This window comes from Colossoma macropomum, unplaced genomic scaffold (genome assembly GCF_904425465.1).
Source record: "Colossoma macropomum unplaced genomic scaffold, Colossoma_macropomum, whole genome shotgun sequence".
In the NCBI taxonomy this organism is placed as follows: Eukaryota; Metazoa; Chordata; class Actinopteri; order Characiformes; family Serrasalmidae; genus Colossoma; species Colossoma macropomum.
Window position 1 is genome coordinate 22,377,728 of NW_023494802.1, and position 144,179 is coordinate 22,521,906.

Sequence of the window (144,179 nt, forward strand, 5' to 3'; positions counted from 1 at the left end):
TAGCTGGTAACAGAAACCTAGCTTCTGGCTGTCGATCTTAACTTATTAGCTCGACTAAACTTTAGTAAAACACACATTTCTGTACAACCCAAATAAATTATAATTACTGAATACTTACCCAGTGTGTGTATCAGTATGTCAGTGTGTCTGTCTCCATCGCTCTCGGTTCCAATCTTCAGTCTTGTCCGCGGTTTTTCAAACGGCGCCCCGCCCTCTCCTCCTCCTCACCCAATCACCTGCAACTATTGTGACTTGAATTTTGAGTGACCAATCAGTCAAAACATGACATTCTGTCGCTCTGTAGTGCTGTCACCGAAATTCGTGTCCTGTGGTTGTGTGCGTGTCATGCAGCAGGAAAATACATTAGATACATTTATTGAAAGAGCAGTAACATCACAGTTTATTGGTATGACATTTTAGCCATATTTATGTTTGTATAAATAAATTTAAAGTTTTTGAACAGCAGTATGTGTATGAAGTTGGTATGAGACATTTTGACAGACTAATTTTATTTACCCAACACCACAACTGACATCCCACAAAATACCAAAGTCTAAAGTTGTCTGTATCCCACATTAGAAGGACTTTAGCACTGTGACGTTTAGCAGATGTTACGTTTTGATTAGTTAACACTGTGACTTCCCAGTTAGCAAAATTTATCTCATCTTTAGTTTTGGCCCAGTTCTGGCTGGGTCCTCAGCCCAGATCTGGTCCATATACTGTAAAACAAGAAGAACTAATTGATGTGGCCCAGATGAGGCCAACACACTATAAAATTAGTACAACTAACATATGTAGCCCAACTCTGGCCCATATGCTGTAAAGTGAGTAGAACTAATAAATGTGGCCCAGATCTTGCCAACATACTATAAAGTGGGTAGAACTAAGGGCTCTGGTCCAGCTCTGGCCCATATACTGTAGTATATATAAAGGTGTGGGCCAGATTTGGCTACCCACTTTAGTCCCCAGCCAGGTGTGGCCCTGCAGGATGCCACATTCATTTATTGCAGATCATGCAAAATATTAGTAACACTGGCTGAAACTTTACCTCAAGCAGAGTGTTTACCCAAAAGTTAAGGGCCTTTTGGCTCCAGCAAGTCTGGGAGTGAGATGTAAATCTGTCAGGCTTGATACCCCCAACCCAGACTTAGCAAAATTTACAACCGGATCAAGAACCAGCACCCCTCTCCCTTCACCCAGCAGAAAAACAGGACACCTCCTCTGGAATGTGGCAGATGGCTCTCCAAAGTACTGTAGACAACTTTTTATCTTAAGTAACAGAAAGTACATTTCTAAGGTATATGTCCACTCCAAACTGCAACCATCCGTTAGAACTCTTTTTAACTAAACTAGACATACCAAAACGGAATTTGTACGACTTTGGACGGCAAAATTCCAACTTTATAAATTCCCTAGGGATCTCAAGCATGGACCCACAACACCCCCAAGGGGTGAAACCGCAAACTCCGCATCACCACCATAAGGACTTGTGCTTATAAGAAAGCAAGAAACTTTGTCTGCTTTGTGCTTTGTCTGCTTGATTATCAATGTTTCTATGATCTGTAAGCAATACTACTTGTGGTATTAATCTTGTTGTTGGGTAGTACCTAAATATTACCTGTATCTTTTTCTATTGTTAAGTGCTAGAAATACGTAGAGTATAACTTTCATAACAGTCAGACCCAACAATGTAATTGCTATGAGTTTAGATCATTGACCAAGATTTATCCTGAATGTGGTTTTCTTTTCTTCCTTTGTTCCTTTCCTTTTATTGTTGATTTTATTTTTTTCATGCATTGGGTCATGTTCAGAGATGATAGGCAAATAGTACCTGTGTTCTTTGACATGTATTGTGTATCAGGTAACAAGGGTTAAACTCTCTCTTAGAAACATGCCTGAATATCCTAATTGTTCATTCCTTGATTTTGAAAGTTAAACCAATTGGATGATATAGAAATGTTCTTTTTCTTTGTTTAAACTAGCTGAAACAAAGGAGGCAGTGATTATGGGGAAGGCATTCCTCAAACTATGCACAACCAATCAGAGAACCTTAGGTGAGGAGAACCTATCAGCACTCTGGCACCACCTCCAAAGGGTAGGGCCTCCAGCCGAGCAAAACCAGAGTGCACCACAAATTTGGGGAGTTCCTGCGTTCACAGCAAAAGTTTCTAAGTTTGTGCCGGCCTAGGTCAGAAAGACAGGTCAGAAGTATTAGGACGCTAAATTTTCAGATCTGAGACCTTTGTTTGTTTTGTAACTTGCCTGTTCGTCTACACACCTTAAGTTTGAACCACCCTCAGAGAAGGAAGGTGGATATTTCTTGTCTGGCCAGGGAGAATATATCCATAACTTTCGATTCTGCTAAAGAGAGGTAGTTAGTTAAATTAGTATCACCAGCTTTAGAACCCTGATTGCAACCTGAACCTCGCCAGCGGAGTGGGAGCGGTTCTGATGCCACAGAGACCCAGCATCGCACCCAGAGCCACGCACTGATCTGTGAACAGATCGACCATCGAAAGGCTGCCCAAACTTCACCGTCAGACGCCCGCACGGAGATGCAGCATCCACGGCCAGCGAGGAGAGGAACCACCGCGTGAGCTCCAGCCTTCGATCGAGTCTGTCCTGAGACGACCCCGCCTGAAATCAGCCCCTGACTCCAACGTAAGCTGGTCCATCAATTTGCAGTCAGGGCCTTGACACCAATTTATTTAATAAGAGAACTTTTATAGGTACATCCAGCCATATAGTTATTCCCGTCCAGGCTTAGGTTAATTCTCTAGAGGCTCTCCCAAGTGACTCCCCTAACCACACTGCCTCATACCATTTAGCCATAAATCACTCTAACTTACTCGAGCTATTTTGTCTTTCATTACTATCACTTTGTTTTGTTTTGTTTTCTTGTTTTATTTTCTATTGTTTATCATTGAATGTAGTCCAAAAGTAGTTTGATATTTAGCCAATAAATTCCCTTTTCTGAAGCATCCTTGGTGCGAGCGTTTCTCTCTCTTGCCCTGGTCTGTAGACTTCAAATAAATCCGGGTTACCTCACACCCTCACATAAGGTTCTAGCAATAATAATATTAAAAATTGCAAAACCCGTTACACCTATAAGGTTGGTGTTGCTAATAAAATGGCCACAGAGTGTAGCTGGCAACTATTTGAACAGCTTTTTTTTTTTGTTTTGTTTTTTTTTATAGGAAAAGTAAGACACCATGCAGAACAGCAAAGAGTGTCAGAACTGGGAGCCTTTTTTCAACATCACATTCTACCCTGTTCATATGGATGAAATACATACACAGGTATGATCAGGCCATGTCACTATTCCACATGAATATCTGCAATATGATTAACTAAAACTGTCAGCTACAAAAACTATCATATACATTGGCTTTGTCATGTGGGGGTTGGAGATTAGTGGGGTGCTTCAAACGTCAAGCTGAGGCTACAGCTTGTTCACATACTAAATTTATGGGACTCATCTGAAGAAGCGGAATCATATTGGTTTATTTGTATTCAGGTTTGCACAAGGTCTGAGAATGAGACAGGTGGACATGATCCAGGATGGGATCGCAGGTAGCAGTGCCACCCTCTCAGAATGTCCAAGAGACTGCAACTGCAAGGAGATGCAATAAAAGCATGAAAAAGTATAGCAGGAGAGGACAAAGGGTTGGTGGCATCAATGTTGTCCATATAGACGAGAGCAAGTTCTGCCACAGAAGGAAGGTAAGTGTACAGACTGTTTTCAACAGGATGTTTAAGAAAAGTGACTGCCTTTTCTGGATTCACACAAAAGGTGTGGCAGGTCATAAGTCACCCTTGTCTAAACTTTTAATTAGGGTTCAAGCATGCAGTGCGTAGAACCCTATTGTTTTTGCTCGGATTTTTCTTCTTCTTTTTATTATTATTCTTTTTCTCCTGAAAAACGTGTTGTGGAGAACAGACAGTAAGGCCTAGAGACACCAAACTTGGTGGGTAGATGTAGTTTGTGTGCATCTCGCCAGGCAACAAAAATGACCCCGATTGACCAAAGGGGGGGCGCTATAGAGCATCAAAACACGTTTTGCTTCATAACTTCTACACCATGATGTGTAGAGACAAAATTTTTTGCCTGATTCCTTGGGTCAAGCCAAACAACTTTGCAATTTGGACCATTTAGCTCCGCCCACTTAGATTTTTTGCTAATTTGCATAATATGCAAAACCTACTTTTGCGAACTAGTTCTAGGGTTTTCACTCAATCCTCATGTGTCTGGTATCAAAAAATTCAGAAGAGTCTGAACCTCAATAATTATCAAAAAAATGTTGAGTTTTTTAAACAATATGGCTGTCATATGCTAATGAACCCTTCTGAAATAGCTCATAATTCATTTAAAACTCTATAAGTGGAGAATGCTTCTGCCAACAACATTGAAACTCGACATGCACATTTATGACAAGATTCTGTGGTAGCATGTCAATTTTGGTGGGTACGTCATTAGGGGGCGGGGCCATTGCCAATTAACTGTTTCTCAGCATCCGTGCATCCGATTGAGCTGAAACTTGGCATGTAGCATCTACTAAAAAGACTATGAGTGAATCTTGAAGGATAATTTGATTCATTGAAATTTATGGCCGCCATCAGCCAATCAGCATTCAGCAGGCTTTTGACAGGCTTAACATTGACCAATCATGATGAAACTTGAACGGTTTCTACATGTAGCCCCTTTCTAACAACCAGTGAAGTTTCAACAGATTTGGCCACTGGGGGGTGCTATTCATAAAAAATCATATATTATTACATGATATAAACATATTATTACTATTTTTGACACAAACTCTTTATGAATCTCATGTAGTACAGTATGCCAAACAATTTTACCATTGCATGTTTATTATAAAAATGCATAGTTTTTCTGTAATCGTTAACTCTTTGAAAACCATGCTTTTCGAACTAGTCTCTGAGTTTCTATCCAAACTTCCCGAATTTGGTCTAGAAATACTCTGTGGCCTCTCTAGGTAAATAATTATCAAAAAAAATTGACTTTTTCACTCAACCTGTTGTTGCTCCATCAATACATCACTGCGGCCATGGCATTGCCAACTTGATTTGCTATAACTCATCAGTCTTTGGTTGTATCATGTCAAAACTTTGAGCACTTATATATATTGATACTGAAACAGGGTTTGCAAAATTTGGTCCAGATATGACCTTTAGAGGGCGCCTTAGCTGTCAAAAACCTCAAAAATCATTAAAGATGCTCTTACAGTGTTATTACAAAGTCTACAGATAAACACATGGTGCCATTTGATTCAGTTCACTGACCCGAATAACTTTGTAATTACATGTTATGTCAAATATTTCACTCCTTGTGTAGTATTTTGAATTATTCCTTCAACAATTACAGCTTATTATACTAAGGTCAAAAGGTCAGTCTGAACATAACTCAGTGAACAGTTTTGATCAAGTTCCCTGATTAATTATCATAACATGTGGAGACCTTTTAACCAATGCTAAACTACTTTCAGTGAGCTCCTCTGTGCCAAAAGGGCCCCTTATGAGTGCACTGGGTCTCATTATGGCCTGATTATCAAAGCCTTAAACATGGAGAAACAAAACCCCTTGCAAACAGAACTATGACAGATATTTTACCATTGCTCATGTATTTTTGACATCTATGTTGATAATCCTTTGCATGTTCTACAAACCTTTGTAGATCAGTCCATAGAAATGTAAACATATGTTGAAAGTAAAATGGTTCATGACAAATGAAGGCCTGTTGATAAACTCAGACTTCTTTTCAGCCTCTCTGCCTCGAAGGCCCAAACTGTGTTAGGCCTTATTAGGCCTATTTGGCTCAAAGTGCATGAGAGCTTCTTGTGCTTATGCGTGCTTGAACCCGCTCATTGCCGCTTGCGGCTATATTACTTTGCTTATTTTTGCTGTTCTAGCCTAAAGCTAATGTTTTTAGGTTCAAATTCATGGTCTAGACCACTGCACAACTTGCACTAAAGAGTGAGAATTTTAATGGGTATTTTTAAGTAACCCTCTAATAACAGCTTAAAAATACAAATCCATGAGTTTTAACTCGAGTTTTAAAACATGTTGAGAGAATGTAATATCTAAATTTATGTCAACAAACTTAAGCACATAAAAAAACCTTACAATTACTTGAATATCCAGAATATCCAGTTTTTTGAAGTTTAAACAACATAAGCTTTTTTTTTACAGTGTCTTAGTGTGTGTACATGTTCAGGGTAACTACATATATATAATTAATATATAATTATATAATAAATATATAATTATTTAACTGAGAAGGACATACACTTTAAATAAATTCAGTGTAAAATTACAGTACTTTACTGGCAGCAATTTCTGTAGCAAACAATACTGTTTGTTTACAGTATTCATACTGTATAATACCATAACATTACTGTGTTTCTAAATACAGCTGATTACTGTATTTCTACACTCTTTTTTTGTAGCCCTGTTTTTCTATATAATGTAAAAATAAGAGCAAACAGCACAAATCTTTCTTATTAATTTAATTAGTTTTTGTAGCAAATACTTAAATTTTTGTGTATGGTGTATATGAGGTAGGAATAACATGTTAAAAAAATAAGCACATGAAATTAACTGTAGAAGAAAATATAAATGGAGCATAACCAAAAGCTGGGAAGCCCCACTACCATCACTACAATATTCAGAGACACACTGCTCAACACTGTACAAAGTACTAGCCATTTTCCCCATTTGATCTGCAAATAACAGTTAATTATAGTAAAATTCTATATTTTAACTTCTTTGACAAGAAACTGTACTGGCGTGACATAATGTGTCATTTAATGTTAATAATGCATCATAAATTGTTTTTCTTCTTCAGTGAAGTATGCCAGAGGCTGTATTGGCAACACCTGGAGGAGGAGAACATGGGTTTTTGGAATCTTGAAGATCCGTGGTGATTCCAGAAGACCTGTTCTGCGACTAGTTAAAAGAAGAAACAAGCAGACTCTTCTCCCCATCATCAAACTGCATGTGAGGCCACGAAGTGTAGTCATCAGTGATGAATGGCATGCATACTCCACTCTTAGTCAGGTGGGATATGTCCATCATACAGCGAACCACAGTGTCAACTTTGTTCACCCGGTCACAGGGAACCATACCGAACACATTGAGAGGGCGTGGAACACCTACAGACGGATGGACGGATGGATGGATGGATACTTTATTGATCCCGATCCCGAAGGAAATTCTGCAGCCAGTAGCAGTCACACAACACAGGACAGAACAATAAATTTGAAAAAATCCTATCTACAGGTATATATATACAAATAGAAAAATACAACAATCTGGAACAATATCTATAACCTCAGATGAAAAGACGCAGTGCAATAATGACTGTACAAGGAGGCGCAGGTAACTGCAATACTGAATAAATATGTGCAGATATTGGTACCAAAATAAAGTGTCTAGTGTGGAGTGTCCAGATGTGCAAAATGCGCAATAAGGTGTGCAGAAAGTGCAATATATGCAGTAAGGTGTCCATATGTGCAGATGGATAAAAAGAAACATAAGATTTAGCATGAGAATTAAGACCTATGATTTGTGATTTAACATGAGATTCAGATTCAGTCCTCATCTCTTCCCTCTTCACTCTTCTCTTCTGGCCCCCCTGGGAAGAGTTGAAGAGCCTGATGGCTCTGGGGACAAAGGATCTCCTTAATCTGTCGGTTGAGCAGCTCTGTGACAGCAACCTGCCACTAAACATGCTCCTCCTGTCCATGATGATGGTGTGCAGTGGGTGGCCATCATCCTCCATAATGGAGAGCAGTTTGTGTAAAGTCGTTCTTTTAGCCACCTTGACCACACCTTGAGTCCAGTTCCACACCGACCACTGACCCCGCTGACCAGCTTGTCCAGTCGCATCTCGTCTCTCTTTTTCATGCTTCCGCCCCAGTACACCACAGCATAAAAAAGACAGCTGGCAACCATGGTCTGATAGAAAATCTGCAGGAGCTTCTTACAGATGTTAAAGGACCTCAGCTTCCTCAGGAAGTAGAGCCGGCTTTGCCCCTTCCTGTACAGAATGTCTGTGTTGGCTGACCAGTCCAACCTATCATCCAGTTCCAGATACCTGTAGGTCATTACCCTCTCCACTTCAACCCCCTCAATACAGATTGGCTGTGTGGGTGGCCTATCCCTGCGAAAGTCCACCACCATCTCCTTGGTCTTGGCAGTGTTCAGAAGCAGGTTCCCACAGCACCACTCCACAAAGTCCTTCGCCAGGGTCTTGTACTCCTTGTACAATAGCAATGTCATCCGAAAACTTCTGCATGTGGCACATCTCAGAGTTGTGCTGAAAGTCTGAGGTGTACAATGAAGAGAAAGGGGGAAAGTACAGTCCCTTGTGGTGCTCCTGTGCTGCTGACTTACAGTCTCTGATGTACAGTCCTTCAGCCTGACATACTGAGGTCTGCCAGTGAGGTAGTCAGTAATCCAGGAGACCAGGTGCAGATCCACTTGCATCCTTACCAGCTTATCTCTCAGTTGGAGGGGCTGAATGGTATTAAAGGCACTAGAAAAATCAAAGAACATGACTCTTACAGCACAACCACCCTTGTCCAGATAAGAGTGAGCCCCATGGCGAAAGTATAGCATGGCATCCTCCACTCCCACTTTCTCCCTGTAGGCAAACTGCAGGGGGTCTGTTGCGTGTCAAACCTGGGGTCTGAGAAGGTGTAGAAGAAGGCACTCCAGCGTCTTCATGACGTGATGTGTGATGTAAACATGAGGTGTGGCATCTTCAAGGAAATCAAAATGAAAAGGCCTTGAAAGATCAGCTACTGTTTATTAAATGGGCCTATTGGCTGGGAAAGAAGCGCAGAAAAGGAGTTCTTGGATGGCTTCTGAAGGATATTTGTGTAGTGTAATGGTTGTCTCAGGTAGGCCTATGTGTTAATGTCATGTGCAGCTTTGAGTTGGAGTTTTAGTTTTCCTGTCTGAAGCCCTGTTGTTACAATAAGTGAAATGGATATTCATGTTGCACACACACACTTCCTCTATTGCACACACTCTCACATACACACAAATTTAATGTTTTGTAACTTTTATCTTTTTTTTTTTGTAACTTTTATCTTCCTTTTTAGGATTTTATATGTCTATGCTGGAGTTACATATCACATGTACGTGTTTGTTTTGAACTGTTGAATTGACAAAGCATTGAAGGTTTGTTACTTTTTTGAACTGTGTGTGTAAATATTTTGTTTAACTCTCGTTTAAATAAAGTCTGTTGATAATTTACTGAATGCACTTATTTTTCCCTTTATTTGGAGTGTCCACATTCATAACTGTATATGTTTATGTGAAGTTACTGAACATGTAACAGGTATAGTACATGTCATCTCTAGGTACTCAACAAGCTGTTATGTAAGTAACACCAAGACTATATCTACTTAATGAAACACATCAGCAATATATCTACTTAACGTAAGTAATGTATCAACAAAACATCTACGTAATATAAGTAACATCAACAAAAAATCTACTTAATGTAAGTAATTTATCAACAAAACATCTTAATGTAAGAAATGTCAACAAAACATCTACTTAATGTAAGTAACATAACATATCTACGTAATGTCAATACATTAATTAGAAATAACTGCTGTCCATCTACAAACTGTAATAAAATAATCACTTGAATGTTCATGTTCTTCATTACCGCAAATTTACATATGTTGTTGATATGTTATTGATAGCCTTTTGAGAGTTTATTGATCATCTACAAAGGACCACTCCAAATAAAGTGTTACCCCTTATGGGTAGCTTTAACATGAAGGGAAAGGGGAAAAGAAGGCCCTTGAAGACACACACCTGTATTCTGTGATTAAAATTAAGCGTTTTCATATGTTCTGAAAATAATCTTTATTAATTGATGGGCAGGGGTGTAAAGAGAACTGAAAATCCCTACTCAAGTACAAGTACTGTTACTGTAGTGATAATTTACTCAAGTACAAGTAAAAGTATTAGTAAATAAAATTACCCAAGAGTAAATAAGTACTTTGTTGAAAAACTACTTAAGTACTGACTTACTTAGTTACTTTTTTGTATTTCCACTGTCACAACCTTAGAATATTTCTGAGCTGACTCAGCTACGTCACTGGAAATAATCTGTAGAGAAAAACACTCTGAGAGCTGAGACTGATCACAGTCTACTCTGCTAGTGCATATTTACACACCTTTCTGTGAACTGTGTAAGGAACAAGTTTTACATTAAACTGCATGTATTTCATGGTTAGATGATAATATAAGACTTCCTAGTTAGTTTTCACTAAAGTATTTCAAAATCCCTGAAAGGCTATGCAGAGGCTGTTACTGTTTAATTAACTTTATTTAAGAGAAAAAAAAAAAAACTGAGACAAAATTATGATTAGATTGCTTAATTAATAATGTAATGTTAGTAAGAGTCCTGCTGCCCATCAGCTCCCTGGACTCTAGCTTACGTTAATAGGAGTGAACCTCTACAGACAGTAAACACATTCACAGCCTTCAAACTGTATTTTTTCACTGATATCTGTTCAGAACTCTACCGTTAAAATCAGCAGCAACGTCAGCAATTTACCCAGGTTTGATTTTTACTGTAATATATTTCACTAGTAATCATGCTGATCACTTCATTGAATCAGAGATTATTACTGTATTTCACAGTTAAACAGCTGCACAGCCTCTCACACTTAGACAAACACCAAGGCAGAGAGAGAGAGAGAGAGAGAGAGAGAGAGAGAGAGAGAGAGAGAGAGAGAGAGAGAGACGGAGAGAGGAGGGAAGAAAAAGGAGACAGAGAGAGAGAGAAGAAGAAGAAGGAGAGAGAAACACAAACACATACTAACACCCCACTAACACTCACTAACACTTCACAGGCTCAGAACCAGAACACACTAGGACACCTGATTAGAGTGAACCAAATTACAAAACAGCTTAAACAGAATTATCTCATGTATTGGGAAACTAAGTCAAACTCACAGAGTAAAATGCAGTGTTATTTGGCCCTAAAACGTCAACACAGGGTACCTGATGACCTGAGCACACTGACTGACCCTAAACTGAGGTCCACCTTGACAAAATACAGACTCAGTCAGCACCACCTGGCCTTAGAGATGGGCAGACACAGGAAGTCTTGGCTACCCAAGGATCAAAGGCTGTGCCAGCAGAATAAGCCTGAGACTCACTTTCTGACTGAATGCACCAAATTTACTCAGATTAGAACAGAATTCTTTAGTAAAATCACCAAAACATGTCCTGTATTTGAGAATCTTCCCCTTACAGAGAAGTTGCTGTACGTTCTACACTGTAAACCCGAACAGTACTACTAACTTATAAACTTTATTGGTGTAGAAATCAAAACATGTTATTTAGTTAACCCAACATTAAAGTTTTGTATTATCTTAACTTATCATTACGTTTTAATTTGATATGAGTATATATTTATGAGTAAACATTGTCACCTACATTATAATTTATGAGTAAACAAAGACACGCAACGTCTGACGTCATCAACGTGCCTTGTGCCCCGGATTTACCATTCCCAAATGGCCAAGATGGCTGGACGTTAGCTGGGAGAAGAGTTTTGGAGCAAAACGGGTAAGTAGTTGTTAATGTTGTGAAGAAAACGGTTTGGGGGTCTTTATTTTTCAAACTAGGATTCGCGCCTGTATCAGTATCTGACGCCAGCTTGGAAAAATTACGTTAACGTTAAGCTAACGCATCATTATTCAAATAACAACAGGCTAATAGCAACAGGCTTTACCGGTCAGTCGTCAAAAAGATTCAGCAAAGTTTTAGCTACTTTCTAAAGTCTTGTATTCCTTCTTATATGCATTTTGGTGTCGAAGGTAAAATGCTTTTGATTTTTTTTTTACCGTTAACATTTACTAGTCTGTTGACAGCCAAGGTAACATTACTGCAGGGCTGATAAATTTAGCTGGTTAAGCTGGGAAGGTAGTTAGTGTTAGTTTTTAGTTAGCGTTAGCATCGTTTATAATTAACTGCTAATTCTTGAGCGTGTCTGAATGTTTGGTAAAATACAAAAAAGGCGCGATTTTTAAGTCTAGCTTGCTACACGACAAGGGTCGAGAATTTCACATCTGTTCGAACACCGAGTCAGTTGCTCATTACGTAGTTATTATATCCTGTCCTTGTTTGTGCACTTAAACGTGAACATTATCCCTCTGTTTCTTTCTTTCTTTCTTTTTTTTTTTATAGTTTTTGTTACTGTGTGTGCGCCTCTTGGACTACACAAAGCGCTGCTGAATGTTAATACAGCATGTGAAATTAGTTTGGTTAGTTCAGTTTTGCATTTAAAAATTACAAGCATCAAATTTTGGAAATTAATTAACTGAGATCATTGGAATTGTTATTAATTGTTTAAAATTTCTTTTTTTGCAGGGACATATTGACATCTACCAACAATTTCCTTCAACAGCAATCTAAGGTAAGTTTTGCGAAAAGCTTAGCCAATCTTTCCTTGCACAAATTTGATGGGACAGTGCAACACTTCTGAAAGTTAAGCCTGCTTATATGAACACTATTGTAATTAACAGTTTTTTTGTGCAGTGCTAATGCTGAACTCACTGCCCATTTTTTAAAAGAGTGTTAGATTTTCAGGGTGCAGGTCATTCAGTGGGGTGGAAGTGCAAGTTGTGTTCCGTGTCCTTAGATGGTAGGGCAAAATTATTTATGCACTATCGTTTGCAGCACAGTCATTATTCAAGAATTAGCCCTCTGCCGTGTCTCTATGACGAGTGTATTTGTACTTTTCAGTCATTTAATGCATTGAAAGCTCATTTGTCACGGTCTCGTAAGGATGCAGCCAAATCAGATAGAGAAGTAGATGCACATGCAATGTTTTCATGCTGCATGTGTACCTGTAAGCAGCCCTTTTCTGAAACAACACTGTTTAATCATTTCGAGAAGTCATTTACGAAAACATGAGATGGTAACATGCCCATTCAAAAACTGTAATTACCGCACAAATGTGTATTCCTCATTTAATGCACATAAAAGTAGAAAACATGTGGGTAGTTCAGACTATGATGATAATGTCGTCTCAGTAGAGAATCATGGTGCTCCAGTAACATCTTCTGCTGACTGTGATGATGAAGGACCTGCTCAGTGTTAGAGCTCATCTTTCTTTGACCTTTCTGAGGTTGAGAGTCAATGTGATACTGATAATTTGAAAGCCCAGTTGCGCCATAATTTAGCATCATTATTTTTAAAGATGCAAACTGTCCTTCACGTATCCAACATGGCAACTCAGGAAATAGTAGAACATTTGACTCAAATATTTGCCTTGTCCCAACCCCTCGTCAAGAAGACTATTAGAGATGTCTTACAGAGTCATGACATTGCTGCTACTGAAGCATCTCTTGATCAGATAGTCAGTGCTGTTATGGACAGTAATATTTTTGCCAGTGCAACAGTTAAAGGTGAAGACTTCTCTTCAACCAAGAGACGAAAAACTTATATTGAGAAAAATTTCCCTGTAGTAAAGCCTGTACAGTATGTGCTAGAGCCAGGGCACACAGTAGTACACGTTTCCATTCTTGAGATGATCCAGGAAGTGTTCAGACAAACAGACATTCTTGACAAAATTAAAGAAACAAAGACAGCACTTGAAGGCCATTATGTAAGCCACCAAGATGGGTCATATTTTAAAGATAATAAACTGTTGTCGTCAGAAGAGCTAAAGCTACCTCTCCTTTTGTACACTGATGATCTTGAAATAGCAAACCCACTTGGCACATCAAGAAAAATCCACAAGCTAAGTGCAGTGTACTGGGTATTTGCTGATCTTCCTAGTAAATACAGATCAGCCTTGCATGTGATTCAGCTAGCAGCATTGTGTAAAGTTTCTGACATTCAGAAATTTGGTTATGAAAGAGCACTTGGTCCTCTGTTAAAAGACATCAGTACTCTTGAACAAGATGGTGTGTTCATTGAGTCCATTGGTAAGGCAGTTCGGGGCACTGTCATGTGTGTGGTGTCTGACAATCTTGCAGCTCATGCTTTGGCAGGCTTTACAAAGTCTTTCAGAGCCAAATATTTTTGCAGATTCTGCACAGCTACTCAAGACCAAATTCAGTCTTACGAAGTAGGAGGTGGGGAATTTAGTCTGAGGACAAAAGCCAGCCATGACTGTGACGTGCAAGCTGTGATGCATGGGGAGAATCAGGATCAGTGTGGTGTTCAAGGAGATTGTGTTCTTAACCAGAGTTTAGAATATTTTCATACAATCACTGGTTTCCCACCTGATGTCCTGCATGATCTTTTTGAGGGCATTGTGCCCGTAGAGCTTGCCCTGTGTATTGGAGAGATGATCCGTTGCAAATACTTTACTCTTGAGTATTTAAACAAAAGAATTGTGTCATTTCCATACCAGCACACAGACAAGGTTGACAAACCAAAGCCTATCCCGAAAACATTTGCTGCAAAGAACACAATCGGCGGCAATGGTCATGAAAATGCTACATTGCTTAGACTGCTCCCTTTGATTATTGGTGATAAAATTCCAGAGGGAGATGGAGCATGGACAGTACTCATGGATTTGAAAGTGGTAGTTGAGTTGGGGCTGTCCTCGACATTTACAGAAGAAACTATCCAGTATTTGCAGACGAAAATACAGGACCATAGACAAGTGCTGCATTTCACACTCCGCCCTAAGCATCACTACATTGAACATTATCCAGATCTCATACGCAGTTTTGGGCCACTTGTCCACCTGTGGACAATGAGATTTGAGGGCAAACATCGCTTTTTCAAGCGTGTTGTTCAGGACACACAAAACTTTAAGAATGTGCTAAACACATTAGCAAACAGACATCAGTACATGGTGGCATACCATCTCAGTGCCCCATCATTCTTTAAACCACACCAGCAGACATCTAATGTCTCCTCTGTAATGGTGTCAGTGTTTCCTGATGTCGCTAGGGCATACATTGCTCACAAAACAGACAGCAACATGATTTACAACACATCAAGTGTCAACATTGATGGAACAGATTATGATGTAGGAATGTTTGTGTCCGTGGGACAGGTGGGAGAACTGCCTCAGTTCTGCAAAATTGAACAGATTCTTCTTGTTAATAACGAGGTTGTTCTTCTTAGCCGTGAACACAAATCACAATACATTGAACATCTGCAATCCTCTGAACTTTCTCCAGGGAATTTGATGGTTCATACCATATCGGAGCTCAATGACACATTACCTCTCTCTGCTTACAACACACAAGGAAGGCTTCTCATAACACCAAAACGATACATATTACTCCACTGAAGAGTGTTACATTTTACAACATGTATTCTTGTTGGTATTTTACATGACTGATGGAGGATAATGCCCCTTTGAAGAGACACTACTATACTACTACTGTAGACCATTTTCTTATAGCCCAGAAACATATATGCACTTCTTTTTGACAATGCACTTCACCCAGAAAGCTGTTGTAGTTACAAATGCTTTGGTATTCACATTTTTTATTTATATTGCAAACAAGAGAAACAAGCATTTGTAATTGCAAGATCTTCTTGGGAGAAGTGGAGCATTTTCAGAAAGAAATGCAGAGGTGCCAAGATTTTTGCCCATGATTGTAAAAATGTTTTGAAACAAACTGCATATCTTTTTTTGTGTGTTAAAACAGAACACTGGTATTGAAATGGCTGCTCCCCAGAAAATTGTGCTACGTGTATATATTGCAACAGATATGGCCTTGAAGCTCACTCTAAATGAGCGCCCAAAGTCAGTGAAAGAGCTGAAGAGCATAATGCAAGAGAAGTTCAAGCCAAGACTGGATAGTGACTTCAGCCTTCAGTATGAGGACCCCGACTTTGATGGACAACTTAGCTTACTTGTGGACATTGAGGAATTGCCGGAGAAGGGCACGTTGAAAGTAGTGAGATCAGAAAGTGATGACCCTTCAACAGCAAGTTCTGATACAGACATACTTCCGCATGTACCTTTAACACAGCGTCAGAAGAATTGGCCTGATTCTTTTCCTGTGCCAACATTTTCTTTTGAAGTGGAACATGTACTTGAAGAAGGAGACAGTGTTTTTGACAGGCCTGGAAAGACACTGAAATTGACACGATCCCAAAAGCACAACATCCTGGAAAAAATGGCTGAAACAATGCACAGTTTCAAACCTTACCCAAATGACAGCGAAGTGGGTAAGGCAGCTGAAGCTCTTATTGCTGCACATCCGTGCCTTAGAGAGCTTGGAAGTGACACTGGATGGTATGGATGGAAAGTCAGTTTGAAGTTCAAGATGGGGAATTATCGTTCAAAGCTGGCCAGATCTGGGTGTGCAGAGGTGTCCGTCAATGTCGGCAGGAGGAGCAAAAACAACCCTGAGAGTGATCACCCCCATTCCAATATTAAAAGAGCCAGACGTTCTGAGGTTAACTTCCTTCCCAACTTTCCCAGAGGAGAAAGCCAGGCTACTCTCGAAGAGATGAGACTACAAATCATACAAGAAGTTGAAAAGGCTGAGAGAAACCAGTTATTGATTGGAAAACTCATGCAGACCACCTTTGCTCTTTGTCGACAAGATATTGTTAAGGGAGATTTACTAGTGAGGGACTTTTTGATGAGCTGGCCCGCCCTGCGAATGGAGTCACAGGTAATGACTATTCTCTTAGTCTGCCCATCCTGAAACATTTGTTACAAAATCCCACCCAAACTCCATATTCTTACATGTCCTAATGTGTGTGTTTTAACATGTGATAATGTTTATAGCGGTGTAGAACACAGGAACTTTCACTTTCACTATAGCTCATTTAATTTGTCAATTAGCAAGCCAACAAGATGCTTGAAACCAGTATTTTGCAGACACATGTATTTTTGTGTCTGCAGGTGTTTGCAGAGTTCCACCGCATAACAAATGTGAACTTGCGCAAACAGTTCTACACAGAGCTCGACTGACACACATCACGACTGATTGCCTTGTTCAGGCAGAAGGCGTTGCGGACAGGCAAGACAGCAGAGGCGCTTCGAGAGATCCTTGGGACTTATGATTGCCAGGTATGTTTAAGATTAACTTTGCCAACAGCACAACATTGATCATATTTTGTGTAGACATTTCAGAGTATTGCAGCACAAAACTAAAGGAGTAAACTGACTAGAGTACATCAAACAAAGGTGCAGAGTTAAATTAAGGTTGAGGTTAATTAAGGCTAAGGACAACTTCAGTTGATGCAGTAGATTCAAATGTTCCAAGACTTGGCCAGGCACTGAAAACTCTCCACTATAAATATCAAATTTGCTTATCATCCTGTTATTACATAGAGCCATCTCAAAATAGCCATACTTTTTTATTTGTATGGTTCTTTGTTTTCTTTATCAGTGCAAGTTGCAGACCATTATCAAATGAATGCATCTTTGTTGAAAGGAACCACATGGGACATACCAGAAGCTTGACTCAGACTGTTATATTTTATACAAACATATCACAGATGTTAATTGAATGTTTTATGCACATCTTTGAATCCTTGTTGGGTAGACCTAGCCTGCAATTAAGTGCTGGGATAGTGACTGGAATTATAGTCACTGTTGTGTTGTTACACTGTCTCTCACTGTTTGTCTCTAGGGGTCAACCCCACCAAACACAAGAGGTCAGAAACAAAAGTATTCAACCTTGTTTCTGGTTAAAGGATACATACAGTACGATACTTGTGTGTCTAAGACTTGTTAGTTAGTCAATTAAAAATGTTGGCAATTCCAGAAAGATGGATCTATGAATGGCTATGAATGCTTAACAAATACAACCGTCTTAAAATGTGTTAAGTTTAAAAAAAGAAATTCATGTATTAGTATGGAGCTGAACCACTATACTACCAAATTGAATTGGAGGAATAAAAGATTGATTTGTTGTATAGAAATTATATAGGTAAATCAGACTTATGCTTAAGAAAGTTTTTACTATAACTACTTAATTTGATTTGTCAATCAAGGTAGAAAATGATGTCAATGTAAGATGCAGTGTGTCCCTTCGTGCACTTCCTGTCTACCTGCGCGAGGATGACTCGGAGTTCTTCAAGACCTACAATGTAAGCAATGGGATGGGTAAATATAAATTAATACAGTGTATACATATCAGATACAATTTTTGTTTACTTTATAATTCTGTTAAGATTTGTGACTGGAGCAGTGACTTGTAACCTTCCTTCTGCAACTCTCCTTATAATTGGATTGCTTTTATTTTGCAGCAGGAAGAGGAGCCAGATGTCACTGACACTCCGGTTGCTCTCCTCACTACTGGTGTGGACTCCTTCAGCCCCGAGAGCATCTCTGTTGTACTTGAGGGGGAAATTGTTGTGAGTGACCTTCCCAGGTTGTCTGATGCATTCATGGTGTTGTTTGGCCTGATCTATGCATTCAATTTAGAATATCCAAAGAAACTCATCCACACATTCACCTTTATTCAGAAAATAGTGATGTGTCTGGATGAGGGTAAACCACTGAAACCAGGCCTGCTGAGTTTGAAAAATGACTTGATGAAAGACTGAACCAAGCAAGAAGCTTGAATGCCCAAGTGCATAAGTGGTCCATACATGTACACTGACAAACCTCTTTAATAGACACCTTCTTGTATCTACACTCTGTCAATTTCATCAGTTCCACTGATCATTTAATTGCACTTCAGTTCTACAGTAATGCACTTTAGTTTGTCTGTTTTTCTGCATTTTTGTTAGCCTACTTCTACCCTATAACATGGTGGTGGTGTTAGTGGGTTTTCTGTTGGTACATTTGGATCAGACACAGCAGTGAAGCTAAGATGTTCACTCAGTGTCCACTCTTGGACACATAAGATCCAAAGAGGTGTCAGTGAACACCAATCAGGCATAACATTATGACCACCTCCTTGTTTCTACGCTCATTGTCCATTTTATCCACTTACTATATAGGTGCACTTTGTAGTTCTACAGTTACAGACTGTAGTCCATCTGTTTCTCTGCATACTTTGTTAGCCCCCTTTTACCCTGTTCTTCAGTGGTCAGGACCCCCATGGACCCTTTACAGAGCTGGTACTATTTGGGTGGTGGATCATTCTCAGCACTGCAGTAACACTGACGTGGTGGTGGTGTGTTAGTGTGTGTTACGCTGGTACGAGTGGATCAGATACAGCAGTGCTGCTGGAGTTTTTAAACCCTGTGTCCACTCACTGTCCACACTGTTAGACACGCCTACCTTGTCAGTCCACCTTGTAGTTGTAAAGTCAGAGACAATAGCTCATCTGCTGCTGCACAGTTTGTGTTGGTCATCCTCTAGTCCTTCATCAGTGGTCACAGGACGCTGTTGGCTGGATGTTTCTGGTTGGTGGACTATTCTCAGTCCAGCAGTGACACTGAGGTGTTTAAAAACTCCAGCAGCACTGCTGTGTCTGATCCACTCAGACCAGCGCAACACACACTAACACACCACCACCACGTCAGTGTTACTGCAGTGCTGAGAATGATCCACCACCCAAATAGTACCTACTCTGTGAGGGTCCATGGGGGTCCTGACCACTGAAGAACAGGGTGAAAGGGGGCTAACAAAGTATGCAGAGAAACAGATGGACTACAGTCTGTAACTGTAGAACTACAAAGTGCACCTATACAGTAAGTGGAGCTGATAAAATGGACAAAGAGCGTAGAAACAAGGAGGTGGTCATAATGTTGTGCTGTATGTATTTCATGCTACGTAACAGTACATTTTAACAGTGCCCTAAAACAGTTTGCAACTGTTTAAAAATGCAACTGACTGAACAGTTATTGATTTAACTTTTTTGTTGTTAGATGTTATTTGATTGTTGTTATTTGATTGTTTGGTTTGTTGTCTAGATATTATTGTAGTGTTCTCACTTGATTGCAAATCTTACAGTTCAAAAACTGAATGTTCTTCTTACTAATTAATATTCTGCCAGCCATCATGTTCAGCCTGATGTCAGAAAAGACCGTTCACTGTGATGTTCAATAGTTGTTTATGCAGTTGGTGTTTCACACATTTGAATGCCATAAAGAACATCAATATATATTGTTTATATAATATAAATGTTAATATATTTATTTTCTTTAAGGTAGCTGTGTAAGTATAAATGATGCTCAGGGAGAGAAGTGCACTTTTGTGTTTTCAGTCTGTTGTTTAGTGTTTACTGTGAAATATTTAATTACAGAAGAAAAAACTTCAAGGTCTGATAACAGTTGGTAGTGCCTTTGGAATGGCAGACTGTTTTATATGTTTTATAACTTTAATAAATAACTTGTTACTTGGTATTAATTCATGTTTTTGTGAATTACTTGCTTAAAATTTGGTATCTTGAATGTAATTGGTTGAAATGATCTTGACTAGGATTCAAGCAGTGTTTGAGTATGACACACTTTAATCTTTTGAGTAGATTTTCCTATATAAAAATAAGCGGTGTACTATTATATGTTTTGGGTATTTGTTAAGTTGGGAGAACTTAATTTAATTATATAATGTTAAATAAAACTAATGTAGTGTGTAGAACTTAAAAATATTATAAATTGTAATTATTATATATGAGTTCAGAAAAAATAAAATGTATATAAAACAAATAGTTCAGTAAAAATATAATTTTCAATTACAGTAAAAATATAATTTTTAATTACACTTAAGTTAAAAGATTTATTACATGAACTTAAATTTTATTAGGTAATCGGTTACAACAAAAGTTTTGAGTACTCTGAACTTATTTGGTTTTACAGTGTAGGAGAACATAAAGAGTGCTGCACACTGGCAGCGCAATACGTTCACACCTGCCACACTCTGAGGGACAGTGAGTGACCACACCATGTCAGAGATGCATACATAAAAACACACACATTCTGCTTATTATTATTATTATTATTATTATTATTATTATTGTTTTGTTGGTGGTGGTGTTATTATTATTATTATTATACCTGTTATATCTGTTCTTGCTTTATATCTGTTATTGCTTTTTGTATATGTTGTACTTGGTTCTCAATCTCCCTACAAAAGCTTTGGCAATTCAAGTGTTAACATTTGTCAAGACAGTAAAGCAACACTGAACTGAATTGAATTGAATTGAGAGAGAGAGAGAAAGAGAGAGAGAGAGAGAGGGTGGGGAGGGATCAGATCAGGTCAGTCAACGACAGCGCGACAGAATCATAGTTTAAGAAGAACCTGTATTACACCAGATTTCTTGTCTCACAGCCGTTCACGACCGTTTATCTCCACAACAGCAGCTAAACTAGGCTGTATTTTAAATGGGTAAGCTGTGGGCGACTCTTGTTAACTAAAGCAGCTGACAGATACTTGTAATAAAACATACGCAGCAGATTTCAAGTTTAATATACAGAATCACTATAAAAGGAAGAAGAAAACCGTAAACACAGTACCTGTTTAGATCCAATCAGGCAGCTCAGCTAATGTTCCCTTAGGCTGGAGTCGAGATGTGAGGGCAGATCTCAGCAGGTTTCGAGTTTGGTCACTGATAAGAACGCTGTTTTCTTTACTTCATGTGAAAACGAATATAGATATAGATTTGGATGTGGTTTGTTCCTCATGTGTGCTGGTTAAGTTCTCTGTCCTTCTCCACTAAACTGGACATTTCTGTAGTGTTTTTCCTGTTGGAGCTGCTGTTTTTTGATTGGTGAATCTTTTAAATTTAACCGCGCTTTGTTATCATTGGTTTACGAGCTGATATGCTCATAATTTATTTCTACACTGTAAAATAACAAAATTAAAGTATTTCTTTAAAAATTAACTCGAAAGTACTATAATTTAATTCTACTCCAAAACGTACTGTTACAGTAAAACTGTACTCAATTACAGTAATGAGAGTAAATGTAATTCGTTACTTACACCTCTGTTGATGGGATTGGATGGTGGGAGTTTGGACGTTGAATGTTTTATTATGATTAATTTGTATGAAATTCATGTTGTAGCTGCCGTTATAAAATGTGACAGAAGTGCCACTGAAGTGGAGATACGGAATGCAGTGTCTTTAAACATGCACCTGGAAGAATGGGGGGTGTGTGATACAGTCAATAACCCCTTTAGGCACATGCTTATTATTTAGTCTTTAATTTAAAAGTAGTTCAGTAACTACAATGAATTATGACGTAACTGCAATGATTTGTTTGTAACTGAATTGTTTTATACATAAGGAGTCTGTGAGGTTAAAATGTTTGCCATTATTCTCTCTATTCTCTTTCTCTCTCTCTCTCTCTCTCTCTCTCTCTCTCTCTCTCTCTCTCTCTCTCTCTCTTCAAGTTGAAAATTGTTTTCTAAGTATCTACATGTCATTCATTCAGTTAAGTATATGCATTATTAAATTAAAGTAAATTAAAGAGCAAGTTACACATATTTTTTGCATATAACTGATTAAATATTTATTGAACAATGATTGCGCAAACTGTAGAATGTCAACACACAAGACTAAATTTCAATGTTTACAGGACGTCTAGAAGGTGACTTCTAAAAGACGTCCAAAAAAGAAGTCTTAAAAACTTTCATTCTGCACCCTCTGAGGACGTCATTTAGACAACCAGGTAAGACGTAATAAAGACATCTATTTAACATGTTTTGCTCACTGGGAGAGTAACATTGACTTCTTGAGATATTCAAGTATGCAGCACACATGCTATATGCTAACATATAACATCGCTGTGGTGAAAATGTAAGGGTTTCTGAGCATAATTTACATATTAATGTAATTTTTTCCATATTAATGTGAAATCCAAACTGCAGTATCCATTTCTTATTTAGAGCATTCACAACGTTGCTAGCTAAATCAGCATGCTTTAGTCTAGTTCCAGTAGCTACTTAGTTTAGGCTACAGGCTCCATAATAGGCTATACTAGTGATTAGATGAGAAATTAAAGCTCGTTTTGTTACCTACACATAACAGACTACAACTGGTATGAGAACATTCACTGTTAACTAGCATATTGATGGTATAGTATCATGTATCTAACATGATGTCCACTGTCCCAGTAAACACTCATACCATGGGGCACATGCTCTCAACCATGCATGCCGCTAATCCTCACTCGGGGCCACGTCTTGTCTCCCCAAAGTGCTACCCCGGCGTTCTCGCTGGACCTTGTCTAGTACCCCTCACTGCGGCTTCTTTCGCTGTCCTCCGCCACACTCTGCTGCTGGTCTTTGTTGTGCTGTCATCGTTTTTGTGCCCTGTCCTCACCATGCTGCACCTTTTTCTGCAATCTTCAGCTGGGCTCGCTCTTCTTCGTTGATCATAGTATCGCTTTTTTCCTCCAAACCACTAGGGGGCGATTCCACTTCTGACACCAAAGAAGGAGACACAGGAAACATAGCACTTTCAGGAAAGGCTCTTTTATTGAACAGGCAGCAGAGGGACATTACTGACTAGCACCTCAAAAAGGCTGAGATAGCAGGCAGGTCATCAACAGCCATGCATTTCATTCTGACGGTAGGCACCAACACTGTCCCAACTACCCCATAGCCAAGTACAGTAGCACACACACATATATGCAATATTATTGTCCATACCACCAACTCTTTACAAATTAAAATCTCCTACAGCACTCGCAGGACTTTCCTAGGAGGCTCTGTGTGTCCACTGCCACACAAACCAATAGTGGAACGCTACAGTGTTAATTATTTTAGGGTAAACAACAAAAACATCTGTTGGATAATATCAGATAAAAGGTACTGTATAAGTAAATAAATATAACTTAAAAGGTACAGTAATAGTCTATCAGGGTCAATGATTAGTTGTAAAAGGTTAAGGTTAACACAAACTTCTTTCAAACACCACAAATTTCTACTCAACAGCATTTTTTTACTAAAATTTACTGTTTAACTTTTTAAAATCATTTTATTTTTGTTTGATACATAAACATGTTAAATTTTTTTTGACAGGAATACAATTCGTTGTACCTAGAAGGTAATGTAAACTGACATTGGATTTGGAAATTTACAAGAATTAGGGTTAAAAGCAATTGTTTTTTTTGTTTTTTTTCATTATCCCAGTTTTCTCCAGTCTATCAGCTGTACATGTTGATTTAAGGGACTTGCTACACAGTTAGCAGTTTGCATCTTTCCACCAAGTTGGGCTGGGTTTAAAATCCAGTTGGGGTCGGGGTTTTGGGTTTTTACTCTCAAAATTTACAGCAGCTGCCAAAAATGTTTGATTGCAGTTAAAATTAATCATTTTATGAATGTTTACTGATGTTGAATATCTGGCAAACTAAATATCACTTGATACAAAAAAACAAAAAACATACAAGGTAAAACCAAATTATAGTACTGTATTTAGGTAAGTGACATCACCATCTGTGTAAAGAGATGTCATATTTGGTTTGCTATGTTAGTCTAGCAGACTTACTGGGCCACAACCACCCCATGTTTAAACAATTACCTTTGCCAAAAATCAGAATAATCTCTGGCCCAATCAGCTTGATGTCTTGGTTTCTACTGCCCATACAAACAAATGCCTTTCAAGTTCCTTTTCTCTTAAATTTCTCTCCTCACTTTCATACACACTTATTTTGAACCAACAAATGCAGTTAAACTACTCTACCTGCAGAACACTAGCATATCGTCGCTGTTCAAAGAGAAACATGTATCTCCATTTTTTGTGATTTATACTTTTCTGCATCGTTTGAACATGGCAGCTGTCCCTTATGTTGTGTGAAAAATTAATAATGATTTGAGCATTAGAAATGCTCCAACATTGCTTAGAAGAAAATATTTTTCCATTATCTTACACTGAAAGTAAGGAATGTTTTTGCCCTCTCCTGTAAAGTTACTATTTTGGAGATAATTTTTTTTGAACACCGTTGATATGCAAGATAAAGCTTTAAAGATTCTTTTTTTAAAAACCTTTAAAAACATTTAATCTGATTTAAAAAATGAAAACAGCTAGGGCAGTGCATTTAGTGTAATTGTAAGTGCTGTAATTATAGCATGCATTATGTCACCAAAAGATTGATTCAATGAGAAACTGACCAACTGACCAGGTTATTAATAACCTAAGTGATGTGTTGTGTGGACATTTCTTATCAAGTTATTTCTTATCACACTGGAACAGCATATGTCTTTTTAAGGAGTGGAGAAAAGACAATGTACATATTATCTGGGAGGTTAAAAATAAATGTGGTGAGGTTGAAGGACTCTCTGACGGCTCCCCTTCTCTCTTTCTGTCCCTCCCTTTTGCTCTCTCTCATCTGTGGCTAAAACTGGATAAATACTCAGAGAGAACATTTTAGCATTAATCTCAGAAAGCACCAGGACTGCTACTTTCTTTGCAAGTAAGTTGTGAGCTCATCATTTAGACTATATGCTATCACTGGTTATATGTCTTTATGTTAGAATGCATAGTGTACATTACAGTAATAAATGCAGTTAAAAAAATCTTTAGGACAAACGAAAGATGTCAGACAATGAAGAAGTGGAAAAGTATGAGTAAGTGTGTTGGTACCTTTTTGTATTTGTATTCTTCACAAATAAGCGCTATTTGTCAACAAGAATATTCCATACACATGTTGCAGCAATAAATATGTTTAGAAATTGCATAGTATAAACATCATATATATTGTCAGTACATTTCAAAAATTAGTTCACTGCTGTAACTTTATTCTGTATAGCATATTCAATGTTAGGGCATGCTGAGACCACATGCTGTATTTTGTCAGTAATTTCAAGAATGACACTAACTGATCAACTGTCTTTTACTCCCCAGGGTGCAAATGGGTATGTCTTAAATTTGTTTCTATTTCTGTAGAAATTAAGAACTTAAATAATATTACTCTTTAGTACACTTTACTTTTGTGTTGGTAAAGTGAAGTTAAAGCATGCACAAGGTTCATATGAATCTGATGCCATGTTTTGTTGCAAGTTATAGGTATTTCTGTTCTAAAATATTTACATGACAATTAGCAGGCTAAATATTCGTTTGAATTTCTAAATGCCACAGCTTAAAAATAGCTTAAAAATGTGATGTTTGTGGATTGGGAACTGTCTTAGGTGCTTGGTTTTTCAGCTTTTGAACAAAGAACAAATCTGACTTCTTTATTTATGCTCAAAATATACATGGCATGAACAGAAGAGGAGGTCCACAAAGGTATGAACTTCCTAAATCACTACAATTCTGTGTCCTTCTCTTGAATTCTATGCCCCTATGTTGGAATTTCTCCTCCAAATGTCATTGTAGTTGATTGTGTATTCATGGTACACCTTGAGTATTTGACTTATATGTATGTATGTATGTATGTATGTCCACTAACCCCAAACTGAGCATGGCTTTTGGTCATTTGCTTTCCTGATTTTTAACACAAGAACACAAATTCAGATAAACTGATGTACGCCCCTACACACCATTGGGTATGGGCAAAGGGATCAACCTACAATTTATATGTCTCAAAAATGCGTGTCTGTTTTCTTGAATATTGGAATATACTGAGGGAAACAATGTTGTTTAAATAAAAGTGTCAACAGCTAGGCTAGTAAAAGTCACAAGGAATTATCTTGTTTGCCCTCATTCCAACAGTTAATGGTTATGCTGAAATGTTTTCTACATAAAATTTATCTAATCATTTACAAGTGGTAGGGCAGATGGAAACTAATAGGCATTATCCATTGCGATAAAACACAGAAATGTTGACTAATAAATGCTCTAATTTTGTGTTCATGCTGTCTCTCCAGTTTAGAACTGCCGTAAATGTTACAACTCAAGTGCATATCTGAGTGCTAACAAACTCATTTGACTTTAAGTCAGCAGGTGTCAGAGAAAATAACATGTTATCCATATATCAATATGTGTTTGCTAGTTAAATGTTTTTCTTTTAGGCTGATCAAGAATATGCGCTAACCATGTAACATTTTGGCTTGCTCTTGGGTTCCCATCCCAATCCTGCCACCCCATGCTCTGAATATTTTTGTGTGTATTCCCTATTCTACACACAGGACACCAGGCGATGAAGAGTTGAATCTGGTGTGCTAGATGAGACAAGGCACAAAAATGTGCATAATGTGGGGCTGCCAGGACTGGGGTTAGAAACCCCTGGACTTGATCATATTGCAACATGAGGGATTCTCACAAGAGACTCGGGGGAGTCAAGGTTCTTAGTGTTACTTTAATTTCTGCAGAAGGAGTGTACAAAAACTAAAGGGAAAACACAATGCTCTCAGCTCACACTGTTAGCTGACTTCGCTCCATCACCCAGCTACATCCACATACAGCATAACCTAGTCCTGCCCTTCAAAATTAGAGTCCCTGAAAAACACAGCATGACAAATGGTAACATTCCTTATAAACTAAATAGCTTAAAATAAACATGAAGACCATTTTTTTTCTAAATAGAATATGAGTGCTCTGACGCGAGATTGCATCTCTCTTTGTCCAAGAGCAGCGACCCTGCAGCTTACCAGTCCCACAAGACAAAGTCTTTTAAACATTCAAGAGCCCATCACCTCCTCCCTGAGAGCTTCCAGCCGAAGGGGATATCTAGCGTACCCCTGGGTTCGGTCTCTTTTCTGTCCATTATGTTACGGTCCTCCTGGGTCACTAAGGGGTGAGGATTTCAAAGCTGCTGTGCTCCAACTATCCAGATAACCTCAACCTGAAGGCGTCTCTGAATGGCTGGAGAGTGTTGGTCAGGTCCTAGTGGGCTACGTTCTAGAGGGCCCTGAGGACTAGGGCGCCCTACCTAATCCTCCAGATACAGGGCCAGACCTCTCTCCTGGCTTGAAATCCTGGCCCTTACCTGCAGGTCATAGTTCTGGATCTGCAAAAACCCCACCTGGGCCAGGTGCTCCCTCATCAACTGATGGATCGCCTCCATCCTCTGCTGCAGAGCCACGATATAATCTGGAGAAAGTTCCTCAGGTAGTTGGTCATCTGGGGCTCTGCCATATAAGAGAAGATGGACTCTCAACTCCTGCTCCATCATAAGAGCACTTGGAGTGCATCCAGTAGATTCTTGTATCGCTGTATGACAGGTAAAGAGCGACAGGGGCAGGTGCTCATCCTTGTCACACTCTTTATCAACTTGCAGAACCACTCTACATCAGCCCAGCTTCACACCGAGAAGAACTGGGCAGCCAGCCGTTTCCATATTTTTTATGGCAAAGTGGCCTGTTCGCACCACCCCATTGACAAGATACAAAACCTGCTGAGGGCAGGAAACGGGGACCACCAGTTGCACCCCTCTGCCGCTTTACTCAGATTTCTGCATAAACAACGTACAAAAACAAAAGGGAAAACACAATATTGCACTAGTTCTGAGCTCACACACAACCAAACAATTGTTAATTTTAATAAAGAGTCATTTGTAAATAATTCGGTACATAGGCACTAAAGGATAGATTAATAAGTGTGCAGAGAGATCCTAGAGACATGAGATTAACCGAATAAACAAACTGTGCTGAGCTGAAACTCAGAAATAGCTATTTTATGGGATTTGAGCAGTATACAGAATGGAATATAAAAGCTAATGTTATGACTGATCTAGGTTTGAACTAAAAAGGGAGGCAGAGTAACACAGCGCCGAGACTGAATCATATAGCTATAGAGGTGAGGATGCCTTGCTACTGTAAAGCCTGGGGAGGAGAGCCACGGACCTGTGTGCTGGTTAGAGGAGGGTGCTTGGGTCACAGCAGAGTCACTGGGGCCATTACCCAAGACCAGCTGACTTGTGTCGGTCTCTTGTGAGGATGGCGGACTCTTCCAGTTCTTCAGCAGTGGCACTGGCCTGCTAAAGCAAACTTGCTGGTCAGTGCTGTTTTATTTCTGTTTGTAATTCTTAAACTATGCTCGCACATTTTGCGATGACTTATCATTGGCCAAATAAAACTTGAATCTTGAATGAATCGATGCAAAACAAACACAGCTCGGTTAGACTCTTCAATGTGCAAATGCTGTGAGTCTAATAATTAACAACACGTCTGTCAGATTTCTGTGTGAGTTAAGATAAAAAACAAACTGAACATAGATACCACGACCTGAGACATGATACAAAAATAAAAGTCTGCAGATTTAAAGTACAAAGTATGAGCTCTTCTTATGTTACATTTTTTTTTTGTTTCCTCTGTCTGTGGCCTGATATATGAACAGTCCTTTTTGTGAGCAGAGTTAAGGTGGGGAAAAGATGTTTCACACTCAATTTCCTTATGAATATGCAATCTCTTTGTCTGAGTATCTGCTCAAAGTAACCACAAGACAACTTTACATACATGGATTTCTGAGCGCGATTGCATAGCATTAAGTAAACTTTATATCAATCAACCTTTATTTAAACTCATGGTACATTGTGGGAGACCCTCATTTACAATGTAGCAGAGCCAATACAGAAATCAGGTTGAGAAATTAAAACATCTCAAATGATAAAAGAGTAATAATAATCATAGTAGTAAATTAAAAAAAGATCAATAAGCCATTAAAATTACAACAATATAGTAAGTTAAATAAGATAAATTAGGGACAAATAAAAAATATAATAAATAAAATGAATAAAGAAATGAAAGATGCAAAAACAATAGCTTGTTAAAATAGATCAAAATAGAATAATAAAAATGAAACAAAAACTAAAACATCCCAAAAAGACACTTAAAAAAAAAAAAAGTTAAAAGTTAACTAAAATCACATAAAACAGTTGCAGGCTGATTTTATCAGACTCTTTGTCATTTCGCTAGCTACTAACTAGGCGAGACTGTTATCTGTGTTGCTGTGTGACCCACAGTCTGCGTGCCAAGCTTCAGCTTTAAAGGTTGGTGAATTAGCAGTTATACATTAACTCCAGCGTTTAAGACCATTTATTGTTACAACTGTGTTATAACGATCAGCAGAGCTTTATTTTACAGCAAAGGAGGATTATGTTATTTTAAGCTTGACAGTTTTGTGCTAAGCATTGTCAACTGTTAAAATAAAACTGCTCCAATTTAAACATTTCAGCAGGATATGCACATACATGACATTCAGAGTCCTTTGTTAAACTTCAGAAACACTTTAGCCTCAAAATTCTTATCAGTGACCCGGGCTCTGCGCAGTACTATTAGTAATAGCCTGTTAAAAAAATGTTTTATTAACTCTTTATTAAGATGTCAGCAACACGCGGCTCTTTTACTGCCCTGTTGCAGCTCCACAGTAGAACTGCATTTTTAGGTAAAATAACATAATCCTCCTTTGCTGTAAAATAAAGCTCTGCTGATCGTTATAACACAGTTGTAACAATAAATGGTCTTAAAAACTAAATCAGAGTATATGTGAGTAACGTGGGATGAAAAAAATGACATAGAGAAATGTGGGTCAGTATGGGTGTGTAAAATAGCTTAGGGACCTGCCCTGAGTGAGTACATGCAGTTTGGTAGCTGTCAGGTGAAAAAACAATAGAGCTTTTGTGGGAGCAAAAATGAATGGGAGTCTACGTGAGAAACCAGGAAAGAAAAAATGACACAGTGTGGGTTAGAACAATATTGAATTTGTGCTTGGGGGCTTGCACTGATAGTACATGCAAAAGGGTGGTTTTTGGTCACGCAGAAGTACAGTAGATGGGTGTGCCACTTTTGTACTCATTTATTACTATGGAGAAAAAAATAATTATTTAACGACAGTTGTACATAAAACATACATCAGGTCAAAAAGCTGTATTTCTATCAAGTTTAATAACATTTTCAAATAAAGTAATAATTATCTGAGATTTTAATGTCCACTTTGATAAACCACAAGATGCACTAAGTAAGGCATTTATATCTATCTTAGACTCTGTAGGTTTCCCTCAAAATGTAAAGGGGCCCACTCATTATTGCAGCCACACTCTAGACTTAATTTTGACCTTTGGTGTAAACATAGATCATTAACTAAGCTCATATGAAATTCACTTTAGTCATAACGTACGTTCATCACCATGCTATCGTGTTAAGCAGACTGTAACTTCCTCCACAGCTGGTGGCTTTATCAGAAACCTCCCACAATTATCAGCTTCAGTCAGCTGTCCACCTAATCCTACTGAATTAGATATTATGACCAAGTTCTTAGAGGATACTTTTCATTCTACTTTACATAATGTGGCTCCATTAACAAGTACAAAAAAAACCTTGCCCCATGGTATAATGATCATACTCGAGCTTTAAAATAGACTGTCAGACAACTAGAGCGAAAATGGTGCCTGACTAAACTAGAAGTATTCCTGTCCGCCTGGAGGGATAGCCTTATAGACTATAGAAGAGCACTTACTGCAGCACGCTCAACCTATCTCTCTTCTCTCTTTGAAAATAATAATAATAATCCTATATTTTTTATTTAGCACTGTTTCTAAATTGACAAAGAACCAAACAGTTACTTGAACTCCAGATGCCATTAGCAGTAGCAATGATTTTATGAATTTCTTCAGTAAAAAAATTGAAAAAATCAAAAAACTCAGAACACACAGTTAAACTCTATAAAGCTGCTGTCTTACAAAGCCAGCAGATCCAGATCTTAAGAATACTGTAACTACTGCAGAAAGGCTGGAATCATTGACCTTACTTCAACAAACTGAACTAGTTAAAATTATTTCCTTCTCAAAATCTTCTACTTGCATATTAGATCCAATTCCTACAGGTTTACTCAAAGAAATTTTGCCAGAAATAACCAAGCCTATTCTGTCAGTAATAAACTCCTCTCTTACCCCTGGCTATATCCCAAAAACTCTTAAACTAGCAGTAATTAGACCTCTGATTACGAAAGCAAATCTTGATCCCTGCAAACAAATTATAGATCTGGAATCTTCCCTTCATGTCAAAGGTCTTGGAAAAAGTTGTGGCAAAACAATCAAGTTCCTGTTTGCATAGGAATCATATACATAGAAAATTTCAGCCTGGTTTTAGGCCACATCATAGTCCAGAGATGGCAATAGTGAAAATTGTAAACAACCTCTTATTATTCTCTGACCGAGGAAATGTATCTTTGCTAGTCCTCCTTGATCTCAGTGCAGCATTTGATACGATAGAAAACTTTTATTAGATAGACTAGAAAACCTTGTAGGAGTAAAAGGATTAGCTCTTTCTGGCTCAGATCTTACCTGACTGATCACTATTAGTTTGCAAATGTAAATGGTGAGTTGTCTTTTCTTGCAAAATAAAGTATGGTGTTCCACAAGGCTCTGTTTTAGGACCTATATTATTTACATTTTATATGCTACCACTGTGTACCATTATCAGTAAACACAGCATCGATTTCCACTGCTGATGACACACAGTTATATATATATCAGCCAAACCAGATGGTAAACTTCAACTTAACAAGATTGAGGACTGTATAAAAGACATAAAAGAATGGATGTTGAGTAACTTTCACCTACTGATTAAACAGAGGTTCTTCTTCTTGGTCCAAAAGCTGCTAGAAACAAACTATCTAATTTAACACTTAAACTTAATAGTTTCTCAGTTACATCATGTCTGTAAAAAACCTTGGTGTCACAATCTTGATCTGTCCTTTGATGCACATATAACAAATATTGCTAGAATAGCTTTCCTGCATCTCTGCAATATTGCTAAATTAAGAAATGCATTGTCTCTACACGATGCAGAAAAGCTAGTTCATGCATCATCATGAGTCTTCACAAGGACCAGAAAGTTTGACCATATCACTCCAGTTTTATCAACCCTACACTGGTTGCCAGGTAAATTCTGCATTGATTACAAAATTCTTTTAGTGACATATAAAGCTCTAAATACCCTCACCCCTCAGTACCTAAGCGAACTTCTCTCTTACTTTGAACCATCACGCCTACTTAGATCACAAAGTGGTGGCTTACTATTAGTACCTAGAATGCGCAATCACTAACTAGAATGATGCTTTTACTGAAGAAAATGCAGTGATTACATAGCTTAGGCTTAGTGCTAGGCATTTGCTTAGGTGTTGTTAGGTATTAGGTGTGTGTACTTAGCTGTTTTTAGTGGTTGTGACGTGGTTGCTAGTTGTTGTTGAAAATGAATAGAAGTTTACAGGAGGAATGAGGAATGAAAAACAGCACAGAGGAGTGTGGATCAGTATGCCTTTGGATTAGCAGAGTGCAGAGCAATAAAAGCAGCTCTGTCAGTACTCAGGTTGTGAGTGACACTGACCTTATAATCATACAATACATAACAGATTTTATTTTTAAAATACAACTAACATAGCTTCCCTAATGTTACCAACCATTCATTGGTAAAGTGCCTTTAAAATATTGTGCATGAGAACCCCAGTTTGAACATCAGAAAAATTCCAGCAGCAAAACAGAATAAACACACATACATGAGATGGACACTTTGAAAACACCACTTTATTGTAAAATACAGTCTCTTTTTTAATTATAGCTAATACAACAGACATACCTTAAGCAAAGTAAGTGTGGTACAAAAAGAGAGAAATGTGAGCCATTTCACTGCGTGTGGAGATCATGCGTGTAATGTTTCCTCTTTAAGGTGACGTTACTGATGGGCTGCAGAGAGTGAAAAACATCAATATGTGTTACAGTGTTTTAATCTATGATCACTTTATGCACTTCTAGTTAAGAGTATACCGTAAGTGTCTGTGGTGCAAAAGAAATTCTGTGTGTTGCTAGTTTTAAACTAACTCCTCTCAACGTAAGGTTTAGGATGGACTTAACACCCCAACTCACGTTCAAACGTTCAGCTGGTGTGACAGGCTGCTGGTCAGTATGGTTGTGGATGAGAGCTTTGGAAACCTGCCCTGAAGGATTTCATGCAGTTTGATGGTTGACGAGCAAAGGAAATAAAAGTGCTTGAAATAATATAAATGAAATAATGAAATAATAAAAAGTGCTTGTGTGGGGGCAAAAATGAATGGGAGTCATTTGTTTAGGCTATACCAGTCTTTCATTAAATATTACAAAGTTGAATCTTCACATAAAAGGATTCATTTTAATACAGATGCATGATGAGATGTGATTTAATTTGATGAAGGGCTGTCTGAATGTTAAAAACAGATCAAATCAGATTTGAGCCACTTTCCTATGTGGTTTTAAAATGGTGACTTACTTATTTGAACATTGGTGCCTGACCTCACAAATGCTCTTTTGATTGAATGGACACAAATTCTCAGTGACATAGTCCGAAATCCAGTAAACTCATATAGGCATGATGGTCTGATGTCCACATACTCTTTGCCCTATAGTGTACATATGTGGCCATTTGGAAAATGTTTGCATATATATTCTTTCAGGGAAGAGATTTACACCACTTCTAGATATAGGTCACTTACAAACATGAATGTAAACTTTCAAGGCAAGAAGACCGGAATAGAGCAATAAAGCTTGCAATGTCAATATAGACTTAATGTGACATTGTTTTATGAATAAATTATATTTATATTTTAAGTTATCATATATTACTTGAAAGTAATGGTTTTATTTTGAATGGATATTGTATGTAGTGTTGATGTGGAAACTCCACTTCCAACGCAAGCACATGGAAACCACCGCAACTTTTGATTACCACCGCCAGACCCTGCTACAGATAAGGAAACAGACAGAAACCAACCTTAAAGACGGCCTGCTGCAGAAGCTTCATGAGCTCAGTTTGCTAAGAGAACAAAACATGCGGGGGCCTGCTTTCACCCGGCATTCCTCTACATTTCCTGATGAGGGAGGCCGGGGGAGGGTCCGCCAAAAGTGCTGCGTGAGGAGGCAGAAGCATGGGAAGAGGGCTGAGGTCCGTGCTAGGCTGAAGGCTAACCCTAGCCGACCTGCCATTTTTCTTGCAAATGTTTGCTCGCTGGACAATAAACTGGACTACATCAGGCTCAAGCGGACTACCCAGTGAGAGTTCAGAGACTGCTGCGTTTTGGTTTTTACTGAAATGTGGCTTAGCGCCAACATTCCTGACTCCTGCCGACAGAAGTGCAGCTCTGACGGGAAAAACACGCAGAGGAGGCGTGCGTGTTTACATCAACACAAAATAGTGTAAGAACTCCGCGAGTGGAGTTTGTGATTGTCAGATGTAGGCCGTTTTACCTCCCGCAAGAATTCCCCTCCACATTCATAGCAGCAGTTTACATTCCCCCCAGCATGAATGCCAAGGAGGCAGTCTGTGAACTGTTTGGAGCCATCAGTGAACGGTAGAACAAGCACCCCAACAGACTGTTTATTGTCACTGGTGACTTTAATCACACAGATCTCAGGTCAGTGCTCCCAAAATTCCATTACCATGCGGACTTTGCAAGAGAGGGGTGAACATTCTAGACCTTGTTTACACTAATGTTTACGACGTGTATCGGGCAGAGCCCTGCCCCTACCTTGGCTACTCAGCAGATGAAAACCTGGCCAGCAAGAGCCATCTCTGCTCTTCAAGATTGCTTTGAGCAACTGCATGGGACATGTTTAGGGAGGCTGCCACTGACAATGATTCTGTTAACCTGGAGGAATATACAGCATCAGTGACTGGCTATATCTGCAAATGCATTGATGATGTTTCTATCTCCAGGACCATCACTACATGCAAAACTCAGAAGCCGTGGATGACTGCTGAGGTGTGCACGCTGCAGAAGGCCCGTGCGACAGCAGGTGACAGAGTGGCCCTAAGAACAGAGAGGACCAAACTGTCATGAGCTATCAGAGAGGTGAACCACACACACACTCAGAGAATCCATGGACACTTCCAGAACACCGGTGACACACGGTGCATGTGGCAGGGCATTCAGGCCCTCAGCAACTACAGGAAATCATATCCATCCTGTGACAGTGATGCCTCCTTGCCTGATGCACTGAATGACTTCTAAGTACAGTTTGAAGCGCAGAATAATGTGGCAGCAGGAAAGACCACCCCTCCACCCAGCGACCAGGTACTGTGCCTATCCACTGCTGATGTGAGGAAAACTCTGCGCAGGCTGCTGGACCAAACAATATTCCTGGCAGAGTGTTCAGGGAGTGTGTAGACCAGCTAGCAGGAGTTCTTACGGACATCTTTAACATCTCGCTAAGCAGTGCCATTGTTCCAGCATGCTTCAAGGCCATCACCATTTTCTCTGTGCCAAAGAAATCTCCAGTGTCTTGCCCTCAATGACTCAATGAATGTTCCCTCTCGAACAGAATATTCTAGCTGCTTATATATTGGACTTGTTGTTGAAACAGGAGACAGAACATATGGTCCTTTTTAAAATGATCTCATCTATTTGGAACTAAGAGAAGAAGGGAGAAAGTGAGAGGCCTACTCCCTATGGGGCTTTGGACCAGGGGGCCCCTTAATTTAAACATTCCTAACCCCTGCAAAAACAGACCTTCTATAAAAATGTTCCTTTTAAATATACTTCACACCCATCATCATGAAGTGATTCGAGAGGCTCATAGTGAGGCACATCAAGACTAAGCTGCCTCCTTCACTGGACCCTCTGCAGTTTGCATATCGCTCCAATCGCTGTACAGATGACGCCATAGCCACCACTCTTCATCTGACCCTCACTCATCTTGAGAAAAAGGACACATGTTAGAATACTGTTCATAGACTTCAGTTCAGCATTACAGAAAATTCTGACATCTGCTTTGTTGTCATGGCAACTTCAGTTAAGACTGAAGTTAGGACAGAAGCCATTACAGAACAACAGTTCTTAAGTCTATAATCCCAGATAGCACATTTGATGTGGCCCGCTCCTGGGCCACATCCGACATTTAGATGCAGCCCACATACCACATGGAATGATGGCATAGAAGTGAGCCAGATGCGGTTGCCAGCTCAGGGAGAGGTGGTGTTTAACACTCTTGGACTACCAGCTGCTGATGGCTATGGTGTTGATGGGATTTAAACTCACGATTTCCTGATAAATGAGCATATGCTTAGCCCAGTGTACTACTCAGGTACTGCTCTTATGAGCCCACATGTCCAAAATGTTTACTATACCATGAAAAAGATTTGTTTCTTTTAAAATAAGTGAAGTGCCTGACAGAAAAGTTCAGTGAACCTCAGATCAGTTTTGTTGTTTAATTAACACAAAATTTTAGGCAGCTACAAATCACTGTAAACTAAATCTGAATTAAACTTCAAACTAGAATATGTAGCAGTGTTCCTAGTACTGAGGAAGATTGTGTTGAATAAACTAAAAATAGCATTTTAACCTGGTATTTCTCTTTGTTGAAATAACAAACAAAATGTCACAAAATCTAAAACATTTTAGATTGGATTTTTTACAGTGTACTGTGCCATATAACAAGATCTGAATGTAAATTATGCTCCCCCAAAGTCCTTTTAATCCCTGTTTAAAATATAAATGATTATCATGTACCTCATATCAGCACTGGCAATGTATGCCAGAAGTGGCCCAGATCTGTTTTGAGACGTGGGCCATTCAAGCATTTTAATATGTGGACCACTTTTGGCTGACAATGAGCTTGCCAGTGTCAATAGTGGCAGCACTGCCATGTTTCTGCCAGAAGTGGCCCAGATCTGTTCCAAGACATATGGGCCATATGAGTATTTTAATATGTGGGCCACTTTTGGCTCACATGTAGTTAGCCAGTGCTGACCATGGGCCAGCAGTGCCATATCTTTGCCAGAAGTGGCCCACATAGATAAGATCTGGGATCTTATCTTATTTCCAGATAAGAAAACGGTATTACAGAAACATCCTAAGCTGCCAAATATCCTAAATATTTTCTTAACTTTAAGACAACTCCAGAGGTGTCTTAACTTCTGTTTTAATTGCCTGTTTCTATTGTTTTATGCAGTGACAGGCAGCATAGTTCACTATAACTAAGTTATCATAATGGCACTACATTTATCTACACTGAAAAGTTGAACTTGAGTTTTTTTTTTCTAACAGCGTTTAAAAGCCCCAGACGCTGCAGACACAATCTCCACTGTCCCCTTTTATTACCTCCGTGTGTTATGTTGATAAAAACTCGTCAGATACACTATTACAGAGATAATGGTGAATAATGAGCTGAGCGGTGTCCGTTTATTAGGAGGAATAACGTTAGCTTAGCGTTTGGGAAATGAAACTAAAACTGGGGAGCGGTGACGCTCTGATTAACAGCACGAAGCGCTGACACAATATTCTTAGCTAACTCTCAGTTTACCGTGCTTTAGTTTTGTTAGACTTTCTTTACACCAGTAATGGCAGCTAACGTTAGCTAACTTGATTACGTGTTTGCTAGATTCAGCTGCACATGTCTGGTCAGTTGCTAGGTAACAGACACGACAGTTGATTGTCAACTTCAATCGAGTAAGTTAAGATTTCCTAACTTGAGATAAGAAAAGCTGCTGTAGATAAGATAAGATTCTTAAATAAGATTAGATTTGCTTCTATAATACAAATTTGTGAAAAATCTTATCTTGACCTGTCAGATCTTAAGACAAAAAGATAAGAATTTTCTGTAATATAGCCCCAGGACCCTGAACACCAGCTTAAATACTTGCATTTTTGCACATTTTATTTCCACAACAATATCTGACTTTCACTTACATTTTACCTTACTTTAACAATGATAACTGCTAGAATTACTGTATCAACCAAACACTGTACACTACGTATTGCTGTTCTAGGTTGCTACCTCAGTGACTGCTATGGTCATATATGCTAAGCTATCTGCTAAGCTGCTAATATGTCATACATCCTCCTTTGCACAACTCCACATACTCTCAGTATTGTGCACTGACTGTGTTCTGTTTTGTATTTATTGTACGTTTTTCATATTTATTTATTGTACTGTATTGTCTGCACTGTGTATATTGTATTTTCTCACACTTGTGTCTCTGTGTTGCACCATGGTCCTGAAGGAATGTTGTTTCGTTTCGCTGTGTACTTGTATATAGCTGAAATGACAATAAAACCTGACTTGACTTGACTCGAACATGGGAAAGATCTGATGCTGGTACAATGTTTTTATGTAATATTTAAGATGGAGTTTCAGGTTGGAAAAATGTCTGCATTCCTAAGAAAATCAAACAGCCCTCATGGGATGATGCAGAAAGTGAATTTAAAAGTTTTTGTATTAAACATTTCTGTGTAATGGCATTAAAAACTGCTAACAAAATATGCATCTAGAACCTACAATAGTGGTCCATAAATATTTGCACTGTTGTGCAAATAGGATTGATGTGCAACTAGGACACAAATACTTAACAAAATAAATGAAGTAAAATAAACTTACTAATCAGATGATAAAATATTAAAAAAAGAAAACCATGCAACTAACTGCCACTTCCCACCCCCACCTCCACTGGGGCAAAGCCCACTAGAATCGCACTCTAACAACGTGTAACAATGAACGCCACATACAGTTGGGAGTTGAAATTGAAACATTAGCTAGCTAACTAATTGCATCCACAACAAAACTAATACAGCAGCCACAGTTAGCTGGCTAGCTAAATACACCTATGAAGTGACATAAGACAAGAGCTACAGTTAGCTAGCTCTTTAGTTAAGCATGTTCAAAAATTACTAAATACAGCAGCTAGTTAGCTGACACTAGCTAAGTATGTCCCCAAAACTATCTAATACAGCTGGTACAGTTAGCTAGTTAGCTAAGTACATCCACAAGATTTAGCAGACTGAAGTAAAATTATTTCTTCTAAAAATTAAGTGGTTTAATGCTGGTGAGTTAGCTAGTTACATAAAAGGAGGTATATAGAACTACTAGATGTTCCAATTAGAAGTAACTTAGAAGAACGTAGATGTAGCTACTACTTTTAATAGTTTCTTACTGTAATGATGGACAGTAATAGACCAGACAAATTATTAGCATGTTACCCAGACTAGCTTGTAATCCACTGAGAACATGGTGCTCAAGAATTGTACTGGCAATGCTAAAAGCCAGGTGCCCTGGTCCTTGCACAAGTTGCTGTACTGTAACACTAGAGAAACGCTGAAAGTTTGAAACTACCCTGTGGTACTATTTGGGTGGTGGACTGACAAGGTAGGAGTGTCTAATAGAGTGGACAGTGAGTGGACACTGTGTTTAAAAACTCCAGCAGCACTGCTGTGTCTGATCCACTCATACCAGCACAACACACACCAACACACCACCACCACGTCAGTGTTACTGCAGTGCTGAGAATGATCCACCACCCAAATAGTACCTGCTCTGTGAGGGTCCATGGGGGGTCCTGACCACTGAAGAACAGGGTAAAAGGGGGCTAACAAAGTATGCAGAGAAACAGATGGACTACAGTCTGTAATTGTAGAACTACAAAGTGCACCTATATAGTAAGTGGAGCTGATAAAATGGACAACGAGCATAGAAACAAGGAGGTGGTCATAATGTTATGCCTGATCGGTGTACCTTCTTACAAGTGGTAATGATGCCAATGGCACTAAGCACTACAAGAATAGAATAAATGCTTAGAATAAATGAAAGTTAATAGTATCAAATTTGTACAAGGCTAACTGAAGCATTTTTGCTGACACTATGTTTTTTTAAATATAAAATAGAATGGCATTTGCAGAACTAAGCCAGCTAGTTAACAGCTTTACTTTTCCACAGACGAGCAGAATGCAATAGATAAGGCGACAGAGGATGTACATGAGGAAATTGCAGTGGATAAAGGTAGATGTCCTGACAACATTGCACATTCACATCTCAAAAAACTGTATGCCTGGTGTTATTTCTATTAACAGTAGTTCATAGGGAGAGTATCCACATATGTATATATGCTGCACATTTTAGTATTTTTCCTGCTACAGCACACCTGATTTGACTAATCAGCTTCCTGAGCTGAAATGGGTGTTAGAGCAAGGAAACACATTCAAATGTGTAGGATAGAGGGTACAGGATCAGGGTTGGGAGACTTATAGTCTTATAGAGTGGACAGTGTTTTAGGACATACATTGGACATTTGTGCATCATTCATTTTCTTTCACTATATTCATATCTGTTCATTCATATTATAAACAGAATGTTTACCTAACCCAAACTGACAGTGTTGTGATTAATTTCCAATTATAAGAGACTCAAGATGAGGAGGAGGTGTCTCTGGGGGAGGAAGAAGGTGGAGAGGAATTAAACACTCAAATGCAGGGTGAGATACAGCAGAGACATTATCAGAATAGGAGACTTAGCAACCTATCTACCTTATTTGAGACTTTATTCTCTATTTTTCCCCACACTTTTCTAATACTCTGTCTTTTAGAAGAAAGAGAGGAGGCTGAAGATGGAGGAGGTAATACTAGTATTTTAACTTTATATTTTGTGAGGTCTTTTTTCATATTATCTGTTTGCTTTATCTGACTACACATAATTAGACAATTGTCCAAAACAATAGAAATTATGTATTTGTATGTATATGTATGCATGTTTTACCTTCATAAAATAGCAATCAACTTATATTCATACTTGTTTTAATTTATCATTTTAAATAAGTGTGAACCAACATGTCCAACAATCAACATGTGTGTTAAATCATGCAGACTCCATCATGTTATAAACACGGACAGGCTAAAAATAAAAAAATAATAAAAATAAATAAAAATAAAATGGGTGTTCACTGTTTAATCTTACTTGTAGGGCCTGTACAGAAAAATGCACAAATCCTAATTGTTTATTAACATATTTTGACATTAATAAGTTGTCTACATCACGCCCCATACTAAATACAGAAAGAGACAATATTTGGAACATTAGAATTCAAACCTACTACATAACTTTAACATTTAAGTTAATCTTCCTTTTTTCCTAATAATAGTTATCCATGTTTTTTTCTTTTTCTTGCATCAGTAGAAAACATCAAACCAAAATTCAGGTGAGTCCACTTAAACAATTTGCGGTATTAACATAAATATTTCTTAATTCAGCATTTATTCATACAGAATGAACATTATTTTTCAGGCCTTTTATAATGTCAAACTTGGTGCCTCCAAAGATTCCAGATGGGGAGAGGGTTGATTTTGATGTAAGTCTTACAGAAAAATGTGAATTTACAGAGGCTAGTTAAAAAATGTGGATTTGCAGAGGCTTGTATGCACATGCTGAAACTGAATTTGAAATGAAACATATATTGCAAAGTGTAATTTTTACTCATTGACTTGACTGCTGCTGAAGAGTTCATGTGAGTTTTAAGAATAATGCTGAGCTTGGATTTATTTGATTATTTTATTACCTGATTAAAAACTTGAGTCAAATTTTTTAAAGGTGATGATAAAAGAATGCTTTCACAGTATCTAATTTGTGTCATGTAAAGTGCAGGCTTCACAATAGCTTAAATGCATAAACGTGATATGATTTGTGTCATACTTTTTAAGCAGTTTAGTATACCACAGAGCTGATATCCATTCTCTTTGTCCTGAATCAGGATATTCACCGCAAGCGTATGGAGAAAGATTTAAATGAGCTGCGAGCTCTGATTGAGGCCCACTTTGAAAGTCGTAAGAAGGAGGAAGAGGAGCTTATTAGTCTCAAAGACCGAATTGTGAGTCAGGCAATCTACAACATTAACCTATTCCTAAAAAATGATTTCTGGCAGACTGTGAAGTTTGTTTTTTTAATAAATTTTAATTATACATTTTTATCTGATTGATGTATCACTAGCTTTCAATAAGATGCATATTTCAAAACTCTGATTTTTAAAAAGAAAACAACAGTTAATAAATATTTACTTATCTGAATAAATCTGTTCTTGTGAAGGACGTGATCAATGTAGATTTTTGTAATAATTCAGGAGAAACGACGTTCAGAGAGAGCTGAGCAGCAGAGGATCCGCAGCGAGCGTGAGAAGGAACGACAAAAACGTCTGGAAGTAATTCTACAATTATGCATGCACTAGACTCTGCTCTCCATCCACCCAATTTTTAAGCTACATTCATTTACATAACTCTTTCTGTAGGAGGAGAGAACTCGCAAAGAGGAAGAGGAGGCAAAGAAGAGGGCAGAAGATGATGCTAAGAAGAAGACTCTCACTAGTCTGCATTTTGGTGGCTACATGCAGAAAGTAAGAGCTGTGCCAGAGCCATGATAGCAGAGAATAGATCCAAAACTGGAAATTGCCTTTGCAAATGCAAAGGCTGAGTCACGAAGAAATACTCCTTAGTAATATTGCATCTCATTTTTGTATATCATCGCGGTCCAAAGAAAAACATGTATCTCCATTTTTTCAGTTTTTAATTTTCTTCATCATTTGAACACACCAGCTGTCCTTTACATTGTGTGAAAATTTTATGATGAATGGGCCAATAGAAATGCTCCAACATTGCTTGGAAATAAAATCTGTTTACATTAAAAGTAAAATTATTATTCCTGTAAAGTTAATATTTATTTTTTTCTTTGGACAGCAGCGATATTTTACCAATCACTAGCACAAGTAGAATCTTGTGGCACATACTGCATTGCTATGCATTTGCTATATTTCGTAGTACGTAAAGATGTTCTTTGATTTTAAAGACTGAAAGACAAAGTGGGAAGAAACAGACAGGGAGGGAGAAAAAAAAGAAGATTCTCAGTGACCGCCGCAAACCTCTAAACATAGAGAATGCCAGCGAGTCTGCTCTCAGGCAAGAGTCATACAGATGCTTATGTAACAGTTTGAATATTGTAATACAAATTCTGCATAAATGCTCTCAGTTTTTTTTCTCTTTTTTCATGCTTTTCCAGAGAGAAAGTTAAGGAACTTTGGAATTGGATGCATCAACTAGAAGCAGAAAAATTTGAGTTACAGTACCAATTTACTAAACAAAAGTATGAGGTGAGTACTAGAAACAAGAAAAACAGGTGTACTATGACAAGAAAAAGTACAGCACATATTGCTTATATATAGTGCAGAAACGTTGAGAAACGTGCAGTCTTTCACAAAGTGGTGCTCCCCTCCCCACCTTTACTTCTGAAAGACTCTGCCTCTCTGAGATGCTCTTTTATACTCAGTCATGTCACCAGATTTTTTTTTTAGCATAGCACCCCTTCCCCAGCCTTTTTTTGCCCCTGTCCCAACTTTTTGGAATGTGTTGCTGGCATCAAATGCAAAACAGCCTTGTATTTTTCGAAAAACAACTAAATTTCTCAGTTTTAATGTTTGATATGTTGTCTTTGTATTGTTTTTAATTAAATATGGGGTTTAAATGATTTGCACGTCATTGCTTTCTGTTTTCATTTACATTTTGCACAGTGTCCCAAAATTTTTAAGCCATCCATGGTACTAATAACAGGCTTGCTGTCAGGCGAATAATGTTAAGAAGTACACCATCTCCCCTACTTTGAGCTCTCCTGGGTTGTACACAACCCTAAATCCTGCACTGTAGTCTGCACTGTCTGTATCTTCTTTTATTTTAAGTGATGTAATGTTGGATGAGTGGCATAAGAATTGTCAAGCTAACTAATCACTAACAAAATTTGTTGCCATCTGTTTTATTATTTTCACATGACCACTTCCATCCTGTCTTTATGCTGTATGTTGAAAATACAGATATATTGTATGTAAATGCGTTGGTTTTTGTAAAATCACAAAGCAATTGAAAATGGGCCATTTTTACAGCTTAGTTTGGACTGTGAACGGTAAGTTTTTACACTTTGACATTCATTTAGGTGGAAAATTTGTTTTTTCATGTGCAATGCTTCTAGGGCTCTATCTTCATGCAGATGCAACTACCTTGTCAATAACAGATACTCTGTTAACAGGGTGGTTAACTAGCTAGCTGACCTTCTTAAGGGAAGCACCATCTATACAATAATTAAAGTTAGGCAAGTCCTTCTGCTGACAGGCAAATCATTACAACGAACCATATACTGTAGGGGTGTAATGATACACATATCTTTACATTCAATATTTTTAAGATCAACATTCAATTAAGTTTTTGATCATTTATATGTTAATAAATGCTTTAATTCTGCAGAGCTTTTAATGTATATTACACAGACTGGTTTGGCTCAGATAAAAAAAAGTTCTAAAAATAAAATAGAACTTTTCTGTGCCTGCTGTGCCTGTCCTCTAATAAATTAAGTCCCAAAAATTATAACCCCTACAATTTATAAGCGTCAGATTCTTTAAAATATCAGAATTTCTTAGTATTTATCTTCCTTTTGCTTTAATATCAAGCTGACATGGAATGTCATCACTAACAATGACAAAACCATTTCATGAGTAGACTAAATTCATCTACACATGAGCTTCAGTGGATGAATAAATAAGACTACAAAAAAGTCAGTCACTATTCAAGTTTAGGTGTGTGTATACCATAAGCCCTCCCCCTCCCCCACTTCACCCTGATAGAATGTCTAGTTTTGATCATTGACAGTGGGTTCACAAAAGTTAAGTTAAAATTTTCTGTCTTTTTTTTTTTTGCATTTTTCAAAACCGTATGCTTACTATATTCTAAATGCTCCAGGGGACCCTCATGAAAGCTATATAAAAGTACTCCTTGTCCAGGTGTAGCTAAGCGTGTTTGCTACTGATGTAAATCTTTGATCTTGCCATAGACAGAGAGTCAGCAGACCTGGGTTTGCAGAAAAGATGGTTTTATTTGAAGAGCTCTGTCCAGTCTGCCACCAACCCCAATCTGAAAACCAGTTTTGGACCCAGGGCTTTTAACTCTAAATCTCCCCACCGCCAAGAGCATCATAGTTAAGGTATTCTGAATACTGCCAAATTGAAATGTAACATGGGCTGAATACAGATACTATTTCTGTATTCTGAATATGTATTTCAAATACTTTTTTCCATTACATCTCAGCCCTCTCAAGATTCAAAATTGAAATTTCTGGACCTCAGATTATCTTATACTAATTATATGTGATGTGGGGTGGAGACATGGAAACTGGTTTGTTTCTTTCTTTCTTTCTTTCTTTTTTTCTTTCTTTCTTTCTTTTTTTTTGTTTATGCATTCATTCATTCATTCAATCAACTTTTACTATTTTTCTTTCAGATAAAAGTACTGAGGAACAGAGTCAGTGACCATCAGAAAACGTAAGTTTTAGTTACTAAATTGTTTTGAAACTCAATTCCAAACTGTAATATTTACTTTTTTACTGCTTTTTTTTATTTAAGTAGGTAATTGCTACACTTATCCCTCTATTTTTTGGAATACTGAAAAATACTTTGTAGTTTAGTCAGCTCATAGTAATATCTAGCTAACAACAGAACAGCTAAGCTAGATCTCCTTAGGTAAGCTTACACAAAATATTGTAGTTTAGTTTGTTCTGCCAGTGATGCTCAGAAAGGCTCACATAAGGCTCAAAAAGAACAGTGATGACTTATGAATCTTCTGATTTTTGAAAGTGTGCTGCATGCAAGAATGAGTCCTTTAAACAATTTTTAAAAATATTATTTTTATTAGTACAAGAGCATGATATACATGAACAACAAACACATACTTTTTTCTTTTTCCCCCTTTTTTTCTGGTTTCCTTTCTATGTATATTTCTAACAACAACAACAACAACAATAATAATAATAATAATAATAATAATAATAATAAAACAAATAAACTATATATATATATATATATATACACACACACACACACACATACATGCATATCAATAGGGCATTGAATACAACAATAATACAAATATTAATTTTAAGATAATATTAATTATAATTATTTATAATATTATAATATTAATTATTAGTTTCTGCTCCACATTAGGATAGTGTAACACATCAGGACACATTTATGGGTGGAGAAGAGGTAATAGGTCAGGCACTCAAGCACACTAAAAATAATACATTATTCTGTAGGGAGTGATTGAATGTGTGAGAAATAGGTAAGCAATGGTTCCCAAATATAATAAAAGTTTTTTTTGGATCCTTGAATAGTATATTTAATCTTTTACAAATGTATGAATGACAAGAGTTCTTTTAATGATTGTGCAGCTTTGGGAGGAGTGGGTGATTTCATGTTTAAAAGAATTTGTCTATGTGCTAATGACGAAATGAAAGCGATTATTTTATGCTGCCTGTAAGTTAGGTTTTTATTTTGATCAGAGACCCCAAATATGGCTATTTCAGCACACGGCTTCATGGACAACCCACATATTTTGGAAAGAATATTAAATATATTGGACCAATAGTTTGTTAATTTGGGGCACAACCAGAACATGTATGCCAAATCTGCTATGTTAATGTGGCATCTGAGACACATTTTATGTTAGGATAAAATGAGGATATCTTGGTCCTGCTTAAGTGTATACGATGGAGGACCTTAAACTGCATTAGACCCAGTCGAGCACAAGAGGTACTGTCATTCACTCTCTGCAGTGCACAGTTCCACACGTCACTGGAAAGATCTTTGCCCAGTTCTCTTTCCCAGCTATCCTTTATCCTCTTTACTGTAGTGCTGTTTGTAGATACAATTAATGAGTAAGGTTTTGAAATGAAATCTTTTGAGCAAGGTGATAATTCCAAAATATAGTCTACCAGTCTCTTCATTGGAAGATTAGGAAGTGGAGTGCTACTCTTTCTTTATAAAGTTCAGCTGTGAGAGAAACAGAATATTGTTGATTGATTTCTATTGTAGATCGAGTAAGCTGTTGGAGTTTTTTGTCTTTTTTCTCTAATTAGATGTGCAGAGTATGATATTATTTCGCCTCTAAGAACGGCCTTGAGAGTCTCCCAAAATAATGATGGGGAAACCTCATCTGATAGATTTGATTTTAAAAAGTTATCAACTGAGGTTGATATTTGTTCACATGTCTCATCTGACAATAATGTGGGGTTAAGCCACCACAGAGGGTGATCTGTACAATTAGAAGAGAGTGAAAGAGTAAGAAACAAAGGTGCATGATCAGATTGTATGATGGCTGAGTACTCAATATTTTGTACAAAAGCAAGAAGACTTCTGTCAAGGAAAAAGTAGTCTATTCTAGAATAACAATGGTGCACATGCGAAAAAAAGGAAAAGCCTTTGCTATGAGGATTGAAAAAGCGCCAAGGATCCACACATCCTACTTGATTCATGAACGCTGAAAGCTCTGTGGCCATTTTAGAAGGTTTATGTGGTTTAAAACTAGAGCAATCTAGAACTGGGTCCATTACACAGTTAAGGTCACCCCCCAAAATCAGGTGGTGTGAGTTCAGATATAGTAATGCGGAAATGAATTGTATACAAACCCCACATCATCCCAGTTGGGACAGTAAACATTCACTAACATCACTGGTGTGTCAAACAGTAGTCCAGATACAATAATATAACGCCCTTATAAGTCTGACATGAGAAACTGAAAAGCGGATGCGTTTATGTATTAATATAGCTGTTCCTCTTGCTTTCACATCTGACCTACCCATGGTTTCTTTAATCTAAGGTGATCAGCCTTATGTAAGTGTGTTTCTTGTAAGTACGCAATATCAGTTTTCAGGCTTTTAAGGTAACTGAATATCCTTGCTCATTTTACTGGACCATTTAGTCCCTTTACATTCCATGATGTAAACCTAAAGGCCTCCCAACCAGCCTCACCATAACCTAATATATTAATCATAACAAAATAAAACAAAGAGCCTTAATAAAGTGTTGATATGTTACGACATACTAGATTACCACTATCCTTGAGCATATACAAACTAAAAGATATGAGCGAAAACTCAGACATACAATACTTGAAAATAAAAAAATCAACTTCCAACACCAATGTCCCTGAATAGTACTTTCCTATGTTTGCCTCTTCAGCCAAGGCAAGCTGCGAGATTCTCTTATAACATATCCAGCAAAACACCCTTCACTATTTTCACACTTCCGAGTGTCCCAGCAATACAAAAGAATTATTCACAATCCTCAGTTTGTAGATCCCATACACAAGTTTGAGTGGTTTAATACTAATTATAAACATAAACGAAGATTACATTATCCATCCATCCATCCATCCATCATCTAAACCACTTATCCTTCTGGGTCGCGGTGGGGTGCTGGAGCCTATCCCAGCTGTCATTGGGCGGAAGGCAGGATACACCCTGGACAGGTCGCCAGTCCATCACAGGGCAGACAGACAGACATACACATTCACACCTAGGGGCAATTCAGCATGTCCAGTGGGCTTGACTGCATGTTTTTGGACTGTGGGAGGAAACCCACGCAGACACGGGGAGAATAGGCAAACTCCACACAGAAACGACCCTGGTCACCCGGCCGGGAATTGAACCCAGGCCATTCTTGCTGTGAGGCGACAGTGCTACCCACTGCGCCACCGTGCCGCCCAAGATTACATTATCCTCTTACTTTATATATATAAAAATATATCATTTTTTCAATACCAGTCAATCTTAGCAAAACGTATAGGGTACATTTTCAACATATGTCTAGCCATCAGTTCTACCTCTTATGTGGTTAGCATTACTATACCCTTTAGTCAGAAAGATTGAGCATCACCTGGCATGTGAAAAGTGAAATGTTTTCCCTCATTCAAGGCTCGTAGATGTGCAGGATACAAAAGCCTGAACTGGATCCCTTTCTCATAAAGGGCCACTTTAATTTTCTTAAAGGCTGCTCGTTTTTTGGAAAGGCTCAGATCAGGGTAGACTCTCAAAAATTTCCCTTTGTACTGCAGTTGGTTTTGTGTAGCCCTTCACAGTGCATGCTCCTTGTCTTGGTAGCGGTGAAAACACACCACAGTGGTCTAGGTGGCAGGCCCTCTCTACGTCTAGGTGCTAATGTGCGATGTGCCCGCTCCAGGTCAGGTGGTTTCTGAAAAACCTGCTTGCAATGATTTCCTTGGGCAACTCTGAGACAAATGTGACTATGTTGGTTCCATGCTCTGCGCCCTCTGGAACATTCACTATATGCAGATTTGCTCTTTGCGAACGATTTTCCAAGTCATTAGCTGCTTTCAGTTCGGAGATGGCCGCTTTGGCCTGCCCCAAAACAGAGAAGTTCTCCCTTGTGGTAGTTTCCAAAGCGTCAGTACGTTTTCCTATAGTATTGACAGTTTCGCGGAAAGCATCTATAGAAGTCTGCATTGGAGCCAGTGATGACTGAATTAATGCCGTCATGACGTCTTTCAGATATTCACGCTGTTTGTCCGACAATTCCGTCAGCATACTTCTGGAAAACTCCTCATTGTCTTTAGCGGTAGCTGCCATGCTTGCTAATTTGCCGCTTAAAGTAGCCTTCTTCATGTCTTGCTCTGTTTTCTGTTTTAGAGGTCGGCATTTCAGTTCTTTCCGAAAGCAAAGTAAAAAGGAAGTAAGAAGATAACCAGCATTTGTTGTTTACTAGTAATGACATGAAGCGTTCTGTGTATTTTAACTTATTTTGCTGGGAGCCCCTCACAGACACATCCACTCTCTACATCCTCACAACTACATCCCCTAAATCTTCAAACTTCACCTTCACCATAAATCCATTAAAAAGTGTGTGAAAAAACAAACCATGAAAAAGTATCTGTTCAGAGATCAACAAATGAATGTTTTATGATTCGCACATGCACTTGCTGCTCCATATTCTATGAAGTATATTGGCAAGCATTTCTATCAAGCTTTTCTTCCTCTTTTTTTGCAACATTTGATCAGTTGTGGTTGTATTGGTAACCTATTATATATATATATATATATATATATATATATGTATATATAATAGGTTAAACTAACTAAAACACATTTTATCAGCAAAGGCCTTTAAACAAAACAGTTACTGCAAATGTAAATAAATACATAAATGACAGCTGGCTTATTTGAGTGCACCGTAAATTCAAGGAATTAAAAAAAAAATGAACAACTAAACAACAATATTGATAACACTGAGAACAAAAAATTGTTTCTTAACAAATCTTATTGATCTAGTTGTTATGATGGGAACATTTTACGATTTTGAAACACAGAAAGGAATTATTTAGGAGTTGCCATCCATAAACCTTACAAAAAATTACATTTTGCTGAGATGGTTTGACTTGACTTCCCTCAAAGAGAAAAATCATTGCAAAGTTATTCTGGCTGATAACCTCTATTAAACATTTCTATTCTAATAGGAGTGGTCTCCAGGATAACACTTCCCCCATCCATAGGGCATGAGGTAACACTGAAAGGTTGTACACACTTACACAAGCCAGGAGACAAGAACATGGTCTTGGCCCTGTGTGCTGCTCCTTCATGGACATGAACAGAATTTTATCTTGCACCAAGTACAAAATACACAATGCAATGAATGTATGAATACAAACAAAACATAGAATTTAAAATATAGTTGTAATGCTTCAGGTTTATCAGTCCTCTCTGGGCATGAATGCAGTAATGACCATAAACTGAGCTGAGATTAATTTCAAAATGAAAAAGAGCCTCACATACACCTACAAAAGCAAAACATCAGCATCAATTTTATTTTTTTATAGACTGTGAGACAGTCCATTTAATTCAGAGATTGGGAAAACCTAAAGAGCTGTAAAACCTTTTTTCTTACTTATTCTCTGGTGGGGCACTTTTGTGTGCATTTTATTACTTTTCTTGTAAATGGTTGTTGTTCTGAGAATATATTCACTTTCACCCTTTACTTTAAAGTCCTGGGCATTACCACTAAGTGTCTAACAATCATAAAAGGTACGCACTGAATCATATGCATCAGTCAAAAATCTGTTTTTAAATATTACGAATTAACTGCAATTTATTAAACAAATATGTGCGGTACTTACACAAGCTAACTGGCACAAGTTAACTGTGATAGGTTAACTGGTACACGTTAACTGTGAACATGCCAGTGCTCTATATGTGAATGTTCTGTAGTGTACTTAGTTAATAATCATATGGATAGAGAAGTTATCTAAAAGCAGTGCTGTACAACAATGCCAGTCAGAGACATTTTTACTCAGTGCGCTTGCGCCGTAACTTCTTTTAAATCATTTTGCAGGCTGTTTGCATGGCTGACTTCTATCTATCACAACTTCGGAATGGTTTAAGCTACAGACACCATACACATATCACAGCAATCAGCAGACCCTGCCCTCTCTTGCCAGCGTGAGTTGTGTCATCAAGGTGTGACAAAGCATCAGCGAGTTATCCAGCTAAAAAATCGACTCTAACCTAAGAACCTAAGAACCTGATATTAGTTGTCTACTTTTAGGCTTTATATAACAACAAACAATTACAAGCACAGTAACACTACACACATCATAGCGGTCAGCAGGAGCCACCTTTTCTAGCCAATGCGATTTCAACAAGGTGCAGAAAAATATCAGCCAGTGACTGACCTTGAAAAACCAATCCAATCCACTCCACTATATTTCTATTTAGATTCTCCATTTATATCCCTTTACTGCATATGTTTTCGTCTGGAAACTCTTCTCATGTCTCAAACAAATCATCTGATAATCAGAAATCTATCACTAAATCAAACACAAACAGACTGAATCAGTGTAAGAGCATGCTCTTTGCAGGTGATTTTTTACTGTCTGAGATAGTGGAGGAAGGTAACAGAGGGCTGTGCTCCAGTAAACAAGACTGGGTTCGTTGCAATCCAATGTCTTTTACCCAAAATGAAAGAACTCAGGCACTAATAGATAAATAATAATAATGTAATAATGAACTAATAATAATATTCATCTCTGTCTTTTGATTTATATTGATTTTAAGTATTGAAAACAGTTGATAGTAGACATCCAACACAAAATTAAAAAAAAGCCTGTCTTGCTGTTTATCAGAGTTTTAGCACTTTAAGATGAATCGAGCAGACAGAAAATCAATAAAACATGGCCACCTTATGCTAATGATTTATTTTTAGTCAATAATAAGCAATAAAATGAACCACCATCAAAAATCTTCAATTTTCTTCTCACAGACACTCTAGACATACATTCTGGATCAAGGACTCTGTCTCATGAAGCAGTATTTTTTGCTTACCTTACTAAATTTAGGCATAGCTAGATTTAACCCTGATGACCGTGGCAACCAAGTTAAACATGCTTTGTTAGACAGACTCTAGATTGGCTACTTCTTGTTGTCAAACTACAAGCCCAAACAAATGACATGATGTTAACACCACAAAAAAACAGTTTTTTCACCTCAACATCTGTAGCAGCCCTTCACCTCAAAAAATAAGAAACACAGAGTTTCTCACCAGTGCTTTTTTATTTAGCTTCTTAATCTTGACATGCAGTTGCTGGAGTTCAGGTGCTGCCAGTAACACCTTGAGATATATTTATTTATATATATATATATATATATATATATATATATATATATATATATATATATATATATATATATATATATACAATAACTATATACAACCCCAATTCCAAAAAAAGTTGGTACGCTGTGTAAAATGTTAATAAAAACAGAATGCAATGATTTGCAGATCTCTTAGACCCAAATTTTATTTACAATAGAACATAGAACACATCAGATGTTGAAAGAGAGACATTTTACCATTTCATGAAAAATATTAACTCATTTAAAACTTGATGGCAGCAACGCATTTCAAAAAAGTTGGTATGTCTGCCATTGTGTAGCATCCCCTCTTCTTTTAACAGCAGTCTGTAAACGTCTGTGAAGTGAGGAGAACAATTACTGGAGTTTTGGCAGAGAAATGTTGTCCAATTCTTGTCTGATGTAGGCTTCTAACTGCTCAACAGTCCTGGGTCTTCTTTGCAGGATTTTTCGTTTCATGATGTACCAAATGTTTTCTATTGGTGAAAGGTCTGGACTGCAGGCAGGCCAGTTCAGCACCAGAATTCTTCTTCTGTGAAGCCATGCTGTTGTGATGGGTGCAGTATATGGCATTGTTTTGCTGAAATATGCAAGGCATTTGTTGTTCTAAAACCTCTGTGTACTGTTCAGCATTGATAATACCTTTCCATATGTGCAAGTGGCCCACGCCATAGGCACTAATGCAACCCCAAATGCAAATTTCTGGAAGTGTTCCTAAGCCCATGTAGTGATTTCCAGTACAGAATCATGCCTGTTTTTAAGTGCAGTGCCACCTGAGGGCCCGAAGATCACAAGCATCCAGTATTGACTGTCGGCCTTGTCCCTTGCGTACAGGTATTTCTGCAGATTCTCTGACTCTTTATGTACTATAGATGATGGGCTATCCAAAGTCTTCGCACTTTTAGGTTGCGGAACATTTTTCTGAAATTGTTCCACAATTTTTAGATGCAGTTTTTCGCGGATTGGTGTACCTCTGCCCATCTTTGCTTCTAAGAGACTCTGCCTCTCTAAAATGCTCTTTTTTATACACAGTCATGTGAGTTGCAAATTGCTCCTCCAGCTCCTCAAACGTTTACAGACTGCTGTTAAAAAAAGATGGGATGCTACACAATGGTAGACATGGCCCCGTCCCAACTTTGAGATGCGTTGCTGCCATCAAATTCTAAATGAGTTAATGTTTTTCATGAAATTGTAAAATTACTTACTTCTTACTTTCAACATCTGATATGTGTTCTATGTTCTACTGTGTTCTATTGTTCTACTGGGTTCTATGTTCTATTATGACCTTTGGAAAGGTTTTGTTTAATTTATGTTTGATGTTTAAACAAAAATGACTTAGTTCCACCAGTACAAATGAAGTCGCTCTATGACTGAATACAGTAAACTACTCGGTAAGGTGATATCCGAGCACATTATCTAGCTCTGTACACAGTTGGATACATCACATAATATCACATAATAACACATTAAACTGATAGATAATTAAACCAGGCATAGCACCAGGAGAGTGTAAAAATCGTTCTCCAAATTTTCCTCCACTAAATGACTTATTATTGTTATAACAGTCACTAGTCTATCATGGTATAAAACCCAAATCTACTGCTCACTTATATTCTTGATAAAACCTATCACACTCTTTCACACTCATTCTTTCAGACCTTTAATATCTGCATTCAGAAAAATAAAACTAATTCTCTGCCATCTTCTTTATGCTTGTTTGGTATGATTACATGTCAGTTTGAATTCAAGTAGACAGGTTGCTAATGTCTGGTCCAAACTATCAAAAATAAGTTCTGTGGTCTATGTGACTAATTTAAATGATATTACTTGTCTGCTGTTATTAGCAGCTGCTCATGCTGCAAGAGCGATACCAGCTTCTTTAAAGAGTCAAACGTTAAACAGGCTAATTACATCAATAGTGCAGTGCTGATGTGCACTGAGGAAAGCATGTCTCGTTTGGCATGCATCATAAAAAAGCATTCTCACCAGCAGCAAACTGAGCCACAATTCGCTTCAGTTGAGATCCATGATTTTGGGCAGTTCATTTGTTTAGTGCACACCCATGTAAAGGTGGAAAGATCTACGGAAAAAGTTAGATTGGTTCTCACAAAACAAAGCTGATGTAAAGTCTAATAAAACATAGTGAAAGCAAAGTGCTTAGTATTTTATCATTTTGGTTTGTGTTTAGTCTTTTCTCTTAAGCTATGATGCTACATGAAGGCAAGCAGCATAGAAGCACCCGCTCAACACCTCTCCATAAAACGCCAAAGTAAATGGCCTGTGTACCTGGCAGTCATGGGCTGGAGGTTAGGGAACCAGCCTTGTGACCGAAAGGTCACTGGTTTGATCCCCTGAGTTGACAGTACTTGACTGAAGTGCCCTTGAGCAAGGAACCTAATCCCAACTGCTCTCCGGGTGGCATGGGCTGCCCACTCACTAGTGTGTATGTGGTTTATCACTGCATGGATGGGTCAAAACGTGGAGGTGGAAGTTCCCCATTATGGAACTAATAAGGTCGCTTAAATCAAATACCTCTTCCCAGAGAAAAATTGTCACAGAAGTGAGACATGCAAACACAAAAGAAAATTATGACTCAGTGAGCTCCATTCTCCACTTAAATAAAAGTAAACAAAGAGCGCATTTGAAAACTAAAGTAGAAAACTTGAAAATCAACTGAAAATACATACATTTGTTTTATTTGAAACATGATTAAGCAGTCTGCTTTTTTTTCTCCTCACTTAAGAGTCTTAGGTGTGTCTAAAAAAATTCCCTAGTTCAGTAGTCTGTACCAGCCATTTTCTAGGGTGTCTCATTGTCAAAATTGCTCCAGTACAGTGGATCTTTTTTTACTGAAAGTTCCCACAATGCACTGTATAAACTAGTGAGCATTGACTTCATTATGCTGTCTGACAAGTAACTGCTTTGAGAAAATTGGGATGAATGCTGTATGTTACCTCACTTGCCTCTTCTTCTGGAAAAAGTATAAAAATGTGTATTGTGAATAAAAAAAGCCTACCAACAATAAGGGTTTTGCTGCTAACAGGCTATAGTTAACAGGGTGACCAGGCCCATTTGGAAATATTATGTTACAAACTTTAAATATAAATCTTTACTGACAGGATCAGAGGAAATGTCTTTTCATTCGTCAGCTGACTTTAGTTACAGCTGCTATCAGGGATCCAAACAAGAAAGTGAAATATAGGAATATGTTTGTGTCATAAAACCCAACATATCAGGAGTTTACATTTTCACAAATCGCTACCAAGTCATCTTAGAAAAATTACACAGCTAGCTAGCTAGCCAAAGCTAATGTCCTGCCCAGGTAAGCTAGCTATGTTGATCAACACACAACTGTCATACCTTTTTATATAATATTACTGATCATTGTTATCAGAGCCAGTCTTGACCTCCCTGGGACCCTTAGCATAATTCTGCAAAGAGGTCCTCCTACCTGACCCCTGATCCATGGAAAACATCTGCTACTGCCACACAGTCACACCTGACACCCGAGTGCTCCCACTACAATCCTAATTTAAACTATAACTTACTAGAACCTCAAACTACCATTCAATCATCAGCAATAGAATAAGCCAGTCATTTTTTATTTATTTTTTTTTTTTATAAAATACATTTATATACTGCTCGTGGTAGCCATTGTCATTAGTTAGCCTCTAATTTTACAATACATCAGCTAACAAGAAAACAAGAAAGGGGGCCCTCAAAATGCTAGAGCTGGCCCTGCTGGGGAATTAAAGTCTTTTGTGACTTCATCAGAGTGTTTGTTATAGTAATATTCATAAGCTGCACTCTTGACGTAGAATTGAAGTATACACCATCACATCCTTGTTGGGACCCTTTTGCAATGCATTTAGAATTCTACATCACCCACTATATATCTATATTCATTGCTCCCCAAGACACTACTTTAAAAATGACTGCTTATCACTATTCCCTCTGATCCAACAGGTTGGAGAACTGTTAAATTACACATTGCATAATAAACTTTAGCTATTAGAAATTCAGGCAGACAAACAAATGATGTCTCTTTACATCTGACTTTTTCTTCTTGAATTATCAGTCATTAACTGACAAAGTCAGTATCTTAAAGTCAGGGGGAAAAAGACATTTATATTAAAAAAGTCTTAAAATGCATGGATTTTCTTAATTTTCTTACAATATAAGAAAACTTCCCCTGAATCTGTGTTTTTTGTAGATGGAGGGGAGGAGTCAGAATGTGTGTGTGTGTGTGGGGGGGTAACTCCCTGTTAAGTTAGTGTTTATTTTGTACAGTTTTAGTGTGTATGTTAAGTTTATGTTTTAGTGTGAGAAATGCTCCCATAGATATTGGAAGTAGCTTTATGCAAAGTTTTGTTTTAGCACATGGGTGCCATTACAGCAGCAAAGAAACCAGGGGTCTTATTTATAAAACATACTTGAAGTTCTCAGCATTTGCACATGCAAGATTTAAAAAAAACAAGTGTACACTTGAGTATACATGTGCAACTTTGAAGTTCGACTGAGTCATTAATAAATCACAAAAGGTCATAGAAATGAGAACCCGTGAAAGAGCTTTCCAGTTCCACCCATCCTGAACTGATTTGCATATAAATGTTTCCAGCAATAAATACTCAAAATGAGAGAAAATAGTATCGCTCAGCATATTGCCTTTAACATTAATTAATGATTGATTAAATAAACATTAAAGAAAATCATTAAATTGGCTGTGTATCCAATAGTACAGCCTTATTTGCCTGTACAACTTTTTGAAAGAACCAAGACTAAAGTGTAATTAGGCTTTATATAAATTATTTGAATTGGCATGATTTGCAACAGAAAGATTAGACTTATATCTGTCATAAGCTTGTGTTCACAGATTGCTATCAGCTGTCTGCTGCTGTCTTATCAAATGAGAAAAAATACATTTAGCCAAAGTCAGATCCAGTGGTGGCACCACACCTCCAAAAGTGGTGGGGCAAAACATACTGTTTCAAAAAATAAAAAAATTAAAAAGCATCTGGCTGGCTGATGAAATGCACTTTGGCCACTAACCAAAATTGCCTTTTATATCATGCTAATGTCTTTATAAATCTTTTCAGAGGTGGATAACTAGTTACATTTACTTCATAAGTTCATGTACTTAAGTAAAATATTGATGGATTTTCAATCTCTTGAGTATTTTCAAATCATATTTCATTTACTTCCACTAAAGTAAGTAAAGGAATCTTTTTACTCAATAACATTTTTGCCATTCCTATTTAGTTACTAATTCCATTTTGTGATTGGTTACATCTCTGGCTTTGGAGCTTTGTATTTTAGACCACGAGATTCCCAAAAAGAGAAGAACAGAGCTGCACAATCTTCAGTTCCTATGCTGAAGTTCCACTGCAGTGCTAAGTACTTAAGTAGATTTTCGACCTGCTCCTTTCTTATTTCTACTCAATATATGCCCATTTTGAATTTGATGCCAATAACACGTTCCAAAAAAGTTGGGATAGGGTCATGTTTACCAATGTGCTGCATCACCTCTTCTTTTAACAACACTCTGTAAGCATTTGGGAACTGAGGAGGACCAACTGCTGTAGTTTTGAAAGTGAATTGTTTTCCCATTCTTGTTTGATATAGGATTTCAGCTGCTCAACAGTTCGGGGTCTCCTTTGTCATATTTTTCATTTCATAATGCGCCAAATGTTTCAGTGGGTGACAGGTCTGGACTGCAGGCAGGCCAGCTTAGCACATAGGACTCTTTTAATACTTGAGCAATGCTGTTGTAATACATGCAGAATGTGGTTTGGCATTGTCTTGATGAAATAAGCAGGGCCTTCCCTGAAAAAGACCCTATTTGGATGGTAGCATATGTTGCCAAAACAGGTGTCTATCATTCAGCATTAATGGTGCCTTTACAGATGTGCACATCACCCATACCATGCGCACTAATGCACCCCTATACCATCATGAGTACTGGCTTTTGAACTGTGCACTGATAACAAGCTGATTGGTCTTTAGCCCATAGGACACAGTGTCTGTGATTTCTAAAAAGAATTTCAAATTTTGATTTGTCAGCATGGCACTTTTCCAATTCCCCTCAGTCCATTTTAAATGTGCTCAGGCCCAGAGAAGGTGGCAGCATTCCTGTCTATATATGGTTTCTTCTTTGCATTTTAGAGTTTTAACCTGCATTTTGTAGATGCAGCAACAAACTGTTTTCACAGACAATGTTTTTCAGAAGTGTTCCTGAGCCCATGCAGCGATTTCCACTACAGAATCATGTCTGTTTTAATGCAGTGCCGCATGAGGACCCAAAGATCATGGTCAGCAAATATTGGTTTTTGGCCTTGTCTCTTGCATACAGCGATTTCTCCAGATTTTCTGAATTTTTTAATGTTATTATGTACTGCAGATGATGAAAAGCAAAAGTTCTTTGCTATTTTATGTTGAGAAATGTTATTCTTGAATTGTTGTACTATTTGCATGCACAGTCTTTCACAGAGTGCTGAACCCCTCCTCATCTTTACTTCTGAAAGACTCAGACTCTCTGGGATGCTTTTTTATACCCAGTCATGTTACTGACCTGTTGCCAATTAACCACTAGGTGTTTTTTTTAGCATTACACTAATTTACCAGCCTTTTGTTGCCCTGTCAGAAATTTTTTGAAATGTGTTGTTGGCACCAAATTCAAAACGGGCATATATTTTTCAAAAAAACAATACAATTTCTCACTTTCAACTTTTGATGTGTTGTCTTTGTTCTTTTTTCAATGAACTCCAGACTTTAAATTATATGCACATCATTGCATTTTTTTTTATTTACATTTTGCACCGCGTCCCAACTTTTTGGAAATGGGGTTGTAGACTAAATTACACATGTGGGTGTTTTTTTTATTGATCAGAAGTATTGCAGGGATGCTTATTAGTCTCACATTCACCACCAGGAAAACATAAAAACAGAAAATAAAGATGCCTATCATCTTTGTGAATATCAATTTAAGTATAACTGATCAGGTCGCAGATGCTTGGCCAAAAATATGGTCCATGTGCCAAAATCTAACGCATATCATTAGATTATTTCTTGTCTCTCGTTATTTACAGCAGCTCGCAATACTGAAAGCAATTGTGCATTTGTAAAGAGTGAAATTTTAAATGTGCAGGTAGTACAGTGAAAATGTGGAATAAACTGGAAAAAACATGTTGAATTTCCTTGTGAATTAGCATGATGTAGCTGTTTGGTGCTGCCTAAATTCAGGAGTAGTCGCATGTCAAAACTGAACTGAAAGAAAAAGTTGGACAGGTCTGCACCAATCAATGTCTAAAAGCGCGTCCCAGCTGAAATAGAGATTCTGATTGACTCTGCTGCTGAGATTTGTTCTGTTCATGTTGGTTAGCGCTTCTTGCCATTTAGGGAAAGCGGAGGTTTTTATGTGCGCTGCCTGAACTCAAAAAGTTAAGGAGTGTTGCCCCAGTACTTTGAAAAGTGGTGGGCCACTGTAATTCTGACAGCCCTGCCTAGATCCATAAGTAATAAATACAGAATAAGTTAATTGTTGCTATAGTAAACTTGACAGTCATGAGACCTTCTTTAATCTGTTGTGAAATTATTGCTCACCTCTTTCCTCAGTTGGGATTAAGGCTGGTTCATTGGTAGCGGTATGGGGAGGGCGCCTTCCCCACCTCCCTTTACATGAAATTCATTAAATATACGAAGTTCTGTCCTGCCCAAATGGTACTTGCTAGCAGTGAATTTCAAGTGAGGATTGCAGGTGTATCTGGCTTCCAAAAACAAAAAGAAAGACAGGAGAGAGAAAAGGGTGACAGTATATGACCCAGTTTTTCACAAAAATAGGTAGGTGTCGTCAGTGTGTGGTGGAAATTAACCTGCTAGCTTAGTCTATAGTAAGATAGGCTCTTTTCACTCCTCTAACATTAGTTACTTACTATCATCACAGAAAATTCTGCGTGTTTACATTTTGCTCCTCTTTTAGCCAACATTTAAGCAATGCAGGCAAACTTGCAGGCAGTACATGGGAATTAATTTTAGTTAAATTATCATATTACTAATTATTATATTATGTTATTATACTATTTGTTATTATTATTATTATGAAAAAAAGAAAAATAATTAATTCTTTTCACTGATGAGAATTTAAACACTATTTTTCCCACAATTCATTTTCAAAGTGCCTTACAAACTTTTGTGTTGTTGTGTTTTATGTTGTGTTTTTTTTTTTGTTTTTTTGGTAATAAACAAGCAGCATCATATTTGTGATTTTAGATTAGTAAGTGTCCATTTTACAGCTTTTGGTACATTGAGGAATTAGCATGTTAAAATTAGCTAAATTTGAAGCCTCTGGCTTTTTTTTAAATAATCAGCTGGCTATCAACTACAATGCCAAGCTAGGGTTAAATTACATTTTAACTGTAAAAGACAGCCTTTAGCATTTTTTTCTTATAGAGGGTATCACTGACACTATATCAGTGTTGCATTAAATAGTAAATCCATTGTATGCAGAATATTGCATACATGTCTGCAAAGTGTTATATTTTTCAAGTTTGGCAGATGTCTTTTCATAGGATCCTAAATTTTTGCTGGCACCCCTGAGCCCTGCTACAACAACGCATAGCCCTGGCAGTTCCTAGCCCCATGCTTCACAATACGTCCCTTCCAAAGAACCAAGTATAACTAGAGAACTAGGGAACTAAATTATGTAAAATTAGCATGCAAACATTTCTTTTTAAACTAAACAGAATACAAGCATACCCTGATGTTACAATATTTTGTTGTTTAGTGTTTTGGTGGTGTGTGAATACCACAGAGCCCTCTCATTCACAGGTTCCCCAAGTAGATGCCCCCACTCATGATTAGTTTAGGCATCAGGGTAACTAATCATGTGGCAGGGTCATTACTACTAATCATTACTACATTCACATATGACCATTTTAAGTATTTTTTTAAAACCAAAATGCTGTGGCGGACATAGCCAGGTGTGGCTGTTAAAACTTAAAAGTTGCTGCCATCACCTTTGTTTAACTGTGGAGGTCAAGTTAGAAGGAGATAATGTCTGGGGATGAAAACTGGCATTCAACCACTTCATTTAGGTCAAGCATAAAACTTTGCCACAGATATAACTAGACTGCCCCCTGAAAGAAATCATCTATGTAGAAAGATCACATTTAAATCTACACACAGTGAAATAATCCCACTTCAAACTTAAACCCACGCAAGTGTACTTCCTACAACCTTCATTAAATTCCATGCCAGCCCTGCATCTAAGTTAAGAGGGTTCGCCATGCTTCGCTTTGAGCAGGTCTGTACTCCCTTCTTCCCGCCCCCTCAGTATACTACACTAGCAAACATGCCAACTGATCTTCAGATTGACTGAAATTATGTAGCCACTTTCGTAAACTATGACATTGTTCCCAGTTAGTAATGTCTAAATAAAGCAGTGAAATGGACCACTGCCAGCTGTTCCTTTTTTGTTGTTGCATAATTCCTCTTTGTCTTGACAAAGCTCTGCTTGCATAAGTCCAACTTTTGCAAGTCCATTAACTTTGTGGGAAAGGATAGTCCCAATGCCCACTCACATCAATGTCCAAAACAAATGTCTGTCCTGGAAAAGTGATAATAGGAGCATTCACCAACTTCACAATTTCTTTTCTTTACACTTTCTGAAAAGCAGCTTGACACTCCTTAGTCCACTTTCTCTGTCAACTTGTGCAGTGGGCATGCCAGTTCTGCAAACTCTGGAACAAAGCAGTGACAATAAGAAGCTAATCCAACACAACTCCATATCTGTCATTCGTTGACTGGCTCTGACCATGCATGCACTGCTTCTGCCTTCAATAGCCACGCCTTCTACAGAAATGTCAGAGAAACTGCATTTGATCTACAAACAATTGCCACTTAGCAGGTTTCACTTTCAAATTAGTTTCTGCAACACTTCCTCTAGCTGCAAGATGTTAATCAACAGTCCTTCCAAAAATAATATCGTCAAGGTATACTAAACAAGTGACCCTATGCTAGTCTGTCAAGAATTACATCAAATGTTGAAAAGTAGTTGGTGAGTTACAGAGTCTGAATGGAAGAACATGAAGATGGAATAACCTCTGCCGTGTAACAAAAACAGTCTTTTTTCTGTGTTTTGGATTGATTGGCACTTGCCAGTAACCAAGTCCAATATCCATTCGGCTGCAGCCAGGGCATCCAGAGTATCATTTATCCATGGCATCAACATCTTTAATCGTGTCTTCCTTTTTTCACCTATAGTCTACACAAAATCTCTGCCCACCATCTTTTTTTCTGACCAACACTACCAGGGCTGCCCATGGCCTCTGAGACATCGAAATGATGTTATACCTTGTCATCTTCCCCACATGCAAAGAAACTTCACCTTGAAGATGGACTGGGACATGCCGGGGACACAAGAATAGGTTGAGCCAAGCCATTATCAATCCGGTCATGAAACATAGTAGTTTCGCCCAAATCATGGTCGCCCCTACTAAAAACTGCAAGATTTTTGTGGAGTAGCTCTTCTACAACCCTGAACTGTGTTTGTGTATGGCCCCTATTAGGCACACCCAACTGTTGTAATAAATTGGATACCTGCCTCTGCTGCTCATCAGCTACATCTGTAGAAGAGGTTCTAATTACTACACTCTTAAAAAGAGTGTTCAAGGGTTCTTTAGTAAAGAAAATGGTTCTGTATAGAACCATGACCACTCAAAGAACTCTTGCACAATTTAAGGATTCTTTGCATCCTGAAAGATTCTTCAGATTGATGAAGTGTGTGCTATAAATGGTTCTATATAAAACCTTTTTGAAAAGGGCTCTATATAGCACCAAAAGGGGTTCTGCTTTTGTTACAATCTTGACCTGGTAACAATAGCACTTTTTTGGTGCTATATAGAATCATCCACAGCACATTCTCCATCAGTCCAAAGAACCATGCATAGAACCCTTTAATCATGCAAAGGGTTCTTTGAGTGAACAATTTTCTTTAATAAAGAACCATCTTAAGAGAGTATGAGAGCATCATACAAAGTTCACCCACCTTAGTTCCCTTACACAACACCTGGTGTTCAACTGTAAGGTTAATAAGCCTCAAATACCATCTTTTACAGTAGTAAGGACCCAATCCACCAACACATTGCAGCTTTCAGACAGTGTAACAGATAGCTCAACTAAGCCCTCAATTTTAGTCTCTAACAACTCTTCTACTTTCTCTAAAACTAGAAGCTCCATACAGCACATATAACATTGTTCTGAGTTATCACATTTCTCGTCATCCCGCCTGTAGAGAAGCACATCAAGCGAAATTATTTGCCCATTAGCTTGCACCTATTTTGTGATGAATCCCTCTCCTTTTTATAATTTCTCATAAAATCCATAAGAAAGGAGGCCTGCCTAGCTAAGATCATGAAGAACCAAAAAATAATATCCACCACCAAATCTCCAAAGTTACGGACCCCTAGCCACTGGCCTTCTACTTTCAACTGTTCCCCATTAACTGCAGAAATTCTGGTTGAACATGACTAATTCTTCCAGCCTTGCGCCACACTACTGCCAAACTTTAAAATCTATTAAACTAACTTGGGTGCCAGTATCTAAAAAAAAGAGATATTTTCATGATATTTATTCCTCCTTCTAAATAAATACAATTACCTGACTAACCAACTGGAACTACCACTTTGGGTTGTTTACTAAAAGTAACACAGGCAGACAAATGACCCCTATTGGCTGCCCGTTCTAGTTTCCTGACCAAAATGGGTAGTTACACCTCACATGTCAATCACACCCACATTCCCAACACATCTGGGTTTACCTCATCAGCCCTTATGACTTACTTCTCCATTATAATTAGGTCTCCTTGCAGTATCACTTTGTCTAATGGGCCACCTAAAGTAGTATGAGGATGACCAATAGCCTATTTCAGCTCCTGAGCTTCCTCCTTTAAGGACTGAACCATTGCCATCATATCATGCTCCTTGGACTTCCTATTCAGTGTCCCCTTACCTAGCTCCACACCTCAGGCAAAAGTCACACACCTGCTTCTCAAAATTCCTAATATGCTCCAACTCCACTGCTAAATTAATTGCCCCTTCCAAATTAGATGGTTTGCACTACACAGCACTGCGAAGATCCCCATCCCCAACATGCATAATAAACTTATGTAACGCTAATTTATCCTATGTAATCACATCCAAATTTGAATATGCCTCCTCAGTTAACCTGTGCACTGAATTCCCAAAATCATACACTAATTCTTTATACTGTCTATTTGAAAAGTCAGTCTTATTCCATTCTGAGCTTCCAGCCTTAGTCAAATAGCTCCTCATTGCTGACTTTGGTCCCACAAAAGTTGCACAGGAGACCACAATAAATTTGACATGCCTTATGTGATAAAAGCAAAGTCATAAACTTTAATTTCTCACACTCACCCCAACCATTTATTTCTACTCCTGCCTCAAACTGTTCTAGTCAGTTAGTCCACTCATGACCTTAACTCATAAAAACCTCTGGCATAAAAACTGGATGCCGCACAGGAGTCTCTAAAACAGGCCTAATATCAGCCTGAACACATGTGTTGTGCTCCTCAGACATATTTGACACCCTCCAAAGCAAAAATCAAGAAATTCACAATCTCAGCTAAGTGCAGCCGTTTACTTGGTTCAAGACTTAAAAGTTGTTGCCACCACCTTTGGTTAAACTGGGGAGGTCTGGTAGAGAGAGACAATGTCTGAGGATGAAAACTGGTGTTCATCCTCTTTATTTAGGTCAAGTATAAACTTGATAAAAACACATATAGCTAGACAGCCCACTGAAAGAAATCACCCATCTAGAATGATAACATCACATTTAAATCTACACATGATAAAATAATCCCACTTCAGACTTAAACTCACACAAGTGTACTTCCTACAACCTTAAATTCATTGCACAGCTTGAATAACATTGCAATTTCCTCATATTAGCCACACGAATTAACTACTCCATAGGGCTAAAGAGCTTAACAAGGTCTATGAAGGTCTATGCTCTCTGTGTTTGGTCAGCTTCCAAAGTAAAAACAGCCATAGAAATTCACCATTTTTTTTAATAAACATAGATGTTTTAGTGTCTAGTGCTTGTCTAGTGCTTGTCCTTTAAAGTTTAAAGTAGATATTTATTCAGCTCGTTTTGATGTCATGTGAAAGGAGTCCATTAATCTTAAGATAAATAATGCGAATGACCAGATTTGGGTAGTAAATCTGATTTGGGCCACTTTTACCTGTAGTCTGAATGTAGCCTTAATAAGTTACTCAGTGCTTACATTTACACTTCTACTTAGGTTGTGTGTACTTGTTATGACCCTATGTTTTTATCTCAGGCACTGTGGGATCAGTAACATGTGGCATTAAATGACTGAACTGGTAATGGTTTAAAAGCTAGAGGAACAGGCCAAGAGAGCTTTTGAAGCCATTTTATTAAAACCAACCACAACAAAATGGTGTGCAATGATACCTAGTACCACACTGCAAGAGTCAAACTGTGGATGGCACTAAAGAAAAGAACAACACAAGACCTAACCACGCTTTCCTACTCTGAAACAAAAGTGCTTAGCTAACCTAAAAAAAGAAAACAAAGGCTAACTACTCTATAATTCCATGGCCAGTAATCAAAAGTACATGTGGCAGTGCCCACCTTCTGACCTCAGGAACTAGATAGAGTAGACATCTACACGGTGAGAATGTATAGGTGTGCTTTTGGCTTTTGATTGGTCAGTGGTCCTCATCACCTGACTGATGGCAATGCTGGTACACCTGTGAGGGGAGAGGGACAGACACAAAACTCCAAATACGTGCTTACATGTAACAGTAGTACTTTGACTCCAGACATTATTTCAGTGAAGTAACTATACTTTTATCTGAGTATGAGTTACCCTACCCACCTCGAACTGTCAATACATTCATTTAAAATAATTCTCTTTTTTGTGGCTTTCATAACATGTACTCTGAACTGCCCAAGGTGTAGAAATTTGTGAGTGGCCTAATTAACGAGAGGCATCCCACCAAACAAATTTCTAACCATGCACTTGTTAGGAACCTGAGTGTTAGTAGCCAGTAACCTCATATGACAAGCCTCAAATGTGATTTTTTTTCTTTTTTGAGTTTGGCATTGACATTTTAAGTGAGTGCTAAACAATATCCAATGGAAAAAGGGTTGGAACTGCCATATATACTGTCGCACTGTATGTATACAGTCACATGTTGGGCAATGGATTATAGAATTCAAGAAAGATGACTGAAGGGGCCATAATTATTGACCCTCCACTATGAAGGTTATTTAATAGTAAACACAGTACAAGTCCAAGAGTGACTGATTTATTATACATTTCTTTGGCTTATGCATAGGTTTAATTTTGTCCTGAAAATCATCATGTGGGTTGAGTTTCTGATTCTTATTCTTCTCTTTGTATTTTTCTGCTTTAAGTGTTTCACAGAAACACAGCATAATGTTCCTCTTTATAGTAAACAGAGATGTAAAATGCATTTTCTTTTTTGTAGGTCAAAGAGAACCAAAAGAGGCCTCAGAAAGTGAATGCCCAGAGGAGTATATAACCATATAATTACACAGCTATTCAGCCAAGTCATCACAGTACGTTGGTTTGATCACAAGGAGATTAATTTATTTTTGTGGGATTTGAAACAAACATTTTCTGTTTTTGTTGACAGCAATGCCAGAAATCTTGTAAAATGATTACATTGAAAAAATACAGCATAAAGTGATGTAAAAACTCAGTATAGTGTATTTGTTGTTTGCTTTCACAAGGCATGACAGTCACTTTACTGAATGATGAACAGGCTCGTGCACAAACATTTTCTAAGGCAAGAGCTCGTAAGGAGAAAGGGTAACATGAACATCAGTCAAATTAATTTACAACATATTGAAATCACTCTTATCAAGTGAGACAGTGTAATCATGTTTCAGATAAAACCAAACATAGAGTTGTGTTTTTCCAAAGGCAGCCAAAAACACTCACATTACTATCTATGCAAGAATCTGAACCTAGTTGCCAGAGTGGAAAGCCAGACTGGTCTACTGAATACTGTAGTATTTTAGCAGTTTTCCCATTTGTACGCTAATGTGCATATTGATTCACACTGCCAAATATGAAGATGTGCATTAGCCTTTTAAGGTTTCGATCAAAACAAACACATGAGAGACACCAGTCAGCACAGTGTGGTGTGATGCTCCCAGACTTCTCTGAGGATACCTGTATCTGTGATTAGAAATGGAGAATATAATCCATTATATTTTAGAGACTGCATGCTGTTGTGTATTTCACTACTGTTAGAAGTGTTGGAATACACTACATCAATTAATAGTTCAGCAGGAGCCTTATCAGACTCAGCTATTGAGCAGTTAATGTTGAATTGATCAGTAATTTATGAGTAGTTATTCTAAGAAACCATAGTTACTAAGTAATTCTCTATGAGACTCAGTAGTTATTGTTTAGTTAATAGTAAACTACCCTAATCATTAGTTCACTATTACCTACTGAGTAGTTAACTAGTAGTCCTTGGTAGTTAAGAGTAGTTACTTAAGTGTTGATGCAGCACTACTCATTCGTTCCTGCTTAGTTCCTGATCAGTTACTTATTAACTACGAAACAGTATTGTCACGTGTTGTGAAAGGATATTTGAAGAAAAATGTTATGATAATGAGAAAGAAAGTGAACTTTACAATTAGTGGTGAAGATGTAGAAGTGAAAGTGAAAACAGTTTTTGTCTACTTACTAGATGCTTTGTTGTTAATAATTGATCCAAGTAGGCAAAAACTTTCACTTTCACTTCTACATCTTCACCACTAATTGTAAAGTTCACTTTACAATTAGTTCTATTAGTACTATTATTAGTTTTCTTCTAAGGAGAAAGGGAAAAAGGTATGTGCACATTAAAATGATTATTGTATTCTAAATTGAATGTGCATTGATGCTAAAGCATGCCTCATCTAACAGTTATAAAATGTATTTTATATAAGGCTTTTGATGCACCCTCACTCACTGTTGGCCTTATTAGATGATGGGCAACATGGTCTTTCTTTTTTTGTATTTTTAATGGAGTGACGCTCCAGCGAATCTGCATCTCCTGGTGAAGGTAAGAGATTTCTTTTAGAAGTTCCTTGTTTTACATCATCCATGCTTAATAATATAGTCCTGGTTGTACTTGCACAATTTAATATTTCCTGTAGGTGGCCTTGGTTTGGTTAGTTAATATATAATAGCTATTGCAGTGCTAGGTAGATAAGCTATCTGGCTTGTCTAATGGTAAGCCTGAGTACTCATTTAATGCCCTTTTTTCACTGTTAAAATTTAGCTTGGAACAATTTCTTCAATATCATTTCCATCGAACATTTTTTCATACACTTAAAGTAACAATTAATCAGTAAAGCAGTAAAGATACAGTACTGGATTTTGTAAATAAAGCTGACCTTGAACAAAACTGGGAATAACATGAAGTACAGTAAATACAAAATATAATCTTGTATGGGTATTGGCAAATTTCACCTAACCTTGTTGGCCTAATTCTGTCAAATCAAATCAAATCAAATCAAATTTATTTGTATAGCGCTTTTTACAACTGATGTTGTCACAAAGCAGCTTCACAGAAATCCATTAAAGACAAAGTTTTAACATGAAATGTAAATCCTCCAAGTGAGCAAGCCAGGGGCGACAGTGGCAAGGAAAAACTCCCTCAGAGCTGAGGAAGAAACCTTGGGAGGAACCAAGGCTCACATGGGGGGACCCATCCTCCTCTGGTCAAACTACCTACAAAATTATTATACTCCTGATATTAATAGTAGTAGTAGTAGTAGTAGTAGTTAGGAGTCCATGAAAAACTTCAGTGTAGAATGGGAGTGTGCAGCTAGTCCAAGTCAAGTGGCGGTAGCTGGGCAAGTGGCGGCGACTGGGGCGTGGGCAACTGGTCTGAAGCGGATAGCAGGAGAGCTCCACAGACAATCATCCATCAGTGTCCGTCCGGCAGGTGGGCAGTCGTTTACTCGGAAAAAGGAAGGGAGATGGAATTAGTTTTATTTCGTTTGAGTGTATGTAAAACAGAGAACGTGAACATTTCCAGAGTGTGGCTAATGACTCCGGTAAATCTGACTATAACAGCTTAACTAAAAGGAGAGAACCAAAAGGGCACACAGACACGGGAGCACCCTGAAACAATCTGGCATCCCTCCACTCCACCGTCCACAAACCTGAGTGATCGCGTGCGAGCGGTGGGACAACAGCACCAGCGTCTCAGTTTACTATAATTCCCTGCGTCCATGGACCCCTGGATCTGCTGCCTTTATCTAAGGGGGAACATTAACTACCAAAAGCTAAACTAAACAAGTGAGTTTTCAGCCTAGATTTGAAGATTGCGACTGAGTCTGAGTCCCGAACATTTTCTGGAAGATCATTCCAGAGTTTGGGGGCTTTATAAGAAAAGGCTCTTCCCCCAGCTGAAACCTTCTGAATTTTGGGAACTGTTAAAAAGCCAGCACTCTGTGATCTGAGTAATCGTGGTGGCTCATAATGGGAAATGTCACCTTTTTGTTTGCAGAGACAACATTCTTCTAAGGAGAAAGGGAAAAAAGTATGTGCACATTAAAATGATTATTGTATTCTAAACTGAATGTGCATTGATGCTAAAGCATGCCTCATCTAACATTTATAAAATGTATTTTATATAAGGCTTTTGATGCACCCTCACTCACTGTTGGCCTTATTAGATGATGGGCAGTGGATGGATGATATTATACTAGACATTAAATTGAGGTAATTGTGCATATACACAGTTGCAATCGAAATTTTTCCACTCTCATTGCAATGTATGTTTATTAACAAAATTTACAAACTTTCATCTGTTTGCAATAAACAAATCAAACAAGAACGATTTAAATAGCTCAACACAACAATATAACAAGTGGTCTCTCCAAATTCAACACAAAATACCAGTTTTAATAACTACTGCAGTCTCAGAATTATTCAACCCATTCATGACAAGTGTCTTTAATACTTAGTAGAGCACCTTTTGCTGTTATGACCTGCTGCAGACGTGATGCATAGCCAGACACCAACTTCTGGCAGCATTCCTGAGGAATCTTAGCCCATTCCTCATGGGCAATGGCCTCCAGTTCACTAATATTCTTGGGTTTGGGTGCTGCAACTGCCTTCTTCAAATACCACCAAAGATTTTGTATGGAGTTCAAGTCAGGCGACTGTGACGGCCACTCCAGAGTCTTACAGGACTTCTTCAGAAACAAACTTTAGTGGATTTTGAAGTATGCTTCAGATCATTGTTCAGTTTGAAGAGCCAATGATGCCCAAGCTTCAACTTCCTCACAGAGGGCATGACATTTTCTCCTAGGATTTCCTGATACTTTATCGAATCCATCTTTCAGCTTTCTTGCATCTCCACACGCTGCAGGTTTCCAGTGCCAGAGGAAGCAAAGCAGCCCCAGAGCATCATTGAGTCACCACTATGCTTCACCAGAATGTACTTTTCAGTGTATTCTTAATTCTTCCTCCTCCAGAGATACTGCTGAACCATAGGCCTGAAAAGTTCCAGTTTTGTTTCATCGATCCACAGAAAAGAATCCCAAAACATCTGTGGCTTATTTGTATGGTTATTGGAGCCCATTTTTCTTGTGCTTTTGGATCAGTAGAGGTGTATCTAGGAATTTGGGCATGGAGACCTTCAGCGTGTAGTATGCACCTTACGGTGCAAACTGAAACTTCAGTGCATGCGTATTTGACATGTTTTATCTCAAGCACACCTGATGCAACTAATGAAGCCCTTGATTAGTTGCAATAGGTGTGCTTGAGACAACACCAGATTTGCAAATGTGTGCTCTTATGAGGGATTCTATTCGAGGGTTTGAATAATTCTGACTGCAGTCATTAAAACTGACATTTTGTGGAGAAACAACTTGTTATATCAGTTGTGTTGAGCTATTTAAATTGTTCTTTTTTAAACAATTTAATCAGCTGAAAGTGTGTAAATTTTGCTAATAAACCTAATTTGCAACGGGGGTTGTAGAATTTAAATTGCAACTACACACACACATGTATATATATATATATATATATATATATATATATATATATATATATATATATATATATCCATCCATCCATCCATCCATCATCATCTAAACCGCTTATCCTTCTGGGTTGCGGTGGGGTGCTGGAGCCTATCCCAGCTGTCATTGGGCGGAAGGCAGGATACACCCTGGACGGGTCGCCAGTCCATCGCAGGGCTATATATATGTATATATATATATATATATATATATATATATGGCCAAACCGAGTTACATGATGCAAATCAGCCCACCCCAAATTGTTTCTGTTGCTACTCACACACAAACACACATACACAGCATTACCTTTGTAAAAATTACATTCTTCTAAAATCTGCACATTTTTCTGTTGTTCATTTTTTTTCTCTAATTTATTATTTATATGCTACACTGAGATATCCACAGTGGCTAGTGACTCATGACAGTCAATAAGCTATAAACTAATGTTGTAAGTACGATAAGGTCAGTTTCATTCAGGTTTCATTCTTCTTTTTCATTCCCGCTGCCACATTTAGTTTTTTGCAGTTCTTGCCTCTATTGTCCATCTTCACGTGAGTGACGTCTAAAAACTGCTACATCAGTAATGGAAAAGAAGTAATGAACTCTTCCTCGAATTTCTGTTCCACATTAATAGTGCAGCAGTTACATACTAGGCATCTGAATCTAACTCCTACATCAATTAAGGTCATAGCAGTACATTTAATAATCACAGCTGTAGAAAAGTAGATTTATGTAGTTTTGGAACAGAAACACTTGAGGTGGGGTCTATTTTAACCCCTAAATTACTACAGATGAACACTGGGATGTAACTTTTGTAGTTTGTCTTAACATTCTTGTGCTTATGTGTGTGAGTTTATTCATTTGCTCACAGTAACCAGCCCACTAGGAATTCTCCCCCACTTTCCCAATAGTAGAGGGACAAAGGTCCCTAAAAGTTGATAGAACTCTCCCCCAGGTAGAACAAAGCACAAACATGTTTGTATATAACTTTGATATCTCTTGTTTGTGAAATGGATAGTTGTATAAAAATATATAATACAAAAGTTGTGTAATTCATTTATATTTGGACGCTCCTCAAAATGAGAAAATGTGCAAATTCAGGCCTGGCTTAAAGGAAGACTGTCTGCATCCTTTATATTTCAGGGAGTTAAAATCAGAATATGGCCAACTTTAGATTGACCATGCACAACATGTACTCTATGTCACAAAGAAAAGATAATATCAATATCTTTGTCCGTTTTTTAAATTCAGGTCCTTAAACATACATATTCCATAGACATTTTTGACTTAAAAATTCTATATCAAACCTGTAATGCATTTTTTTGTGCTGTTCACATAATAATGATTCCAGACACCAAAACATGTTATTATTTTGTACTAGGCCTTATTTTCTGATCATAACAACAAATTAATATTTAAAGATTTTGGATTATACATTTCATCCTCACACATTACCAGCCCTTAATTCCTTCTCAAAGCAAACCTGGACTGACCCAGAAAAATACCATAGGGCTGTATTAGTTGAAATGACAGACACAAAATCTAGATCAATATAAATACTCAATACAGAGATTTAGAATATAAAATAATAGTTCTTTATCATTTAATATATACTGATTAAAAAATAATAAAATAAGGAAATACGAAAATCTAAATGTGATATGCCAATAAGAAAATTATTTCAGCATGAAACAACAGCACAGCTGTTTCTTTTTTTGTAGTCATTATATATCTGTCATTTAATTTGTAAAAGTGTTAACCCTTGTGTGGTCTTCATATTTTTGCTACTCAGCCAATGTTTGCGGGTCTGGTGGACACACAGCGTTATTAGGTTTTTAAATCAATGCAGCCATAACCATTTATGTGAAAATACCAGAGGTTTACTTTATCCCAATTACAAGCAATAAAGACAGCATATATGGTTAATATTTACCTGTCCTTCTGTCCATCTTGGGTCCACACACTTCACAGCTCTTTCTTTTTGTTGCTACTGGCCACAACCTAGAATGATGAAAATACTTTGATCAGGATTTTTTTCTCACATCTTCCTTTCTCTCTCTGTCTTTCTCTCTCTCTCTCTCTCTCTCTCTCTCTCTCTCTCTCTCTCTCTCTCTCTTTCTCTTACACACACACACACACACACACACATTATAGTTGGCCATGGTAAGAAAGTCAGACATAAAGTGTGCAACAGCATCTCAAAATTACTTCAGTTTCTGCAGATGGTTGTTCTGTGGGTCAGGCTGAAGGGACACCTCCTGAATCCTGCTCAGGATGGCTGCAGAAGCTGGGCTTCTTGGAATGTGTTGTGTTCTCTGGATTTGAGGTTTCACCAGCAAGCCATATAGGAGGTGGACAGGGTGAAGGGACATAGCACCTTCACACTTTTTTATTACCTGCAGGTCGAGTGGACTCAAACACCTCATGTAATATAAATGCGTAGGGGGGGGTGTACAGTGTGAAGTAATTGAAAATGTATTCGTTTATATGTTCCTCACAGAAAATTAAAAGAAGTTTGAGGTTGAAATAATAATAAATCACATCATTTTTCTTTTGGTAAACATTGAAAATGGGTCCCACAGACCTGATCACCACACACGGGTTAAACCATTTAACATTATGATCACTCACAAATCAGGTGAATAATGTGGATTATCTTATAACAATAGTGCATGTCAATGTCTGGTATATATTAGTTGGTAATCGAACAGTCAGTTCTTACAGTCATGATGTTGGATGTGTGAGAAATGGCCTGGCAGCAGACCTGAGTGATTTTGACAAGGGCCAAATTAATACGGCCAAATGACTGGGTTGGAGCTTTTCCGAAATGGCAAAGCTTGTGTGGTGCTATTGACAGTGGCCTGAGGAGAGACAAACCGCAAACTGGCGATAGGGTGTTGGAGGCACAAGGCTCATCGATGCCCAAGGGCAACAAAGTCTATCCCGTTTGGTCCAAACTGACAGAAGGGCTAATAAGTTACCGAAATTTTTTTAATGATAGTCACTCAAGGAATGTGCCACAACACACATCACATTCATCTCACCCTGCTGCATATGAGGACAGAGTGCATAGACCAGACAGAGTGCCCCTGCTGAACCCTCCCTGTCCACCATCAAAACCTCCTACAATGGACACGAGAACATCAGAACTGGATGCAATAATGAAATAGGTCACCATCTCTGATGACACTCATTTTCTTTTACATCACGTGGACAGCCAGGTAGCTGTGTGTAGCCTATCTATCTGGTGAGGTGATGGCACTGGGACATACCGTGTGGAGGAAGTGTGATGCTCTGGGCATTGTTCTGCTGGGAAACCCTGATGTCAGGTGCTATATATCTAAACATTGTTGCGGACCAGGTTCACCCCTTAATGGTGATGGTACTCCCAGGTGGCAGTGGCCTCTTTCAGCAGGATAATGCACTCTGCCACACCTCACACATCGTTTGGCAACAGTTTGAGGAGCATGATGAAGACTTCAAGGTGTTTCCCTGGCCAAAAGATTTCCCAGATCTCAATCTGGAGGTATAGCAAAGTCAGAGGTACAGCAGAGACCATTGCTAAGTGTGGGTCTCCTAGACAGATGCTTTTTTTGTTGAATGATTTTTTAATAAATGCAATTTCTTTAATTTGCTCACAAATGTTCAACAACATATTAACCTTTGTCACAGAAATTAACCCTTTACCTGATGCCTTTATATATTTAACTTCTAATCTCTTACACTTCTGGCCTGATCAGACTTTAATTAAGCACATCTGCTTCATAGATATGGACAACCATCTAACAGGCTTTGGTCTAGGACTGTTCATATATGATCCAATGAAAAACCTACTGAACTTTGCTGTGATCGGACTGATTAAGACATTTTCTTTGATTGTCATGAGAGAAACTATAACTTAATTATTGCATCAATTTACTGACAATACATACTTTTATGTAGCCTCCATAATATCAGTAAAACAACAGAATAGTTTCTGAATAATAAACAATAGATTATTAATAAGACAGAATGTGTGATCAGGGAGAAGTTTGTTATTATTATTAATAGTGATGTTATTATTATTTTTTTTTTTGCATGAGTGTGGCGTGTGCCTGTCCCCTGGGCCCTGATGACGACTGCTGGAGCCTGTCACACAAGCCCTCATGCACCTGCACCTAGCTGGCTGGCGGGTGCTGCAGGCTTAATAAACTTTTAATAATGCCTATTAAGGCCTAATAAACATTCACATTAAGATATTTTATACATCCATTTAACAAACTAAAGATATCAAAGTTATATACAAACATGTTTGTGCTTTGTTCTACCTTTGGGAGACTTCTATCAACTTTTAAGGGCCTTTGTCCCTCTACTATCTGGAAAGTGGGGGAGAATTCCTAGTGGGCCAGTTACTATGAGCTAATGAATAAATTCAAACATGTAAGCACAAGAACGTTAAGACAAACTACAAAAGTTACATCCATGTATTCATCTGTAATAATTTAGGGGTTAAAATAGCCCCCCCACTTGGGGCGGGCTGATTTGCATCATGTAACTCATGTAAAACAAGTCCCAATCCAGCCCTGTTTATATACATAAATGTATACACTATATACACACAGTTACCTCATTTTCATCCGGCCACTGCCCATCATCTAATAAATCATCAGTTAAATAACTTTGTTAGTTTAAATGTATGAAAAAATGTTGGATGGAAATGGAATTGAAGAAATTGTGCAAGCTAAATTTTAACAGTGAAAAAAGGGCATTAAATGAGTACTCAGGCTTACCATTAGGCTAGCCAGATAGGTTATCTACCTAGCATTGCAATAGCTATCAGACACTAACTAACCAAACTAGGCTACCTACAGCAAATATTTAACTGTAAAACCAGGACTATATTATTAAGCATGGATGATGTAAAACAAGGAACTTCTAAAAAAAAATCTCTTACCTTCACCAGGAGATGCAGATTCACTGGAGCTTCACTCCTCCATTGTGGTTAAAAATAGAAAAAAAGAAAGACCTGGTCACTGTGATGATGGCATAGTATGAACTTTGTGATTGGTTGAACAAATTCAATTTAAGCACCTCCCCTGTTGACCCAGGGCCACGTCTCTCTCTGCAATATCAGGACAACGAGCGATTAGATGGATGGAGACAATCAGAGGAATCATAAGCCAACCCTTAAGAAGCCCAGAGACCCAAACAGAAAGATATTCTACAGAAACACTATCCATATGACCAGCATATCCACATTCAAAACATAGCATATGCTGGTGTTGCTGGTGATCAGCCTAATAACTTGCAGTGAGTCAAAAAAAGGTCAAAAAGATTTTGAGCTTGTAAAACAATATTCACAAATGTACTGAAATTTGCAGTTGTGTATGCAAATATGAAACCAAAAAATAATAATAATTCAGATTCACAAATGCATGAAAATATTTTTAATATGTAGAAAGAATTGTTGAAAGTGGAAAAAAGTTTGGCATTTGTAAACAAAATGTTGTGAATTTGTGAATCAGTACTACTCAAATGGTTTATTTTGTGCCAGACAATAAAATCACATTAAATGTTTGAAGTTCTAAGTGTGGCAGTGGGAGTTTTTCAATGTGGTAGTACTAATGTATGAACACGTCTCCATTTCTGTTTGTCTGAAGCTCTTTTTACAACTGCGGATTTTTGACCGTTTTGCTGGCCAATTGATGGACCAATAGAAAAGCTTTAACTGGTCCAATCAGAAAGCGAGTTTGATTTATCTAATTACAACCCTGATTATTTGCTGTCACTCACAGCTTTGGAAAACTGTTGGTACCCGCCTCTAATGGCGCTTCGATGCAGTGCCAGGTGAGTCGATAATGTTAGTTAATTCTGAGAAGGTTAAATACATTTTCAGACAAAATTCTGTTATAAAGTAAACATAACATTCAGGCTTTGGATAATAGTTGATTGTATTAACTTATATGTGTTTTCAATTCGACTGCCATGCTAGCTAGCTTCGGAGCCTTGTAGCCAAGTGATTAACTAGCTAACCAGCCATCAGCAAGGTATTTTAGCATAGCAAGTTCATCATAAAAAGTTCATCTCTTTGGTTTCATTCCAGCATTTTATCCGATTCCCTTTTTTACATCACTGCAGCACAATTATCTGAGCTGTCAGGGCCAGGAATAGCTGAAACTTTGTACAGCAGTGGACTCTTAGGAGAACGATTGACAAATGTCTCCAGAGAATACCCTGCCCCTCCTATTAGTAACCAGCGCTGTGAACAAAAAAATCAAGTTAAACTAGACAACTTTCAAAACTACAACACTAACAAAAAACACAGCTAGAATGAGAACTCAATATTTAAACCTCCTTGACCATAGAAGATGATTACAGTGTGTTGAAGAGCCATCTGCAGTTGTCTGGGCTTACCCTGGGAGATTCCACATCTGCTAGATTACAACCTTTCCTTCCTCACTTAGATCTCTGTCAGCAAATTTGGACATACAGATAACTGGTCTTTAATGCTGATAGATAATAGTAATATATTTTAACATGTGACATCATATTAACATTTGTCATCCCTTTTCTAATTGAAATAAACAGAAATGCAAATGCAGTACCGTAGTCGCAAAAACAAAGGTCTTGAGTTACTGAAGTCAGTGGTGTACTGAAATAGGTGATTGCAAAATCAAATGTCCATTGTTTTTTGTTCTATTATCTAACATTTATCAATACATACTGCTAAACTGAAGATCAGACAAAGATACGTTCAAATAAGTCCTACCTAGGCAGCGTTAACATTCAGCATGAACAAGGTTTTCAGCACAAAAATAGCCTCGCACCCCTAATAGCATTACATGAATACAGTAACAGTTATCCAAATGATGCTTAAGAACCCTCAACCAGCTTAATGCTAGAAACTGCCAGCATATCAAAGTTATGCTGATCATGCTCACTATATGGAAAACGAGAGGTAATGCACAAGTTTTTTTTTCTATCATGAACTGAGTTTTGTGTATTCTGGTCAACTAACAAACTGGTGTCTTGCAGTGTTTTCTCTACTGCAGAGTTTGACTGAGGCTTAGCAAATGCTCCATTATAGTTATGTCTTGTTTCTATAGCCTGCATGTTAACCAAAGAATCAGAGACCACACACGTATAAACTCCACTTGGCATTTTGCCACTGTGCTCAGATAACAGTGCTGCAGTGATACAAAAAAGGGAATTGGAAATGCTGGAAAAAAATGCTGGAACGCAACAAAAGAGATGAACTTTGATTGCTATGCTAAAATACCTTGGTGATGGCTGGTTAGCTAGTTAATCACTTTGTTACAGGGCTCCAAAGCTAGCTAGCATGGTAGTCGAATTGACAATACATGTAAGTTAGTACAATCAACTATGTCACCCTTGAACCTGAAGCTTCGAGGCATGTGTCACAAAAACGACACCGGTTGCTTCGGACCACTGTGTCCAGCTTGATTCGTTATACAATGATCATGTTACCACTTACTTCCGAAACTAGAGAGAGAGAGAGAGAGAGAGAGAGGGAGAGAGAGAGAGAGAGAGAGAGAGAAAGAAAGAGGGAGAGAGTGCAATCAGCGAGAAAAAGAGGGCGCTCTGTAGTTTGGGACCACTTTAAAGTTTTGCCATCAAATAAGGTATTTTATAAGAAAACTACTATAATAATCAAGAGAAGGCAAAACCCTGCTATGCTCGGGAGTTGATGTAGAACTTTATAATTGTAGATATATTAACAGAATAATAACAACATTAAGTGCCAACCAGCAACAGTGTGAATGTAATAATAATTACAACAGAATCGTTTTTCCAATGTGCCTTATCAAGATGTGTTCTGGGTGTATTCTAAATTAATTCAGAATACTTTACTGTTTAATGCATTGTAATAGAATACATTCCATTATTCAGCCATCACTACTTTTTCTAAGCATTCATTTCAACACTGGATATTTGTACCCAACACAGCAATAAGATTTTGAAGACATGCACAACAAACAATTTAATTTTATCAGTTGTTTTATTGAAACAATAAAGGTCATGTTTTTAATACACTGGAACACAGTTTTAAAATCTGTAAAAAAATAAATAAATAAATAAAATAATAAGATCCCTTGTCCACCAGATACACGAAGCACTTTGTGGTTTTGGCCACCAGATGCCACTAATGTGCACTGTGTCATGAAGCTTCCAGTAATTAACCTTTTTTACGATACAGTTAGGAGGACAGCTTCAGCGCTTCAGAAAGCCTCGGTTTGCCATCACTGCAATCAGCTATTATCAAAAGCCTGCATGTTATATCTTCTTTAAAATGTATTTAACCTTCTCCAAAAAAAATATTGACTAACATTATCGACTCACCTGGCACTGCATCGATGCCCTAGGTCGAAGCGCCGTTAGAGGCGGGTACCAACAGCTTTCCAAAGCTTTGAGTGACAGCAACCAATCAAGGTTGTAATTGAATAAATCAAACTCGCTTTCTGATTGTACCAGTTAAAGCTTTTCTATTGGTCCATCAATTGGCAGGCAAAACAGGGTCAAAAATCCGCAGTTGCAAAAAGAGCTTCACACAAACACAAATGGAGACGTGTTCGCGGATTAGTACTACCACACCGAAAAACTCCCACTGCCACACTTGGAACCTCAAACTTTTAATGTGATTTTACGGTCTGGCACAATATAAATCATTTGAGTAGCACTGATTCACACATTCACAACATTTCAGCTTTTTTACACATTATGTTTTTTTCTATATATTAAAAATATTTTTACACATTTGTAAATTTGAATTAATTATTATATATCTACTTTTGATTGATGGCATGCTTTCTAAGTTACATGGATCAGTAGTGTTTTCCACTCATGATCTTAAATATGCATACTACCAAGTGCAACTACATGAGGAGAGCAGACGACTTAACGCTTTTATTACACATGGAGTGCAGTGCTGCGTGGATGATGCGATTATCCATGGGTCTTTCGATTCCCTTATGCAAAGAAAATATATTTCCCTATATATTAACTATCAATATATTTAATTATTTGGTGTTATCTGATTTACTGACTAATTAAAAAGATTCAACAAATTTAATATTCCTCCTGGCTATAATATGTGGTACCGATTAATAATTAACTGGAAAAAACAGATATTTATATTAAAAAAGTATTGAAAATATACAGACTAATATATTGTGTTATGTAGTAATAAATATGTATTTTATACAATATATTGAATAATACATAAGGAATTGCCACGTTTCATATATTGTATATATGGAAGTATAATATATAAAATATATATTTACTTATGTATTGTAATATATTTCATTTTATATTTAATACTAGACATCATTATACATATCTCCATATATGTGTTTTCATATCCATGTATATGTGGTAACATATGTTATATATTCTCACACATATAAAACCATATATATAAAACCCATACATTATCAGTGTTATATATCTGTGTTAGACTAAGCTTAGTGAGCAGCAATATTAAACGTACAAGTCTACTTATGGATTCCTTTTTTGTTGGCAGATACCAGCCATGCACTAGACAATTACATCTTTATTCCAATCTAGGATTCATGTTAGTGGATTTGGTAGATTTGTTTAGGCTAAAACATCAGTTTGGGAGGCTGGTGTTGCACACTTAAAATACAGGTCATCACTAGGGATGTGGCTAAATATGTGTATATATATATATATATATATATATATATATATATATATATATATATATGTGTGTGTGTGTGTGTGTGTGTGTGTGTGTGTGTAACATAACAAATAGCATCTCAAAACCAATGTCGTATTTACTGTTTATTTACTTATTTGGTCATCAGCTATTCAACTTTAAACATGAGCTAATCACTCACTTGAAAGAACTTCCAAAACAATTAAATAAAATTAATAAAGGGCCCAAAAGAATAGTCTGCTATCCTGTGTAACAGTCCATCTTGTTTTAAGCTTGTTTTCTAGTAACCACAGCACCACTGATAGTCATCTTTTGACAGGACGTGTGTATGTTAATGTATGTGTGCGTGTGTACCTTGTAATGTACTATGTAACCACAGTCCCAGAGAAAGTCATTTGTTGGAGGACAGTTTGAGCTTGTGTGATACATATGTTAAACATGAGCTAATCACATATTAAAACAATGTCCACAATAAGGGAAGAAAATAAATGAAGGCCCCAAAAGAACAGTCTGTTATACTGTTTGACAGTCCATCTTGTGTCTTCCCTTCAACAAGGGGTGGAACATGTGAAGAAAACAAGAAATGAAAAACAGTTATCCTATTTAACATTGTCCTTGCTGTTTTTTCCATCAGCCACACTCCTGCCATCCCACTGGCTGTAGTTTGTGCTTTTGCAGTCTCCCAACAATGAGCTGAGACAGAGGTGGTGTCATCATTCCCCAGTTTCACCTTATTAATTGTAGAAAACAAAACAAAAAACAAAGAAAATCACCACATGCAACAGAATGCTACTCTGTACGTTTTCCATTGCTACTCAAAACGTACAAAGTGCAGAAATACTTACTTCTGAAGGTTTACAAGGTACAGCTTCACTCTCACTTCCATCCTCACAGACGGTGAGATCTTTGGTGATATTATTGGTGAGAACCTTTTTCATGTCTGCCAACAAAGATGGAATCCCTGGAAAATAATTTTAATAAAAAAAAATGTGCTACAGAATTATACAGGTGGCATCCACGGTGGCTATATACTGAGTCAAAGGTAGATGAGCCTTAATAATTATAGCAGTTTGTTTTACTTCTTAGCCTCAAAAGCCCGATGCATCTTGTAGGTTTTCGTATCGTCAGATAGTTTTCCACCATTCCCCATTCAAAACATTCTGTGAAGGCAGGCTTTCCACATATCAAATCGCCAAACTAGCAGGATTTTTTTGTTTCTTTTGCCTTATTGCATACTCTGGTCGGAAGGACACATTTCAAATAATGAATAGCAGGCAGCAGGTGGCTGGCCCTGAGGTTGTTTCTTCTATTTATTTTTTTTTTTAACTTTTTTTGGCATTGGAGTTTTTTCTTGCTCACTACGAGGGTTCAGGTCTGGAAGTGGCACTTTGTTTTCTTTAAACAGTGATTAAGAGCCCTAAATAAAATTTAACAATTCATCAGACTGGATCTTGCAATGTGAAAATCAAGATTCATCTGGCTGCAAAGCTATTTCCAACTACCACATTAATCTATTTTATTTTAATCTTATTAAGTACACATCTATGAATTCTATCTAAAAGTAAGAAGTACTTTTTTTTTTTAATCTAATAAAGATATTTGCCTTTAACTACCATGTGGCGCAGCCTGGTATTTTCCTTCTGCAAAGGCTTCACCTGGATCTGGAGGTCTCTGATTTGGCCAGCATTTTCATTGCTTGAACATTCTTCTGGACTCTGGATTTCTGGGGCTATTTGGATGTCTTCAGAAAGAATTTCTTCCTCAGCCCGTCTCTGAGCTGCAAGTTTGGGCTTTTTCTATAGGTTAAAGACTTTTGATTATGAATGAACCAATACACAAATTCTAATTTGATACCTTTTCCAGTTTTGAGGTCATTCTCAAGTTTCAATTCCTAATATATTAAAAAAGTAATCATGTTACAGAACTCTGACAATATAGTGTGGCTTTATAAACAGAAAATTTATTTCAAAGCAGTATTAAGTTATGCACACTGTCTAAATGAAAATGCAGAGAAGGCAGTAGCCTGTATAGACGGTAGACAATTTCACCGTTTGTTTCTGAAACCTCATCTTCATCAAAGAACAGATGTTTGGGTTTCCTGGGTCTCTTGTGTTCTTTTGGCATGTCCACGTTTAAAAGTTTCTGCTCAGCAGATTTCAGTGTAGACTCTTTTTCTATGTTAAATTGAAAAGATTTTTATAGCAAAAAGATGGCAAAAAACAAGGGCTAACAGAATAATTTTAAAAATCAAAAAAACATTTATGCCGTTATTGATTTACCTAAAAAAGTAATCCTGTAAATCCAGTTAATAATCAAATAGTTGTTCATTGCAAAATAAATCGCTTCATGAGATACATGACCTGATGTATGCACCCTGAGTGGTCTGATTAGCCTATTTTGCAAGAAGGTTCACCTAGCTATACATTGCTAATTGCTAAGATTAGCAAATATTTCCTTATTAGCAGCATGAAAGTTCTCTAATTTAGGCTATGGTCATTGTTAAAATTAAGGGCAGAACTTACCTGCTAACTGCAGCACCACTGCATGCTCGACTTGCATTTGTGATTTGTGCTGTGATTGGCTATTTCGGTCCAATCACGCCCGTTTATTCATGAGTCGCGCGGGGTTTTGTCGCGATCACATCAACAAGGCACATATGTCCCAGATGAAAAAATGGACCGGTTGAAAGGGAAAGATGTCCTCCCAGGTTCCGATGAAACGGAGATTCCAGCAAGAACAAAACGATGGAAAAAAGGTTAGTGTTCTGCTTCATCCTGTCCGACTAACAGCGCAGCTATGATTCTGTACTAGCGGTAGGTTACAAAAGGTAATATTAACTCTGTTTTAGGAGTTCATGTTAACTATCTGGTGCTTGCTCCATTCAACTGATGCAAGTATGATGAAGGGATAGTTTGGATTGGATTGTAATGAGGTACTTAGACCAACAACTCCTATGTTCTGCAAGGAAAAATTACTGTACACTTAAAGTTATATTCTTTTAGGTTGCTAAAATGCGTTTTGCTGCTGCCACTAACAATCCCACTTCAAAAAATCCAAACTATCCCTGATTTAGACTTTAAAATCTCCTCACGGCGGTAAAAACTATTTTTCATTCCCGTGATTTTCAGTTCTGCAAATCAAATGTAAAATTTAGTCTAACCATTTAGTGTAACCATTGCATCAGCCCCTTAAAAACAACCTTGCAAATTCTCAAGTTTAGTCAGAGTTAAGACCTATTCGATCTGCACTGACGCTAGTATTACATGAGGAGATGCTGTAATTTGAGTGATTATCCACAAGGTCCGTGACTTGAATCCAGTAGGTTACGAATCTGCCATCTTAGTTTTTACCATTCTGCTGGCTAGCTAAGTAATACTTCCAGAGTGAATAATTCCTAATTCCTCCTACAATTCACTCAGAGCTTCCTCAGTAATAGCAGTCCTGCTGGAATCCACAACTCAGTAAAGTAAACAAAACCAGCTAATAGAAAACGTATGAGGCTGAAGTTAGCTTACAGTGTTTTCACATATAGTTCGTTTTAAAAGAACCGAACCGAGTTCTGTTAAAGTGAACCTGGAAGGGAACCAACTGCAAATGACCTCAGTTCTTTTTGTGTTCACAATGTAAGTGAACTCTAAAGAGGACTCAGTCTTCTTTCTGGTCCATTGAGATCTCAGACCACTTCTTGTTCAGACCACAGCTCCATTAGAACTCGGACCCCTCTCACAGCACTCACGGTGTGCACAGCGCTCGCCAAGTGGGCCGCGTTCTCTGATAAATCCGAGCTGTCAGGTGACGAGAAGAACCGCCAGACCCGCCTGCTGCTCTCCTAATGGCCGCGCTGAAACGATTGGCCGAAGTGCATCGCGCAAAATTGGAAACACGGCCCTGCTAGTCTGCCGCGGTGGGCTCCGTTTTCGGCTGTGCTCCTCACTGAAGCTCCGCCCGGCGAATTTTCATTCATTCAGCGTTCAGAGTGAAAGCAGCTGAGAACTGCGCTGCGTGCCCAGCTCGAGCCTTTAACACGGTAAAATCACGCGAGCTCTCGCATCTGATCGCTTTAATAAGTCAGCGCTGCTGTAGACCACGGACAGACTTGGTCCTTGGTCTGTTTACCTGCTGACGAGCTGAAGACTGTGGCTGTGTGTACGGTGAGCCTCGAGGTCTTCACCATAAAGCAAAGCTAAAGCGGACTGGGGCCGTTTTGTTTTCACAGTGCACAAATTAATCGAACCACAAAACGAACTACAATCGAGAGGTGGTCTCAGTTCGGTTCGTTTTTGGGGCCGTTTAGTGGGGTCTGAGTTCGTTTGGCGTGTTCACATATACAAAAGAAACCGTGACTCAGCGGTCTGAGTCCACTTCAGACACTGAAACGGCCCAAGTGTGAAAACGCCTTTAGTATTCGCTATGTTCTTGTTCGAACTTTCCGTTCCACCTTAAATGGTGTAGCAGTTACATTCTGGCCTCAGTTTTCCCGTTCCACCTTAAATAGTGCATAACTGCTGCACCAGAAGGAAAGGCGTAGGAGTAGAAAAATGAACTCGAAAGCTCCTCTCGCAGGTCAGAGCGTTTTCTGTCTTGTTGGGCGGCATTTAGTAGGTTGAATGAATCCACTGTACATGCCTAACGCTAGTCTACGTGTCTGTTAGCTGCACAACGTGTTGTTATTTGTTCAGTAGTGTGGTGTCTGTCGCATAATGCTAATGTAAGCATCTACGCGATGACATTTTGACCCGGGCCGTTTGGGGTAGTTTGAAGGATATTACAGAGATCCTATATCCATATCCGGACCTCCTCTGGTGAAACTAATGCTGTTCCAATATGGCTTTAGCTGAATAGGTTGTGATTTTTAGGGTTCAAGCACGCAGTGCGTAGAACCCTATTGTTTTTGCTCGGATTTTTTAGGGTTTTTAGAGTTTTTCTTCTTCTTATTATTATTATTAGGGTTCAAGCACAAAGTGCGTAGAACCCTATTGGAATTGTGCGGATTTTTCTTATTATTAGGGTTCAAGCACGAAGTGCGTAGAACCCTATTGGAATTGTGCGGATTTTTCTTATTATTATTAGGGTTCAAGCATGCAATGCATTGAACCCTATTGAAATTGTCAAGATTTTTCTTATTATTAGGGTCCAAGCACGCAAGTGCGTAGGACCCTATTGTTTTTGTTAGAGTTTTTCTTATTATTAGGGTCCAAGCACGCAAGTGCGTAGGACCCTATTGTTTTTGTTAGAGTTTTTCTTATTAGGGTTCAAGCATGCAATGCATTGAACCCTATTGGAATTGTGAGATTTTTTCTTCTTCTTATTATTATTATTTTTCTGCCCTGAAACGGAACGCACAGCCCAAACCGTAAGTCCTAGAGACACCAAACTTGGTCAATAGGTAGTAGTCCCTCCCGCTACTCAGGCGCAAGAAATCAGCCCAGTCGACCACAAGGGGGCGCTACAGCGAAGGCCAACGCGTCAGGGTCTATATCTCCTAAACCAGATTTTTGCCAGACAAGCCATATTTTTTTCCTGATTCTCTGGGGCAAATAAACCTTTTGGCTATTTTGATTATTTAGCTCCGCCCACTTCGATTTTTCGCAATACTGCAAAATGTGCGAAACCTTCTTTTGCGAACTAGTCCTCCAATTTTTGCCCGATCCTCATCCATTTGGTGTCAAAAAATTCAAAAGAGCCTCAAGGTCAATAATTATCAAAAACATTTTAAGTTTTCCATACAGCATGGCTGCCATGTGCAAATGAACCCTTCTGGATAAATTCAAAATAATTCAGAATTAATTGAAAAATCTGTAACTCAAGAATCCTTCAGTCAAAAAATTTCAAACTGCACAGGCCATGTCACTAGCCCATTCTGAGGTAGCCATTCGATTTTTGTGCGCATAAGTAATTAGGGGGCGGAGCAACAAAAACAGGGCATTTTCTCTGCATCTGTACATCCTATCAAGCTCAAACTTGGCATGCAGCATCCTCTCGACATTCTACAAGTGGGGATTTAAGGACATTTGGATGCATCGAAATTTGTGGTCGCCATCGGCCAATAAGCATTCAGTAGGCCATTTGACAGGCTTACCATTGACCAATCATGACGAAACTTGACTGATGTCTATATGTAGCCAGTTTCTAACAACCAGTCGAGTTTCAAAAGATTTGACCACTGGGGGGCGCTATTTCAAAAATTTACATATTATTACATGTTATTACAATATTATTCCAATTTTCGCCGAAAGCCAATTGTAGTACATTGGGACAAACAATTGTGCCTATACATGTTTATTAAAAATCTGCATAGTTTTTTTGTAATCTATAAATGTTTGAAAACCCTACTTTTTGAACTAGTCTCTGGATTTTGATCCAATCTTGTCAAAGTTGGTCTAGAACAATTCTTTGGTATCTTTAGGTAAATAATTATCAAGAACATTTTGAGTTTTCTACTCAGGGTCATGTGGATTAATCACTACATTCCTGCATACGTGGCATTGTTAGCTTGATTAGCTATAACTCATCAGTTATTGGTCAGATCATGTTCAATCTTTGAGGATTTGTAGATATTGAGATTCTAATGGAGTATGCCAAGTTTGGTCCAGATTGGCCTTTGGGGGTGCTTCAGCACTCAAAAACACTGAAAAATCAATGAAAATGCTATTACAATGTTATTACAAGGTCCACATATAAACTATTGGTGTCATGTGACTCAGTCCACTACGATGAACAACTTTCTAATTACATGTTATGTCAAAAATTGCACTGCTTGTTTTTTATTTTGGCTTATTCTTTCAAAGATTTCACTATACGAAGACTTACTATACAAAGGCTTGAGGCCTGTTTAAGCCTAATATAATAGAAGGCTTGAGGCCTTTTTAGGCCTAATGGGCGAAACCAAAAGCTTGAGGCCTTTTTAGGCCTAATGGCCTAAACCAGAAGCTTGAGGCCTTTTTAGGCCTAATGGGCTAAACCTGCAGAAGAGCCCGTACTGCTGTTGCGTGCTTGAACCCGCTCATTGCCGCTTGCGGCTATATTTATTATTATTAGGGTTCAAGCATGCAATGCATTGAACCCTATTGGAATTGTGAGAATTTTTCTTATTATTATTATTATTATTTTTCTGCCCTGAAACGGAACGCACAGCCCAAACCGTAAGTCCTAGAGACACCAAACTTAGTCAATAGGTAGTAGTCCCTCCCGCTACTCAGGCGCAAGAAATCAGCCCAGTCGACCACAAGGGGGCGCTACAGCGCAGGCCAACGCGTTTGGGTCTATATCTCCTAAACCAGATTTTTGCCAGACAAGCCATATTTTTTTCCTGATTCTATGGGTCCAAATAAACCTTTTGGCTATTTTGATTATTTAGCTCCGCCCACTTCGATTTTTCGCAATACTGCAAAATGTGCGAAACCTACTTTTGCGAACTAGTCCTACAATTTTTGCCCAATCCTCATCCATTTGGTGTAAAAAAATTCAGAAGAGCCTCAAGGTCAATAATTATCAAAAACATTTTAAGTTTTCCATACAGCATGGCTGCCATATGCAAATGAACCCTTCTGGATAAATTCAAAATAATTCAGAATTAATTGAAAAATCTGTAACTCAAGAATCCTTCAGCCAAAAAATTTCAAACTTGACAGGCCATGCCAGTAGCCCATTCTGAGATAGCCATTCGATTTTTGTGCGCATAAGTAATTAGGGGGCGGAGCAACAAAAACAGGGCATTTTCTCTGCAGCCGTACAACCTATCAAGCTCAAACTTGGCATGCAGCATCATTGGGCCAGATTACAACGGCGACTGTAAGGACATTTGGATACATTGAAATTTGTGGTCGCCATCGGCCAATAAGCATTCAGCAGGCCATTTGACAGGCTTACCATTGACCAATCATGACGAAACTTGACTGGTGTCTATATGTAGCCACTTTCTAACAACCAGTCGAGTTTCAAAAGATTTGACCACTGGGGGGCGCTATTTCAAAAAATTACATATTATTACATGTTATTACAATATTATTACAATTTCCACCTACAGGCTATTATAATACAGTGTGACAAACAATTTTGCCTATACATGTTTATTAAAAATCTGTATAGTTTTTTTGTAATCGATAAATGTTTTAAAACCCTACTTTTCGAACTAGTCTCTGGATTTTGATCCAATCTTGTCAAAGTTGGTCTAGAACAATTCTTTGGCATCTCTAGGTAAATAATTATCAAAAACATTTTGACTTTTCTACTCAGGGTCATGTGAATTAATCACCAAATTCCTGCATACGTGGCATTGTTAGCTTGGTTAGCTATAACTCAACAGTCATTGGTCAGATCATGTTCAAACTTTGAGTATTTATACAAATTGAGATTCTAATGGAGTATGCCAAGTTTGGTCCAGATTGGCCTTTGGGGGTCCTTCAGCACTCAAAAAAACTGAAAAATCAATAAAAATGCTATTACAATGTTATTACAAGGCCCACATATAAACAATTGGTGCCATGTGACTCAGTCCACTAAGAGGAACAACTGTCTGATTGCATGTTATGTCAAAAATTGCACTGCTTGTCTTTTATTTTGGCTTATTCATTCAAAGATTTCACTATACAAAGACTTGAGCCCTTTCTAGGCCTAATATAATAAAAGGCTTGAGGCCTTTTTAGGCCTAATGGGCGAAACCAACAGCTTGACGCCTTTTTAGGCCTAATGGCCTAAACCAGAAGCTTGAGGCCTTTTTAGGCCTAATGGGCTAAACCTGCAGAAGAGCCCGTACTGCTGTTGCGTGCTTGAACCCGCTCATTGCCGCTTGCGGCTATATTTATTATTATTTTTCTGCCCTGAAACGGAACGCACAGCCCAAACCGTAAGTCCTAGAGACTTGAAACTTGGTCAATAGGTAGTAGTCCCTCCCGCTACTCAGCTGCAAGAAATCAGCCCAGTCGGCCACAAGGGGGCGCTACAGCGCAGGCCAACGCGTTTGGGTCTGTATCTGCTAAACCAGATTTTTGCCAGACAAGGCATATTTTTTTCCTGATTCTATGGGTCCAAATAAACCTTTTGGCTATTTTGATTATTAAGCTCCGCCCACTTAGATTTTTCGCAATACTGCGAAATATGCAAAAACCTACTTTTGCGAACTAGTCCTACAATTTTTGCCCAATCCTCATGTTTTTGGTGTCAAAAAATTCAGAAGAGCCTCAAGGTCAATAATTATCAAAAACATTTTAAGTTTTCTATACAACATGTCTGCCATATGCAAATGAACCCTTCTGGATAAATTCAAAATAATTCAGAATTAATTGAAAAATCTGTAACTCAAGAATCCTTCAGCCAAAAAATTTCAAACTACATAGGGCATGTCAGTAGCCCATTCTGAGGTAGCCATTCGATTTTTGCGCGCATAAGTAATTAGGGGGCGGAGCAACAAAAACAGGGCTTTTTCTCTGCCTCTGTACATCCTATCAAGCTCAAACTTTGCATGCAGCATCCTCTCGCCAGTCTACAAGTGTGCATTGAAGGACGTTTGGATACATCGAAATTTGTGGTCGCCATCGGCCAATAAGCATTCAGCAGGCCTTTTGACAGGCTTAACATTGACCAATCATGACGAAACTTGACTGATGTCTATATGTAGCCAGTTTCTAACAACCAGTCGAGTTTCAAAAGATTTGACCACTGGGGGGCGCTATTTCAAAAAATTTCATATTATTACATGTTATTACAATATTATTACAATTTTCACCAAGAGCCTATTGTACTACAGTGGGACAAACAATTTTGCCTATACATGTTTATTAAAAATCTGTATCCTTTTTTTCGTAATCGATAAATGTTTTAAAACCCTACTTTTCGAACTAGTCTCTGGATTTTGATCCAATCTTGTCAAAGTTGGTCTAGAACAATTCTTTGGCATCTCTAGGTAAATAATTATCAAAAACATTTTGAGTTTTCTACTCAGGGTCATGTGGATTAATCACTACATTCCTGCATACGTGGCATTGTTAGCTTGATTAGCTATAACTCATCAGTTATTGGTCAGATCATGTTCAATCTTTGAGGATTTGTAGATATTGAGATTCTAATGGAGTATGCCAAGTTTGGTCCAGATTGGCCTTTGGGGGTGCTTCAGCACTCAAAAACACTGAAAAATCAATAAAAATGCTATTACAATGTTATTACAAGGCCCACATATAAACAAATGGTGCCATGTGACTCAGTCCACTAAGATGAACAACTTTCTAATTACATGTTATGTCAAAAATTGCACTGCTTGTCTTTTATTTTGGATTATTCATTCAAAGATTTCACTATACAAAGACTTACTATACAAAGGCTTGAGGCTTTTCTAGGCCTAATATAATAAAAGCTTGAGGCCTTTTTAGGCCTAATGGGCGAAACCAAAACCTTGAGGCCTTTTTAGGCCTAATGGCCTAAACCAGAAGCTTGAGGCCTTTTTAGGCCTAATGGGCTAAACCTGCAGAAGGGCCCATACTGCTGTTGCATGCTTGAACCCGCTCATTGCCGCTCGCGGCTATATTTATTATTATTCTTTTTCTCCGATAAAACGAATCGCCCAGACCAAACCGTAAGTCCTAGAGACATGAAACTTGGTCAATAGGTAGTAGTCCCTCCCGCTACTCAGGTTCGCGAAATGAGCCCAATCGGCCTAAAGGTGGCGCTATTGCACAACACAACGCGTTTGGCTCCATAATTCCTTCCCCAGATTTTTGCCAGACATGACATATTTTTTTCCTGATTCCTTGGGTCCAACAAAACAACTTTGAAATTTGGACCATTAACCTCCGCCCACTTAGATTTTGAGCTAATTTGCATAATATGCGAAACCTACTTTTGCGAACTAGTCCTACAGTTTTCATCCAATCCCCATGTTTTTGGTGTCAAAAAATTCAGAAGAGCCTGAACCTCAATAATTATCCAGCATATTTTTAATTCTTTACTCAAAATGGCTGCCATATGCAAGTTAATCCTTCTGGAAAAATCAAAATAATTCTTATTTAATTGAAAAATCTGTAACTCGAGAATCCTTCACCCAAAAAATTTGAAACTTGACAGGCTTATTCCTAAAGAGACTCTGAGGACACCTATCAATTTTTGTGTGCATAAGTCATTAGGGGGCGCTCTAAATGCTATGTAGCTGTTTCTCAGCATCCGTACATCCGATCAAGTTGAAACTTTGCAAGTACCATCTATTCTAAAGACTATAAGTGAATCTTTCAGGACACTTTGAAATATTTAAATTTGTGGCCGCCATCGGCCAATAAGCTTTCAGCAGCCATTTGACAGGCTTAGCATTGGCCAATCCTTATGATACTTGATAGCTATCTCTATCTCACCACCTTCTAACAACCTGTGAAGTTTCAAAATATTTGGCCACTGGGGGGCGCTATTACAGAAAATCAAGTATATCTTGTACAGATTGTTATTTTTGATCAAATAACTTAGATGCCCTCATGCAGTGCAGTGTTACAAACCATTTTGTCATTTGAAGTCTATCAAAAAAGTGCTTAGTTTTTTTTCAATCCTCAAATGTTTGAAATTAGCACTTTTCGAACTACTCCGTGGAACTTGAAGCTACCTTCTCAAACCTAGTCTAGAAATACTCTGTAGCCTCTCTAGGTAAATAATTATCCAGCACATTTTCCATTTTTTGCTCATTGTGGTCTCCCTCCTTCACTAAATCATTGCGGCCATAGCATTGCTAGCTTTAATTGCTATAACTCATCAGTCCTTGGTCCGAACATCTCAAAACTTTAAGTTTCTTTATACATTGAGACTCTGATGTGGCTTGCAAAATTTGTTCCTAATTGGCCAATAGGGGGCGCTTTAGCACTCAAAAACACCTAAAATCTTTAAAAATGTTGTTACAACAATACTACAAAGTCTACAGATAAATAACAGGTGTATTTCGATTCAGTTCACTGATCTAATTGACTTTGTAATTACATGTTATATCATAAATTGTGCTCCTTTTCTGGTATTTTGAATTATTCATGTAAAGACTACAGCTTGTAATACCAAGGTCAAAAGGTCAATCTGAACAAAACTTAATGAAAATCTTTGACAAAGGTCCCTGATCAATATTCATAACATTTGAAGACCTTTGAACCAATTTTGACCCACTTTGACTCAGGTCCTTTATGCTTAAAAGGCCCTTATGGGTCCATTGGTTCTGTTTATGTCCTGCTTGTCAAAGCCTTTCACATGGAGAAACTAAGTACTTTGCAAACACAACAAAGTCAGAAATGTTACCATTACTCATGTATTTCTACAAACCTTTTTAGATCAGTAAATTGAAATATAAACATATATTAGGTTTTAAAGCCCGTGCTCATTGTTCTTGACAAATGAAGGCCTGTTGATAAACTCTGATTTCTTTTTGGCCTCTCTGCCTTGAAGGCCCAAAGTGCGTTAGGCCTTATTAGGCCTATTAGGCTTAAAGTGCATGAGAGTTTCTTGGGCTTATGCGTGCTTGGACCCGCTCATTGCCGCTTGTGGCTATCTTTATTATTATTATTATTATTCTATACTCAAAAAACTAAATGCTACTCCTCCTACAGTTTTCGAGCTAGAGCCACGAAACTTGGCAGGATCGTAGATCCTATACCCGCGGGGTGTGCTTGTGCTTTTCTAAGCGATCCGACGTACGGTTTTCCCAAAATTAACGTTCAAAGTCGATATTTTTTCCCTTAGGAAATCAATTGGCGGAATGTTGACAGCATTCCAAACATGATGTCACAATGGCCACCTCTCTCACACACACATCCAAACTCACGCACAGAGCCCAATATCTCCTATGCTCACAGCCTAATGCTCAGCAGTATCAGCACACATAATGAGATTTTTAAGGTGGAACTGCTTTTAAGGTGGAATTGCACTTAGGTAGCACTGAATTTTAAGGTGGAACTGCTTTTAAGGTAGCACTGAATTTACACTGACACTGAAATTAAGGTAAAACTGCATTTAAATTAGCAATGAATTAAAGGTGGAACTTCAATTAACATTGGACTAGCTTTAAGGAGGCACAGAATTTAAGGTGGACCTTCAATTACCATAGCACTAAATTTAAGATGGCACAAACTTTAAGGTGGAATTTCAATGAGCACAGCATTAACTTTGAGGTGGAACCGGTATTAACTTAATACTAAATTTAAGATGGCACAGAATTTAAGGTGGAATTTCAAATAACATAGCACTAAATTTATGATGGCAAAGAATTTAAGGTGGAATTTCAGTTAACATAGCATTCAACTTAAGGTGGAACTGCTACTAGCATATCACTAAATTTAAGGTGGAATAGGAATTAAGGTGGAGCTTAAATTAACATAGCACTAAATTTAAGATGCCACAGAATTTAAGGTGGAACTTCAGGTAACATAGCAGTAAATTTAAAGTGGAACTGCTATTAACATATCACTAAATTTAAGGTGGAACAGAATTTAAGGTGGAATTTCAATTAACATAGCAAACAATTTAAGGTAGAACTGCTAATATCACTAAATTTAAGGTGGAACAGAAATTAACGTAGAATTTGTACTAAAATTAAGGTGGCATACAATAGCACAAAATTTAACATGGCACAGAATTTAAGGTGGAACTTCAATTAAAATAGCATTGAGGTGGAACTGCATTTATGTTAGCACTGAACTTAAGGTGGAATTTTAATTCACATAGCAATAAATTTGAGGTGGCACAGAATTTAAGGTGGAATTTCTTTTAAGGTGGCACCTAATAAAAAATGGAACTCTTTTTAGGGTGGCAAAAAATTTAAGGTGGAACTGCAATTAACATAGCACTAAATTTAAGGTGGCACAGAATTTAAGGTGGGACATTACTTAACGTGGCACAAAATTTAAGGTGGAACTTCAATTAATATAGCATTGAATTTAAGGTGTCACAGAATTTAAATTGGAGTTTCAATTAACATAGCATTAAATTTAAGGTGGAACCACTATGCACACAGCACTAAATTTAAGGTGGCACAGAATTTAAGGTGGAATTATCATTACATAGCATTAAATTTAAGGTGCAACTTCAATTAACATAGCACTAAATTTAAGATGGCACAGAATTTAAGGTGGAACTTCAATTAACATAGCAATAAAATTAAGGTGCCACAGCAATTAACAAAGCATTAACTTTAAGGTGGAACCGCTATTAACATAACAAAAAATTCAACGTGGAACAAAATTTAAGATGGAACTTCAATTAACATAGCATTAAATTTAAGGGGAAACCACTATTAACATAGCACTAAATTTAAGGTGGCACAGAATTTAAGGTGAAACTGTCTTTAAGGTAGCATCAAAATTAGGGTGGCACAGTAGTTAAGGTGGAACTAAATTAACATTGCAATAAAATTAAGGTGCCACAGCAATTAACAAAGCATTAACTTTAAGGTGGAACCGCTATTAACATAACAAAAAATTCAACGTGGAACAAAATTTAAGATGGAACTTCAATTAACATAGCATTAAATTTAAGGGGAAACCACTATTAACATAGCACTAAATTTAAGATGGCACAGAATTTAAGGTGGAACTTCAATTAACACAGCATTAAATTTAAGGTGGAACTTCAGTTAACATAGCTCTAAGTTTAAGATGGCACAGAATATAATGTAGAACTTCAATTAAACTAGCACAAAATTTAAGATGGCACAGAATATAAGGTGGAATTTCAATTAACATAGAATTAAATTTAAGGTGGAACCGCTATTAACATAGCACTAATTTTAAGATGGCACAGAATTTAAGGTGGAACTTCAATTACCATAGCACTAAATTTAAGATGGCACAGAATATAAGGTGGAATTTCAATTAGCATAGCATTAACTTTGAGGTGGAACCGGTATTAACTTAATACTAAATTTAAGATGGCACAGAATTTAAGGTGGAACCTCAATTAAAATAGCATTGTATTTAAGGTGGATCTACTATTTACATATCACAAAATTTATGATGGCACAGAATTTAAGGTGGAACGTCAATTAACATAGCATTAAATTTAAGGTGGAACCGCTATTACCATAACACTCAATCGAAGGTGGAACAGAATTTAAGGTGAAACTTCCATTAACATATAATTAAATTTAAGGTGGAACTGCTATTAATAGTCACTATATTTAAGTTGGAACAAAAATTAAGGTGGAATTATCATTCCATAGCATTACAATTAAGGTGGAACTGCTGTTAACATATCACTACATTTCAGTTGGAACAGAACTCAAGGTACCTAGCATTAAATTTAAGGTGGCACTTCAATCAACATAGCTCTAAATTTAAGGTGGCACAGAATTGAACGTGGAACTCTTTTTAAGGTGGCACCAAATTTAAGGTGGAGCAGAATTTAAGGTGGCACTCCATTTAAGGTAGCACGAAAATTAATTTGGCACACAATTTTAGGTGGAACTGAAATTAACATAGCACTAAATATAGGACATTACAGAATTTAAGGAGGTACTGATTTTAACGTAGCACTAAATATAAGGTGGCACAGACTTTAAGGTGGAACTTCCTTCACACTAGCATCTAGCAATGAATTAGAATCCACCACAGATACTGCAGCTTCTGCTTAGCAACATTTTACCAATATTTTAACAACTTTCAACAGTCTTCAACCATTTTAACGTTTTAACTTAATTAACTGGCTTTTTCAATTAACATAGCACTAAATTTAATGTGGCACAGAATTAAAGGTGGAACTGGAATTAACATAGTACCAAATTTAAGGTGGCACAGAATTACAGGTGGACATGGAATTAACATAGCACAAAATTTAAGCTGGCACAGAATTTAAGGTGGAACTTCAATTAACATAGTACTAAATTTGAGGTGGAACTGCAATTAACATAGCACAAAATTTAAGGTGGCACAAAATTTAAGGTGGAACTTCATTCATGGTAGCAACTAGCAACGAATTACCATCCACGACAGATACTGCAGCTTCTGCTTAATAAAATTTTGGCAACATTTTAACAACTATCAACAGTCTTCAACCATTTTAAAATTTTAACGTAATTAACTGGCTTTTTCAAGCCAACTTAAAGTTTGTTCATGAACTTTCCCTTTCTAGTTATTATTATTATTCTACGCTCAAAATATAAATTGCTACTCCTCCTACAGTTTTGAGCTAGAGCCACGAAACTTGGCAGGATCGTAGGACCCATACCCACGGGGTGTGCTTGTGCTTTTCTAAGCGATCCGATGTACGGTTTTCCCAAAATTAACGTTCAAAGTCGAAATTTTTTCCCATAGGGAATGAATGGGCGGAATGTTGGCAGCATGCCACACGTGATGTCACAATGGCCACCTCTCTCACACACACATACAAACTGACGCACGGAGCCCTTAGTCTCGCATGCTCCTAATGCAGCCTAATGCTCAGCAGTATCAGCACACATAATGATTTTTTAAGGTGGAATTGCACTAAGGTAGCAATGAAATGTGGCAGCATGCCACACATGATGTCACAATGGCCCATTAACTCACACACTCTTCCACACTCACACACGGAGCCTAATGTCTCACCCACTCCCAGCCTAATGCTCAGCAGTGTCAGCACACAATGATTTGTTAAGGTGGAACTGCTTTTAAGGTGGAATTGCACTTAGGTAGCACTGAATTTTAAGGTGGAACTTCTTTTAAGGTAGCACTGAATTTTAAGGTGGAACTTCTTTTAAGGTAGCACTGAATTTACACTGACACTGAAATTAAGGTGGAACTGCATTTAGCAATGAATTAAAGGTGGAACTTCAATTAACATTGGACTAACTTTAAGGAGGCACAGAATTTAAGGTGGAACTCTCTTTAAGGTAAAACTAAAATTAAGGTGGCACAAAATTTAAGGTGGGACTCCAGTTAACATTGCATTGAATTTAAAGTGGCACTGAATTTAAGGTGGAACTTAAATTAACCTAGCGCTAAAATTGAGGTGGAACAGAATTTAAGGTGGAACTCTTTAAGGTAGTGCTAAAATTAAGGTGGCACAATATTTAAGAAGGGACTTCTTTTAAGGCGACATAGAATTTAAGGTGGAACTCTCTTTAAGGCAGCACTAAAATTAAGGTGGCACAACGTTTAAGGTGGAACTTGATTCACAGTAGCAACTAGCAAAGAATTAAAATCCACCACGGATACTACAGCTTCTGCTTAGAAACATTTTGTCAACATTTTAACAGCTATCAACAGTCTTCAACCATTTTAACTTTGTTCATTTTAACCATTTTAACTCCTTTTAAGGTGGCACTGAGTTTTCATTGACACTGACATTAAGGTGAACTGCTTTTAAATTAGCACTGAATTTAAGGTGGAACTTCAATTAACATAGCATTAACTTTAAGGAGGCACAGAATTTAAGGTGGAACTGCAATTAACATAGTGCTAAATTTAAGGTGGCACAGAATTTAAGGTGGAACTTCATTCACTGTAGCAACTAGCAATGAATTACCATCCACGACAGATACTGCAGCTTCTGCTTTATAAAATTTTGGCAACATTATAACAACTATCAACAGTGTTCAACCATTTTAACGTTTTAACGTCATTAACTGGCTTTTTCAAGCCAACTTAAAGTTTGTTCATGAACTTTCCCTTTCTAGTTATTAAGTTGGCTTGAAAAAGCCAACTTACTGTTCTTCGTAATCTTTTTCTTCTTATTATTTTTATTCCGCGCTCAAAATTTAAACAGTTTCTCCTCCTACAGTTTTTGACGTAGAGCCTCGAAACTTTGCAGGATCGTAGACCCTATACCCGAATAGTGTGCTTGTGCTTTTCTAAGCGATCCGACATACGGTTTTCGTACAGCGGACAAAAAACGGACGATTCTTTTTCCCATAGGAATGAATGGGCGGAATGTTGGCAACATTCAAATTGATGATGTCACAATGGCCACCGCTCTCACACACACATACAAACTCACGCATGGAGCGCAATCTCTCCCATGCTCACAGCCTAATGCTCAGCAGTATGAGCAAAAATAATGAATTCTTTAAGGTGGAACTGCTTTTAAGGTGGAATTGCACTTAGGTAGCACTGATTTTAAGGTGGAACGTCAATTAGCATAAGAATAAATTAAAGGTGGAACTGTTATTAACATTACACGAAATTTAAGATGGCACAGAATTTAAGGTGGAACTTCTTTTAAGGCGACAGAATTTCAGGTGGAACTCTCTTTAAGGCAGCACTAAAATTAAGGTGGCACAAAATTTAAGGTGGAACTTCATTCACAGTAGCAACTAGCAAATAATTAAAATCCCCCACGGATACTGCAGCTTCTGCTTAGCAACATTTTGGCAGTATTTCAACAGCTATCAACGGCCTTCAACCATTTTAACTTTGACCATTTTAACCATTTTAACTTCTTTTAATGTAGCACTGAGTTTACACTGAAACTGAAATTAAGGTGGAACTGCTTTTAAATTAGCACTGAATTTAAGGTGGAACTTCAATTAACATAGTACTAAATTTGAGGCGGCACAGAATTTAAGGTGGAACTGCAATTAACATAGCACTAAATTTAAGATGGGACAAAATTTAAGGTGGAACTTCATTCACGGTAGCAACTAGCAACGAATTACCATCCATGACAGATACTGCAGCTTCTGTTTAACAAAATTTTGCTAACATTTTAACAACTATCAACAGTGTTCAACCATTTTAAAGTTTTAAAGTCATTAACTGGCTTTTTCAAGCCAACTTAAAGTTCGTTCACGAACTTTCCCTTTCTAGTTAAGTTGGCTTGAAAATACCAACTTACTGTTCTTCGTAATCTTATTATTATTATTATTATTATTATTATTATTATTATTATTATTCTACGCTCAAAATATAAAATGCTACTCCTCCTACAGTTTTCGAGCTAGAAACATGAAACTTTGCAGGATCGTAGGACCCATACCCGCAGGGTGTGCTTGTGCTTTTCTAAGCGATCCGATGTATGGTTTTCCCAAAATTAAGGTTCAAAGTCGAAATTTTTTCCCATAGGGAATGAATGGGCGGAATATTGGCAGCATGCCACACATGATGCCACAATGGCCCATTAACTCACACACCCATCCAAACTCACGCATGGAGCCTAATGTCTCACCCACTCCCAGCCTAATGCTCAGCAGTGTCAGCACACATAATGATTTGTTAAGGTGGAACTGCTTTTAAGGTGGAATTGCACTTAGGTAGCACTGAATTTTAAGGTGGAACTTCTTTTAAGGTAGCACTGAATTTTAAGGTGGAACTTCTTTTAAGGTAGCACTGAGTTTACACTGACACTGAAATTAAGGTGGAACTGCATTTAACTTAGCAATGAATTAAAGGTGGAACTTCAATTAACATTGGACTAACTTTAAGGAGGCACAGAATTTAAGGTGGAACTCTCTTTAAGGTAAAACTAAAATTAAGGTGGCACAAAATTTAAGGTGGGACTCCAGTTAACATTGCATTGAATTTAAAAACAGAATTTAAGGTGGAACTTAAATTAACCTTGCGCTAAAATTAAGGTGGAACAGAATTTAAGGTGGAACTCTTTAAGGTAGTGCTAAAATTAAGGTGGCACAATATTTAAGGTGGGACTTCAATTAACATAGTACTAAATTTAAGGTGGCACAACGTTTAAGGTGGAACTTCTTTTAAGGCGACATAGAATTTAAGGTGGAACTCTCTTTAAGGCAGCACTAAAATTAAGGTGGCACAAAGTTTAAGGTGGAACTTGATTCACATTAGCAACTAGCAAAGAATTAAAATCCACCATGGATACTACAGCTTCTGCTTAGAAACATTTTGGCAACATTTTAACAGTTATCAACAGCCTTCAACCATTTTAACTTTGACCATTTTAACCATTTTATCTTCTTTTAAGGTGGCACTGAGTTTACACTGACACTGAAATTACGGTGGAACTGCTTTTAAATTAGCACTGAATTTAAGGTGGAACTTCAATTCACATAGCACTAACTTTAAGGAGGCACAGAATTTAAGGTGGAACTTCGATTAACATAGTATTAAATTTTAGGCGGCACAGAATTTAAGGTGGAACTGCAATTAACATAGCACTAAAATTAAGGAGGCACAGAATTTAAGGTGAAACTTCATTCACAGTAGACCTTAGCAAAAAATTTCCATCCACCATGGATTCTGCAGATTCTACTTAACATTTAGCAACATTTTAATAGCTATCAACAGCCTTCAACCATTTTAACTTTGACCATTTTAACCATTTTAACTTCTTTTAAGGTAGCACTGAGTTTACACTGAAACTGAAATTAAGGTGGAACTGCTTTTAAATTAGCACAGAATTACAGGTGGAACTTCAATTAACATAGTACTAAATTTGAGGCGGCACAGAATTTAAGGTGGAACTGCAATTAACATAGCACAAAAATGAAGGTGGCACAAAATTTAAGGTGGAACTTCATTCATAGTAGCAACTAGCAACGAATTACCGTACACGACAGATACTGCAGCTTCTGCTTAATAAAATTTTGGCAACATTTTAACAACTATCAACAGTGTTCAACCATTTTAACGTTTTGACGTAATTAACTGGCTTTTTCAAGCCAACTTAAAGTTCGTTCATGAACTTTCCCTTTCTAGTTATTATTATTATTCTATACTTAAAAAACTAAATGCTACTCCTCCTACAGTTTTTGAGCTAGAGCCACGAAACTTGGCAGGATCGTAGATCCTATACCCGCGGGGTGTGCTTGTGCTTTTCTAAGCGATCCGATGTACGGTTTTCCCAAAATTAACGTTCAAAGTCGATAGTTTTTCCCATAGGGAATGAATGGGCGGAATGTTGGCAGCATGCCACACGTGATGTCACAATGGCCACCTCTCTCACACACACATACAAACTGATGCACGGAGCCCTTAGTCTCGCATGCTCCTAATGCAGCCTAATGCTCAGCAGTATCAGCACACATAATGATTTTTTAAGGTGGAATTGCACTAAGGTAGCAATGAATTTTAAGGTGGAACTTCTTGTAAGGTAGCACTGAGTTTACACTGACGCTGCTATTACGGTGGAACTGCTATTAACAATCACTAAATTTAAGGTGGAACAGAATTTAAGGTGGAATTATCATTACATGGCCTTAAATTTAAGGTGGAACTTCAATTAACATAGCACTAAATTTAAGATGGCACAGAATTCAAGGTGGAACTTCAATTAACATAGCACTAAATTTAAGATGGCACAGAATTTAAGGTGGAACTGTCTTTAAGGTAACATTAAAATTAAGGTGGCACAGTAGTTGAGGTGGAACTTCAGTTAACATTGCAATAAAAGTAAGGTGCCACAGAAATTAACATAGTATTAAATTTAAGGTGGAACCGCTATTAACATGACACAGAATTTAACGTGGAACAAAATTTAAGGTGGAACTTCAATTAACATAGCACTAAATTTAAGATGGCACAGAATTTAAGGTGGAACTTCAATTAACACAGCATTAAATTTAAGGTGGAACCTCAGTTAACATAGCACTAAATTTACTTAATTTAAAATTAAGGTGGCACAGAATTTAACACACAACACACACTCAACACACCCCACACCACACACACTCAACACACCCCACACCATGCACAATAAACACACCTCACACTACACAATAAACACACAACACACATTCAACACATCCCACACATAAACACACAACATACACACAACACACCCCACACCACACACAATAAACACACCTCACACTACACAAAATAAACAAACACAATAAACACACCCCACACCCCACACATAAACACACAACACACACTCAACACACCCCACACTACACACATAAACACACAACAGACTCAACACACCCCACACCACACACAATAAACACACAATAAGCACACCACACAAACTAATCACACCCCACACAATAAACACACCTCACACTACACACAATAAACAAACACAATAAACACACCCCACACCCCACACATAAACACACAACACACACTCAACACACCCCACACAATAAACCCACAACAGACTCAACACACCCCACACCACACACAATAAACACACAATAAGCACACCACACACACTAAACACACCCCACACCACACACAATAAGTACTCAACACACACAAAACGTGCCACAACACACACAATACACACACAACACACCACACACAATAATCACACCCCACACAATAAACACAGAACATACACTCAACACACCCCACACCACACACAATAAACACACAACACACACTAAACACCCCACACCACACATTCAACAAACCCACACATACACTCAACACACCCATACACACACACACACAATTAACACACCACACACACAGTTCACACAATGAACACACAGCACATACTCAACACACCCAACAAACCACACAGACTCAACACACTCACGCCATACACACTCAATACACCCCACACCACACACAATAAACACACCACACACTCAACATACCCCTCACCGCACACCCTCAACACACCCAACACCACACACAATAAACACACCACACACACTAAACACACCACACAAAATAAACACACCATACAAAATAAACACACCACACACAATTAACGCACCACACACTCCACAGTATTAACACACAGCACATACTCAACATACCCCACACCACACACTTAACACAATCAACAGACAGAACTTATTTTAAGGTGGCACTACAATTAACATAGAACTAAATTTAAGGTGCCATAGACTTTAAGGTGGAACATTATTTAAGGTAGAACAAAAATTAAGATGGCACAGAATTTAAAGTGGAACTTCAATTAACATAGCACTAAAATAAAGGTGGCACTGAATTTCAGGGGGGAACTGCAATTAACATAGCACTAAATTTAAGGTGGAACTCCATTTTATGGTAGCACTTAAATTAAGGTGGCACAGAATTTAAGGTGGAACTTCATTTAAGGTGGCACCAAATTTAAGGTGGAACAGATTTAAAGGTAGAAGAAAAATTAATTTGGCACATAATTTAAGGTGGAACTTCAATTAACATTGCAATAAAATTAAGGTGGCACAGAATTTAAGGTGGAACTTCTTTAAGGTGGCACTGCAATTAACATAGCGCTAAATTTAACGTGGCACAGACTTTAAGGTGAAACTTCATTCATGGTAGCACCTAGCAACGAATTACCATCCACGACAGATACTGCAGCTTCTGCTTAATAAAATTTTGGCAACATTTTAACAACTATCAACAGTATTCAACCATTTTAACGTTTTAACGTCATTAACTGGCTTTTTCAAGCAAACTTAAAGTTCGTTCACGAACTTTCCCTTTCTAGTTAAGTTGGCTTGAAAAAGCCAACTTACTGTTCTTCGTAATCTTATTATTAAGTTGGCTTGAAAAAGCCAACTTACTGTTCTTCATAATCTTCTTATTATTATCATTCTACGCTCAAAATATAAAATGTTTCTCGTCCCACAGTTTTTGAGCTAGAACCACGAAACTGGAAAGCAGGATCGTAGGAGCCATACCAGATTAGGTTGCTTGTGCTTTTCTAAGCGATCCGACGTACGGTTTTCCCAAAACTAACGTTCAAAGTCAATATTTTTTTCCCATAGGGAATGAATGGGGGGAATGTTGGCAGCATGCCACACATGATGTCACAATGGCCCGTTAACTCACACACCCATCCAAACTGACGCACGGAACCTAATGTCTCACCCACTCCCAGCCTAATGCTCAGCAGTGTCAGCACACATAATGATTTGTTAAGGTGGAACTGCTTTTAAGGTGGAATTGCACTTAGGTAGCACTGAATTTTAAGGTGGAACTTCTTTTAAGGTAGCACTGAATTTTAAGGTGGAACTTCTTTTAAGGTAACACTGAGTTTACACTGACACTGAAATTATGGTGGAACTTCATTGAACAATCACTATATTTTAATCGGAATAGAATTTAAGGTGGAATTATCATTCCACAACATTACATTTAAGGTGGAACTGCTATTGACATATCACTAAATTTAAGGTGGAACACAATTTAAGGTGGAATTACCATTACAAATTATTAAATTTAAGGTGGAACTTCAATTAACATAGCAATGAATTCAACATGGCACAGAATTAAAATATCACTAAATTTTTAATGGCACAGAATTTAAGGTGGAACTGCAATTACCATAGCACTAAATTTAAGGTGGCACAGAATTAAACGTGGAACTGGAATTAAAATAGTACCAAATTTTTGGTGGCACAGAATTTAAGGTGGAACTGGAATTAACATAGTACCAAATTTAAGCTGGCACAGACTTTAAGGTGGATCTTCTTTTAAGGTGGCACAGAATTTATGTTGGATCTGTCTTTAAGGTAGCACTGAAATTAACGTGGCACAGAATTTACGGTGGAACTTCAATTAACAGAGCACTACATTTAAGGTGGAACAGGAATTAAGGTGGAGCTTAAATTAACATAGCACTAAATTTAAGATGGCACAGAATTTAAGGTGGAACTTCAATTAAAATAGCATTAATTTTAAGGTTGAACTTCTGATAAGGTAGAACCGCGTTTACACTGACACTGAAATTAAGGTGGAACTTCAATTACCATAGCATTAAATTTAAGGTGGAACTGCTATTACCATAACACTCTTTAAGGTGGACCAGAATTTAAGGTGGAACTTCAATTAACATATCATTAAATTTAAGGTGGAACTGCTGTTAATAGTCACTATATTTAAGTTGGAACAGAAATTAAGGTGGAATTATCATTCCATAGCATTACATTTAAGGTGGAACTGCTGTGAACATATCACTAAATTTCAGTTGCAACAGAACTCAAGGTGGAATTATCATTACCTCGCATTAAACTTAAGGTGGCACTTCAATCAACATAGCTCTAAATTTAAGGTGGCACCAAATTTAAGGTTGAGAAGAATTTAAGGGGGAACTACATTTAAGGTAGCACGAAAATTAATTTGGCACACAATTTAAGGTGGAACTGAAATCAACATAGCACTAAATTTAAGGAATTACAGAATTTAAGGAGGAACTGATTTTAACGTAGCACTAAATTTAAGCTGGCACAGACTTTAAGGTGGAACTTCATTCACGTTAGCATCTAGCAACGAATTAGAATCCACCACAGATACTGCAGCTTCTGCTTAGCAACATTTTACCAATATTTAAACAAATTTCAACAGCCTTCAACCATTTTAACGTTTTAACGTAATTAACTGGCTTTTTCAAGCCAACTTAAAGTTCATTCACGAACTTTCCCTTTCTAGTTATTATAATTATTATATACTCAAAAAACTAAATGCTACTCCTCTTACAGTTTTCGAGCTAGAGCCACGAAACTTGGCAGGATCGTAGATCCTATACCCGCGGGGTGTGCTTGTGCTTTTCTAAGCGATCCGACGTACGGTTTTCCCAAAATTAACGTTCAAAGTCGATATTTTTTCCCATAGGGAATGAATGGGCGGAATGTTGGCAGCATGCCACACATGATGTCACAATGGCCCATTAACTCACACACCCATCCAAACTCACGCATGGAGCCTAATGTCTCCTATGCTCACAGCCTAATGCTCAGCAGTATCAGCACACATAATGAGATTTTTAAGGTGGAAATGCGTTTAAGGTGGAATTGCACTTAGGTTGCACTGAATTTCAAGGTGGAACTTCTTTTAAGGTAGCACTGAATTTTAAGGTGGAACTTCTTTTAAGGTAGCACTGAATTTACACTGACACTGAAATTAAGGTGGAACTGCATTTAAATTAGCAATGAATTAAAGGTCGAAATTCAATTAACATTGGACTAGCTTTAAGGAGGCACAGAATTTAAGGTGGAACTTCAATTACCATGGCACTAAATTTAAGATGGCACAAACTTTAAGGTGGAATTTCAATTAGCATAGCATTAACTTTAAGGTGGAACCGATATTAACTTAATACTAAATTTAAGATGGCACAGAATTTAAGGTGGAACTTCAAATAACATAGCACTAAATTTACGATGGCACAGAATTTAAGGTGGAATTTCAATTAACATTGCAATAAAATTAAGGTGCCACAGCAATTAACATAGCATTAAATTTAAGGTGGAACCGCTATTATCATAGCACTAAATTTAAGATGGCACCAAATTTAAGGTGGAACTTCAATTAACATAGCATTAAATTTAAGGTAGAACGACTATTAACATAGCACTAAATTTAAGATGGCACAGAATTTAAGGTGGAACTTCAATTAACACAGCATTAAATTTAAGGTGGAACTTCAATTAACATAGCACTAAATTTAAGATGGCACAGAATTTAAGGTGGAATTTCAATTAACATAGCATTAAATTTAAGGTGGAACTGCTATTAACATAGCACTAAATTTAAGATGGCACAGAATTTAAGGTGGAACTTCAATTACCATAGCACTAAAATTAACATGGCACAGAATTTAAGGTGAAACTTCAATTAATATAGCATTAAATTTAAGGTGGAACTTTAATTAACATTGTACTATAATTAAGGTGGCATAGAACTTAAGAGTGGAATTTGAATTAACATAGCATTAAATTTAAGGTGGAACTGCTATTAACATAGCACTAACTTGAAGTAGGCACAGAATTTAAAGTGGAAATCTCTTTAAGGTAGCACTAAAATGAACATGGCACAGAAATTAAGGTGGAACTTCAATTAACATAGCACTAAATTTAAGGAGGCACAGAATTTAAGGTGGAACGTCAGTCAAGGTGGCACTGCAATTTAAATAGCAATAAATTTAAGGTGGCACAGATTTTGAGGTGGAACTCTCTTTAATGGAGAACTAAAATAAAGCTGGCACAGAATTTAAGGTAGAACTCTGTTTAAGGTAGCACTAAAATTAACAGGGCACAGAATTTAAGGTGAAACTTCATTCATTGTAGCACCTAGCAACAAATTAATTTTTAAGGTGGAACTGATTTTAAGGTGGCACTGCAATTAACATAGCACGAAATTTAAGGTGGCACAGACTTTAAGGTGAAATTTCATTCATGGTAGCACCTAGCAATGAATTACCATCCACGACAGATACTGCAGCTTCTGCTTAATAAAATTTTGGCAACATTTTAACAACTATCAACAGTTTTCAACCATTTTAATGTTTTAACGTCATTAACTGGCTTTTTCAAGCCAACTTAAAGTTTGTTCATGAACTTTCCCTTTCTAGTTATTATTATTATTCTACGCTCAAAATATAAAATGCTACTCCTCCTACAGCTTTCGAGCTAGAACCACGAAACTTGGCGGGATCATAGGACCCATACCCTTGGAGTGTGCTTGTGCTTTTCTAAGTGATCCGACGTATGGTTTTCCGTAAATTAACGTTCAAAGTCGATAGTTTTTTCCCATAGGGAATGAATGGGGGGAATGTTGGCAGCATGCCACACATGATGTCACAATGGCCCATTAACTCACACACCCATCCAAACTCACGCACGGAGCCCAATGTCTCACCCACTCCCAGCCTAATGCTCAGCAGTGTCACCACACAATGATTTGTTAAGGTGGAACTGCTTTCAAGGTGGAATTGCACTTAGGTAGCACTGAAATTTAAGGTGGAACTTCTTTTAAGGTAGCACTGAATTTTAAGGTGGAACTTCTTTTAAGGTAGCACTGAGTTTACACTGACACTGAAATTAAGGTGGAACTGCATTTAACTTAGCAATGAATTAAAGGTGGAACTTCAATGAACATTGGACTAACTTTAAGGAGGCACAGAATTTAAGGTGGAAATTTAAGGTGGAACTCTTTAAAGTAGCACTAAAATTAAGATGGCACAAAATTTAACGTGGAACTTCTTTCAAGGTGCACTGCAATTAACATAGCACTAAATTTGAGGTGCCACAGAACTTAAGGTGGAACTCTCTTTAAGGTAAAACTAAAATTAAGGTGGCACAAAATTTAAGGTGGGACTGCAGTTAACATTGCATTGAATTTAAGGTGGCACAGAATTTAAGGTGGAACTTAAATTAACCTAGCACTAAAATTAAGGTGGAACAGAATTTAAGGTGGAACTTCTTTCAAGGCGGCACAAAATTTCAGTTGGAACTCTCTTTAAGGAAGCACTAAAATTAGTAAAGACTTTAAGGTGGAACTTCAAATAACATAGCACTAAATGCAAGGTGGTATAGAATTTATGGTGGAACTTCAAATAACATAGCACTACAAATATGGTGGTACAAAATTTAAAGTGGAAATTCATTCACAGTAGCAACTGCCAAAGAATTGCTATCCTCCAGGGATACTGCAGCTTCTGCTTAGGAACATTTTGGCAGTATTTTAACAGCTATCAACAGTCTTCAACCATTTTAACTTTAACCATTTTAACTTCCTTTAAGGTCGCACTGAGATCACACTGACACTGAAATTAAGTTGGAACTGCATTACGTTAGCACTGAATTTAAGATGGAACTTCAATTAACAGCACTAAAATTAAGGTGGCACAGAGTTTAAGGTGGAACTTGGTTTAACGTGGCACTGCAATTAACATAGCATTAAATTTAAGGTGGCACATAATTTAAGGTAGTGCTAAAATTAAAGTGGCACAGTATTTAAGGTGGGACTTCAATTAACATAGTACTAAATTTAAGGTGGCATAGAATTTAAGGTGGAACTCTCTTTAAGGCAGCACTAAAATTAAGGTGGCACAAAATTTAAGGTGGAACTTCATTCACAGTAGCAACTAGCAAAGAATTAAAATCCACCACGGATACTGCAGCTTCTGCTTAGGAACATTTTGGCAGTATTTCAACAGCTATCAACAGCCTTCAACCATTTTAACTTTGACCATTTTAACCATTTTAACTTCTTTTAATGTAGCACTGAGTTTACACTGAAACTGAAATTAAGGTGGAACTGCTTTTAAATTAGCACTGAATTTAATGTGGAACTTCAATTCACATAGTACTAACTTTAAGTTAGCACAGAATTTAAGGTGGAACTTCAATTAACATAGCACTAAAATTAAGGCGGCACAAAATTTAAGGTGGAACTTCGTTCACGGTAGCAACTATCAACGAATTACCATCCACGACAGATACTGCAGCTTCTGCTTAACAAAATTTTGCCAACATTTTAACAACTATCAACAATGTTCAACCATTTTAACGTTTTAACGTCATTAACTGGCTTTTTCAAGCCAACTTAAAGTTCGTTCACGAACTTTCCCTTTCTAGTTTTATTTGCTAATTTTACCTCACAGGTAATTTGGGAATTAAGCTAGAAGTAGTGGATTTACTTAGGTAGGTAATTAACGTCAGCTAGCTAGCTATCTAGTAACATGGGTTACTGAGCTTCTTGTTTGTGCAAGTAACATTAAATAACAATTTGACGTTAACCAATGTTAATATACTAATTAATGCATTAGTAAGTTATTGTTAGTTTATGTTTATGAGGTTAGGAGTGATATTGTTGCCTTTGGCGCCAACAAAATAATTTAGCTAGCTAGTTCGCGAACGCTATCTAACATGCTATCCTGTTTGACTAGCTAGCTAGGTTATATTTTTTGTGATGAAAACGTCATAACAGTTAACTAGTTTGTTCCCATTTAAGTTACTGAGGGAACGTTTTAATAAAAAATGTTTTTGACTTTGTAAAAGGAAGATAGTGGCACAGTATAAAAGACTTTAAGCCTGTTTTACATTTATCCTGCCTGCTCACTTCTGACTAGCTAACTTATTGTTACCTTCTCCTATTCCCATTCCCGCCTGCACGAGCCAGAATACCCTGTTTGTTAGTTAGCTAGCTAGCACACTAGCTAAGTTTTAGTTGATACGACATTAGATTTCAGTTGTATTTATCAAAATTAAAGCTTCCTAATGGCATCCTTCTGGTCTTAAAAAATATCCAATTTAGCTCGCAGTTTTCAATGTTTTAAGCGAGGTTTGAAATATTTTTGGCGGCAGTGGACCTGGATGAGAGGGGAGCGTTTGGGGAAGGGGGGCTAACGTTAACCTACATTTATTTAGCTAGCATACCAGCTGCTGAAACTGAAGAGCCTGTAGATTAAAAATCTATACTAACATGTGGTAAAAAATGTTTTTTCTTACAAGATGAAATTACAGCGTGGTCAGTGGTTTATTTAATACATTTATTCAGCTGCCAGGGCGGTAGGTTAAATCGTATGAAGAAGAATTAAAGCAATTTAGTGTGGTCTTAAATAGCTTTAAAATTCTAAAATACATTAATGTTATGTATTCTGTTTTCATAGTTTTCTGAAGTTTATTTGGTTTTGAATTTTGAAGCAATATGTAACGTTAATGCGTAGGTTACTAAACGAGTTCGTTTCTGTGGATAATGCTGTTTGAATCGATTCTGGTGGCACTGGTGAGAGGAGTCGACTCAAATGTGACTGGGGCTGCGTCCAAAACTTCTACAGATACTACATTACATTAATGAATGGGCTGCAAATATCGAAAAGATTAGTTACTTAAAATATGGTTTAGTGGTTAATGAAGGTTAATTTTCACAGGATTATGACTATAATAATAATTTATTTTAGTGAGTAAATTGCTCCATAATTCTTGTTCTGTAGCCTGTTCAAGCTACAGCAGTGCCCCCTTCTGTAGATCCCTGCCACATTATAGCCTAACCCATGATCAGATGTCACGTAGAAATATTAGTCTGTTTTAATCATGTCACATTGCCTAATATTTGTTTTCATGTGAGTAAATGTGTGGGTTTAATTCTGTAGACCTTAGCAGATACCCTGAAATAGCATTTTGGTCACTTATTATATGACCTGTTTATTCATGCTGTCACCATAGTGATGGTTAAGTTATTTAGGTTTTTTGTGTTATTCGTTTTTTACATTTTAGACAATGACGTTGATGGAGAAGCTATGGATTGTGGTCTCACAGAATCGATGATTTCATACCTCTTTGAGGGATCATACAAAAAGCAATTTTTGTTGTTCCAAAATTCCCTAGAGTTGTTCAGACAAAACTGGACCAAAAACAGGCATGGAATATTTTGTCGTCAGATCGCCGCAAGATCATAAGAACACTGTATGAAAGCAAGGCTCAATACAACATGTAGGTTTTAGCAAAAAACTAAGTAGGCTAAAATCTTATTGTATTGAACTTACTTCACAATTTAAAAACTTGAGTTCTCCTGTGTTGTTGTAAATGATACTTCATAGGTATCCATCTACAAACAAGTATGTGCAAGTGTGTAAAGCTCTGGTTTTGAAGTACCCTTTTCTGAAGGACAAAGAGGGGAATGGATATGTGAGTTGAAAGATTGTTAGTGGAAGTACATTTGTACTTTTGTTTTGTTCTTGTTTTTGTGTAATTATTTTCGTTCCCTGCAGCACACCTGGCACATGTCTCTAAAAAGGAAGTTCAAATTTGAGCGGGCTCCACTGGCAGATGATGAAGAAGTGAAAAGAATTAAACAGAAGTTTGGCCATTGCAAGAAGCCCCATGAACCTGAAGCAAGAACTTGCAAACGAACTGAGAAGCCTGTGGTGAGAGCTCTATGTTCTCTGTTGCCTTTAATAGAGACTAACAAGTGTACACTGTTGCCATTGTTTTGTCTCTCATATAATATATCAGGTGGGGACTTCAGTGTCTTGCATTTGAGTTGCATGTTGACTGACTCATGACTTGGCCTTGTCCTTAAACGACTTGCAGGATTACCAAAAAGAATTAAGTGCTACAGGCAGTAATACATTTTTTTTAAAGAAAAAATACAAAACAACTTGAAGTTGTCAACTGATGTAGCTGAAGTTTTAGTATGTTACAGATCACATTCCTTTAAAATACAGTAAAGTTTTTCATTTTCAGTTATTGTGTTAGCTAGCTAGCTAATGAGCTATCTAAAATACTTACTAACCAACCATTTCAAGTTGTTTGTTCTATTTCCTTTAAAAAACTGTGTTTAGTACATCCCAGGATACAGATTAAAGGGATTTTTTCTCAGACTTGCAGCCCAGTGACTCATGCCTTGACTCTGACTTGCATAAAACAAGTTGTGAACTTGTCATTAGTTTCAATGCAAATAGAATACAAAACCTCCAGTTTTCAGTGTGCAAAAATAGGAAAATTAGTCTGTGAGACTGCATTAGTTTGTGTCAGTTATTTTATTTTTCCCTTCGCAATAGGAAATTAATGTTATTGGGGAGGATGCAACCTCAATAGACAGACATGTGAAAGTCCTGCAGGACCTATACAGAAGGACACAGTCAGATGCTCACATTGTGGAAGAGCGAATGAAAAGGACATTTGTCTGGAGAAGGAAGGAGATTGCTGGTGGGATGACTGTGGAGGATGCTGTCAACAAATACCCATTTCATAGGAGTCCATATGGGGTTAGTGTGAACTATTAGTGTGTGTTGTGTAATTTATATAGTTTTTAGTCACTTTTGGTTTTTGTTTGTCTAATTACAGTTACATCAGGAAATGGGCTGCCTACATAAAGCCATGAATGTGTGCCGCTGCTTTCAGGTTGGCTTTGAACACATTGTGCCCAGTGTGCTGAGACTGGCTCAAGGTAAATCACCCTTAGCAAAACTGTACAGAAGAGAAGAAGCACTCACTGAGGATCTCCCAGGTAACTGATCTGAGGGAGAAACTTGACAGCTACATCATGCTTGGAGAGGTGCAGTAGTTTCTCTTTTCTTTCATGACATTGTACATAATGTTACATTTTGTAATTTCAAGTACTGCTTTTACATTACCGATATTCACACTAATTGGACACACAAAACTTTGCATTATGCATTTTTCATAACCTTACATTTGATCTAAAGCTTTGTGTATTCGTTGGTTTGTTGTAAAAATCAAATTGTAATTTTTTTCTGACCCATATTGTCACTAAGGTTTAAATGATTAGTATTTGTTTTATTCATTAATCCAAAAAAAAGCTCCAGATCTATTATTTTGGCTATTTGACCAGAACTTCCACTGTTTTTGGGTCAAGGAATGTCATTTTCCTCCAATTAGTTGTCTCATCTACAGTAAAAAAAAAAAAAGCCCTTTTATTAGGTTAACTTTCCCCGCTTTAAACCTAAGAGAACAGTGCTGATAATATAGACTATAATTGATGATTGATTTGCAATGTACAACACAATTATCTGATTGTTATTCCACTTTTGAGATGTTCAGTCTGATCTTGTATACCGCTTTTTGATTGGATGCATAGCTTCTGCATAGCAACTTTTTTTTCCATGAGAATGAATGGCAGAAATATGTTGGCAAAAGTTTGTGCAGCGCTCTGATATCACCATGATACAACTATATCAGCAACACTCTATCAACCACCTGGAATACAATAGCAAAAACCTGGGATGGCATAGCAAGCACCTTACAACACACTAGAGTGCCAGAGAATTGCTTAACCTTTGCAGTCACTCTGCGTTTTCTTCAGGAATTGCATATTTATAGTTAAATTACATATGAATGTGTTGCTAAGACAAATACAGACAGAAATGGCTATGTATGTAAGACTATTTACAAAACAAACATTTTAAACATTTTAAAATGGAACGTGTGCATTGAGGCAAAAGCGAGGTTAATTTCTAAGAGAAACTAAAATGGTTTATAGTCTTGTTGTCTTAACTGTTATTCAAAAATGCTGAAAAATAGTTAAAATGAGGAAAAGCCTTCTATAACCATCTGTGACCAAACTTATGATTGCTACTGTGAATAATAATTACATTGCTCAGTATTATTGTACATTTGACTGAAAAAGTATTACAGTGTTTGTTAATTTTTTAGGCAGAGCCATCATCACCATATCCAACCATCATCACCATATCCAACAGTTCAGGTACCAGAAGTTACAACAGGTACTTCTGTTTTCACTAGAAGTGTCACTGCAGTGGTCAAAGTGGATGGGCTGGAGGTCTGCCAAGCTAGCGGTGTGGATGAAGGTGCTCTTGCTGCATTTTGTGCTTACTATGTCTTCAACTTGGCATAACCATCTCATTTGAAGAACACTCTGGTGTTTTTTCAGCGGTATGTTCTGAAAATATCTGAGGATGGGGACAAGCCTCTGCCTACAACAGTGACTAGACTTATCAACCTTCTAGAGTAACCTGTGCCAACCATTCCTCTTTCATTTTGCTGTCCTAAATGCTCTCGGAGAGCCTTCACATTTGTTAAATTAATTCAGCATATAGGTCTTATTCATGCACATGAAGCAAATTTTACAATAACTTGTGGTCTTAATGATTGTCAGAGGACATTTGCAAAGTGTGAGTCCTTTAGACGACACGTGTACCGCAAGCATAAGCACACTGTATTACCATTAGCTTTTGCTGCTGATGATGCTCAGTATCTGGTGGAAGAAGAGGAGAGATCTAATGGTGCTGCCAGTCCTCCTGCAGCACCAGATATGAATGAGTTGTTGCTGCAATTTAGAGAAAACCTTTTTTCATTCATTTTGAAATGCAGAGAGAATAATCACTTTCCACAGTCTGTGCAGCATGAATTAGGATGTTAATTTTTTGTTTACTTTTTTTAAGGAGAACTATGATGCATTTCTCACATATCACCTTGAGAAAAATGGCTTTAATATTGAAGCAAGTCCTGAACTCCAGGAAATTCTACAGTCCCCTGACTTTTTTCAGAGCCTTCAAAACATATTAGGTCACCATACATGTTCAAAGAGAATTGTAAATCAAAATTTGAGATGACTGAACTTGTAGAGTACTTACTAAGAGACTCAAGTGGTCATAAGATTGGAAGTTATTCCTGTGTTCCTATTTGTGATGTACAGAGGAAGTACTGCTCTCATGAGGATGTTTGGGACTGTTTGCAGACTGAGCTAAAAAGTGAAAAAGATGAATGTGTTCTGACTGATTATTGGGATGGCCTTTATTTTAGGAAACACAAATTCTTTGTAGACCACCCACAAGCTCTTAGGTTACACTTTTATGAGGATGAATTTGAAGTGTGTAATCTCCTGGGGTCTAAGCGCAACAAGCACAAACTTTGTGCAATTTACTATACTGTAGGGAATATGGGTGCAAAATATTGCTCACAGATTAAACATATTCATTTAGCTTTACTTGTTCGCTATTACCATGTTAAACAGTTTGGTTTAGATGAAATTTTAAAACCGCTATTAAATGATCTTAAAAAGCTTTCATCTGAAGGATTTTGTGTAATTGTTAATGGAGTTGAAAAAACTGTTCATGCAGCTGTAGCTGTTATATCTGCAGATAACCTTTCGTCTCACATGATAGGTGGGTTTAGCTTGTCCTTTAATGTTGGTAGAATATGTCGATACTGTATGGCTACTCACTCTGACATGAAAAAGAAGTTCAGTGAATCAGATTTTGTTTTAAGGACCACTGATGTCCACAGATATCATTTAGAGTGCATTGAACAAAATCCAGAAAACATTTTGACCAGTTGGATTACTTTGATGTTACTAGATCACTTCCACCAGATGTTATGCACAATTTTTTAGAAGATATAGTACCGTTGGTGTTACGGCTTGTTTTGGGTAAAGCTAATGAGGAAAAGCACATAACAATAAAAGAATTCAATGAAGAACTGATGAAAATGTCATTTGGACAAAATGATAGAACAAATAAGCCTGTGCCTCTCTCAGAAAAAACTTTTGCAAAGTTCCGGTGTTGTAGGATATGCTTCACAGAAGTGGTGTTTATTCCGTCTGCTTCCTTTCTTGGTAGCACACAAGATACCTGAAGACTGTAGCTATTGGCGCATCTATTTATTATGCCGTGAAATTGCTGACATTGTCATGGCCCCATTTGTTAAAAAAAGAGAGCCTTCCACTTTTTGACCAGTTAGTTTCTGAGTTTTTGTTGGGCATGGAAGAGCAGTTTGGAAATGTTATTACTCCAAAATGTCATTGTTTGATTCATTACTCTCATCTGATACTGTCCTTTGGGCCTTTACGATCCTCATGGTGCATGAGATTTGAAGGTAAACATCAATATTTTAAACAAGTAGCTAGTACTTGTAGAAACTTTGTCAATATTTCATCCACTTCAAGTAATCGCCATCAATATAGGCAGTGCTGGGAATTTTCTTCCGTTAACATGTTGGGGGAATATGAAAATGTTACTGGAAGTAGTGTGAGCATACCATTTAAATCTCTGCCTTCAGCTCTACTGCATTCTTTCAGTATAAGTGAGAAGTGTAGTGATGTAAATTTTGAGAACGCAACACTCCAGCATGTAACAGAAGTAGTGATTAACCATGTAAAGTACTGTGTAAAAGATGTGTTTGCTGTGGGCCATATGCACTCAGAAGAAATTCCTTTGTTTTTTTCAAATTAGGTATATTGTTAACATTGACACAGACTGGGCATTGTGTGGGGAGCTGTTAATTCCTGTTTCCTTCTGTTATCACTATTATTTGTATTGGGTGAAATGTGATGAGGACTGGACTGTCCTTTCCCCGGGTGAAGAAGTTGACTACCAGGCTCTCGATACATACACTGTTGATGACAGAATATTTGTTAACACTAGATATTCCTGCTGAAAAACAAAGAATTGATACAGGGATCAAACCTTGTTAGGATAAATTTTCTGTCAGATCCTGTTTATGATTAGTGTTTACAATATTGCAGTGTACTTTGTGTGCTGTATTTGAATGACATAAGTGAATATATTTGAAAATAACATTTATATTAATGTGTTCTGTGTTAAGTGTATTAAGTAATTACTAATCAGTTAGTGTTCTTTTAAAAAAAAACATTTGCAAAAACATGCTGTATTGGAGCTCCTGTTTAATAGGGATAGTGTTTTTTCTTGAGGGACTTTTTATTTTGATCTGATTTACTAAAGTTGAAACTATGTTTGTGCAGTTGCCTAGGTAATGTATTTTATTCTGTTCCAAACTCCAAACAGATGAAATGTTTCTTTTATTGCAATGTAACTAATACTATTGCATGATTGATTTTGTAGTAATTCTGTAAAGACAAAACAAGTGATGAATGTCAAATAATTTTCTTTTTAAAAGGTTTTGCTGATCAATAAATTGCAAATCAATGTAGGGTTATGGCCTCCCTGTTTATTTTAATGCCTAAAAGGAAGTATGTATTGAAAGTACTATTTTGCCACATAAAGGAACAAAATGGCTTTGTCACTGGGGTGGTACCCTAATGAGTCAAAATTGTACCTTTTCTTGGGGGTACGTTTTAGTACCATTACATTAGGGATCATAATTGTTCCTTAGGGTACAATATTGTCTCTTAAAAGGTACACTAGCATATGGTACAATTATGTTCCCTAACTAAGGGTACAAAACATGTCTACTTGAGGGTACCACCCCAGCGACGTTTGTACCCTAAAAGGTACAATTTGGTATATTTTTTTCTGAGAGTGTATGCTTGAATAATCATTGGTGATGGATCATGTTAGGCTGTCAGTGAGGCTAACACTAGACTCTAATGAGGGCTAAGTATAACGTTATTTTACTGAAGTTACAGAGAGCTTCTTAAACATCATGTTAAAGGTACACATGGTTATGAAGAAGTTCTTTTAGGAAACTGATATTGCACTGGGAAGTAGTACATAGCTATGCAACAGAACGCAAAAAGAAAGTGTTTATCTAGACGTAGGATTATATGCTGCAGGCTCAAAGAAAACTAGAATGAACTTTACCAGTGCAGAAGCTTGATATTGCTAATCTATATAAAATTATTTTGAAATGACAGTTTGCAAGACTTTAATGAAATACAGTTACATTCTGTGAAGCTAGAGACAGACCACTAACAAGGGTCTTTATGTAATTGTAATGCTGCAAGGAGCTATTTGGTTGAAACTAATAGAGTTTGCTATTTAATGAATATTTCTTTGCTATAGGAGAGATTTTTGTTCATCAGTATTAAATTGTTGCTATTGTCTTGTGTTTGTCAGGTCCCATTAGCGGACATCATCAGCACTGCTCAAAATCTTGTGTCGATACTGACCAACAGTTTAGGCTCAGCAGGAGATGTCAGGCCAGCCAGACAAGGTAGAGCCGATCCTGGTGGTGGCCAGGGAGAACAGACAGAAAGGGGCCAGTGCAGTCGCCATGGACAGTCAGTACACCAAGAAATGGCTAGGTGTGAGACAGGCCGGTTTGCTGCCTTATGTTACTTTGTAGTTACACTGCTCTAAAACTGACTGAAAATGGCTTTAGGTCTTTTCCAGGGTTCTTCTGCAAGGAGGTGAAGGGGAAACCATATACTCGTCCACAGAAAAGTTTTGTAGTAAACTTTTCCTACTTGACAAACAATGTGAGAAAACACTGAAAGGAGAGGTAGAATTACGGCTTATACTGGCTGGACTTGGGAAATGCTCATTAACTATAGGTGAAAACATCACTCATTCAGAGGTATGATGGCATATGTTACCTTTCTCAATATTATTGCTAAACTAATTTGCTTTACTCTAAAATTTAAGTAAATTTTGTTTGTACAGTTACTGGTCACCTTTTGTACACCACTGACCAGACGCTCGCGGATAAACAGTGAAAACCAGGTTTATTAGAGTTTAGAAAGTCGGGTCCAAAAACAAGCAAAGGTCGGAGCCAAAAAGACTTATACAGAATCACAAAAGTGATCCTAACACTAAGCATACAAAACCACAAGGATAATCCAAAAACGTTGTCAGGAGAACGGGCAAAAGGGTCGAAAAACAGGTCCAAACACAACCGGGCAGAAGTACCAAAAGGGAGTATCAAAAGACAAGGTCAAGAAAACGAAACAAGGGTCATAACAGGCAGTAATAGCAACATAGAAAACGCTCAGTAAGTTCTAATAGAAACAATACCTCGCACTGACTAACGCTAAAGCCCGGGCTTAAATATTGAACTAATGTGATCATATGACATTGGATTCAGGTGTATACACTCAATATTCGGGAGATTGCGAACGCTGATAGGTGCGTGCGTGATAGTCCGTAGTCATGTGATCTCCTGAGGTATTGTGGTTGTTGGAGTCCCTTCTGAGCTCCAAGTCTGAATGACGTTGCCCAGACATGTGATCTCCCAGTGTATCCTGGGAAATGAAGTCCGATTCAGCCTGAGGTGTGACAGGAGCTTGCATCATAGAATACTGTTAAGCTTTATAAATATGTATTATTTCATTAAAGGGATTTTTTTTGTGTGTCTGTAGAACTGTAGAACATGATGGAGCAAGTCAGATCACCCTATAGATTCCTTCCAGAGGTAAAAAATATATCTAAATATATAGACAAATTTGGGGACGTCATTTAGTAATTTATCTTAACTCTCTGTATTCCTTTTGTGTTTCAGTTGTGATGACATTTTGAATTGGATTAGTGGCCAGGTGGATGAAACCAGCACATTTCCGCTCCGTGTATCTTGATCTGATATCTTCAACGAAGGCATGCAACAGTGGCAACGCCAAAAGAAAACCTCTCCTAAATGTCAACTAAAGGTTACGTTCTTTGGGGAAGCAGGCATTGACACTGGTGCCTTAAGCAAAGAGTTCGTAACAGGTACAAGTGCATACATTAGTATGCATCAGTAGTTCTGATGTTGATTTTATTTGTGCATGTTTATTGGTGAAAGATTTGATTTTGATTTAATTTGGCATCATCGTGAAATGTGGGAGATAATAAAAAGTTACAAGTTTATGCACATTTTAGTCTTGATGTTAAACATGTAAGGGTGTCTAATTTTGTCTAAAGTTTATTCTTCTGTATTTCTATTAGGTTAATGCCAATTTATGTAATTTCTCTATCAATAATTTGTTTGTTGTATTTTGGTACTTCTTTCCACTGTATCTCTTGGAAATGTGTACAGGGGCTGGACCTGTAATCCTGGACAAGCTGATTTGGGACAGTGTTAAGAAGTGCTAAATTAAAATTTAATTATTCAGTTCAGCATTCTGCTTTCAGATTAACAGTGCAACTGATGATGACATCATTGACCTTACTGATGAAATTCTGAATTGTAGCTACACTGGAAGGGAGTCTGTAGAAAAGAAAGATGACATCATCAGGTACTTTTTAGTTGCCTAATGAAGTACTAACATGGTTAGAGACTTAAATTTTAACTACTACTTTTAACAAACCTTGATTTAGACTGGTGTATTTGTTCTACAAAATGTGCACTATAGACAATAAGCAACATGCAGTTTCAGTGCTTGAATTATCTCTTAATTACAGTGGTATCTTGGTACTTTAAAGCTGTAATTTTTTGATTTTTATAAATTGGTACTTCTGAATATGCAATAATCCTGTTCTGCACATTTTAGTATTTTTTGTGCTCTAACACACTCACTTTGAGAGAGTTTGTTAATTAGCTGATAAGTGACATGAGGTCCTGTATTCACAAAGCTTCTCGGAGTATGAGTGCTGATTTAGGATCCAGTTCCTTTCTTATTAATTATGACTTTTCTGACAAGAACAGATCTTAGATCAGCACTCCTACTCTGAGAAGTACAGTGAATACAGGCCCAGATGGGTTAGGACAGAGGTACTCCATGACCAGGTCTAAGAAATGCCACTTTAAATAAAGGACAGCATTACTCCACTAAAATATTTGTCCCCCCATGCTTTTGTTTTAGAGCTGTTGTACCCTGCTCAACCATGAGAGTCATCCCAGTTCTTGACCAGCTTAGGAAAGGCCTCTTGCTTTATGACCTCCCAAAGATTATGAAGACATACCCAGCTCTTTGTCTACCACTTTTTGTACCAGGAGACGATGACAAGGTAAATCATTCTTTTCTATTGTGTTTCCATTAAATAAAGAATTAAAAGAAGTGTTTTCACTTACCCTAGACTTTGTTGATCTGTAACCAAGACATGTTTGACATTTAACTTAATACAAATTAATGAGGTTCAAGACAGAGTATGGTATTGTGAACTATAAGGCCTGGTTTCATGGACATGGATTAAGCCTAGTTAGAATTTAAAATCATTGGTGATTTATCATTGAAAAGCCTAAGGAGCAGGAGTGCTAATCTAGAATCAGTTTTAGTGACCATTACCATCAAATATGGAGGAATCTCATCCAAGATCAGGCTGCTTTGTGAATAGCAGGCCTGCTGGTTTCTTAAATGGCTGTCTGTAGCAGTGAAGTTTTATTCATTTTTATAGACTCACTCCACTGATCTGTGAGACCTTAATCAAGATTTGGATGTGGTTTGAGAGAATATTTTTACAGAAACTGGGCTATTTGTGTGACTACTGACTTCTAGTGTTTGTTAACTCCAATTCTAAACAAAACTCATTTAATGTCATCTGAAGGTGGATGCAGCTTTTATTCTGGAGAAGTGCCATCCAGTCTTCAGTGAGAGGGGATCCTTGAAATACAGCATGGAAATAAACATGAACTTTTTCCAGGACTTTCTACAGGAAACTGAAGATAGAGGTATGTCTTAGCAATTGTAAAAATAACAAATAGTTTTCACCTTAACATGTTTAATTTTTTTTTTTTGTATGTAAGAACAAGGTGAACATGGAGAAATGACTGTTGGCAGAATAATGCAGTGGATGACAGGACAGGGACACAAGCCTGTTTTGTCAAGTGAAAAGCAAGACTTCGGCATAACCGCGTTCTATCATGACTGTGACTCACATCATACTATTTGTTTTCCAACCGTAAGAGCCTGCACTCGCACCATTACTTTTCAATCAAAAACATCATGCAGTTGGCCATTTGTCATGAGGAGTCTTCTGATAGGGTGTAATAGTCACTAGTTAAAAAATGATTGACGCTGTAGTTCTTCCCATGTTTTTTTATTCACACTAAAACAGCATTTCATTTGAAAACTTAGGTTTTGTTGTAGTAAGTTAATATTGAAACATACTATGTATTATTTCAGTTTTCATACTGTCAAATTTTCTCTTATGAAATTAAAAAAATGCAAGTACGTCAAATTTTCTCTTATAAAATAAAAAATTGCAAGTACTTTAGCTTACACAGCAAAGTATAATGTACAAGTTTGCAAGTCTGTACAATTTACTATAAATAAATATTTACAAGGAGCTGTATTTGCATATTAAACTTCAGACATTTCTTTGTTCTCCAAAGGCTTTCAATGTACTGAACCACTGATATGTAAATGTCCCTACCATATGATTCAGATGTTGCAAGAGGATCGATCATCGATTTTACTGTTTCCATCTCAGCTGGAGTCAGAGGGCTCTCTATTTGTGGGACCTGAATTCCAAAAGGTTCTTCATTTGCATCATCGAATGACTCCCAGTCTGTTCCAAACAGTTCCAGATTCTGAAACTACTTTTAAAAAGCAATCTTTTTGCATAAAACACAGTGTGAAATATTTAAAATATACTGGATAATAGGCTGATGTGATTTAATACAAACCTGCAAATCCTCTTCAAAGTCACCAGAAGAATTCTGCATGTGTCCCAGAACCCACAGCTAGTTAGGGGTGAGTCCACCTTCAAATCATAAGGGATGACTGTCCCAGCCCTCTTTGAAGTTGTGAAGATCATGTTTCAGGCATGAAAGAAACACACAATTCGCACAAAACATATGGACAGCGTCTGACAAATCCAACAAGCCGTCTTCTTCAAGACCATGAAGAACTTCAACTACAGCTGAGTTACACTGAGCCAAAGGTCTCGCCATAGACGCTCGATCCTGATTAAGAGAGAAGGGAGAACAGCAGCATGTAGCTTAAACAACTGATAGCCTTCTTATATAAATGGGCTTTTAAAAAAGTAAAAAAGTAAACAACTTTACTATTGGAGTACTGCAAGTTACATAAAAATAATAACCTTTGATTATGCACACTTTTTCCTGCAATGAAGCTTCCTCTTCAGTGCCTTTTACAGTGAACATGGTTTCTGCTATTCCCACGTTTTCCCCACCTTCGTCACCCCCACCCTAGAAAAAGGAAAGAAAAAAAAAATACCACTAAAATGAAAGGTATTTCAGTATTTTTCAAAACATTGAGCAAAAGCGTTAAACAGTAAATCAAGAAGCATGTACCACCATTTTACACACCTTGATGGCCAGCCATGGTTTTGAACTGCTTTGAGAAAAAATGAAAGAGCAGTGCTTGAGCGGTTGTTATCCGCTGGTTCCAGGTACATGATCTATATGTAAACAAAAAATGTCTTAGTAAGTATGGTAACACTATACTGTAGGGTACTATTTATAATGCTACATGACAGCTACATAAACTTGTCATGGCAACTGACATAAGCCTACACAAATATTTATAAATGCTTTTTCCAAGTGTCATTCATATAAAAGTTACCTTTGCCAAAATTGATCAACATTAGCCAAAGTAGCCTTTACAACAGATGATACCTATTAAAATAAGCATTTATAAACATTTATGGAGGATTATATCAATTGTCACGAGAAGCTTGTGTAGGTGTCATGTAATCTTATGAATAGTAACCTACATTAAAATGTTAAACATTTAATTTCATGTAGTCTGAAAATGTACTTCTAATTTATTTACAAAATTAAAACAAGTACCCTGACACAACATAATTTGGTTTTGAAACCAAAATTAACATACCTTTCTTGAATATCCATCAATCCTTCTGAATATGACAATGTTGTACCTTGACTGACATTTACCCTATAAGCTTGTGATTTGTGTCCATGTGAACTAAGGACAAGGGATGCTGTACAAAATAAGTTCTCCTGACAATGCACCCCAGCTATGTCATCCTTTCCGAAACTCCAGCAGCATCTACTCTGTGCATGGACTTCTTGATGCGATTCCATTGAACTCTGCTTGCCCATCTACTTGCAAGAAACCTTTTACCATCCTGTATCCTGCACTGGGTATTCTTCTCTTGATAGACCTCACACCAATATCCAAGTCATGGTCAGAGAGAATGCTATATGTGGATCTTGTAGACAATCCATGTTCACGCAGATGGCAGAAGATGGTTGACTGGCTGACTCCTAACAGGTTTGCAATGCAAGTCACCGGTGAAGACCGGTGTCTGGTCAGCAGTTCTTCAGAAAAAATCAATTTTGGTCGACCTTATTGTGATGTGGTAAGGCGAGGCCTACCCCATCACCAACGAATACCATCCCTCGGACTATAAAATACATGTGTGTATGTATATGAAGGTACTTACCTGTGTCTGCCTGTGAAAGGGAAAATAGCAAAACGGGGACAGCAGAGAGACCTACTTACCTTAACCTTATCTGGAGGATCCACCGATGGGGAGAAAAGGGGGGGTCCATTCCTCATCTAATATCCTGTGGGGGAAAAAGAAAATAATTAGTCGTTATAAGTTAATGGCCAAGACGATGTACTTACTGTTAATGAATTGCTTGACCTAGGTTGACTGTTGTGTATAGCGCTATCGTTTGTTTTAGGTGGAAACCACACTGTTCTGACCTCATGGTGGGGAATGGGATTTCCGAGGGCGGGGCTTTAGACTTATAACCCGAGGGTTGCTCGGAGAGGTCTTCTACTTCTCCCCACGACTCTGTTTGCCACCGTGAACACTAGCTACTTGTAGTGTCTAAAGTAATGGTGTGGGGAAGTTGTAAAGTGAGTTGGGACCCAGCCTCGCGGCTGCTTCCCATGCCATGACTAAGCCTGTAAATACTTTATTCTCCATTTATTTTTCCCTTTGTACAGTTTTTGTTTTCCTGTTTTCACATCGTGTAAATAAACTGCTTGCATGTGCACTCTACTTTTGGTCCTGCCCATCCTATTGGTTGTCTCAACCTCGCAGACCTTAGCAGTAAGCCACACGTAAAAACCCAAAATCCTCTTCTTGGGTTTAACATCTTCACACTCGTCCATGGCCCCCTTCCTTAATAAAAACTTTAGGTGCCTCTAAGGAAAAAGCTCCATTTACGTTCCTCTGAAGAGCTAAAAGGCTGTCCACAATTTCAGATGGTACGTCAAATACAGTACTGGCTGATGTCAGAATAAACAACTCTTGGTTTGCAATGTACTGAAAATAGTCCAAATCCAACTGTGGTCGATCTAAGGTCTCACTTACTCTTGATCTAAGACGGTCCAATAGGTGTGTAATCAGAGATGCCTGTGAAGACAAAATAATACATTTTAATGTTACATACTTTTCTGAAAATGGGCTACTGAAAGTACTGAAAATAATGTTAACATTTCTCAGCGGTTCTCAAGTTAAGCAATCAAGGGATTTCTAACCCTGGTCCTGGGAAAACCCTGCCCTGCACATTTTAGTGTTTGCATCAACACACCTGATTTAACTAATCAGCTAAATTTCACACCGTGTTTGAGATTAATGTGTCTCTTAGAGCAGGAAAACACTAAAATATGCAAGACAAAGGGCACTAGATAACTTATACACACACACACACACACACACACACATACATATACATACATATATATATATATATACATACATATATATGTATGTATGTATATTATATATTATATTATATATTATATTATATATAATATACATTATATTATATATTATATACATTATATTATATATTATATATATATTATATATTATATTATATTATATATATTAGCTACATCCCACAACTAACGTCACCAGCTTGAAATGTCTGTGGTTAAGCTAAGTTAAAGCAAAAAGTGAGCGACCACCATAGCATAACATTAAAATAATCAATATTCACATTATCACTAATAAAAGGAGCATTATCGCAGCGTTAACCAAAAAAAGTCCAAAACGAATTGCGGTATAAGCAGTAAAATAAATGATCAACAAGCGGATTTTGGGAACCCCTCAATACTAAAACCATAAGAGGTTAACCTGAAACCAAACGACACCACTGCGTTTAGGTTGCTCCATATAACACTGCTGCCCTCAAAGATTACAACAGCAATATACTCTATTACACTATTAAACTATCTTATTAAACCATATGAAATGAATCACTGTTAAACAACTGTACTGACCAGAGAGAATAAAAGCTGGACCTGAGACATAATTGAGCTCCCACTTACTCCTTCCGTCATCTTGCTGCCCGCCAACAGTTGAGAGCGGGACGCTGGAGAGGGCGCATGCGCACTACATCGAATCGATTGGTCTCCTACTCGATGCATTTTGCCTGTGACCCCAATGACGTACTTTTGACAGTCGTTTCTCGGTTTTAGATCCGTATTCATAACTAAAGTTGTACCCATAATAATTAAAGTCGTATGCATAAATGTGTTGTAGATTTTACAGTTGTATTTTCACAAACCACACACAGCATCACAACATTATGCTTTTTATGTGTGATTTAATCTGTAAGTGAATACATGAAAACAGACTTTTGTGTACAACGAATATGTTTATGTACAGATGTAGATGAGCACGCAAAGTTTTTTTGACAGCAATCTTACTCCATACATAAACACATGATACATATACATATACATGTAAAACTCAGCAGATGTGTATATGTTGATGGTTTTGGAATGATAGAGATTTGATGTTCAGGCATCCACATACCTTTGGTCACATGGTATATCTTTATCAGACCAGGACTGGTCACAATGTAGATATGCTATGACGGTCTCTTACCACTAAAGGGAGGGGTAGAGGCAAATTGTGCAGTAACACCATAGTCTGTAATTATAAACCTGCAAGGTGCACCATGGTAGGTGGTCCTAATAAACTTTCAACTTACCGAAAATAAACAAATAATGGGAGAAAGATGTGTATTTATATGTTCAGTGATCAATACTGACCATTGTGAATTGTTGCAGAATTTGTGTTAAAAAACTTACTGTGGTAGTAGGCAGACGTCAGACGTTCTGTGGCGATTCTACACAAAGCAATAGAAAAACCATAGAATAGAAAAAAGTTAGTTAAAAGGGCTACTTATACATAAACACAGTTTAAAATAAATAAACAAAATCTAATGCCACAGATAAAATGCAAAACAATTCATTTCCCACCATAAAATGCTCCTGCAAAAATAGAAGCAGTACAACTGCTGTACTAAAAAGTTTTTAATACTGTCGTGATACTATCTGCCTCCATTTACTGCATTTGACCTGCAGCATTACAAACTACATTACTGTAGTTGCACCATGTCCATTTTGCTGCATGTGTAATGAAACTGCACTAGTACAGCAGCTTTAATACTGTATATTGCACTAGTATTTTAATACACCATCAATACTGCATATTTATTATTAATAGGAGCAACACCTTAAACATAATGATATCTAAACTCACGTTAGTAATTTTTACATAATTTGTTGAGATGTAAACAAAGTCATTCAGAGTGGTTTGGTGTGAAATGGTTCATTGTAGAGACTCAGATTTACTTTACAGTGGTGGTGATAAATATCAAATATGTCGATTTTACCCAAAACCAATAGTGAACCAACAAGTCTTCTGAGTTTTATATGGACTGTCGATGATGGGAAAATAAAAAAAAAATCTGAAAAGTTTTCTCTGGGGACTATTCAGCCTCATAACACCCCACCACCATTAAAAATATGTTTTAGGCCAAAATCTTCCCAAAACTATCTTAAAACAATGCCTCAGACATCAGGCAGTGTATTTATAATCATTTCATGTAATAACTTTCTGTGAGGGAGCTTCCTATCACCACCACTGCGAACAATTTTGACTTGGTAAGTTTCTCCAGAACAGAGCATTTCACACCAAACCAATCTGAATTTGTTTACACCATAACCATTTAACAGTGGAATTTTCCTTTAATACACTGCATAAAAGCATAACTTTGTTTAACAACCAGTTTCCCAGACAGCTAACAGGTCTCTACAATAATATTACGAGACAGCCTTTAAGTTCAAATACTGATACCAAAGGATTCACTGAAAAACTGCAAAATACAAAATAAAGTACATCACATGCATATCTTACATGCTTTAAATGTCAGTTTAGAAACTACAGCTGTCCCAAGTAGTATCAAACTTTGTATGTGAAAGTAAATATACTGTTATGTATACCATTATATACACTCTGTAACAATCCCATAGAGATGCAAGTGGAAATTTGCTTTATTGTAGTGATAATCAGTTAAACAAAGCCTACGTGTAAGGCCGGTTTCCTGGACAGGAATTATGCCTAGTCATGGACTGTTTTTTTTCCTTTTAATGTAAAATCTCCATTTAAAATGCTGTGTTGTCCAGAACTATGCATAATCCTTGTTCAAGAAGCTGGCCAACAAAGTTTATTTGCTATACACTACTATATAATGAAACAGCTTGCATAAGTTCATGATCATATGGCGAAAAAATCCTACTGAAATATCCTATACTTTATTTTATGTTGGACTGTGGACATGACAATAGGCAAAAAGATCACCGGGGGCAAAATTTAAGTTAACTTAAATTTCAAAAAACCAAAATATATAGCCTACTGCCCATCCCTAGTATTTCCACATATATCCTGAATATTTACAGTTCTATTATTGTAGAAATCTAAATCTGGTGTCTAAGCAGAACAACTTGGGTAGAGCAGAGAGCTCCATACCAGGTGTCTGGTTAAACTGTGCTGAACTGCAGGGCCCCTATTTCCGTGGTCATAGTGCAAGCGGAAAAATAAGGCATAACATCACCATGCTGATGCGTGTGCGTGCATGACGGCTCCAACCTGAAGCAGAGCAGCACAACTGTAAACAGGGAAGAGCGAATAAATGATCAAAAGGTGTGGTCAGGCATGGTGCAGGAACAGCCAATCACCATATAACAACCTCCTTTCATTCCTTTTAAGAGATGTAAGAGCACTGACAGCAGCACTGTAATATTTTCCTAGGGTAAAATCACTGCTTTTCTACAAAACAAAATTTTATTTGACGAATAGATAAAAACTGCCAGTCTATTATTTAAAGGCTTATATGATTCATTACTTTCATGAAACATATTATTTACATCTATAATAATCACAGAGAACAAAATAGATAGAAATAGATAAAATTAGATTAACTAAAAACAAATATATTTTGCATAACACTTTAATTCATTAAGCAGCCTAAAATTGTCAAGAAACAAATTAACTTTTCCAGCAATTCCATGAACAGCAGATTGAGCTTTGATAACTTGGTACGTTAATACAGAATTCAGTGATGTGTGTGTCGTGTGTGCAGGCCCGGCATTAGGCAACACAGCAATTTGTGCACAGCTGCTATGCTTGCAACACATACAAAATGATTAAATTAAGGAGTATCTGCAGGCTTTGTATCGACTGCATATTCAGAATGTGCAATATGTTATGGAAGATCAGTTCATGGACAGATTACCTTATGCTACTGTTGTTTATTTAGTGGCGATGGTGTTTAGATGTTGTGAAGAAAAACTCCGCCGATACTGAGTTGCCAGTAAAAGATTTATTACATAGTAAAACAGTATCATATCAAGCAAGAGTACCTGAGAGAGGATCTGTGCCAATTCTAAATGTCCCCTCCCGAACAGACTGACCAACAGCATATATATATGGTTCTTGTTGTTGAAACAGGAGACAGAGCATATGGTTCTTTTTAACATGACCTCATCTATTTGAACCTAAGAGACCAAGGGCCCCCCAATTCACATTCCTAGCCCCTGCACAAACAGAGCACACAGGGAACTCCTAGATACTACCACCTCAACTTATTGAAAGAGTGTTTTTACCTTCTTCTATCAAAGGTTTCTTTTTAAAATATACTTCATTTTCCCCCCTTCGAGACTTCCTTAAAGTCTCGAAAAACAAACAAGTAGCTTATACATATTTGTAGTTGTAACTAAATAACAATTCTTCCTATAGCATAACCTTAGCAATGCAACAGCTTTCTGGAGTGTGAGAGCGAAAAAACCTGTCCGGCAGCTTATCATTCCTGAAATATCCCTCAAACAATCTAGACAGGAAAAATTCTCTCACGGCCCCTCTGCCTTAGGCGACCACATAAAGTACTCCAGACCACTTTAAAGGAGGTATTCTGACAAATTGTATATGGATATGACTTAAGCAAATACATATGGAAACCTCAGAAAATGAAATCAAAACAATGTCCACATTCAGGCTGGTCGACCCATCGGACCTTCCAATGGACCTTTCCCTGCCTAACACCCCTATCCCTAAGCATCCGAAAAAAGAAAAAACATCTGAGGTCCCAATGTACTTACCCCATAACAGAAAACATCCGTCTTCAAACAATTAAACAAAGAGCCTAGTATAACTTTAAGTACTACTCATGCAATAAACAACTCAATCCCACTAGTATGTCTTACTATGATTATCACTTTCTTATAAATGTCCTCTATCAATATCACCCCTTACTATATGACATAACAAAATCCAATACTATGCAAAATACTATGCAAAGACATAAAAATGTATCACACTGCAACTCTTCAGCAGTGTCGACTCTCAGTGTAGTGTCGATGATGTGTTGACTCTGGGCATCGTATCACAGTGTCCTTATTTAAAGTCCTTCAGTCCAATCTTATTGTCCATGAACAGCAGGGTCCCTGAAGATCCAGCCACTCTTGCAGTTGTCTTCCCCCAGCATTGTTCTTGAGGAAAAGAAAGAAAACCACCAACCAGTATCTTTTGCAAAAACAACAGATGCAAATTGAAACATCACATATGGGTTAACACCTTATAAGTAAATGTGAAATTCACAGTATCATACTTTCACATTATTCTCAGTTATAAATCCCCTTTTTCATTTCCCTCTACTATCATCCCACTCTATAGTAAGAGACTACTAAATACCCTAAATAGTAAAAGAAATAAATGTTAAGATTATAATAAGAATAGATATTCAAAATGGATATTTCTCCATCAGTTCACCTTCTATCACCACTTCTTCGTCATCGTCTATGTCAGTCCTATGTAATAATGGCATCTGAACCTGATCTCCAGGCATCACAACTCCAACCCATCTCAATATCATTGCCTTCGCAAAAGTTAACACCAATGTACAGCAACAGAACATCACACTCAATGATATAAGAACTGCTACCATAATCTGAACCAACACTGCTCCCAATGGTCCTAATTTTTCCTGCAACCAAGCATTCGCCGACCATCCAGCTCCTTCCGATGGGCCAAACGCATCCCTTATATGCTTCAATGCATCTATGACACTAGTCATATTGTCAGAACTATCAGGAATCAAAGTATAACAAGCATCACCAGTTAAGTTTAGAGCCACACATAGGCCCCCTTGTTTGGCCAAAAGATAATCAAGAGCCATGTCATGTTTCAGCAGCGTCAGTCTGTGACTCTTTTGAGTATTTGACAAGTATTCAAAACCTCTTATAGTCTCATTTGCAAAACCCTGTAGGGTGTAGGTAATATTATCAATGTGATCTGCCAAAAATGTCACCCCATACCATGGAAATAATCCTATACCCCACTTCTCTCCTAGGCTTATCCTCCAATGATAGGACTCCAGATTATGAAATTGTGCTAGTTCCCTTTTCTTCCTACTTCCTGAAATAGCCTCAGATTGAACCTCATCAGAAACTTTTCCCTTCTGGACAGTAAAAACCTCATATGGCAGTTTCAACATCGCCATATAACAGCATCCTATCCACCCATACGGTAGGAATATATATGCCTTATCACCACAAACCCACCAAATATCCTTAAAATTCCCTATAGTTACATTTCCCGGCAACTTTTGGTTCCGCACCATCAAAATTCTACTCAGTTTGCGATGTGGTACCTGAAAAGTCACTTTATACAAGTCATTCATAGCCTCATATTTATGCTCACCCAAGTCCATAATATAGTTGTTACAGTCTGATATTCCCATAAACTTTCCAGGCCCCTTATGAGTACCATCTGAACAAAAACAGTCTTTAGCCCCCACAAATTTCACTTCCAACGGATCAGGGACCGCTGTTATCATATTTTCATGCTGATCAAGTAAATTCACATATGGTAACTCTCCCAACCAAGAACAATTATGTTTAGGTCTAAACAGATGCACTGACAGAGCCATCACCTTATCTTCTGCTGCTTGCTGCTGATATAACAGCCACGATAATGCATATGATTGACATTTAGCACTTAATGGTTCTGGTACCGTTTCTAAAATTGAAGGCCATGTGCCTGGTGTTGGAACTTTCACCACACATGGACAATTCAGCTTCCTAACCGATCTTACAGAATGAGTTAACTGCTGGAACCATAAGTTCCTACCTGCCCATGGGTCTGCGATTTGTAACACCGAAGAATCAAATCCATATGCCTTCCACTTAGTTTCTCTCTTCTGTAATACACGATACTGGTTAGTCATGTCCTCTGGTGTCCAGTCAAAGTCAACAAACCCCTCTTCCTCGTCTAAAATAGTCCTCTGAGCTGTCACAGATGAATCTGCATCATGCTCTTCCACCTTCTGTTCTCTAGGTTCCAAAATCTCCTTACTACTATTCGCACTAAGCTCTATTTTTAGCTTAGGTTTCTGAGTTATATTTACTCTTTCTTTAAAGTTCAATAATGTCATACCAGGTGTCTGTGTTATATTTACAACTTTCCTAGGTGACAGAGATGTTGTCACTGTTTTATTAGCATAGGTTGCCTTTAGCCCAACCTCACTTGTACTATTTCCCCCAGTAACAAAAGAAGAAATTGGCATCTTCTCTGTAGTAGCATTCATCCCCTTCAAAATCGTAGCTAAAGTAACAGCCTGAATTGATGTATTGACATTCTTAGTTATTTCCGGAGCTAAAGTAGTAAGCTTCCTCAATGTAATATTCACTCTTGGAGTGGTTGCTGTGGTGACTCTTGTAGCCACCCTGAAAATTCCCGAAGAACTCAAATCTTCTATCACAACCACTACCTTACGCGTTATATAACCCTCTCTCCACACATTTTGAAATGGAACAAATTTCAACTCTGGCTCAAAATAAGTACATGTGTATTCCCCTTGATCTTCCCATGTTACATTACGCACTAAAAGTGAACAATCATCTCTAACTTTTAACCACCTCCAGTCATTAAACAACAGATACTTCCTCTGATCACGAGGCACCATATCAACTTCAGGTCCTGTTAACAGCACATCTTCACCACGACTATTTTTCCACATAGGAGGATTATTACCACCCACATTAAATCTTCCACATCTACAGGGGAGAGAAACCGCTCTTCCTAACTTAGTTCTGACTACTGTCTTCAACGGGGTTGATGTCGTCGCAATCATTTGAGGCGCCAACGTGAGTAACTGTGACATATTTATACCTTCAGTAACCTTCAATGCTAAAAAAGTAGAATTCCCTAAGGTCTTTTCAGCCCTAGTCCTCGTAACGTTTTGGTCTGACCCTTTTCCGAACTGGTCTTGGACTTCGTCGTCTAATTGAATCTCTGATTTCTCCTGCAGCGGAATCACAGTCCTTTGAAACCTTTGGCGCTTCGCTCTCCACTGAAATAGGCTCTGCTGTTTCTGGGACATGTTGAAAATCAATGTCACCAAATCTTCTTTCCTGTCCATTAACTGCAGAGTCATTTCTGGCATCATCAGAAAAGTACATAGAATCATCAACGTTGTCAACAACCTGGACACCCTCCTCTTCTGGATTTTGACTCTGGAGATCTGTATGCATCTCTTTTTCTTCTGCATGTTCTTCCCCATTTTCTCCTGGCTCTCTTGAGCCTTCAACATCTCTTCCCTGTAAGCGTGGCGCCTCTTCCCTTGGCGCTTTAACACAATGCGATAAATGATACCACGTTGGAGACCCTTTAACCTGGACCGCCGTTCCCGTACTGCGAACAACTTCAAATGGTCCTTCACGGCGTTCGTTATACCACTTCCTTCTAAACACCTTCACGAACACCTTGTCTCCAGGTTGCACTGTGCTCCTCTTTTGCTCATCAAGCCTCTCCTCAGCTTCCTCTTTTCTTTGCCTGTCAGAAACGTACGTATATATTCTTTTATGCAAATTAGCCATATATTTAACGTACGCTCGCATTTCATCTTCCAAAAGGGCTACGCTTGGACCCTTTCCACTTGTACGCAAACAAGGCGTTGGCATTCGTCTTCCTGTGACCAACTCATGAGGTGTCATATGCAAATCACGCAGCTCACTTGAGCGACACACCATTAGCGCCAGCGGCAGTGCCGCTACCCAATTTAAACCTGTGTGCTGGCAGATTTTAACAATACGATTTTTCAGAACCCCATTCATTTTTTCACAAATCCCTTGACTTTGCGGATGATAAACTGCACCAAGACGCTGTTTAATTCCCAATTTTTGCAAAATCAATTTCATCGTCTTATCCACAAACTCTTTTCCATTATCTGAGGATATCCGATCTGGAAGTCCCCACCTGCTTATGACCTCTCTACACAGAAACTTAGCAACTGACTGAGCGTCTTTTCGCTTGGTTGGGCACGCTTCTGGCCAACGCGAAAATCTGTCCACAACAACTAGCATGTATCTCTTACCTTCAACTGGTTTTATCATGTCAACAAAGTCCACAACTAACTCACGCATAGGACCCCTCGGAGTTGGAATGTAACCAGGAGGAACCATCACCCCCCTTCGAACATTATTTTTCAAGCAGATAGTACATCTGCCTATAACATAATCAATCTGTTCAAGCAAGCATGGTGCCCAAAACCCATACTCCTTTGTAATCTTTCGTCTGACTTCCCCCCTTGCAACATGAGCTAGCCCATGCGCCTCCTGAATCATCAGACCTAACAGGTCTGGAGGTGCTATTATCAGCCCCTCATGATTTCTCCAAAGACCAGTAGAATCTTGAGTGGCACCTCGGTCTAGCCACAACTGTTTATCCATTGCAGGAGCAGCTTCCTGCATTAAAATCACATCTCTAAGTGTGATTTTGTCTTCCACGTCTACTTCATGAGTGACCAAAAACACTTTGCCCCATTTATCAGCTCCTGCAACTGCTTTGGCAGCCTCATCAGCCGCTTTATTCCCTTGTGTGACCTTCGACACATCCATTTTATGTGCTGCACACTTAACTATCGCTATTTCTTTAGGCTTCATCATAGCCTGCAACAATTTCATTATCTGATGGTGATGCTGTATTGGAGAACCATCCGTTTTCTTAAACCCTCGGTTCTTCCACACCGCTCCAAATAAATGACACACATTTTGAGCGTAGGCGGAGTCACAATATATATTCACACGCTTACCTTCCGCTAATAAACATGCTTCAGTTAATCCCACAAGTTCAGCAAGCTGTGCGGATGCAGGCTGTGGTACTACTCCAGCCTTCTCAACGACAAATTCAGTCCCTTGGGCTTTTACTACTGCATAACCAGCACTCAATTTATCTCCCACACGATAACAGGACCCATCAGTCCAATACTCCAAGTCCGCCTCACGCAATGGGAGGGCTTGCAAGTCTGATCTAAGCTTCGAGTATTTCTCTGCTTCTTGAACACAATCATGTGGTTCACCATCCTCTGGAGTTGGCAAATTCTCAGCTGGATTCACTGTGACACACCTTACTAGGGTAACATCTTCCTGCTCCAAGAGCCTATGATAGTCTCTAAGTCTAGACATAGTCAATGTGTATTTGCCATAATTCAAGAGATTTCTAAGACTATGATGGGTAAGAATTGTCACTGGATAGCCCATTGTGACAGACGATGCTTTCTCATACATTAAAAAAACTCCCACCAGTGCTCTGTAGCACAGCGGTAGCCCCAGCTCTACTTCTGAATAAGCAGTAGAATAATAAGAAATAGGTTGAGGATTTGTCCCCATACCTGTTGGCTGACAAAGAACTGCACATGCATATTTACCCCCAGTGGAAGTAGCCACATATAACAAAAAATTCTTAGAATAGTCCGGAAGCGCTAGCGCTGGAGCCTCTTGCAACCTCTGTTTGATCGTCTCAAATGCCAAAAGGCCATCCTGTGTCCAAGAAAGGTTACAATGAAGTTGAGCATTCCCAGTATCTTTAATCATAGCTCTCAAAGGCCCTGTTAAACTAGCATAATCCTCTACCCATGCTGAAGAATAACCAGCAATACCAAGAAATGTCATCATCTCTCTGACTGTTCTGGGTTTAGGCGCCTTGCGAATAGCTTCCAACTGACTATCAGAAATGCTTCTGTGTCCCTGCGTTATTGTCTGACCCAAATAAACTACTTTCTCCTGACAGTACTGCAACTTCTTCAAAGAGACCTTGTGTCCCTTTTCTGCCAATATCTGTAACAATTTAACTGAATCCTTATGACATGTTTCCTCATCTGGTGAACAAATAATAATGTCATCCACATACTGTACTACTGTACTTTTTAATAGCTGATCTATCCCTACCAAATCATCCTTCAATACTTTATTGAAAATATGAGGACTATGTTTAAATCCCTGTGGTAATCTCTTATACTCATAGAACTGTCCATTGTATGTAAACCCAAATAAACTCTGACTTTCTATGCTAAGTGGAACACTGAAATATGCACCACATAAATCTAACACTGTGAAATGTGTCGCATCTGGAGGAATTTGGGCTAACAAAGTATGCGGATCCGGCACTTCTGCTGGAAAATCAGCTACCACTTCACTCACCGCTCTCAAATCATGTACCAGGCGATACGAGTCATCCGGCTTCTTCACAGGCAGCAAAGGCGTGTTACTCTGAGGATTCTGTGTTATCTTCAAAACATCTGCTTTCACAAGTCCTTCAATCTGTGGTTCAATCCCTCTGATTGCCTCTTCTTTCAGTGGATACTGGTTCTTCCAAGGAGGTTTAACTCCTGGTCGAAGTTCAACTTTCACTGGTTGGGCTGACTTCACACGTCCAATATCAGTACTATGCCGCGACCACAAACATTCTGGAACTTGTTGCAACATCTCTTCTTTCAAAGAGTCTGGATCCATCTTAACACTGCAAATTGACTCATGTGTCATCCGCACAGTTTGTGGCTGTCCCTGTCCTTGAGCAGTAATCATAATCTTAACAAACCGCTGATCCTTACTCCTCCAGATGGCAAGATTCTCTTTCACTGGTTCAAAAACAGCTTCCTCTGCTTCTACCATCATTTCTCCTATGTGCTTCTGCTCATATTCTTCAGCCACCAACAAAGTCACATGTGGCACACTCTTCTCAATGTCAAACTCTTTCTCCAAATAATCATCTCTATCTATCTTCATAGCTGCTCCTTGTGGTCCCAAAATTATGCAGCATGACCGAAGCTGAACTTGCTTTGGTTGACAACTCAACCATTCCTCCGAGTTTGATTGAGCCGCATCCTTGAAATACTTGAGCGTGCAATGAAATGGATACTCTGGAAGCTTCGCATCAGGCATGTTCGCTACAAGAAACTTCTCCCACAACTTAGCTGGCTCCAAAAAATCTGCACTAAGATTTCCAATCCAAAATACTGAAGACGCTTCAGTCTCCGTTGTCATCAATAATTGGTGAGCAATATCATTTGGCACTTCCACCAGACAGCCGTCAGGTGTACACTTTATTGTACAGTTCAATCTGCACAAAGCATCTCTTCCCAAAAGTGCAATAGGTGTATGTTCTGATACCAGTATAGGTAAAGTCGTCTTCATATTTTTATAGCAGAGCTCAATTGGTTCTGTGAGAGGAATCAGCTGTTTCACTCCCTCAAACCCGATTGTCCGAATCCATTGGCCAGACATGGGGAGATGTATAGCTTCTTCAGGCCGAATACAGGTGAACGCAGCTCCGCTATCCACCATCACTTCCAATGGTCGATTATTTACCTTCACCTTTATTGTTGGATCTCTCTCCGGCCCTGATGCTACCAGCTGACACCCCCCTCTCGGGTCCTCTGGGCACCTCTAAAATCCCGGTTCTGGACCCCTATAAGGGTTCACCGGTCCCCCAAATGGCCTTGGTTGGCCCCTGAAGCCTCCTCTGAAATTTCCTCTGAAATTTCCTCCTGGTCTGTTGCACTCACGAGCAAAGTGGCCAAACTGTCCACAATTATAACACACTTCTAAGGACTGTTGAAAATTTGGATTAAACCTTCCTCCTCTTCCTCTTCCTAAATTTCCTCGACCTCTTCCTCTCCAGGTCTGCGCTTGACCCAAAGTTGGCTGTGGGGAGGCAGCCACTGGAACCACCAACGATGGCTGAAACGACTGGGGCTGAACCTGATTCGACTGCGGTTGTGGTAATGGTTGATTTTGCGGAGACTGACTCTGTATAACCAAAGCCTGCTTCTTCTCTTTCTTCTTGTTATCCACCAGTTGTATTTGATTCAGTTTTCTGAGGGTTTCTTGGTCCTGTTCTTTCTGGTCATGTTCCTTTTTCCTATATAGCTCCACTTGATGGGCTATGTGATCCGTATAAACACCCTTTGCCATACTTCCAAGACCAACCACCTCTGCCAGTTTACTCCTCACTGGTAGGGGCAGCCCCTTCTGTATTTTGGCTCGCAAAATTGACTGCTCCATTTGATTCAAATCCGGGTCATTTCCTGTAACATTTCTCCACACTTGATGGGCTCTTGACACATAGGCCCTCGGGTTTTCTTCCTGTCCCAGTGGCTCAATAAGAATATTATCAGGATGTACATTTGTCGGAAATGTATCTCTCAGCGCTCTCCATACTCGACCTCTAATTGCAGAAAACAGCTCCGGATCATTCACAGCAGTCCCCACATATCGATTAAGTCCTGCTTTCTGTAGAATCTCTTCCATGGCTGGGACTCCAAGGAGATTAGCCAAAAGTCTCTTAATATCTCCTATTGCAGGCTGTGTTCCCACCATGATCTCTTCCAACTTCGAAATCCAAGGATGTGCTCCATCCTGAAGAGTAGGTAACTTCTCAAGTATATCTGACATATCTGTGTTTTGCCAAGGCTTGTATTCCAAGCTCTGTCCTCGGATGACCACTGGACACATCTTCTCGTGTGTCTTCCCTTTTCTTGTGCGCAGTGCATATTTCACATCCACTTTTTGGGAGCCTCCTTTCCGCAACTCTTTCTTCTGAATTTGCAGCTCCTTTAATTGGTTCTCCAGTGCTTTTCGGCTTTCTGGTTTAATGGATTTATCCAAGTACGAAAGGCATTGATCTATACTTCTCTCAACCTCTCTTAAAGCTCTCTTTTTATCCTCTCCTATTCTGGTACTAGATGCCGCTGGAAAAAACCCTTTCGAAGACAAAAGACCCTCACTCTCTGAGTCTTCATCACTGTCTCCATCCTCGCTCTCGTTAGAACTATCATCTCCTAAGTCCTCTTTCCTCCATGTTTTATCTCCCCTCTGTTCCGCTCTCATCAATATTCGCCTGACTGCAGGGTCATATCCACCCATGATCCCTTCCAGGTCACTTTGATCGCCATCATCTCCCGATTCCATCCTCCTGATCCTCAGTTCCCCCTTGGTTTCCAACCGTGTCATTTTCTTCTTACTTTTGGAACTTGGATACATCTTTATAGTTGTTTCCGCTTGACCTGTTTCAATTATCCGGTCATCCTCATCTCTGATGTGATATTCACCTTCCTGGCTGATCAATGGGAGCTGGGGATAGATTTCCTTAAACTTCACCTCCTTCTCATAAGGTGGGGGTCTCTTTACTGGATCCATATGTGAGAAAGGTGCTTTAATTTCTGCCATTAATTTTTCTCTTTCCTTTACATTTTCTCCTATTTCTTCTGCACCTCTATCTCTCTTATCTTTGGCCGCTTTTATCCTTTTCTGTCCCTCGTTTTCAAACAACTGGAGAATACCAAGCTCTATTTGTCTCTTTTCTTTACGTTTTTCCCCCTTTTTACCCTTCTTTTGATTTGCCTTATATGTGGACACAAGCACCTGCATTGTTTTAATTACATCTGGGTTAAGGGTCCCCTCCACTGGCCATGGTTGGTCAATTTCAGACCAACGCTTATGCCATTTCTCCGATATCTTTGCAATGCCTTTAACTAAAGGATTATTCTTCTGCACTACATCAACAGGCGTTATTACTTTTGTAATTTTAATGTCCTTTGTCGACATTGTAACTACTCCCTTATGTTCCCTTATTGTGAATTAAGACTATTTACTAAAATTAAAATTACTTCTCCCTTTCTCTCTGTTTTCAAACCACTAATTTACCACATCAGTAAAAATGAAAGAAATTTGCCAACTCCAAAGAAATCGGAAACATTAATGTAATTAGCAATTCACTTCAATAAATCCACCTATAATATGGACCAAACACACAAATAATCTGCCTAATTGCAAATAAAATTTCCTCAAATATCCAACAAATAAAAATCTAATCCTATACAAAGCTCAAAGTAATCACACACCCACAAGGGACCAGCTATCACCCGATGTGTTCCTATTTGCAGCAAGACAATCACCTATTTATCACCCAATGTTCAAACCCCTGCACCTTAAAGCATCCAATAGTCTCAACATTGAATCCCCCGTGCCGCTCAAATCAGAATAAACCATGCACAAACAATAAAACTCATATTTGCCATTCTTAACAGAGTTTAAACCAAATAAGTATGTTGCCTTAATTAATTAAATGCATTGAACAGTCAGTCTGTTGCCAAACCTCTCTTTTTCCCTTAAACTACAGCCCCTAGTATCATATAAACACATAGTTATACTCTTTAACCCCCAAATAGAGAAATATTCTTATAATAGCCTATAAATGAAGCAGATTGTATATATATCAACAATAATGACTATAAATAAGCATACATACATATATTTAAACTGCAGGTATTTGTCAAAAAGAGTTTTGTGGATAAAACACACTGGCCTTAATCAGATTGGAGCCAGATGGGTATGCGGTCAATCCGTGTCAGCACTGGAGCTCTGTCCCCTCCAATCCTCACACACCATAGGCGGACAAAGGAAAAAACAGATCAGAATCAAGTATCAAATGAACCCACTAGGTATTATGGACCACACAAAAACTATCCAATATGATTTACGCCCCTTATCTGCCCACTCTTATATCATTTTTTATCTATAACAAATGTTTTCCTCCTTTAAACACCAAATTATCATCAAAAAAGACATTTCAGTTTATTTCACTCCAACACCTTACATACTCATTCAATGTTCTTCACTCACACACACAAACATCCTCACTGGTCTCTCCACTCATCTCCAAAATTATAAACGTCCTTCTTGAAGCTTATTATTATCAAGTCCCCTGAATGAGGCTCATGTATACTAATTTATAAAAGTCCTCTTATTCTTTATGAGGCTCATAAATCTTAACTTTATCTTAAATCTTAAATCTAACAATGTCCCCCAGGAAAGCTCATGATATTAACGATATCAGAGAAATGCCCTCTCATAGAGGTTCATATTTGATCATTTATACATTCTTAAAGCCAGTCACACAGCTGGAGCACCTCCAAGTCAAGCACCACACACACACACACATACATTTACGCATACGGAGAAGCCAGCTCCGCACACGCCCAGTAAGGGGGGGGCCAATCCCCCTCACACAGAAGCACACACAGCGCTCTCACAGACACAGAAGACACAGAACAAAACATTTATCCTATAGCATGCTTTTTCCTGCCGCTCCTTTTTCTCTTTTTCTTCTAAATTTATGCTACCTTTATGAGGTGTGAATATTCAATAAAAAGCTGCTTCAGACACTGTTCGTCAACTAGTGTTCGAGTGGGAACTTTATAATTGAATTTTCCCTTCCACACCTCCAGTTCCTTAGAACTGACCCAGAAATTCACCTAGTGATTTTCCAGGATTTTAGGCCCGTCTAAAACCGCCTCCCAGAGGGCTTTGGTCCAAATCTGCGGCTCCTTTTCACTTTTAACTCTTATCATCTCTATTCTCTTCCCTTTTCTTATTTCTCTTTTCACTCATATCATCTCTATGCCCTTTAACTTCTTTTATTCTCTTTAACTCTTATCCTTTCTATTCTTTTTAACTCTTCACATCTCTTTTCTATTTTCTTTAACTTCTTTTTTTCCCAGTAAACTATTTTCCCCTTAATCTAATTCCCCAGGGCCCTGGGCTTTTACTTTTCACTTCTCGTTCCCCCTTTTTATTTTCTCACCTGATCCGACTATTTCTCTAAGCCAACTTTCACACAGTGACCGATATACACATGTCTTACCGTTAAGAAGATAAGGGCCCAACCTTCATTAATCTTGCATGGTGTTAATTAGCTCACTTTATCGTTACTAATTAGGCTATTCTACACTTTTGCATCAGCTTTCCTTTTCACTATTATACTCCCCCCTTTTATTGCGGCGTGCACAACGCAATAAACCCCAATTTAGAACGGAGAAGCACTCCAAACATCAACACAGCATCGCCCCCACACACAGTCCTTACGGTGCAGCTAGACAGCAAACATCCAACAGCCTCAACGAAAAAACCCAGCGCTCACCTGAATAGCCGGCCTGGAGCGGGAGTCAGCGCACTGAGGCTGTCGGCGACGCAGCCAGCCACAACACCTCCGAAGTTCGTGACGCCAAATTCTTGTTGTTTATTTAGTGGCGATGGTGTTTAGATGTTGTGAAGAAAAACTCCGCCGATACTGAGTTGCCAGTAAAAGATTTATTACATAGTAAAACAGTATCATATCAAGCACTATAGAGTACCTGAGAGAGGATCTGTGCCAATTCTAAATGTCCCCTCCCGAACAGACTGACCAACAGCATATATATATGGTTCTTGTTGTTGAAACAGGA

At 37.9% G+C, this 144,179-nt stretch overlaps 2 protein-coding genes across 6 annotated transcripts; both read left to right on the plus strand.

Annotated features, from left to right (window-relative positions):
* Window positions 1-11,556: 11,556 nt before the first annotated feature.
* LOC118822786 lies at window positions 11,557-18,936 on the plus strand. The gene is made up of 6 exons (XM_036592063.1): window positions 11,557-11,619; window positions 12,424-12,469; window positions 15,675-16,652; window positions 16,886-17,053; window positions 17,983-18,078; window positions 18,238-18,936. The coding sequence occupies exons 3-4, from the start codon at window positions 15,690-15,692 to the stop codon at window positions 16,952-16,954; spliced, it is 1,032 nt and encodes a 343-aa protein (XP_036447956.1). The 5' UTR covers window positions 11,557-11,619; window positions 12,424-12,469; window positions 15,675-15,689; the 3' UTR covers window positions 16,955-17,053; window positions 17,983-18,078; window positions 18,238-18,936.
* A 6,254-nt stretch (window positions 18,937-25,190) lies between these two features.
* tnnt2a (troponin T type 2a (cardiac)) lies at window positions 25,191-77,594 on the plus strand. 5 transcript variants are annotated; one of them, XR_005008465.1, is made up of 17 exons: window positions 25,191-25,296; window positions 25,407-25,450; window positions 25,728-25,738; window positions 26,091-26,108; window positions 40,438-40,500; window positions 40,901-40,972; window positions 41,084-41,113; window positions 41,668-41,692; window positions 41,779-41,842; window positions 42,242-42,358; window positions 42,608-42,685; window positions 42,773-42,877; window positions 43,327-43,436; window positions 43,537-43,627; window positions 45,798-45,838; window positions 67,527-67,617; window positions 77,184-77,594. XR_005008465.1 is itself a non-coding variant. In XM_036591910.1 (16 exons), the coding sequence occupies exons 2-16, from the start codon at window positions 25,419-25,421 to the stop codon at window positions 67,558-67,560; spliced, it is 891 nt and encodes a 296-aa protein (XP_036447803.1). In that variant the 5' UTR covers window positions 25,191-25,296; window positions 25,407-25,418; the 3' UTR covers window positions 67,561-67,756. The 5 variants fall into 5 exon arrangements, 3 of the variants coding, with proteins under 3 accessions (XP_036447803.1, XP_036447804.1, XP_036447805.1); XR_005008466.1 differs by having other exon boundaries at window positions 77,210-77,594; XM_036591910.1 differs by lacking the exon at window positions 77,184-77,594 and having other exon boundaries at window positions 67,527-67,756.
* Window positions 77,595-144,179: the final 66,585 nt, after the last annotated feature.

What these genes read in the sequence shown, in the direction of transcription:
- LOC118822786 (XM_036592063.1), top strand. Translation starts at nt 15,690, where the DNA reads ATGGCTGCTCCCCAGAAAATTGTGCTACGTGTATATATTGCAACAGAT. An exon ending in CCCTGCGAATGGAGTCACAG is followed by an intron (nt 16,653 to 16,885) that starts GTAATGACTATT and finishes TTGTGTCTGCAG; the next exon opens with GTGTTTGCAGAGTTCCACCG.
- tnnt2a (XM_036591910.1), top strand. Translation starts at nt 25,419, where the DNA reads ATGTCAGACAATGAAGAAGTGGAAAAGTATGA. An exon ending in ATTAAACACTCAAATGCAGG is followed by an intron (nt 40,973 to 41,083) that starts GTGAGATACAGC and finishes TCTGTCTTTTAG; the next exon opens with AAGAAAGAGAGGAGGCTGAA. An exon ending in GTCAGTGACCATCAGAAAAC is followed by an intron (nt 45,839 to 67,526) that starts GTAAGTTTTAGT and finishes TCTTTTTTGTAG; the next exon opens with GTCAAAGAGAACCAAAAGAG.